The sequence below is a fragment of the Zingiber officinale genome, unplaced genomic scaffold (genome assembly GCF_018446385.1).
Source record: "Zingiber officinale cultivar Zhangliang unplaced genomic scaffold, Zo_v1.1 ctg136, whole genome shotgun sequence".
Classification (NCBI taxonomy): domain Eukaryota; kingdom Viridiplantae; phylum Streptophyta; class Magnoliopsida; order Zingiberales; family Zingiberaceae; genus Zingiber; species Zingiber officinale.
The window spans coordinates 150311-280213 of NW_024589832.1; the positions used below are offsets into that span (position 1 = coordinate 150311).

At 38.1% G+C, this 129903-nt stretch overlaps 11 protein-coding genes across 13 annotated transcripts; 8 read left to right on the forward strand and 3 right to left on the reverse strand.

Annotated features, from left to right (window-relative positions):
• Window positions 1–4357: 4357 nt before the first annotated feature.
• Window positions 4358–5037, forward strand: LOC122036301 (zinc finger protein GIS3-like). The gene has a single exon (XM_042595583.1). It carries the CDS (start codon window positions 4396–4398, stop codon window positions 5035–5037), a length of 642 nt encoding a protein of 213 aa, XP_042451517.1. The 5' UTR covers window positions 4358–4395.
• Window positions 5038–16907: 11870 nt separating this feature from the next.
• Window positions 16908–17804, reverse strand: LOC122036302. The gene has a single exon (XM_042595584.1). The coding sequence runs from the start codon at window positions 17802–17804 to the stop codon at window positions 16908–16910; it is 897 nt and encodes a 298-aa protein (XP_042451518.1).
• A 2002-nt stretch (window positions 17805–19806) lies between these two features.
• LOC122036313 (ribose-phosphate pyrophosphokinase 1) lies at window positions 19807–25808 on the reverse strand. The gene is made up of 10 exons (XM_042595599.1): window positions 25584–25808; window positions 25106–25285; window positions 23908–24156; window positions 22893–23036; window positions 22570–22737; window positions 21736–21805; window positions 21091–21172; window positions 20347–20506; window positions 20171–20252; window positions 19807–20042 (listed from the first exon to the last, which is right to left on the reverse strand). Exons 1-9 carry the CDS (start codon window positions 25680–25682, stop codon window positions 20214–20216), a joined length of 1191 nt encoding a protein of 396 aa, XP_042451533.1. The 5' UTR covers window positions 25683–25808; the 3' UTR covers window positions 19807–20042; window positions 20171–20213.
• A 388-nt stretch (window positions 25809–26196) lies between these two features.
• On the reverse strand, window positions 26197–42251 carry LOC122036314 (MADS-box transcription factor 50-like). Of its 3 annotated transcripts, XM_042595600.1 has the most exons (9): window positions 42083–42251; window positions 41806–42004; window positions 39229–39431; window positions 27689–27767; window positions 27340–27401; window positions 27131–27240; window positions 27007–27048; window positions 26881–26922; window positions 26197–26478 (listed from the first exon to the last, which is right to left on the reverse strand). In XM_042595600.1, exons 2-9 carry the CDS (start codon window positions 41985–41987, stop codon window positions 26356–26358), a joined length of 843 nt encoding a protein of 280 aa, XP_042451534.1. In that variant the 5' UTR covers window positions 41988–42004; window positions 42083–42251; the 3' UTR covers window positions 26197–26355. The 3 variants fall into 3 exon arrangements, with proteins under 3 accessions (XP_042451534.1, XP_042451535.1, XP_042451536.1); XM_042595601.1 differs by lacking the exon at window positions 39229–39431 and having other exon boundaries at window positions 27131–27230; window positions 42083–42246; XM_042595602.1 differs by lacking the exons at window positions 26197–26478; window positions 26881–26922; window positions 27007–27048 and having other exon boundaries at window positions 27136–27230; window positions 42083–42250.
• A 3429-nt stretch (window positions 42252–45680) lies between these two features.
• LOC122036303 lies at window positions 45681–50693 on the forward strand. The gene is made up of 4 exons (XM_042595585.1): window positions 45681–46346; window positions 46414–47139; window positions 50247–50331; window positions 50398–50693. Exons 1-4 carry the CDS (start codon window positions 45681–45683, stop codon window positions 50691–50693), a joined length of 1773 nt encoding a protein of 590 aa, XP_042451519.1.
• Window positions 50694–56236: 5543 nt separating this feature from the next.
• On the forward strand, window positions 56237–58459 carry LOC122036304 (zinc finger protein ZAT10-like). Its single transcript, XM_042595586.1, has 2 exons — window positions 56237–56869; window positions 58169–58459. The coding sequence occupies exons 1-2, from the start codon at window positions 56237–56239 to the stop codon at window positions 58457–58459; spliced, it is 924 nt and encodes a 307-aa protein (XP_042451520.1).
• Window positions 58460–64217: 5758 nt separating this feature from the next.
• On the forward strand, window positions 64218–65027 carry LOC122036305 (zinc finger protein 36-like). Its single transcript, XM_042595587.1, has one exon. It carries the CDS (start codon window positions 64218–64220, stop codon window positions 65025–65027), a length of 810 nt encoding a protein of 269 aa, XP_042451521.1.
• A 16175-nt stretch (window positions 65028–81202) lies between these two features.
• Window positions 81203–83439, forward strand: LOC122036319 (KAT8 regulatory NSL complex subunit 3-like). The gene is made up of 6 exons (XM_042595612.1): window positions 81203–81429; window positions 81737–81795; window positions 82038–82173; window positions 82261–82333; window positions 82918–82983; window positions 83093–83439. Exons 1-6 carry the CDS (start codon window positions 81278–81280, stop codon window positions 83318–83320), a joined length of 714 nt encoding a protein of 237 aa, XP_042451546.1. The 5' UTR covers window positions 81203–81277; the 3' UTR covers window positions 83321–83439.
• Window positions 83440–84986: 1547 nt separating this feature from the next.
• LOC122036294 (zinc finger MYM-type protein 1-like) lies at window positions 84987–89335 on the forward strand. Its single transcript, XM_042595576.1, has 4 exons — window positions 84987–85225; window positions 85351–85576; window positions 86184–86257; window positions 86348–89335. Exon 4 carries the CDS (start codon window positions 86611–86613, stop codon window positions 89242–89244), a length of 2634 nt encoding a protein of 877 aa, XP_042451510.1. The 5' UTR covers window positions 84987–85225; window positions 85351–85576; window positions 86184–86257; window positions 86348–86610; the 3' UTR covers window positions 89245–89335.
• Window positions 89336–91258: 1923 nt separating this feature from the next.
• On the forward strand, window positions 91259–91948 carry LOC122036306 (zinc finger protein 36-like). The gene has a single exon (XM_042595589.1). The coding sequence runs from the start codon at window positions 91259–91261 to the stop codon at window positions 91946–91948; it is 690 nt and encodes a 229-aa protein (XP_042451523.1).
• Window positions 91949–115596: 23648 nt separating this feature from the next.
• On the forward strand, window positions 115597–116211 carry LOC122036307 (zinc finger protein 36-like). The gene has a single exon (XM_042595590.1). The coding sequence runs from the start codon at window positions 115597–115599 to the stop codon at window positions 116209–116211; it is 615 nt and encodes a 204-aa protein (XP_042451524.1).
• The last annotated feature ends 13692 nt before the right edge of the window (window positions 116212–129903 follow it).

Genomic DNA, 129903 nt, shown 5'->3' on the forward strand with positions numbered 1-129903 from the left:
CCGAGCAATCTTCCGCTCCGGCTTTCGTACCTCGGAACCATCGCGCGCACTTCCTTCTCGTCCGCTGGTGTACTCTTCCGCAGCGCCTCGTCCCTCGGACGCACCGCGTGCCGTCCTTCTCGCTAGCTGCGTCTTCCGCTCGAGTACCTGTGCTCCTAAGCTCCTGCACACTTAGACACAAGGTTAGAAAACAACAGAACCTAACTTAACTTGTTGATCACACCAAAACCAACCTTGGGGTTCCAACAATCTCCCCTTTTTTGGTGTGATCAACCCAAGTTAAGCTAGGGTTAACTAGATAAAACATAAACTAACTAAATTTACAATTTAGTGCACAAAGATAGAAAAAAAAAATAGTTTTAGGCTACCTCCCCCTAGACTTATACTTATCCTTCTCCCCCTTTGATCACAAAAAAAATGGGGTTCCAAAAAAAAATCTAAGGGTTAAAGACTTAGAAAATTTTGAAAAGCTACCTTAACAAAAATTTCTAAGTCAAAAAGATTCTAAGTTAGAAAAAGAATTTTGAGTAAAATTCTAAGTAAAATTTTAAGTAAAAGAATTTTGAGATTTATTTTATTTATTTAATTTTTTTTTTAAAGATTTTAACTTAGGAAAAAATAATTTTTGAAAATTTTTCTAAACACTCTAAGTAAAAGTTATTTTTGAAAATAGAATTAAAAAAAAAACTAATTATTTTTAAAAAAATTTAAGTCAAAATTTTGAACCATGTTTGAATAACTTTTTAAAGCATTAAATAATTCTAGTATTAATACTTTATTAATTAAACATTTATTTCAATATTTGACTTCCAGGCAGTGGCGAGGCACTATGCCTTCTTGGTTATTGGAGCAACAACCACTTTCTAGTCAAAGCCCATAAAGAAATTTTTGTTTAATTTTCTCACTTATAGCGCTAACTTTGATTTTAAAATTTACACTAAGCAAGATTTAGGAACCCAATAAAACCTACTGGATTAACTAAAAATTTCTTAGGGACATATTTTCTAGAGATATTTTTAATTTGTCCCTGGTGATATCTATAATACCAATTCAAATTATTGAACCTTCTAAAATTGGATTTAGATGAGCAAGCAGAGTTTTTCAAGTTTTCTACTTGAATTTTTAAATTTTGAATTTTTAATTTTAATTTTTCATTTTCTAAATTTGATTTATCTAGCATTTCTAACGGACAAGATGTAGCTAATATTGCTTTTAAATCTTTATTTTCATTTTCTAATTTGCAGCAATCTTTTGTTAAAATTTTAATGAATTTAAACATTTTATTAGGAGGAAGAGATCGTACCTCACTTACCTTGTCGATCTCGTTGTCGGTTTCTCCCCCTGAACTGCTACTCTCTTCGGACGTGGCTCCCCCTTCATTGATGCTTTCGATGCTCATTTCGGAAGAGCTTGATTCGCAGTCGTTGTCTTGATGACTCGCTATTAACGCGAGCCCGGAGAACTCCTCGACTTCTAATTTCGACGGCGTATCGTCCCACGTCGCTTTTAGGGCCTTGCGCTTTTGGATAGGCTTCTTACCCTTGTCCTTCCCGTTGTTCTTCAGTTTAGGGCAATTGTCCTTGACGTGCCCTTCTTCATCGCAATGGTAGCAGCGGATGGTTCTTTTCTTTCTTCCCTGCGGATGGTTAGATTTCCTAGATTTACAAATATTTTTAAATCGTCTCACCATCATTACCATTTCCTCGTCGTCGAGAGAAGATTCTGACTCAGGTTCGTCTCTCGAAGCTTTAAGGGCGACATTATTCTTGGGCTCCTTCGGACCTGCACATCTTGACTCATGCACTTCAAAAGTTGAAAAGAATTCGTCTAATGAAATTTTTTCTAGATCTTTTGAAATGTAAAAGGCATCTACTAGTGATGCCCATTTTGAGTTTCTAGGAAAGGAATTTAGGGCATACCTTAGCGAATCTCGGTTACTTACCTCTTCTCCGAGATTCGTAAGTCTGGTGATGAGTTCCTAAATCCTCGAGTGTAGATGTGCAATTGTTTCACCTTCTTCAAATCGGAGGTTTGTAAACTGGTTACGAAGTAATCCAAGTTTGGCTTCGGATGTTCCTTCGTGTAACTCAAGGAATTTCTCCCAAAGCTCCTTTGCCGAGTTGTAGGTACCGACTCGATTGACTTCTTGTGTTGGAAGTACACTTAGCAGATGAAATTCTGCTTTCTTGTTTGCCACGTGGTCAGCCTGCTCCTTCTTTGACCATTGATTTCTTGCTTTGCCCTCTGGTGCTTCATAGCCAAATTCCATTGTTAGTAATAAATCATAATCTGTTTCAAGAAATACCTCCATTCGCTTTTTCCAGCTAGCGAAGTCCCCTTGAATTTTGGTGCGTGGATGTTGGATCCGCCATCTTGTTGTTCGTCGGTTAGTCCTCCTGAGCGCCTCGGCTCTGATACCACATGTTGGACCGATGCGGCTAGAAGGGGGTTGAATAGCCCTGAAAAATCAAACACAACCCTTTCTCGCGATTAAGCTAACACATAAAAATAGATTAAGCGAAAATAAAGCATAAAAGCGAGGCACCGAATTTGACTTGGTTACAACCGGGAGGTTGTTAATCCAAGGATGAAGATAGCACTAAGAGCTCCTTGAGTGGAGAAGCCTCGTATAACATAAAAAGACAGAAGCTAATCTAATAAGGAAGCACACAAGTGTTGTTTACAATTTATGAACGATGAAGAGCTTCGGACCAAGGTTATATTTATAGCCTTGGTGGGCGCTGGAATTGGCGGCACAGGGGATAAAGTTTTATCCCCCAACGTTCAGATCGCGTAAATCGCGATCTTGGTCAAAATCAGGGTCCGGGCGCCCGGAAGCATTCCGGGCGCCCCGGACAGCTCCGGGCGCCCCGGACAGCTCCGGGCGCCCCGGAGCAAAAAGTCAACTACGGTTGACTTTTTGTCGGGGACCACTTCTCCGTTAAGTCCCCGTTTCGGTCCGGGTCTTCTGCTCCGGATCCGCTAGATTGGGTGATCTCTGACATCCGGAATATGGCTCACCCGAACCCATCTTCCGGTCTTCTCAAGCGTGCTTCCCTCCGGCTTCTCGTCCCTCGGAATTGCCGCGTGTCCCTTCTCGTCCACCAGCGTACTCATCCGCAGACTTCGTCCCTTGATCGCACCCCGTGCCGACCTTCGCGCTAGCTGCGTCTCTTGCTCCCCGAGCAATCTTCCGCTTCGGCTTTCGTACCTCGGAACCATCGCGCGCACTTCCTTCTCGTCCGCCGGTGTACTCTTCCGCAGCGCCTCGTCCCTCGGACGCACCGCGTGCCGTCCTTCTCGCTAGCTGCGTCTTCCGCTCGAGTACCTGTGCTCCTAAGCTCCTGCACACTTAGACACAAGGTTAGAAAACAACAGAACCTAACTTAACTTGTTGATCACACCAAAACCAACCTTGGGGTTCCAACAGTATTAAATCCCTCTTACTTACCTTGGTGTCGGATGTTCCTTCATGAAGCTCGATCAGTTTCTCCCACAGTTCTTTGACGCTCGAGAATGGGCTGACGAAAAAACATTGTGTCGAAAGTGAAAGTGAAAGTGAAAGTGAAAAACATGTTGAAATCTAACTTTAAAAAAAATCCTTAAAATCCACCAAAACATGTTGAAATTAATCGATATATGAAAGTGAAAATTATGCATGCATGTTGGTTAGTGTGTCGAAGAGGTCGATCTAGTAAAGTTTATAACGGGTAATCATTGAAAGCTTGTCTTATAAATCTAACATAATAAAATTTGTCAAGGTCGATCCAAACGAAATATATTCCTTATAATAAATATAATCATCTTCTGTTCCACGACAAGACATCTATATTATCACTGAATTAACTGAATTATCATTTTTTTTTTCTTATAACAAATATAATTCCCCACCTTCGAATATATTATTAGTGAAATTATAAGTTAAATTATTATTAAAAATATTCTTAACGAAAAGCATTTAATATTCTAATGGAAAAATTATATATTGCCACATTAAACTCCTCAATTACGGTAATAAATAAATGGACACACATAGTACGGGATGTAATCTTCTCTAATTATTCAGATGTATTTCCCTTAATAAATACAGATAATTGATTCATTTAACATTTATACACGTACAAGAATTTTACAAGAACGGGAGTAATCAAAATTGCCATAATTAAAAAATTAATGAAAAGGAAAGAGACAAAGAAATCAATATGCTTATATTAATAGCTAAGTTGCTCTTATCGTTTTTCCAATCCCTTTTATGGAAGTATCCTCCATTTAAGCTAAGAAATCAATCATGATTTCATACCTTCATCCTCGTCTATTGCCTTGTCCCTCCCTCTTTATATAAATCGTCGTCCCAAATCTGTATCTCCACCGAACGCCAAGGTTCAGGAGGAGAAGATGAACGCCAACAGATTCATCCTAGGTTTGAGCATGACCGTGGCCAAGGACGCTGGCGATGGGGTGTACCCGAAGTCGTCAGTCCTCGAGCTTGACCTTTTAGGCAAGCTCGGAGCGATCAAGGCCGAGCCCGCTTCGCCAGAACCCGCGCCGAGAGTGTTCTCGTGCAACTACTGCTCTAGGACGTTCTCCAGCCCTCCGGCTCTCCTTGGCCATCAGAATGCTCACAGGCGCGAGCCGAGAGTGTTCTCGTGCAACTACTGCTCTAGGACGTTCTCCAGCCCTCAGGCTCTCGGTGGGCATCAGAATGCTCACAGGCGCGAGCGAAATCTGGCCATGCGAGGTGTCGCCACGGAATTTCTGCAATACGATGGCCGGAGGCTCGACGTACCAGTGCGCTCCGTGACCCACATGTCGTACCTCAGTGCTCCGGCCGCGTCCGCCGCTGCAGGTGGGCTGTTGTACAGGCGCCACAACGGATATTTGCAGTTCGACGCTGCAGCGTGGAGAGAAGTGCCGACACTTCCGGCGCCGGCTGTTAAGCTCGAAGTGGAGTCGATCGGGAGGCAATGGATAGGAGGGGAAGGCGGAGGATCATATTCGAACGCGAAGCAGGAGACTCGTCCAACTTTATTGACTTGACACTTAGACTTTAGACTCGTCGTTACGTTGGTTGGCTCCACAATTATGCATGTCTGCTTTTCTAATGCTTCTTGGATTTTAGATTCGTATGCTTTTCTATTGGTTCTTGTTTCAATTTCTCACTATTTTAATGAAATAAATCTGATTTATATATGATTTAAGAACGGCAGAAAAATTTATACTTATCATTTTCTATTGATCCCATGACTAAAACTGCAAATCAAATTTATATATATATATATATATATACAGGTTTGATATTATGCGCGACGTGCACAGTTTGCGTCGCGCACAATATCAACGTTTTTTTTGTTTTTTTTAATTTTTTTTTAATTTGTAAATTAAAAAATAATTAAAAAATTTTTTTACGATTTTATTTATAGGGTTCAGGCTTTGGGTATAGTGTTAAAGTTAATTTTTTTTTTAGATTTTACCTATAGAGTTTAGGCTTTCCAATTAGGTTATAGTGTTTGATTTAAAAAAAAATTTAAAATAAAATTAATTTAAGTATTTATTGAGTATTATAATGTATTTAGGGGATATATTTATATATTAAATTTTAAATAAGGAAATGTTGAATTTTTTAAATTCAAAAAATTTAAAAAAAATAAAAACAAAAAACAAAAAACGCTGATATTGTGCGCGACGCATATCATACCGTTTATTTACAATTATAACGAAATAATGTATAAAATCAAGAGATCTCAATTAATGATTAAATAAATAAGATTCAGGATAATTTTAATCAGGGTAAGATAAACTGCCGTAGAGAATTTATAAAAATAACTGAATTCAAATATGGTAAAGTAACTCCGGGCTTACACAGTTATGACCTTTTAATGATATTTCTATCTATTATTTTAAAAATTTATAATTTTCTACTTTCGATAGAAAATTCTCCTCATTTGGATATATTATTAGTGAAATTACATAAGTAGAAATTATTATTAAGAATAACCTTAACCTCAAAGAAAAGCGCTGTCTATGCTTTTCTAGTGGTTCTTGTTCTAGTTTCTCGCTATTTTATATATATATATATATATATATATATATATATAAACAGCAGAAAAATTTATACTTATCATTTTCTATTGATCCCATGACTAAAACTGCAAATCAAATTTCAGTTCTGTCATCATAAACCGTAATTCAAATTATATATATATATATATATATATATATATATATATATATATATATATATATAACGAAATAATGTATAAAATCAACCGATCTCAATTAATGATTAAATAAATAAGATTCATAATTACACAAATCGTTAAGGATAGTTTTAGATCAGGGCCAAGATAAATTATCGTAAAGATCATGGTCCAGGGGAGGAATCTCTACTTGCTACACGCTGCAATCATCGCTACCCATGAACGAATCAGCAGAGTCATGATAGAGCAAACTGCACACACCCTGCCTGATGTACCACTAACCCATGAGTGATTATGTGTACAGATCATGTAACTGGCGATGTGCTCAACAATAATAGAGTCGACAATCGCTCAGCATGCTATCATGCAAGATGGTGCATAACACTAAATATGTAGATACTGATAGTATACACCTCCATATAAAATGTACCAAAAAGGAAATAAATCCATACAATGATCTAGGTAACAATAAACTAGGTACACAAGTCAGACATGTCAAATAACTAGACTACTACAGAGTAGGGCAATGTATGTCACTATTTTTATGAACATGAGTAAACATGCCAACAAACAAGAGAATATAAGTATGAATGCATAACAGATAGAAATATAGACATACTACAATAACCAAGAAGTGACATACCAAAGTAGAAGTAAACACAATCATTACTACTAGCTATAAACTACTCTGCATATTAAAAATGACCATATCAAGGAGATAAGTTAGAGGTACCCGCCTCAAAAAGAAGGTTGTGCTAACCAATCCCTCATCGAGACATTCGTCTCGAATCAGAGTCCTACAATACATGATATACAGATTTAGCTAATTACATAAATTTATTAGCTAAATCAAATCCCCAACTAAATCTAATCCATTGATCAACTAGGGTTAGCTCCATTAACCCTAATCATTCCATCATTCGGATTAAACCCAACTATCCTTTAATCAACTATGAAATAATCATAAAAAATCAACACTAAAACTTACCCAATTCCATTGCCTGCCACTGCTGGAACCCACTGGTGATGCTTCCTGTTGGATCCAAGAAAGAAGTTTAGCATAACTCCATAGATAAGGGAATGACCGGAGCAGAAGATCTGGTGGCTGCAACGGCCGGAGCAAAGCTATGCCACTACCTTCCAAGATAATCACCTAGATCAGCGTCATATAAAGATAGAAAACCCAAATCCAACACCATACCTTCAATATTCACAGTAGGGAAATGTAGTACTCCCGGCAACAAATGGAAATGGAAGATCGAGTATAGGGTAGAGGGTCGCAGTGACCATTTCTTCCCTTGAATAGTCGGTGGCAATGAATCGAAGCTAGAGCTCGGGTGTGGTTGTTGTGCTACCAAATCGCAACAGAGGAGGGCGATCTATGCGCATGGCGATGAGGAAAGATTGACTCTAGGGCTCGACCCAAATCGAAAGAGGGAGATGATGGTTGGTCGACCATCGCACAGCTGCACACTAGGGCTACTCCATCGACGACAACGGGTGGCGTGACGAGACAACACCGCTAGGGCACGACTCAAAGAGGAAGAAAACTCACAAGAGGGAGAGCGTCGACAGCATCGGCAATCGGATGATGAGTGGTGCGGCATCGAGCGGCAGCGACATCGGGCAGAGGTGGTAGAGGGAAAGGGGATCGTCGCAACTTGGGTTGGGTGAAGGGAAAAACGATCGGGTTCGAGGAAGAGGAGGAGGCGGTCGGCGCTCCACGCCGTGTGAGGGAGAGGCAGCGTCGGGCGAGAGGGGAGGGAGATGAAGGAATCGAGAATGGGCGGTGGCGGTGCGAGGTTGACGAAGAGGAAGAGGGGAAGAGGAAGAGAGAAGCGGCATCAGGAGGAAGGGTGTGCGACGGTGAGAGGAGAGTGTAACGACCCGACCCCTTCGGCCCATTTGTTGGCCCATTTGGCGACCTCTTATGTCGTCGACCGACGACCCTCGGTCGTGCCGTTACTCACTAGGACTTTCCACCCCTGGCCAGTGGATTTTTGCCTTCCCCAAGATTCAAACTCTAGACCTCCAGGCTTAAGTACTAGAGTTTATGAATCCTGGTAGCCAAGTGAGCGACCACTCATTTGGCTACCAGGATTCATAAACTCTAGTACTTAAGCCTGGAGGTCTAGAGTTCGAATCCTGGGGAAGACAAAAATCCACTGGCCAGGGGTGGAAAGTCCTCGTCGGTCGACGACATAAGAGGTCGCCAAATGGGGCGAAGGGGCCGTGTCGTGCCACTCACTTGGCTACCTGAATTCATAAACTCTAGTACTTAAGCCTGGAGGTCTAGAGTTCGAATCCCGGGGAAGGCAAAAATCCACTGGCCAGGGGTGGAAAGTCCTAGTGAGTAACGGCATGACCGAGGGTCGTCGGTCGACGACATAAGAGGTCACCAAATAGGCCGACAAATGGGCCGAAGGGGCCGGGTCGTTACAGAGAGTAAATAATTAGGTTTTATAAATATATAACTTAGGTTTATTTAATTAAAACCTAAGTTAGTTCCTCAATCAACTCCCACTTGAGTGGTATTCCAAACATGCTTTCCCCAAGCCTATTAATTCATCCCCTTAACCTCGTCATACGAGCTTCGAAAATTTTCCAAAAAATCTCTAAAAATTTCTAAAAATTCTATTAAGGTTATTCCTCAAATAACCTTATTATTTTATTTTTATTTAGGTGTCATATTTTACATTCTCCCCTATTAATAAAAATTTAGTTCCCAAATTTTTGTTATTTACCATCAGCAAGTACACTCTAAGTGTATTGAGTATGACCATTTGAGGTAGTTTCTTTTTATACTAACTAAATAAAAGAATAAAACCTCTGTTATTATGGAAGTGTGTGCTCTTAATCCTAATATAATAACAAGCACATATATTTAGTATTTATTTCTTTGACTTATCAATGGGTGAGATTTAGCTCGATAAATCAATAGGCCCGATAAGTTGGGAAATGATATTACTTATAGTGTGTATTGTTGACTATAGAAGGAAACTGTGTCCTAGTAATCTAGGTTGAGAATGTCCCCAAGAGGAGCTCATAAGAATTGTTATGTTAAACCCTGCAGGAGGACTTAGTCCAACATGACGATGAGGTTGAGTGGTACTACTCTTGGACTAAGATATTAATTAAGTGAGTTGTCAGTAACTCATTTAATTAGTGGACGTTCGACATCTTAAACACAGGGAGACTAACACACTCATAATAAGAAGGAGCCCAAAAAGTAATTTGGGATTGGTGCGGTAGTTCAATAATATTTTTTTAGTGGAATGAATTATTATTGATGAAATTAAGTTGTGTGTTCGGGGCGAACACGGGAAGCTTAATTTCATTGGGAGACCAAAACTAATTTCTCCTCTCGGTCCCTATCGTAGCCGCTTGTATATAGAGATTTATACCCAATCATACCCAGCTTCTTACCCACCTTAAGGTGGCCGGCCAAGCCTAGCTTGGAGCCCAAGTTAGGGCCGGCCAAACCAAGGTGTGAGGTGGTCGGCCCTAGCTTGAGTCCAAGCTTGGTGTGGTCGGCTATAATTAATTAAAAGGATTTTATTTTTTAAATTTTTTTTCTTATGTGGATTTCATGGTTTTAAAAGAGAGTTTAAAATTTAAATCTTTCCTTTTATAGTTTTCTACCAAGGATTAAGAAAAGATTTGATATCTTTCCTTATTTATAGATTGGTAGGAAGATTTTAATTTTGATAAAACTTTCCTTTTTTGTAACCATGTTCATGGTTTTAAAAGAGAGTTTTAAAATTTAAATCTTTCCTTTTATAGCTTTCTACAAATGATTAAGAAAAAATTTGATATATTTCCTTATTTGTTGATTGATAGGAAGATTTTAATTTTGATAAAACTTTCTTTTTTTAACCATGTTCATGATTTTAAAAGAGAGTTTTAAAATTACATATTTCCTTTTATAAGTTTCTACAAAAGATTAAGAAAAGATTTGATATCTTTCCTTATTTGTAGATTGAAAGGAGATTTTAATTTTAGAGAAAACTTTCCTTTTTTGAAATAATCCACATGTTAAAAAGAAAGATTTTAATTTATAAAATTTCCTTTTATAACCCACCATAAAAGAAAAAATTATTAGAGAATTTTTTTTTTATAAATTTTCGGAAACAAATTAGGAAGTTTTAATTCTTGTGTGAATTAAACTTTCCCTGATTGGAGCTAATAGGTGGCCGACCATGTTAATAATGAAAAGGAAATTGATTTTTAATTAAATAAATTTTCTTTTTCATGGCAAGGGAATTAAGGAAGTTTTTATTTAAATTTCTTTATTTGCCAAGACCAAGGATTATAACAGAGGAGGTAGAGGTGCCTTCATGGGCGATACCTCTATTCTATTTCTTCCTCTTTTCTCCTTCTTGGTGATGGTCGGCCCTATAGCTTTTCCCTCTTACTTTTCTTTCTTCTTCATTGGCCAAACCTCATCATCTCATGGAGCTTGAAGGTGGCTGGATTCTAGCTTGGAGAAGAAGGAGAGAAAGGAAGCATCCCTTGGAGCTTGGTGGTGGTGGTCGAACCTCATCTATTCTTGGAGTACTTGTGGTGGCCGAACCTTGCAAGGAGAAGAAGACTTTGGGTAGTTCTCATCTCAGTAGATCATTGCCCACACAACGTCCGGGATAAGAAGAGAAACACGGTAGAAGATCAAGAGGTTGTTGCATACAGAGGAAGGTGTATCTAGTAATTATTTTCCGCATCATACTAGTTAGTTTTTCTTTATGATATTCATTAATGTAATACAATCTACCAATCCTTGTCCTCAATTGTAATGTATTCGTAAGAAGTCACCAGTTATCTCCTGCAGAAAACATCGGTCAAGGGCTCACATCTAAATCTTAAGCAATCAAAGAGTTATGATCCCTACGAAGTCCGTTAGCGGGGCAACCTTGTCACGATGCCCCTCGGTTATACGACATAGAAACACATCACTAATTAATTTACATTAAGATATAGAATTCAGCATATCAATCCGTCCTACTTCTTTGTAGGTTCTTGATTCACCCCTCAAGGTGATTCCCTAAATGTTCGTTAGCGGGGCAGTCCTGTCACGACGCCCCTCGGTCATACAATTTAGTGAATTCCTCTACAAGATTCCACAAGAAATACAAACAACCAATCAAGAATGGTAATTAGGCACAAAACACAATAATCCATACAAGATTGATTGATACAAAATATAACAATATCCTTAAATCAAGAAGATGGCAAATCCATGAATCTTACATCAATTTACATCACAAATACTCCCTCCTTCATAGAACAAGGGATCTACTCTATAGAAAATGAGGAAAGAGTCGAAGACAAGAAGATTATAGACATTCTGATCCAAATCAATAAAATATAAAGGAATGCTTATCTCAATATGACGAGTGATCTTCGGAACTAATCCTCCGCTCTTGGAGTCGAATCTTGGACGGAAATCGCCTTTCGAATGCTAGAAACATGCCCAAGAACTGATCTCCCCAAAGGGAGAGCCTCCCCCTTTCAAAGAGGAAGAAGCCCTGGGCATTTGGGTACCACACGACCCTACCAGTCCCCTTCTCGGCTAAGGTCACACAGCCGTGTGATCCTCACACGGCCATGCTAAGCTTCATCCCTGGCTGGCATGCACGGCCGTGCAGATCCACACAGCCTGCCCAGCCTTTGTCTCTGGAAGTGTCACACGGCCGTGTGGCACACACGGCCATGTCATTCTTTGGCTCTGGTAAGGCTGCACGGCGGTGTAAGTGTTGGACCGATGCGGCCGGGTAGAAGGGGGGGTTGAATAGCCCTGAAAAATCAAACACAACCCTTTCCCATACGATTAAGCTAACACGTAAAAAATAGATTAAACAGAAAATAAAGCATAAAAACGAGGCACCGAATTTGACTTGGTTACAACCGGGGAGGTTGTTAATCCAAGGATGAAGATCGCACTAAGAGCTCCTTCAGGCGGAGAAGCCTCGTTTATAGCAGTGTAAGCACAAAAAGACAGAAGCTAATCTAAACAGTGGAAGCACACAAGTGTTGTTTACAATTTCTGAACTGATGAAGAGCTTCTGGACCAAGGCTATATTTATAGCCTTGGTCGGGGCGCCTGGAAAGGTTCCGGGCGCCCTGGGGGGGATAAAATTTATCCCCCAACGTTCAGATCGAGATAATTCTCGATCTGGTCAAAATTACTGTTCCGGGCGCCCGGAAGGGTTCCGGGCGCCCCGGAGGGGTCCGGGCGCCCCGGTCAGTTCCGGGCGCCGCGGACCCCGAAAGTCAACATAGTTGACTTTTTTATCCGGGACCGCTTCTCTGGTTCAGTCCCGCTTCGGTCCGGTTCTTCCGCTCCGGATCCGCTCGTTTGGGTGATCTCTGCCTTCCGGAAAAGGGCTCACCCGAACCCAACTTCCGGTCTTCTCGAGCGTGCTTCCCTCCGGCTTCTCGTCCCTCGGAATTGCCGCGTGTTTCCTTCTCGTCCGCCAGCGTACTCATCCGCAGTCTTCGTCCCTCGGTCGTCGACCTTCTCGCTAGCTGCGTCTCTTGCTCCCCGAGCAATCTTCCGCTCCGGCTTTCGTCCCTCGGAACCACCGCGTGCTTCCTTCTCGTCCGCCGGTGTAATCTTCCGCAGCGCCTCGTCCCTCGGACGCACCGCGTGCCGTCCTTCTCGCTAGCTGCGTCTTCCGCTCGAGTACCTGTGCTCCTAAGCTCCTGCACACTTAGACACAAGGTAAGAAAACAACAGAACCTAACTTAACTTGTTGATCACACCAAACCAACCTTGGGGTTCCAACAGTAAGAATACATGGCCAGGGCAATCTCTATCTCTGGAAAGGCTACATGGCCCTGTAACTATACACGGTCGTGTTCTTACTGGCTTCAAAAGTGACACGGTCGTGTGGCTCTCACACGGCCATGTCCTTCTCCTTTGCTGCTAAAGCTACACGACCCTCTCACCCTCACACGGCCAAGGTCACTCCCCTTGGTATGGTTGTGTGGCAGTCACACCTAGTGCCTTCTTTCCTTCGTCTAGTTATAGAATCAGCCACGAACATCAATTCTTCTCCAAATTCGACTCCTAAAAATAGAAAACATGTATAGGCTCTCCATTTTCCTCCTCCTCCTCTGTCATGCAGAGCCTATTTCCTGTTATACGAGGTTGAAACAGAGAAGACGCACAGCAAGCAAAGGAATAGGCTCAAAGGAATAGGCTCTCCATTTTCCTCCTCCTTCTCTGTCGTGCAACTCCTGCTCGGAGGAGTGCCTGTGATAGCAATCGGGTGTCACTCAGTTCTGTTGGGGTTGCAAGGTTACAAACATAGTCCCATATTGGAAACACATGGGAAAGATCATGAGTTTATAAGAGAAAAGATATCTCCATTGACATGAGGCCTTTTGGGGAGAGCCCAAGAGCAAAACCATGAGGGTTTAGGCCCAAAGTGGACAATATCATACAATTGTGAAGATATCTAAATTCTTTTCGATCCTACAATTGGTATCAGAGCCCGGACTGCCAGAAGATTTAACCGCTGACTGTGCACAAGAGCTATGGTCTGATTGAGCCATGTGGGTACAATATTGACCTCGAACAAAGAAAGTGGGGGCTCCTATGTTCAGATCAAGAGGACCAAACACCAGGCAGGAAGTCCTAGTAGGTCGGGTGGACCGAGGGATAGGAAGACCTGGTGGGTCAAGGATCGGACGTGGGAAGCCTATGGTCCTTTGTTTGAGGGGGGATTGTTGGGGTTACAAGGTTGCAAACATAGTCCCATATTGGAAACACATGGGAAAGATCATGGGTTTATAAGAGAAAAAATATCTCCATTGGTATGAGGCCTTTTGGGGAGAGCCCAATAGCAAAACCATGAGGGCTTAGGCCCAAAGTGGACAATATCATGTAATTGTGGATATATCTAAATTCTTTTCGATCCTACAAGTTCGCCATGACCACCAGTGCTTGGTGGAGTTCGCAGTCAACCGTTGTATCCTGGAAAACAAATGACCCGAGTAAACCTCAAAGCACTGCCGGAGATGGGGTGAATTTGTTTCAAAGAAACTGTGACTCGTAGGCCTCGGTTAGCTCGCCCAGTCTGTCTCTTCATCCGACCGACAGACTTCTCCGTCTTCCCGACCTGTCTGCTCGACCAGACCTGTCTTCCCACCCGGTCTGACTGCTTCCCCAGACCTGTCTGCTTCGCCCGGTCTATCTTCCCAACCGGTTTGCCGCTCAGTCTGACTGCTTCGACAGGCCTGCCTCTCACCAGACCTGTCTGCTTCGCCCAGTCTATCTTCCCGACCGGTTTGCCACCCGGTCTGATTGCTTCGACAGGCCTGCCTCTCACCAGACCTGTCTACTTCACCCGGTCTGTCTTCCCGACCGATCTGCCGCCCGACCTGACTGCTTCGACAGGCATACCTCTCGCCAGACCTGTCTGCATCGCACGGTCTGTCTGCTCTACCAAACATGTCTTCCCGACCGGTCTGCAGCCCGGCCTGACTGCTTCGACAGGCCTGCCTCTCGCTAGACCTGTCTTCCCGGCCTGTCATCTCAGCTCGGACGCTCTGCTCACTCAGTCACTCTGAGGTCGACGCTTGGATAAAAACCAGTCCCTACTGACAGTCTGAGATTATCCGCTCAGGTCATCTTTACTGTAAGTTAAATTTAATTCAAAATAATTTAAATTTAATTAATATCCTGTATATATCTGGCAACAAATTATTTGTATCCAACCTAATATTTGTCTTCTACTAATCATATCAGGCGGTGTTTTACTAAAATGAAAATAATAATAATAATAATAATAATAATAATAATAATAATAATGCAGATTTAAACCTGGTACCGAAATCAAAGTTGCATCCTTTGCACGCAAGGAATCAAAATTTTCTGGAATGAAATATTGAAAATCAAAGTCGAACAACAAATTAACTTCAAGAACAAATTGTTATTATTCATAACAAACAAACAAACAAACAAACATTCGTCCCAACCAAACAAATCGCCAATCCAACCCCAAACACGTCCAATCCTGTGCTCCCAAACACTGCAATCGATTGCGAAACAGAGATCGACGGCCCTGGCAGATTCACCTCGGCAGCAAGCGACACTGTGCCATCTCTCCTCCCTGTTTCAACCTCGTATAGCCGGCCGCCGCCCTTGATTGATTATATTTTTCAGCAGTACTCCAAATCACAACGTACTTTAATTTTGACGAAATTAACATGATTGATCGAAATCAAACGAGAAGACGAAAGAAATAGTAGCTCACAAACAACGGCGTCTCTGTGAAGCATTTGTTAGGCGATCATATATATATAGTATAACCATAATTTTTAAAAATATTTAAACCAACTTAATTACAAAGAACGCAGATATCATTTCTTTGTCAATGATTCATCTAGTAAACCAATTCACATGACTTGTGAGTCATTCTCTCGTTTTACACTACTAAATTAATTTGCAAATGAGTTTGCAAAGTCAAAAGTCAAATTTAAAATATGAAAGCTTCCTTATTGACCATCTTAACTTAATCTCTAATTTCTATTTATAAAATATTATCCTAAGCTTATCTACAACTCTAACTCGTGGGATATTCTATATACTTTTAACTATGCAAGTTGGTTTCTGAGTCAAAGTAAGAGGTCAAAAGTCCAACTCAAATACTAAGAGGAAACACTATGATTGAGTCGTGATTCGGTTAAAATAAAAATCAATGTTAGAACATGACTTGTTTAACCAAAGAAAAAAAATACACAAAGGATTAGGAAAAATGCTCTATCAAACTTTTAATATAACAAAATTATTTTGAGCTGACCAGTGGTGGCACCACTGTTTGAGTATAAGCAGAAAAGTTTGTGCATGTTTGACCTTATGTGTGTATCTCAATCCAACCAGAAGAATCATCATATCTTGCACTGAGGAAAAAATCATTAGTGAAGTGACACCCAATGGCCTGCATATTAATAATACTGAAGTGGCTCGAGTACCCCATCATCAACAACCACTCATCACTATAATCTGTCCCCCACCCCACCCCACCCCACCCCACCCAAAAGACAACAACACTCCTCTCATATCTGAATCACAATCACATAAAAAACATGTCACCAGAAGGCTCCTTTCATTGATTTACAAAACACGCTACCAACATCTACCAGATAAGTTTACAATTTTTACAAGTACAAATTGACTTCAACCATACAAAATAGTATGACAAGTTCTGAATCAACTCGTTTAAAATTCAATATGCAGTGTAATATACTACTTACTAGATTCGCATGATTTATATTTAGATATATTCCTAATTTAATTCCATGGGCCCAACGTATTGGGCCTGATGTAGGAAGCCCATCATGGCATTTAATATGAACTTCCCACTTCCAACACCAAGAGTTCCTACTACCGGACGATCTCATTAATAGAAAAATGAAGAAGGCATGGCAGAGTTGCATCATCATTTACATTTTAAAAAAATAACAAAAAAAAAAGATCCATTAGAACAATTGCAGCATTTGACTGATTGAAAGCGTTGCAAAAAAATCTCCTGTTAATTTAGGGGACTTCACTATTGTAGGTCAATTAATGCCTCTACCCAGCAATTTCTTCTTTTTTTTTTTTTTAATTTCATATTTTTTTTATACAACGCTACGTAATTTTGAGAGAGACAATTTATAACGATGGCGATGAATGATGAGGTAAAGGAAAGTTGAGGGGTGAAACCGTCATTTGAACCTACCAATGTCAGAGAGCTTCCTCGACCGGTTGGGCGCGAGAGTGGAGATCCCGGCAGCCGGAGTCCGGCGGTGGGTGGAACTTACGGGGCTGCGAAGCTCACCGGACATCCCCAAATCCGTCGGATGGCTTCGTCTCGCCTCTTGCCCGAAACTCACAAGTGGGCTGAGGCATACGGAGAGCCCCGAGACCGCGCTGACGCTACGAGGCGGACGAGGGTTCGCCGAGAACCTTCGCATCGGTGAGGGGGTCGCTCTCCTCCACGAGGAGTCAGTTGAGGATTCTAAATCGAAGTTATCCTCGTCGTCCATCGCCGGCGACATTCCCCTGTCCGAACAGCGGCCAGACCTCCGCGGCCGCCGCGACGGCCGCGTCGACTCCTCCTCGCCAGAGAGCTGTGGCTTCTTCTTAGGGTTATTGTTTCGCCGGCCACGAATCAGCGTTGAGAGCCAAAAACTCGAGGACGGTCCCTCGCAAGGCCCCAAATCGGGCTCCACCTTCTCCGATCTGCGGCGCCTAAAGAGGGATTTCAAAGTCCAGAATCTTTGCTTCCGGATGTTACCGCCATCGAGATCTCCCAACGATCCGCCACCGTTTGCCGCCCTAAAGGCGGGGCCGGCCTGCGGGGTGCTGAAGAAGCGACGGAAGTCGCGGGAGTGGGCGGGGGAGGCCTCGATTCCGACGGATCGGCGGTGAAAAATGTGAGGAGAAGGGGCTCGACGAGGAGGAGGCGGATCCGATCCGGAAGCAGCAAGGTCGAACCTCCGGTAGGCAGAGTTGGTGGCGGAGAGCTCATTTTGGGCTGAAATGAGGGTGAGAAGACGCTCCCGGAGACAGGAGGCGCAGACGCCGTCACCGTACTCATAGGGATGGATCCTGCACTTCATCGCGCAGCCTTCGATGACGCCTCCTCGAAGTCGCTTTTCACTGTATTCGGCCGCCGCCACTCCTCGTCACTACGGCCATCCACCGCTGGCGCTGGGAGAGAAAGAGGGAGAGAGACCATGCCCCGCTGACCTGCCTGTTTTCAAGAGCCAATAAATGAGAGTTTTTATATTTGTAAACGATGTTACGGTGAGCTCCCGGATGCATCTTAAGCAGTGCACACTTTGGCGAGGATCGCACGAAATCAGTTTAGGAGAAAGAGTCACGCCGCCGGAGCATGATTACCTAACAGACCGAAAAGTGTTTCCGGACTACCTGCTTCGGTACCCAGTTTTCTTACCTTCTATGGATCATTTGCAGATCGGGCATCAACTGTTAAACGATGACCATCTGATACGAATCGCACGGTCCATAATAAATCAATGCAAACAGATAGAGAAAGGGGCCAATTAATTTTCTTGGTGGGAGCGCCGGTCGCTGCCGTTGCCGTGTCCCTCCTCGGCCAGGTAGAAGATTGGAGTAATTAACAATTTGCCTTCATATTTCAATTAATTGGGTTAGTGCCCCCAATTTTTTAATAAGGGACAAAATGCAAGGTGCTGAATAAAAGTAGAATATCTTTTAAAACAAAATTCAACTAATAGTTAACCTATTTTGCAAATCACGTTCAAGCGATTTTTTTAACTTTTCTAATTCTATACTAAACCTCTCCTCTCTCTCCTCTGTCAAACTTTATTAATAAAACATTCCCACGCCGATTGAGATTTGAAGCATACTGCAACAGGTATTTATTTTTTTTCCCCCAAATTTACCTTTGGATTTTCTCTCTATAGTGTTTATACCATAACCTAAATTTCAGGTGTTGCCGCCAGAAATTTTTTTTCTATGCAATTTTCTAATGATAATTTGGGAATCAAAATAGAACTACAAAATGATTTGATAAAATGGTATACGAAGACGTGAAGTGGTTGATTAGTAGTAACTTCGCGATCGTGATTAGTTCATATACAATAACAGCTTTAATTTTCTAAATTTAATTGCTTGTCCTAACTATCATTTTCCTTTGAAATTAATGCGATATTCTTTAAACAATTGGCTGTTGCAAGTTGGTCACAGCATTAATTAGCGTCTCATAATGGACCAAATTTAATTTTCTGACACCTCCTTAACTAAACTATTCAGGCACATTCCACCGGCTCGGTGCAGTCTCCCTTCTACAACATTTATCCAAAGCAAAGAAAGTCAAACTGGAAACATTTACAAAATGACAGGAATAATCTTGTTTAAGAACTAAATGACGCCTTGCATCCCTATCGCTTGTCCTTTTGATTGATTCAAACCATAAATTTATGCTCAGTCCTATCTAAAGCTTAGACCAACCATCTAAAGCTTGATTTCACACCCAATTTTTTAAAATATTAATTAGGTGGTTAAGTAAAACCATATTCCCCAAAATAACTAAACTAATGACAAAAAAAGTCAATTTATATCGTGATATGGTTGTTTGATTAGATTGAAAATAACCTGCGGAATTCAGACAATAATACAAGTATGGGCATGAAGTGGATGTGGGTCTTCGGAGTGAAAGCATATCAAGGATGCCTTAGCGTGAGCTTATTAGGGTGGGCATAAATTGGCCAAGGTACTTAGCTTAGCCTGTCAAGCAGGAGAGACTGAAAGACACCTTTTGTCTTTCTTGCTTTCTAAACTAACGCCAAGAGTCGGACTTCGATCGGTTTCGTTTGCTTGCTGTGGATCAACTTGCGATCAAACTGTACTGATCGTAGAAGTGACTACAAGCCAAGATCCTTATGGCCAACGGTGACTTTTACCCATATCACCTCACTTCATAGAAGATCCCGTTCACTTGCATTCTTCGAACTGCAACGTTTAGAAGAACAAAAAAAAACTGTCCAAGTCTACTGTTCATCTAAAGCTGGTCCACTGGCTTTGATGTGACACTGCAATAATTTCCAGTGCTTCAGCTTCGTTTACAAGCTCATGTTTTAAGCAATACTATTAAATTTCTAATCTCCAAGAAAACTTCATGATATCTCCCTCATTATTACACTAGTAAATTGGTGAGTACAGATAAGAGAATCAAATCATAAAAAATACAGTTTGTACTTCTGCTTACCCAGTCAAAACCCATAGAAAGCGCATGTTCCTTGGTCTGTATCTTTTTTTTTTTTTGAGTGATTTTCCAGCTATTCTGTTGAACGTTTCTTCAGTCACCAAACCTGCCCAAAGCTAGATTTTAGGTGGCTAAGTCCAGCCAATATTGAACTAACAGTAGACCAATTTGTTAAGTTGGGCAAAGATAGTTAAAATCTTCATCAGATATTGAAAAGAGAGTTACCAAACTTACAAGTAATGCATGATAGTCAGCAACACTGAATTGAAAAGAACCATCAGTCGATGTCCAAACTCGAATAGGGTGCATAACCAACCTAGAAGAAGCTTGTGAATGTTAGGAGAAGGCAAAATAGGTATTGACAATTTTCATCTAGTCTTGGAGAATGGAACTTTGGAAATTTCACTTACTGAGCAATCATCATGAACACGCCATATGGTCTCGCCTAACAGGTTTGCGACAGAAAGAACAGTCAACTGGGGAAAATTTTGTTGTTCCAACACAGGAATAGTGTTGGTGACAATAACTTCCTGGAACAAGCCACTAGACAATCTCTCAGTTGCAGGAGGGCTGCAACATATGGAAACACTTACCAAACGGCCATACAGATGTAAAAAAGTAACACACCCTGAAAAGACAACTATGACCATTTCTTATCTTGATTACTATGACCAGATTTTATCCTACTTTAATTCGATATACTACATGGATTTTATGATATATAACAAAAACAAGAAAAAAAACTAAGAAATACAAGTGAAGTCCAAAGAAAAAAACATGCATCATAAAGTTCAAACGTGTATCCAACAATGTTGTATAATAATTCTAATATATTTGAACAAACTTATATAATACAAATCATAAGTGTGAGATACATATTGAGACCTGACAAATCTGACAAAAATAATAAAGTTTCATGTTTTGTAGGGCAACTGCCAAATTTGTTAAAAGGAATTTAATAACTATTATTATTTTATGTACGAATTAATCTGAGAAAATTCTATAGTATCTCACTGACTTTGACAATTACATCAATGAAGAACAATCGTCGATATTGTGAAAAGAAGTCTCCTACCAATTCAGTGTAAACATTAAAATTTAACCAGTTCTGTAAATTAAGTATAATTATATTACAGTTAGAAAAAGAAACATACCTAAAGACAGCATGTGTGCTGCAAGCATAAACCTCCCTTGCCCCTTCTTGATGTAATAGTGCTGCACCCTTCGCAATCGTACCTACGCTTAGTAAAATGCTAATCTAAGTCCCAACCAACAAAATCAAATCCGTAATGTTCACATGGTTTCTTGATTGTCAATACAAACTCTGGATAGCATTGACCACATGTATTTTACTGGAGCAAAACCTGTTCTGTAATGGGTCAATGCCATTCTTTTTAATATTTTGTTCCAGGAACATCTCAAAATTGTACTGATTCAATAATGTACAGGACCAGTAACCAAGCACGGCTTTAAACCTTGAAGCCAACTACCAACAATTATTTAGATGAAACCAAACAGAGATACCTATCAAGTTCAAGTTAAAATAAGCACAAATTGATGCAATCGGATTGAATCTGTTCTACACAGAAGTGGAACCAAGATGCACTTGATGATCAAAAAGTGTAACGAGATGTTTCATCAGTGTCAACTAGCATGGAATGTTATTTGAAACCATTGAAAGACAGATATGTGCCATCAGTAACATCAGATACATTCAGTCCAATATTCAAGTTGCAACCATTGTATTCATTTTCAATGCGCATGAGATCAAGTCCTAATAGAACCATAATCTCACTTACCAGCAGTATCTATCATGTCATCCACCATCACAGCAACTTTTCCTTTAACATCACCGATCAGATTCATCACCTTCACGACGGCAACAGTCAGTCAACCACATTCATGATACATATATAAAGTTGTAATTGAACTCTTCAGCTAAGTAATACAACAAAAAGTTCTGAGACTTGGTGATATATTAAATTATAGAAGTATAAACCACAAACAGTAATGCAGTTTAAAAATTTACTAACTTTTATGTGCCTGTTTGTGAAGATATGACAACTTAAAAATCTACAGGTAAAGAGAAAAATATTTATAAGAAAATTTCAGCAACAGATAAGAAAATACAGGATGAATACCATTGAGAATAATAATAATAGAATGTGTAATATGTAATACAAATGTAGGATAGTCAAGAAATTTCTACCATGTCAGTCAGAACCAACCATGGATGTAACAAGCATAAGTTTGCCGGCTACTAGAATGAATGCACATTGGACTTCTTTGAACACATATCTATGTTATTTCAATTATGTCATGGGCTATTGTTGTTCACATGAGAACAAAACTCAAAATCCTAATGTACAGTTTTCATTCCAATTGAACACCAAAACTCTAAAGCAAAGTCTTATGGATTTATAAATAAACTCATCTACAATCTTATTACGGTTTCATTTTTTTTCCCCAAACAAGTGTTGTCAGTCACAGAATAACAATCAGCTTTCTGATCTCCCACATTCAAATTGAATAGATTATAATGTCAACATAAAAAGACAGGAAAAACCAATTTATATGAAACAAAAAATGTAATAACTAGATAAGAATCAATCCATAAAAATATCTAAAATCACCTCAGCTACATTATGCCCATGACGCCGTTTATCAACAATGGCAAGAGGTGCATCAGATAACTTTTTTGCAAATGCACGCGCTCTAGCCACTCCTCCAACGTCGGGTGATACCACTACCAAATCATTTGAACAAATTGTCTTGCTAGCCAGGTAGTCAAGTATCACAGGCTACAAACAGTAAGAGATAACACACTCAATCAAATTACACAAGAAAACCAATGCATCAAATCAAAATTGTCTCACATTTTACCTCCAGAAGAAGCCAAAATCAACATTTGAACTAAAAGCTCTTGTAAAAACAGACATGAAAAAAAAAAAGTTACCTGGCCATACACTTGATCAACTGGGATATCAAAGTATCCCATGGACTGCCCCGAGTGCAAATCACATGCAATTACGCGGTTTGCACCTGCTTCTGTGATCAAGTTAGCTACAAGCTTTGCAGCAATAGATTCACGACCTTGTGTCTGAGAAAGAAAGCAAACAAATCATACTAAAGTTTATTGGCATGAATCAACTCAATATATTCAGGTAAACATTCTCAAAGTGTCACCAATGAAGATAACTTGATAAATATACTGCAAACCACAAATGAAGCATAATGAAATTATACAATTCAGAAGAAATGCAGAAGGCATAAGCAAGGACCACCAGACTAATAAAATGGAATTATATATATATATATATGAGAGAGAGAGAGAGATGTTACCCCTAAACCCTGCACACCCGTTTGTGGCGACGCATTGGCGACTGAGTGGGATTCCGGACGTCCTGAATCCTCGAAATTTAATCAGGGCGCCCGGAATCCCACTAGTCGCCCACCGTCACGCACAAACAGGGTGTGCAGGCTAACATCTTCATAGGTGTGTGTGTGTGTGTGTAGAGAGAGAGAGAGAGTCTTGATACCCTACTTACCTTATGGTGCTCCCTTGTGAGCACCATGTGTATTTATTTATTTTTTTGGTTTTTCTTTTTTAATTTCTTTAGCTTTAAGACTATAATCCAAACCCTAAACTCTAAAGGCTAAACCTTAAATTCTAAACCCTAAGCTCTAAAAAAAATTATGGTGTTCACAAAGTAAGCACCATGTGTATTTATTTATTTTGGTTTCTCTTTTTTAATTTCTTTAGCTATAATACTATAACCCAAACCCTAAAGACTAAACTCTAAATTCTAAACACTAAGCTCTAAAAAAAAATATACTTGGTGCTCACAAGGTAAGCACCGTAAGGTAAGTAGGGTAACATTCTTGTGTGTGTATATATCACACAAGTTTGTATCTACCTAAGAATCACTAAAGTAATAGAATCATTTTGTGCAAAAAAAAGTTACTTTTACCTTTCTATCTGCTCTTGCGTAGCCAAAATAAGGGATGACTGCAGTGATGTTTTTTGCGGAAGCTCTACGACAAGCATCAATCATCACCAAAAGCTCCATAAGATTTTCATTTGCCGGTGGGCAGGTTGGTTGAACAAGAAAGACATCACATCCTCTAACACTCTCTTGTAGTTGAACATAAATTTCCCCATCTGCAAAACGCTTTATGTTGATCTTTCCAAGTTGCAGGCCTAAATAGCTAGCAATTTCCTACCAAGAGAAGGATGGAAATATGGTCATTACTTAACACTAGGAAAAAGGGATAGAAAAATATTGAAGAAAATAAGCACCACGTCTTTAAAATATCAGATTAAACGGTATTCCAATTGCATTAAAAATGATTTTCCAGGAGAACTGATCAATCTCATACTAGAGCCTCTAATTACCAAAGAAGAAGATAGATTAATTTTTTGACTATTGAGCAAAGAATAAGGCAAGCAACAATTTGTAGAGAATGTTCAGTTAGTCATAGCTGATAAAGCTGGAACTACTAAATAGTCTTTCACAATTTAATAAATAGGCAAATAACTAAATGGCTCTTGCTAGGATAAAGGTTGAACACAAAATGATAGTAACGTCATTTAACAATATAAGAGTAAGAGATAGTGAAGATTTATCTCTGTTCTACACTTTTAATTGCAGTCAATTAATCCTTAAGCAAATAAGTGATATGGGAAATGCAGATACATTCAACCGATAGTTAAGGACTGAATTCCTCAAATGTTCATAGAGATTAAATGGTATCTAGATTTGACTGACTAGTTTCAAACTTTGAATCATGAGTATTATAACATTGAAACCATCAAATGAAACTTAACTTTGAATTTTGGTGGAATTGCTTTAGCAATATTAGTCAGTCAGCCACTTTCCTGATGAGAAAATTTTCATATCTTGCAAAAGTTATGTTGACAGAACTAAACTCATTAATTAAGCAGTTTCCTAAAATAACTCACGCTATCTCCGAGAATTTACTAAAAAGGGAACCAGAAATGAAAAAACAAAGAATTAATTTCCCAATCAAATTAGTGTATCAAACATCAGCATTTAAGCTGTAAGATAATAACTTGTTTTTGATTTCTAATTATCAAATCAACGTTCAAGTATGACAAAAATTTCAAGGAAACCAATTAAAGAAAACCAAACTACTAGTGAAATTTACCTGAGAAAGAGACGGATTGGCAGTGCCTGAGAAGATACGCAGTCTTGTGTCGTACTTGGGGCCAGCATCTCTCGTTCCTGGTAGTGTCAAAGGCCCAGGTAATATCTTCTCACTGAAGAGTGAGATGCCCGGCAGTACGCCATTGTTAGACGATTGCAACGGTCCAACCAGTCTGCAACTCTGCATCCGTTCAATGGATGCATTTAGATCAGGCAGAACGCCTCAAGCAACACATCCACACGAAAGCTCTAACTAAAACAATAATAGAAAGAATTTTTGACTGTTTTCTGCCATTTGAGTATTTGACGCTCTACTTCCACATAAGAAAGTACACCCAGAGAAGAAGAGGTATAAAAAACATCAGGAAGAGCAGATCCCGACATCAAGACCATACAAAAATCAGAGGATAGCAGCGTGAACTACAGCGGCGTAGCAAGTATAAAAAGGAACCTTCAAATCTAACATTGAAAAAGCTTACCACAGCCGGGAGACAGGGAGAAGCGCGGGAAATCACGAAGCTCTTGTGACGGAGAGAAACCAATTGGGCGGCGGTATGGAGGAACGCCGACGAAGTCATCGGGAGCTCGTGGGGAACTGATTAGGATATCTCTAGAATCCGCACCGACGAAAACCCTCGAGCAGCACGCCCTCGGAGCGAGTTGAGTACGCGAGTTAGCGGAGTATACCGGTCCGGAGGAGAAAGTGGGTCCGTGGAATAGTATTTGTGGAGTTTCATTTTTTTGCCCCATTTTTCTATTTAAATGCACATTTATTTAGGAAAGTCAACCAGAGTGACTTGTTGCGATCGGAATTTAAGTGTATTATTTATTAAATTTATTCAAACTTATTTATTAAAAATGCTATTGAACTTAGCATTTTTTTATAAGTTCAATTAATAATGTAATGTTATACAATCCATACAACTTATATTTTTTTATTTTAACATATTATGAATAATTTAAAAAAAAATTAAAAATAAATTTATTCATAATTTCTAAATTTTATTCATGAAGAACGTTTGGCTCTAATTTAGACTTTAGCACGCGGAAACAATTAATTAATGATAAATTGTGTAATTCAAACAACTGATGTAAATAATTCGTGGCTTTATTGAAGTGTCAGAAACATTAATAAGTTCTCCACATTAATTGTTACCTCAGCCCATGACAGTAAAGCTCCTCAAATTTATTGCTAGTAAGTTAAAATTCCATGTGTTGTAAGTTTGATCAACATTGACATGGATTATGTTTTCATTTAACCTCCCTAGTTCCTGGCATTCCAATTACGAGCTCTGTTTCTACCTCCACGTTATTTGTTGGATCAGCATCTCTGCCAGCTCTTAGCTGCAGTTGAGCCTCTGCATGGCGATGGCTCTTGAGAAAGAACCATCAAAATCAAGTTAGAAATAGATGGGTCATCCCGTTATTGTAACTCCTATCAATGATTGATTAATTAATGTATAAATAAATCACTAGCAGCTTGAATGGAAATCAGGCCTATAGCTATAACAAGGACAATTCTACTGAGTAGATCCTTTTCGTGGCTGATCATATATATAATTAAAGGCCACCAATTTTGCAAGCAACCACTGATCAATTCACTAAGATGCCACCGCACAATTATCAAATTATATATCTTTGAATTAATTGATGACATTTTGACAGCACATGACACTAAGTGTTCAGCCACGAAAGGAACTGGCACTAATAAGTTGTCCCCTAAAAGAATTTCTCATGCACAAATTCAACAAGGTAAGTTATTGTGTGATCTCATACCTCTTGATGCAAGCTTACATTCTCCTCTAAAAGCACCCTCACCTGCATTGCATCGGCAGATTTAAGGAAAACACAACTCGATGATGATGTTAATGTTAAAACCTCCCTCGTAAACTAAGAACTTACCTTATCATTTAGCTGCACAATTTGTTCCTCAAACATCGATTTCTGTACAAGATATTGTATTTTAGTCGACATAATTATTTTATTTTCTTCAAATAACATCTAAAGAAAAACGGGCTCTACGCACCTTTCTTCCTCTAATCTTCTGTAAGCTTCTTACAATCTGAGCCTCTAATGAAAGCAGCTCGTCATGAGAACATCCATCTAATCCTTCGCCCAAGAGTTTTCTGGAGCCAACTTAAGTTTAAGGAGTGCAGAAATTTTCATTTAAAACACTTTTGATGGTTCTAGTAATAAAATTTAAGCAAGGTGCAAGTAAATAAGAGAGATCAGTACCGGTTGTGAGATTCAAGAGTCTCAATTTTGTTTGCAGTATCAATGGCTTCGGTTCTCCTATGCTGCAATATAGAAGTTTCCATATAGCATAAATTAAGTGACCATTAAACTAAGTGCTAGTTCAAATGCACAATTTTCAACACTAAATCTCTTCATGCTTAATTTTGCAGCTCCTGTAGATCTGCTCATATTAATTTCTTACGGATTCAACTTTTTTTTGTTGCTCAATATGTTCTTTAGCTAAGCAATAAGAATATGAAATGGTTCCTTATGAGTCTAAGGTTGGAGCAATCTGAGCTTACGAAAAGACAGATTGTAGAAGAGGTGTGAGTCTTAGATGATGGATTACCTGCACGTCTTTCTCAATTCCTTTAGCTCTGTTGCCATTTCCAGTTTGCTGCTTATACCGTTCAATCGTCCTCTCCGCGCTAAAAAATTCAATTGAAAAAGGCATGAATAAATTGTAGAATTCTAAATCTGGAGAAAGATAATATTATTTTCCACATGAAATAATTATTATACGGCATGATAAAATCTTAATCCTAATTAAGGGCTGATGTGTCAGTTGACGTAGCTGATGATTATTTTAAACTCAACTTAGCACAACACAACTATAACTTTGACTTCAAATCAGTACATCGGCAAAGAGAAAGCACATAGGCAACGGGAGCTGATAATGAGAGAAAGATGCAGTAGAACTTAACGAGAATAAAAAGAAACCTCAGGAACTATAATTTACCGAGTGGATTTTTTTCTCAAAACTACGAATATGGGAAATATGATAAGGAAAGAGGAAAATATTCAATATTCCAGAGGAAAGAAGGATATAACAGCTTACTTCTTTAAGAACGTATAGTAAAATGAGAATATGACATTTCCTACTATTCAAATCTGTCACTGAAGATGAATAACACTGCTCTAGACGTAGGCTGCTTCTATCCATGTTTATTCTTTGTTTCACAACTCCATTTGTGTGGAGTAAGGAATTATCATGAGAAGATAATTCCACTATTTTGATTTATATCCTTGATTGGTTTTGAAAGCATAAATAGTATGAACACTTCCATTTTTTTCACAATACCTTTGCGTTATTTCTTGAAGCCAACATTTTATTCCCTGATTTTTACTTATAAAAATATTTCTGCGTGTTCTAATTACAGAGGCATCAAATTGATAAGTAATATCTTAAGGGTTTGATTACTTGGAAAGAGAAAATAAAATAAAGGAGGAAAGTGATCACAAAATTATATAGGAAACTCAAGCATTGCATGTATGCGCATTTCTTTGCCACTTTTGTTGGAGTGTATACTGAAAGCCTAAGCTTTGTAAACATTCATTATGAATAAAGAATCACATTTGGTCTAATTGTCTACATTTGTTTGTAGTTGTTCATTTAATTTATATTGTAGATAACATAGTATGTGGTGTCACATACAGAAGATGATGTTATCAGTACCTTATAAATTATAAACAGTAACTCACGACCAGAATGGAAAGGAACAAACCATTAGAAGGTCGTAGTGTAATTAGGTATTAGTTTATCTTGACTATATAATTCCACTAGTATACTCAGAGTGTATTGAGTAGGACCATTTGAGGTCGTTTCTTTTATACTGACTTTATAAAGGAACAAAGACCTCGGTTATTATGGAAGTGTGTGCTCTTAATCCTAATATAATAACAAGCACATATATTTGATATTTATTTCTTTAATTTATCAATGGGTGAGATTTAGTTCGATGAATCAATAAGCTAGATAAATTGAAATGATATCACTTATAGTGTGTTGTTGATTATAGAAGGAAGCGTGTCCTAGAGATACTGGGTTGATAATGTCCCCAAGAGGAGCTCATAAGGATTGTCGTGTTAAACCCTGCAGGTGGACTTAGTCAGACATGGCGATAAGGTTGAGTGGTACTACTCTTGGACTTAGACGTTAATTAAATGAGTTGTCGATAACTCACTTAATTAGTGGACATTCGATATCTTAAACAGGGAGACTAACACTCATAATAAGAAGGGCCCAAAATGTAATTTGGGATTGGTGCGGTAGTTGATGATAGTTCTCTAGTGGAATGAATTATCATTGATAAAATTAAGTTGTGTGTTAAGGCGAACAGAGATTAATTTTATCGGGAGACAAAACCAATTCCTCCTCTCGGTCCTATCGTAGCCTCTTATTTATAGAGTTCATACCCACCTATACCCACCTTCTATACCCACCATTAGGGGGCGAGCTAGCTTGGGATCGAGCTAGGGCCGGGTATGAGATTGGGTGGCGGCCCTAGCTTGAACCCAGCTAGTGAGGCCAAAATAAATTAAAAAAGAAATTTAATTTTAATTATTATGTGGAAGATATATTTTAAAGAGAATTAAAATTAAAATATCTCTCTTGTAAAAGATATACAAAAGATTAAAGAAAGAGATTAGATCTCTTTCCTTATTTGAAGATTGGAGAGATGTTTTATTTTTTCTTTAAAAATTATTCACATGTTGATAAAATTAAAATTATAGAAATTTCCTTTTATCAACCATGAAGAGATTTTAAAGAGAAATTTTATTTTTTAAAATTTCCGGAAACAAATTAGGAAGTTTTAATTGTTGATTAAAACTTGTCCTCTTTTGTTTTCCAATGATGTGGCCGGCCACTTGAAATTAATTGGGGAAATTATTTCTCTCAATTAAATCATGTCAAGGAAATTAAGGAAAATTTATTGTAATTAAATTTCCTAATTTGCCTAGGCCAAGGAATATAAAAGAAGGGGTGAGGGTGCCTTCACAAGACACAACATCTATTATTCCTCTCCCTCTTTTGTTCCTTGGTGTGGCCGGCCAATCTCTCCATCTCTTCCTCTTGTGGTGGTCGAACCCTACCCTTCTATTGGAGCTCTTGTGGTGGCCGGATACTACTCGGAGAAGAAGAAGAAGAAGGAGAGAAAGCTAGCATCTCTTGGAGCTTGGTTAGTATTTTGTTTTTCTTCCTTGGTGAAGCTTCCTCTTTGTTGGCCGAACCTAGCTAGGAGGAGAAGAAGGTGATTGGTGGTTTCTCGTCTCGGAAGATCGTTGCCCACACAACGTCCGAGGTTAGAAGAGGAATACGGTAGAAGATCAAGAGGTTTTTCTACAAGGTATAACTAGTAATTTCTATTTCTGCATCATGCTAGTTATTTATGGAAATAATACCAAATACAAGAGGCTTACGTTCTAGAAGTTCGAATATGTTTTTCGAAGTTGTGTTCTTTTGTTTCTTTCTTTTCCTTGTGATTTGATTGTTCCTTTTGGTTAACCTAAAGTTGTTTTAGGAAATTAAATATTAGCTTTCTATTAAAGTCTAGTCGGTGGTGGTTGCTCCCGTATCCGAGAAGGTCATGTGCCTCGCCACGTCAATCTTGGGAACCTTTTATGGAAATTAGTATTTAATGGAATTAATAACAAGGTGACTTGGGTCGAGCGTGTTAAGTTCCGCAAAAACTAAAAAAACAAATAGATTAAGTTTTGGATCGAGCGTGTTAAGTTCGAGCGATCCAATTTAATTTAAAAGAACACGTGGTAGCTAGGAAAGGTTCGGACCTTTGTACAAAATTTTACAGTGGAACCTATAGGTTTTCAGAGTGAACCAACAATTGGTATCGAGCTAGGGTTTTGCCTCGTGTATTTGGTATTTAGTTTAATTATGCACATGTAATACATAATTTAAGCGGGATAATAGTAGGATGTCTTAACTTTGTGGATGGAGGATCCAATTATTATGACTTTTAGTTAATTATGTGTGTGATTGGACCCTTGGACGTATCAAGGCAATTTATATGTGTGTGCGTGATTGTATTAAAATACAGGAGCTGTATTTAGATTTATTAGGATTTTATTTTGATCTAGATACATATACGTTCCTTTTATGGAATATAGGATCAAAATGTAAAATTCTATTTATGTCATGGATCGAATCTTAAAGCGTGGAACCTTCAGGACCGGAGGCAGTGGAACTAGGAGCAAGATGGATCGACAGTTAGACCCGATGGCGGTGGCCAAATATGGCGGCACTTGGGATGACACACGGAAGACAATTAAAGATAAAAGCCGTAATAGTTGAAAATTAGATTTTCTATTTATTGCTTTTATATTGTCTTATGTGTGTTAGTTTACAAGTTTAGTAGGCTAGCGTAGTTAAAATTCCTCGTTTATAAATAACTAAGTGGGAGAGGATTTTTAAGTAAATCCCATGGTCTCCATTCTTGGTTTGTAAGTGATGCAAACAAGCTTGCGTTGGCTCTGAGTGTCTTCCTCCATAGCGGATGAGCTTGTTTGCGGATCACTGAAACGGACTTCCGTTTTGGATGACTATAGGAAGTTAATTAAGGCGTGTGATCTCCCCAGCGGAAGGGGCGTAATCTTATTAATGGACTTAGTGTCAGTAATGGTGTACACTTGAACACGTCTAATAGTATCCTCCCAACGAAGTCACTGCTATTATTTGTGACCGAATAATAACTATTAATTTTATTTGTCGAAAAGTTAGGTTGACAAGATAATAAAATTAATGGGTTAAACCCTCCTTTTCAATGATGAAATTGTATCGTCCACACTAACGTGGCATATAAAATTCACGGTGTTATGAGGTGTTGGTTAATTTAAAATAGTATTGTTTGAGGAATCGATATTATTCTAAATTTAGAGTTCGACCAAAGTTATTTGTGATTCTTAGGATGTCTTTCAAACCATCCATCGTACTTAATGAAATAGACTTCCTGGAACTACATAGATTGGAAAAGAAACTGCACGTATTCTTCTTGAAAAAGTACTGTAAGTCTTGATTGTTCTGTACAATAGTTCTATAGTTCATCCCTATGGGCAGAGGTAAGCGCATACAAATGCATCAAACCCTAACTTCACAAATCACCGTCTACATCTTTCTCCTCCATCTGAGACTTACTGGAGCATCAGAGTGATTGCGCCGAGGAACTCTTTAGTCGTCATTCTAACCTACTCTCTTTGGTGCTTTCTTCCTAGGCTTCATCGGAGCGCTCTGCAAATCCTCGTGGCTAGATGATTGACGGCTTAGTCAATCTCGATGCTCATTCATCAATGAGTTGTTCATCAGCAATCTCAAATAGGATCAATTATCAATGATAGAAACGAAGGGACAAGATGGTAAGAGAATATATTATACATTAAAAATTATATTAAACAAATTTATCTAATAAAAAAAAGTAAAATTATATAAGAAAAATATATTTTTTATTGTAGGAAGTACAGATATATCAGTCGTTTTACTTTGATTGCCTACCTCCTAAATGGAATATGAAGAAATAGGAAATGATTAACCCGTCTGCGTGAGGACGTTGGGCGGACTGTCCTCGTAAGAACCAAAACAAAGGGGTTCTAGGAAACCCGACGACTATCTGAAGGAGATTACCGTCATACGGGCAATGCTACTAAGGTGGCATTGCTGCAGTGGGAGACGTCTACTTGTCTTTTAGTAGAAATAGAAATTTGGTTTTAAGAAATTGTCTTTATGTACCAGTTTTAGAAAGAATTTAATTTCAGTTTCTAAACTGTTTTTAGATGGATATTCGGTTTCTTTTAGTAACGATGTAGTTATTAAAAGAAATAAAGTGATTATCTGTTACGGTGCATTAGTTGGCAATTTGTATATTTTAAATCCAATTTCTTCCACAAAGCAAAACACGGAAATTTATAACTCATCTTCTAATTCTAATAAGAGAAAAGAACCTTTACCAACAGCGTATCTTTGGCATCTAAGACTTGGTCGTATTAATTTAAGTAGGATTAGAGGCTTATAGCCGATGGACTTTGAGTTCATTAGAGTTGGAAAATTTTCCAACTTGTGAATCTTGCTAGAAGGTAAAATGACCGAGGCCATTCAAGGCCAAGGGTATAGAGCCAAAGAAGTGTTAGAGTTGGTTCACTCGATTTGTGTGGTCTATGTCTGTCCAGGAGAGGAGGTTTGAATATTTTGTCTCTTTCATGGGCGATTATTCAAGATATGGATACATTTACCTAATGCGCGAATGCTTTGACAAGTTCGAAGAATATGAGGTGATGTGGAGAAGCGATTAGGTAAAAGTATCGAGACAATACGATCCGATCGTGGTGGCGAATACCTCTTAGGAGAGTTTAGGAATTACTTATCGGAGGTCGGATTCAATCGAATTGTCGCACCTGAACAAGAATGGTGTAGCAGAGCGAAGGAATAGGACTCTTATGGAGATGGTTAGATCGATGATGAGTTATTGAATTCGACAAATTTTGGGGATATGCTCCGGAAATAGCAGTGTACGTTCTGAACTTAGTCAGTTTCTTCTACTCCCGTAGAATTGTGGAATGGGCGAAAACCCGGTCTAAGCATATTCGGTTGGGGTAGTCCAGCACATTGAAACCAGATCTTGATAAGTTAGAATCTCGTATGAAGTTGGCGTGTTTGTAGGATATCCCAAAGGAACGAAGGTGGTTTATTTTATAGTCTAAAGACAGAAGGTCGTTGTTAGCACCAATGCCCGTTTTTAGAAGACTATATAATGGATCATAAGCCCGAGTAGTAAAGTCGTTTTAGAAGAACTTAGAGGGGACACCTAACGACAAGATGAAGTACCACAAGAGGCTGCAACACGTGTCATACACAACCACACACGGTGCCTCGTCGTAGTGGGAGGTTGTGAGGCGACTGAGAGATTCGTGTTTTGGGAGAGTCTTGGACTTGATCCGGGTAAACATGAACCCGATCCCATCAAGCACTCCAAGATATAGATCGGCGTCTTGGCAAAGGCGATGAATTCAAATAGAGTCTATGTACTCTAATAAGGTCTGGGAGCTTGTAGAACCACACGATGGTGTAAAAGTTGGATCGAGTGGATCTCAAAGGAAAAAGGACGAGACGGAAGGTAGAAACCTTGCTAGGCTTGTTGCAAAAGGGTACACTCAAAAGAGGGAATCGATTATGAGGAGACCTTTTCACCGTTAACGCTTAAGTCTATCCGGATACTTTATCCATTCTTTGCTCGTATGGATTATGAGATTTGGCGAATGGATGTCAAGACTTTCCTTAATGGAAGTCTTGAAGAGAACATCCATATGAAGCAACCGGAAGGGTTCGTTGAAAAAGGAAAAGTATGTAAGCTCAATCGGTCCATTTATGGATGAAAAGTCTTGGAACATCCGATTTAATGAAGTAATCGATTCATATGGATTTATTCAAAGTCCGGATGAATCTTGTGTATATAAATGGAAGCGTGGTGGTATTTCTTGTACTATCGTAGATGATATTTTGTTAATTGGCAATGTCAAGGTATTATCGGGCGTAAGGGTATGGTTGTCAAACAATTTGATATGAAGGACTTGAGATTGTGCACATTCTTGGGATCAAAGTTATAAGGGATCGTAAGAAAAGAATGTTGTATGTCCCAAGCTTCGTATATAGATACGATCCTTGCTCGTTTTAGCGTGCAGGATTCGAAAGGTTTCTTACCTTTTAGGCGTGGAGTAGCTCTATCTAAAGAGATGTCTCGAAAGACATCGAAGAGATAGAGGACGTGAAAGCGATTCCTTATGCTTGGTGTAGGAAGCTAATGTATCGATCTTATGTACGAGACACGATATCCGTTTCTGGTGGGCGTGGTCGATGAATATCGAGTAACCTGACGAGGACGTTGGATGGCGTATATTAAAGTACACGAGAAGGACTAGAGATTATATGCTAGTTTACAGCGACGATCCGCTCACGTGGGTTACACGGGTTGATTTCAATCGATAGGGATATGATGAAGTCTACATCGGTATGTGTTTACTTTAGGAGGTGGAGCCGTTTACATGGAGGTGTTAGCGAATGCGTTTGGACTCAACCATGGAAGTGAGTATGTAGCGACCTCGAGGCTAAAGAAGCGATATGGCTCAGGGAACTTTTAATGGACTTAGATGTGATTCTGGTTTGCCCAAAATCATCACATTTATTGTGATAATAGCGATGCGGTAGCACTCGAAGGAACCACGAGCTCGTAAGGCAAGTAAACATATAGGCGGTACCACGATACGAGATATTGTGAGCGAGGAGAAGTTGTCATCGCCAAGATTAGATAACCTGGCGGATCCTTTCACTAAGGCCCTTAAAAGCTTTCGATCGGCGTGTGGAGGAATGGGAATCGGATGTATGGTAGGAGATATGGCAGATAGTCGTTAGTATAAGTGGGAGATTGTTGGAGTGTATCTTGAAAGCCTAAGCTTTGTAAACATTCATTATGAATAAAGAATCACATTTGGTCCAATTGTCTACATTTGTTTGTAGTTGTTCATTTAATTTATATTGTAGATAACATAGTATGTGGTGTCACATCTGAAGATGATGTTATCGATGCCTTATAAATTATAAGCGATAACTTCACGAATGGAAAGACAAACCATTGAAGGTCGTAGTGTAATTAGGTATTAGTTTATCTTGACTATATAATTACACTAATACACTCAGAGTGTATTGAGTGGGACCATTTGTCGTTTCTTTTATACTGACTTTATAAAGAAGCAAAGACCTCGGTTATTATGGAAGTGTGTGCTCTTAATCCTAATATAATAACAAGCGTATATTTGATATTTATTTCTTTAATTTATCGATGGGTGAGATTTAGTTCGATGAATCAATAAGCGATAAATTGAGAAATGATATCACTTATAGTGTGTGTTGTTGATTATAGAAGGAAGCGTATCCTAGATACTGGGTTGATAATGCCCCCAAGAGGAGCTCATAAGGATTGTCGTGTTAAACCTGGTGGACCTTCGTAGGCGTGACGATAAGGTTAAGTGGTCTACTCTTGGACTTAGACATTAATTAAATGAGTTGTCGATCACTTAATTAGTGGACGTTCGATATCTTAAACACGGAGACTAACACACTCATAATAAGAAGGAGCCCAAAATGTAATTTGGGATTGTGCGGTAGTTCAATGATAGTTCTTCAGTGGAATGAATTATCATCGATAAAATTAAGTTGTGTTCGGGGCGAGGATGCTTAATTTTATCGGGAGACCAAACCAATTCCTCCTCTCGGTCCCTATCGTAGCCTCTTATTTATGAGTTCTATACCCACCTATACCCACCTTCTATACCCACTAATAGGGGGCCGGCCAAGCTCAAGCTAGGGCAGGCCGGCCCTAGCTTGAACCCAAGCTAGTAGGGCCGGCCAAAATAAATTAAAAAAGAAATTTAATTTTAATTATTATGTGGAAGATATATTTTAAAGAGAATTAAAATTAAAATATCTCTCTTGTAAAAGATATACAAAAGATTAAAGAAAGAGATTAGATCTCTTTCCTTATTTGAAGATTGGAGAGATGTTTTATTTTTTCTTTAAAAATTATTCACATGTTGATAAAATTAAAATTATAGAAATTTCCTTTTATCAACCATGAAGAGATTTTAAAGAGAAATTTTATTTTTTAAAATTTCCGGAAACAAATTAGGAAGTTTTAATTGTTGATTAAAACTTGTCCTCTTTGTTTTCCAATGGCTGGCCACTTGAAATTAATTGGGAAATTATTTCTCTCATTAAATCATGTCAAGGAAATTAAGAAAAATTTATTGTAATTAAATTTCTAATTTGCCTAGGCCGAGGAATATAAAAGAAGGGGTGAGGTGCCTTCAAGACACAACATCTATTATTCCTCTCCTCTTTTGTTCCTTGGTGTGGCGGCCCTCTCCATCTCTTCCTCTTGTGGTGGCGAACCCTACCCTTCTATTGGAGCTCTTGTGGTGGCGGATACTACTCGGAGAAGAAGAAGAAGAGAGAAAGCTAGCGTCTCTTGGAGCTTGGTTAGTATTTTGTTTTCTTCCTTGGTGAAGCTTCCTCTTTGTTGGCGAACCTAGCTAGGAGGAGAAGAAGGTGATTGGTGGTTTCTTGTCTCGGAAGATCGTTGCCCACACAACGTCCGAGGTTAGAAGAGGAATACGATCAAGAGGTTTTTCTAAGGTATAACTAGTAATTTCTATTTCTGCATCATGCTAGTTATTTATGGAAATAATACCAAATACAAGAGGCTTACGTTCTAGAAGTTCGAATATGTTTTTCGAAGTTGTGTTCTTTTGTTTCTTTCTTTTCCTTGTGATTTGATTGTTCCTTTTGGTTAACCTAAAGTTGTTTTAGGAAATTAAATATTAGCTTTCTATTAAAGGTTTTGTCTAGTCGGTGGTGGTTGCTCCCATATCCAAGAAGGCCATGTGCCTCGCCACGTCAGTACTGGAACCTTTTATGGAAATTAGTATTTAATGGAATTAATAACTTAAGGTGACTTGGGTCGAACGTGTTAAGTTCCGCAGGAGATCCAAGTCAAAACCTAAAAGAACAAATAGATTAAGTTTTGGATCAAACGTGTTAAGTTCCGCAGGCGATCCAAAATTTAATTTAAAAGAACACATGGTAGCTAGGAAAAGGTTCAGACCTTTGTACAAAAATTTTGTACAGTGGAACCTATAGGTTTTCCGAGTAGCAACCAACAACTTTACCTTCTTTCTTTAGATCTTCTATCTCTTTGTTCATTTTGAGAAAAAATAACTGATAAAAGAGTAAGAAATGGGACAAGCAATCTTAAAAATTGATCCGGTCCAAAAGCTGAGAATATGGTTGGCTGGAAACGTGACTCTAATGTTGACCAAACAAAGACTCATCGTTGTCCTGCATATTAAAAGGAGCATTAGTGATCAAGCTACGGAAGGAGTCCTCAACGTTGGCCCTCTGACGTACAAGTCAGTGATCGAGTCGTAGTAAGTGGAATAAATAGCAGTAGGGGAGTGTAAAATTATATAGTGTTGCGTACCTACGTTTATTGATAGAGATCCCTTTTATAATGTTATTGTTGTGTCTATGCACGAATTTTGAAGCACTTCTAGAAAAGGTAACACCTTTCCCAAAATATACCTGCAAGCTTTGCAATTGACAAGCTAGAAGCTTCGAAAGTGCAATTTGTATGCAGAATATTCTCTGTCCTCCGTGGCACAAAATGTCAAAAAAGAATATTAGGTCGTTTGACTATGAGGCCCATAATATGCTATTCTAGCCAACCGACCGAATCACTAATATAGTCAGACCGACTATTACTCATGAGAGGTACCCAGTCAGTTTTTATGAATGCAGTCAACGACTTAGCCTTCACTCAGGCTCTTCACTTGAATAGAGAACTCGGGTGGACCAAGCACCGATTATATCCGATTGGTTGGAACACTCAATCGAGCTAATTAATACTTGACCTGGAGCTTCATCTATGTTAGGAGATCAAGACTTGAGGCCCGACCGGCCAAAAAGTCCGGTTAGGCGAGCTCATGGCTGCAAGCTTCATCCATGTACAAGAAGATTGGAACTCAAGGCCCGACTTGCCAGGGGGTTAAGTCAGGCGAGCTCTTGGTCCGAATGATGATAACCTTGGCTCAAAATGTTAACCATCTTTTGATTCTGATTGCTCAGTTAGCCGGCCTCCTAGACTTTTACTTGTCTCGGGAGGACCCACCTTAGCCACCGTATCAAAAATGAATTTGGTTTTACTTTAAGAGGTATATACTTTATACACTATGATATTGTTTGTTAAGCAAGACATAATAGAAAATTTTAAAGAAAGTAGAAAAATTGTAAATAATTCTCTTATTACCAAAATTCAAGTCCTCAAGCCATGATGGTTCTTTAAAGCATTATTTCAACCAGTATGCAATATCATACTCTTGAGTAGCAAAAACATTCAAGCAGTCTTTAATTTTTAGTGTTTTGGTTATTAATTAGTTGTTTTTTTTCCATCAAGAACTGAACCATGCTTAAGTTATTATTCTTCGTGTTTTGAACAAAGTAGATGTTTGAATAAATTAAATTGATAACTCGCATCTTAGGTTGATGAGAATCTTGACCTTTTCTCCATTGATATTTTGAGTGAACCTCCTCCAAAAGAATATTGCCACTAAATGATTCATCAAGCTTGATGAACATTCCTCCTCCCATTTTATGGTTGTGTACCACATGTTCTTCTCTTCTTTCATTTTTTTGTTCCTGAGTCATGAATAAGTTGAGCTGATCTTCATGCTTATCCTTCCATGAAATTAATCTTCTTCTTCTGCATTGTATATTTAATAGTACATTTAGAAAAATAGTGATCATACATATGAAAACATTGACATCTTATATAAATCTCCTTTTTCTATATATTGAACCATGGTAACCTCAATTTCTATCTTCTTGAACCATTTGAATAATAACCTCCTCCATGACTAGGCATTCATACACGACTACCTACACTTGTTCCAATACCCAAGCTTTCATCATATCTCTCAATGAGAGTTTGCTTCCTCTTGTTGAATCTCTTCTCATGTGTTTCTAAAGATTCCATGGGTTGATACACTCTCATGAACCAACATATTTTGATTCTTCAAGGTTAAAACCATTATATATATATCCTGTTTTGATGAACTAATTTATACATAGCTTTAAGCAAATCAATTTACTAAATTTGTATATAGACTTGTTTACAAGTTTTAACAATACGTACTAATGCAATAGTACTTGTATCAATTGCAATACACTTCTTCAAATGAATAAAAATACAATTTTAACATTTCACAAGCAATACATGTTTGTATTTTATTTAGACTGAAAATGTAAACAAGCTAATCTATTATATAATTAATGACATTCATTTTGTTTATTAAGTGATTCACGAACAGTTTGATACACGTGAATCAGTGTTACACTTAACCACTTAGCTCATATATATATATATATTGCTCTATTGATCAAAGTCAAAGTAATCAGGTTTTTCTTCTTTTTTTCACTTCATTACACACACCGGGGTTTGTTTGGCATGTATACGGCTATCAACGTCATTGAATTATTTTCATGCTAACTTAGTTTAATTTCTCTAATTCATACAATAAGCTTGATATTATGCTCCAGCTTATAAGAGGGAACTATTAATATTAATAGAATTATTATATTTAGTATTATAATTAGCATAGCATGCTTAGTTCCACATTAGTATTTTACATTTAGTCTAGAGTGTTTTATATACCTGGCTACTATAATGATTATCTCATTAATATACAATGTGATGATACTTCTTGCCCTAATTTCTGCCTGATTCATGGAATTTTTTTGAACAATAACTGCATAATAGCAATTTCAAAGATTGATGAAAATCTTCACCAATGCACTCAACAACAAATAGTTTGAAGCTTGGCCATTCCTAAATCATGGCTCATCAACTATTTCCTAGCTTATATTCGTAACGCCATTGTATGAAAAGAAAGTCTTTATTAGTATTAAGTTGACAAAAAAGAACTTTAATACACTTTTAAACTGCCAAAAGGAAAGTATTATGACATTTAGGAATTCTATATTAGATTCGATAGATTCAAATAGTTAACTCATTGCTAATTAAGAACAAGTGCAAATTTGATAAATGATTGCACGGAAATATTGCTTAAACTGTTCCGTTGCTTGTGGAATTAAGCACAGTCAGAAACTCCCTTTAGAAGAGTGTATCAAGGCAAAATTATGAAATATGAAGTTTTTTTTTTTTAACATAAACCAGTTTTTATAGTCATGTAGCTTCATCAAGGAAGATCTCAAGGATAGATGTCTGAGAAAATAAGCTTAAACAACCAAATTAAGACAGTAAAACCTTCGAGCATGGAATGGATAGTGTACGTGGCAACTGAATGTTTGCAACAAGTTCCTAATAGTAGGATTCTAGAAACAATATATGAAACGTCTACTTCTATCGAGAATAAGAAGAAAATATCATTGATGTATGTTGAAGCATGGATGAAATGTGGATAATAAAGCTCGTGCTCAAATGGATAGTTTCTGCTTAAAGACGACAGGAAAGGAACGTAATCAAAATTATATACCGAAGCAGATTCCCGTGTATAATTTATTGTTGGAAAGAAGAATTATTGGAGAAGAATATAGAAAGAAAGGGAAGAGAGAAGTTAGGACGAAACTGCCTTAGTTAGGGGGTTACTTCTTTCGTCAAGCTTGATTCCTCTTCTGGAAGTTAATTAATTCGCGAACAAAGCTACTACTTCCATTGTCTACAAAGTCGGGCACAAACAAAGCCGGACATGGATTGAAACCCACATCAAAACCTATGGCACATGCAATCGCCAATCAATGCAAACTTTCGGTCCCTTCGAAGGACGCGAACACCAAGACGATCGACAACTTGATCCAGCTAAATGAAAGACACTTTTTTTTTTGTCGCAGGATCCGCGAGGAAATGTTGCGAAGTTCCGATAATTAAACCTTATTCGTACGGACTCAGAGACCAATCGAAGAACCAGTATCATGTGAACAAGAAGATATATAGAGAAAAATAGCAAGAGGATGAATATTTGCGGGGCGCATGAAACTGTAAAGTTCAGATCTTTCGCAATTGGAAATCGATACGGAATCTAACTTTGCAAGGGGAAAAATAGGAATCGGAAGGGAACCTTGAGCTGGAGAACTCGAAGAGTTTGCCGCTGAGGGAGAAGACGATGACGGCGACCTCGGCGTCGCAAAGAACGGAGAGCTCGCGGGCCTTCTTGAGGAGGCCGTTGCGGCGCTTGGAGAAAGTCACCTGCCGCCTCGCCGAGTTCTCTATCCGCCGAATCTCCGTCTTCCCCCTCACCATCTGATCTCCTCCTCACTCTTTTGCCGCAACCAAATTAGAATCCAGAAAAGAAAAGGTGGATGAGAATGAGGATGCGCAAGAGCAGTCGATCTCACCTGTCGCCGCAGAAATGGTAAGAAAGGGACAAGGCAGGATGAAGAGACGAAAGCAAGACTTCTTCTTCTTCCTTTTCTCGCTTAGGACAAGATCCATTCCCATTAAGGAAAACAACGCCATCGACGGAGAGCAAAAGTGTTGCCACCAATAGAGATTACGATGTGCGTGACCTCTTAAGGCTACCCCAACAAGTCTTCGCGTTTGAGGCCCCCTCTGTTCTACCCGCACGCCGTGTGGGCAGCCCGAGTGGGCCGAGTTAGTCTGTCCGCCGATGTTTTGTCTAGAACGAGACACCCGACACGGGAAGGACTACTAACGCACGATGATGGTGCTGCTTTACACAGGTGGCAAGGAACGAGTGGTGAGGGGCTGTAGACGGTAGACCCGAGATGGATCGGCGCCGCCCAAGAGCCAGCTGTCCACTGCGTAACGGGCCATGAACGAATTCTCGATGTGGGACCCACTTCGTACGAGGTCGCCTTGGCATCAGTCCTCCCGCTTATCACAGTAAGACACGCGTATGATGGATACATCGGGAAGTGGGGGCGGCTTAGGGGCACGTGGCTCTTGCTGGCTCGACGAAAATTTCGGACGGCATCCCATAGGCCGCAACCAGTGGTGGGCCCCATAAGTGAGCCAGCGTGGGCCCTTCGTTATACGGAGCGCTTACGGGGGTAGGTATTATCTGGTGATGATACGGAATGTTATTTCGTTAACCGCAATGCAGCGGCATCGTAGCGCGGGACTGTTTTATTCACTTTTGTTAGGGTAAAATATTTTATCTGTATGAGTAATATCATTTTTACTTTAAAAAATAATAAGAAGTATTTTAATTAAATTGAACCTGATCATCAAAATAAATTGTCATTTCTTTTTAAACAAAAAAATTAGAAATTTAAGTTTCTTTCAATTAAGATGATTTTTCTCAACTTTTCATAAATTTAAATTTTTAACTCACGGTGAAAAGGGTATAATCATTCACAAAGATTTGATATTCGAATATTTTCCAATCTATCTCTTTGCATTTTAATTACGCACAAATAGAAGATTTTAACATCACAAATTAAGAAATGCCAGAAAATTATCTATAAATTAATAAATATAATAATAATCCCACCCACACACATGATCATATCCATATTTAGATAATCACTAAAATATTTTTCTTTATTAGGTGTGCTTTAGTTGAAAGACGAATCTTAAAGATGTCTGGTTATGCAGAATATTGTAGTTATTTCGAGCCAACTTATTAACCGCACGTGTCTCTCACAACTCTACCATACTTATTATTATTTTTATTGATTTTTTACTTTTTTTGATATTTAAGATATTTTAGATAATTTTGATAATTTATATTTTGTTGAGCAAAGAGGGGAACATCACCTCTCAACTACTAATATAGAAGAAGAGGAAGTGAATAAAAATCACCGGAGTAACGAGACAAAAATACACACGAAAAATAAACACGAGAAAGATGAAAAAGGAGAAAAGTTATTGTGATTCAGCGACGTGCTTATTTCAAAAAAGATGCTTTATTGGAATTATCTCTACACAAGATAATCCACATTGTGATTCTCATTATTTTCAATAAGTTTACAATTATTCCTATAAATAGTGTTCAAATCCTGAAAAATAATAATAGAATTCTGTTATAAAAAGTGTAACAACATAATTCTATTATGAAAAAATATAATAAAATTTTGTTACAAAAAATTGTAACAAATTTTTCTTCCATTACGTCCTTACATTATTTTTACTTAGATATGAGTCACCCGTCAACAATCTCCATTTTGACGAAGACTCGCCCCTTCGAAGAATACGATTATTTGATCAAAACTCCACCTGGAACTTTGGGTTTAGGCTTTCCTTCCTCTAGCATATAGAGATAAGGATCAAGTTTAAGCAGTGCTTAAACTTTTCTGCGATCACTAGCATAAGGAACCTTTGGCATCTCTTGGATCTCCTCATCCATCTTTGGGCATTGTGTACCAGATAACTTGAAGTGATACGCCAGGGATGTACTCATCGACTTTGTATTCTTCATTTTGAACCTATCCAACGCCTTCTCCATATAGGTCATAGCTACGTTGAGACAATCATAATCTCCTTGCAGCTTATCCCTGTGAATCTCCATCTCAAGAGCCCATGTTGTCCAATATGTGGAGGTCGAGTGGGCAAAAATCATTGAGCTCTGACAGTGGACCTCGCTCTTCTGCTCTTATCACCGCTTGGCAACTCATAATATGAAGTATTGTTACCATCTCAACCGAAAGCCGTACTGACCCACTCCCCAAGCATTCTGTCGTCTATCGCCCTCTCCTGAACATCGCCATTACAGCTGATCGAGAAGACAATATGATGAAGGTCGTGCGACTATCAAGCAACACCGACTACAACTCCAACAAAGAGATAATTAATCAGAAGTATACTTGGTTATCTATCGAACAGTCACGCTCATCAACCCTTTGTGTAGTATGTCTTAGTCATGAACACTTAGTGACAACTTAGCTAAATTATAGTACAATCAACGTGTTATTGACAGATGTATGATAAGAGATGCATTGACAAATTAAATACCTCATAAAATAATCGTGTATAAAAGATACCTTTGTGTGAGAATTTTGAAGCAAGTACAATTGTGATAAATTTTAAAACTAATCAAGTAACTTAATCGACATGCCCATACAAAACTTTTTATAGCTGAGCAAACATGAACCTAAAAACAAAATTAGTGTGATACGAAAGTCCGTACCAAAATTAATAAGAATCATAAAATGACTTATCTCAAAAATAAATGTTACGAAACCCGTGTATCTTTAATTTTCTTTCTAATAGAGGAGCATGACCCTAAATTTTGTAATGGTTTAAATTTTGTAAAATTTAACTTATACATATCTACAGCATTATATTACTAAGTTATATAATTATCTTTTAGCTTGTTGTCAATATATTTTATAATAATTAATTTATATCTGACCAATTAAAGTATTTATATTAGGTGATCAAGGATTTTTTATTTTTTTCCCTAAATTATTTTGAGATCCACTAAAATATATTATTTTTATTTCAAACTTAAAATATATATGAGATACGATGGCAAAAAGTAATCCCCTTATCGAAACAGACAATTAACTAGCGTTAATATATGTTTTAAAATTTTAAAATAAAATTAGAATCGTCTTTTTTTATTTTTTTTATTTAATTTAAAGGTAAATAATGACCATGTCAAATTAATTAGTGCCGCCTTTTAAGCAAAATCTTATATATATATAAATATATACACGATGGAGAAAAGTAATTCCCTAATTGAAACAGTTAATTAGCAAGAGTTAATAATTGTTTTAAAATTTTAAAATAAAAATAGAATCGTCTTTTTTTTTTTGTTTAATTTAAAGATAAAAATGACCATGTCAAATTAGTGCAAAAGCTAAGCCAGATCTCCTCGCATTATATTAAGTTTTGGTTTTAAAAAAAACTTGTGTTCACGAGCATACATATATACATCGTTCGGCAGGCGAGTCATCGTTAGGTTCTATACTAGTTTTAGCAAATACGATTAAATTGGATGATCTGCAGGTTGAAGAACTAGTAATAACTATGGAAATCAATCTTGTGATCGACGTGAAAAAGGAACGCGTGATATTGGCGGAGTCAAATAGCGATTTTATAGACGTATTGTTTAGCTTTCTGACGTTGCCGCTGGGCACCATCGTCCGTATCCTCGAGAAGCAATCCTCCCTCGGCTTCATGGATCGCCTTTACGAGAGCGTCCAGAAACTCGATATCGATTACTTCAGCACAGAAGCCTGCAAAACGATGTTGCTGGCTCCGAGAAGCGTGTCTGATTTAAGATGCGAGGATCTAAAGCTTCGCCCTGACGATTCATATCCACGGAGCATTTATATTTGCAAGACCCCTGATTGCTTCTACAAAAGAAGAAAACCTTGTAGCAGAGAACCACGTACTGTGTGTTCGCAGTGTGGCCGCACCATGACACGTTATCATTCGTCGATTGATGATAGAATTGCAGGTGAATTCCATGTGGACAAGGAATTAAAGGATCATATTAATTTTGCTAAAGAGAAAAAGGAAGAAAATGGCGGCGTTTTTGTAGTAAAAGGGGGGAGGTTTCTGGTTACAGATGATCTATATGTGATGCAGAGCTCCACGAAGAATACTTTGGCAGAGATGAAAAAACACGGAATTGAAAATTTTGACAGCTGCCCCTTGGAGCAAAGGAAAGTGACGCTCCAAAGATCTACGGTACGTATATATATATATTTTAATAGATCTATTTATATAATTCTTGTAATTGAATTTGTTTGTGTAGGTTCTGGATATACTCAAAAACTCATTGGCAGAATCCAAAACTGTATTGACAAATGTTTTCCTGAAAGAGAGGAAATTAGAGCAAAATGGCAATGGTGTAGTTATCTCTAGAAATATATCCCCACTATTTCATTTAGGGAGGAAATCTATATCTAAAGAAATAACTGTCAAGTTACAACGGAACAAAACTAATGGCGATGTTGTTTATGTTGAAGCGGGAGCGGATCTTGTAGATTATCTATTTAGTTTTCTTACACTTACTTTGGGGGCTGTGGTGAATCTATTAGATGGGGTCTCTGGCATCGGAAGCATTGACAATCTATATCAAAGTGTTCGAGAATTACATTACTTGTATAAATGCATCAAATCAGAGCAGTGCTTATGGGAACTTACACTTCCAATTGTGGCCTCCCACTATCGTTGTGATAATCAACTTTTAGAAATAAGAGAAGAAGACTATTGGCTTGATTTAAGAGCATTATTCCCTCGAGGAGCTGCTGAAATGTCAAAGATGATACTTGTTGATCCAAAGTCTCCCGTTGGTGGTTCCAAAGGCGGTGGGAGATTCATGAAAAGATCGAATAAGTTTTTAGTAGCGGAAGATATGGGTGTATATCCATTTAGTTCTTTAACAGTGTTGGATATTATGAAAAAATACAACACTGAATACGACACTTTGCACTTGGACGATATCGAAGAAGAGACGATTACACTAGGAGGACGAGAGGTATGATCTTACTTTTCTTCTGTAATAATTAAATTGTTTTTTTATTAATATTTTTCTACTAACGACCACTTTTTCGTTTATGAATATTACTTTTTAAAAAATACAATAAATCAGTAATTATTATTTTTAAATAAATATATATACACACGATAATAATCGTTCTCGTATTTTTTGCATTTCCTTTCCTCATAATTCTTTATTTATATTCTAATTTTTTTTTTGTTTCTTTTTATGTGTAGGGTTTGATAGTTTTGAAAGGAAGTTTAAAACTACCGTATTAGTCATCAAATTAAATTGTTAGTATACTTTTGTGGTTCGACTTTGAATATAACAGGGCATCCTATGATATGAACCCTTGCATGTATTTAAATAAATATTTTTTTCTGTCATTGATTGAAGTAATTCTTTTTTTTTTCTCTTCCATGAATGGGATGATTTATGGTGGCTATAATAATGCACATGTAGTCTTAAAATTGTTGCAATATAGTTTATCTTTATGTTTAATGAGATTACTTTAAGGAGGTCAATTGGTCAAATAGATCGATGTTTTAAATTTTCAACGGACAAGAGTCACTTGTATTTTCAGACGACTCCATGAGTTGCTTGCATATATGGATTAGGGATGGTATTTCTTATCCAACATGGTCTAAATCAAATATGAAAAAAATGATATTAAGATAAGATCTTATTAAACAAACATTTGGAGTTTGGAGTCTACGAACAGATTCTAAACAATATTTTTTTGAAAACTTAGAAATCGCATTTGAAGCTATTAATTATTAAGATAGATTAGTGCAATTTCTCTAAAAAAACTTTCGAAAAATTATACCAACAAACAAAATATCATGTCTTTATATGTAAACAAGCAAAGCACATTTAAATGGTCATAACTGAAGTTACTTCTTGTTAAAGTTCTTCAAATGCCCAATTGCAACAACCAACCCGATACAACTAATAAATCACTACATTCTAGTTAAAATTCCTTTTTTTTCTCTGGTAATTATAGCTAAAAATTCTACATTTGTGAATGTCATGTCAGGTTAAGTATATGGATATCTGTTCTGAGAAAAATGAACTTCTGTAGCATCGACAATATACTATAGAACATACGTTTACTTGCTATAAATCCGTAACTGTGTTCAGCAATGATCTCTTATGAAAAGCAAATGTGGTTTTCCACTTTCTAGAAAACTTTAAAGCACATGATATTTGTCTGAGAACGGAGACAGTTGACTCTCCGGTAATACGCTGCTATTCTTGTTGACCAGGAGGGTGGCACGGCTTCCGCTCTATGAAGAAGAAGACTCACAACAAAATAAATTAGAATGATGGCCGGGGAAGTCCCTAATGTAGCCAGTCTGACGCTTAAGTAAACTTTTTATAGAGAAGAAAGTAATTGCTAGAAATTAGAGTTTTGAAAGTATGTGTTCCTGTACCTTTACTCATGAGAGTTGAATACCTTTTATAGGATAGGACCTCTCCATCATGTACTCCCCATGCCCCCTTATTTCTAGCTATCGTTGCCGCCATCCCCGAAATAAATGTCCATTACGACCCATTTATGTCAAAGTTAATAGCTGCGTTTTACGGCTTTCTTGTAGTAACAGTTGCGCTATTCATTATCCCCCATGAATAATATAACACTTTGTTGCTCTAAGTATCCGGGATTCGGGCACCGGACATAGCCTGGAGTCGGGAGTAGCTGAGAGTCGGAAGTAATCGAAAGTCAGGTATCGGGCGTAGTTGGGAGTCGGGAGTAGCTGAGAGTCAGAAGTAATCGGGAGTAGCTGAGAGTCGGAAATAATGGAGAGTCGGGCGTTGGACATAGTCGGGAGTCGGGAGTAGTTGAGAGTCATCCCGTGTTGACCCCGCATGCCATCCTAGCTTGATTATTGACCCTCTTGGCCACATGGTATCTAGGAAATACCCTTGCATCACTAATCCCCCTTTTAGGTCTAGGCGAAGGAGGTGCAAGTCCGACTGACTGGATTGCAGCATCATGTAACCAAGTTTCAGTTTGGTCCGTTGTACATGTGGACAAGAAAATATTTAACTTATCTTTAATGAGATCCTCGCTTTAATTATTAACATGCCTCTTAAAGTCGGGCATGCCTTGTCAGCCATCACTTCCAATCCTAAAGAATACCTTTATCTCCAAGGTTATATCAAATTAATGTGATGTGACCTTTGACGAAGAAGAACCGCCTATCTTTAGCATAATGATTATTTCATTCTCATAATAGGAGCTCGATCCAACGACCAATATTATTCCCCTACTCCTATTATGATCATGATCTAAAGGTTCCGATTAAATTGTAATGGGTATAAATATGGTGGAGAAGCCCTTATCATTTTATGCAATCCTGCCCTTATTTCCGCCGACTTTCTTCTTTGCTTCCGCCTCAAGTTTCTTGCATTTTCATACCAGAGAAAGTTTTTAGCTTTTTCCGTTGTTCGAACATTCTCCAGTCTACTTTTAGTTCTTCATCGTTTTGGTGTCGATCTTTGTGATGGCGACATGGTCTTCCTCCTCGTCCATTCCTTGGTACTGATCTATAGAGTCTAGTTTTAGTAATGCCTTCTTAGATCGCTTAAGAACCACCTACGAGATTTCAGATAATCACGTCTTGATATTTCCTAATGGTAATGATCGTCTTGACCGTTGACCACCAGGATGTGCCACCTTCTTCCGCAGTCACTTGATAAGAGGACTACGTTACCTCGTTCATCCTTTTTTCTCTGAAGTATTGTAATACTACAGTCCCTTGTCCTAGTTAGGGCCTAACTCCTTTCACATCTTGCCTGACATAGTTATTTTGTTCTATTTATATTGCTTACCTCTAAGTGCTCATTTGTTCCACTGTTTCTTTTATCCAAGGAAGATGGAAGATGGGGTATTTTTCTTCTCCTCCTGAGTGGGTCATGGTCTGCTCAAGAACCTTCCTACTTCTCATAAGGGGTGGAAATCTCAATTTTTCTTCATCCGGCCTCTTATTCTCATGTTTTAGTTGAGCCGTTGGCAACAAGATTTACCTATTTCTCCTGTAAGAGACAATCACCTGATATGAGGCTACTTCTGTGTTTCTGAGTAACTTTAAAATATGAAGCTCAACAACACTTCTTTGCTCAAGAAGGGGCAGCTTCACATGTTTAGGCTAAACCGTCTTCCAACTCCTCTTCAACTATCTGTTGGTACCATCCTGATCCTTTCCTTGATTCTTATTTTCTAACTAACTAAAAATACTTCTTTTATTACAGCTGCCACAATGCTTAAAGCTGCCTTTGAGAATGCCCTCATAATGACTGATATTGAATTGGAGGTACAAGGTGTTGAAATTATTGATATAACCAAGGAGGAGATCGCTACAAATGGCACACCTACCTCAGCACCTGTCGTCACATTCCCCCCTTCGTTAGCTCTGATGGAGGTTGTTCTAGTGCCCCTTGACGGGGATACCTCTTTGCCTCTGGCCCCTCTACCAGAGGTGATTCCTCCTACAAATCTTGATCCGATGTTATCCGACGAGTCGAGGACTCCTCTTTGCATAAGTTGAAAGAGACATTGTTCCCCTCAGATTACTCACCAACCCTTTCCCCCAGCTCAGGCCACACCATTCTCGCATTCCCAGACCGCTTGAGTTGAGGCTCGGTCATCCAATCCTATGGAATTATCAATACAACCTAGGCCCACCTTTGCTAAAGCCTTCACCCTTATGTCATTTCGGTAAGGAGATCCAGGCACCATTACCTCTTACCCTCATGTCGGGCCCAGTGTCTCTCCCATACACGAGAATAGTGGCCTTAGTGGAGTAAGGGTCTCCTCAGTATCTCAAGGCCTTGAGGACTTTCAATACACCATGACTTTTGTAGGGGCCATGGCCAGGCGGTGGGTAGATGGTGAGGCTACTATTGAAAGCCTCTCTTACAGAAACATGGTCGATGACCTAATGAACACCGAGGCTGATCACATGTCCCGACTAGCAGTTTTAAGCCAAAGGCTGCCCAAATGGTGGGAAGGCTGTTGGTACCCTGTGATAGTTTTGATGTGATCAACCAATTCATGTTAGGTCATGTTGGTGTTTAACGTTGTGTCTAAGTGTGCAGGAGCATAGGAGCACAGGAAGTCGAGCGGAAGACGCGGCTAGCGAGAAGGACGACACGAGAGAGAGTCGACGGGCTTGATGCGTTTGAGGGACGAGGTGCTGCAGAAGAGTAAATCGACGGACGAGGAGGACACGCACGGCTGTCTGAGGGATGAGAAGCCGGAGCAGAAGTCTGTTCGAGGAGAAGGCCAGAAATTAGGTTCGGGTGAGCCCTATTTCAGTTGGCCGACATCACCCAGGCAATCGGTGCAGGAGGAGGGCAAAAGAATGCTGAAGATGTTGCTGGAGGCGCCTTCAAAGGGAATTGAAGGCGCCTCTGAGGCACCTCCGAGGCGCCCCCACACCTTCACTGTGTCGGATCGAGAAGTGCTAGCGCAGGGGGGTGAGGGGTGAATAGCGCTCGTGACTTCCATTTTTCGTATTCGAAAGACGGAACGAGTAAAACAGCGGAATAAGAAAACACACACACAAAAGACGTCAAGTATTTACTTGGTTCGGAGTCTAGGGTAACTCCTACTCCAAGGCCCATGCTTGTTGAGTATTTACTTTGGGCAACAACTATAATAGCGCAAAGTTTACAAAAATGTAATACAAATAAAATAGTAATTAATCTTTATACCAATAACAGAAAATAGTAATTCGAAGCTCCTGGTTGTCGGGGCGTTGCTACAGCACATCTGGGTTGTCTCTTGAGCATCAAACAGTAGAAGGATTTCTTGGGAATTGAATACCTAAGCTGCTGGTTGAGTACCCCTTATAAAGGTCACTGAGGGCCCCCTCAATCCCCTTGAAGGCGCCTCCAACCGCCGAGTCAGTCGCGCGGATCATATCAGAAATGGTCACAGTCTATCCTCTTGAAGGCGCCTTCATTGCCCTTGAGGGCGCCTTTAAGACCATCTGAGGTGCCTCCAGCCTTGTTGCGCACGCTTCTTTTACCTTGCATCCGAGGCACCTCCAAGTTCAATAAGGGCGCCTCGGGTACTGTTTATCCGAGGCTTAATGTGCTCTTTTGTCCCTGCAAAATATGTTAGTCCCAAAAATACCTTGCAAAACAAAGTTAGCACATAATCATAATATGAATATGAAAGTCTGACAGTACAGACTGTCCGGTTCTGACTTTGAATTTCTGACTGGAAACCCTAGGTCGAACCGATGCCTACTGTTCCCTCTTCCGGGGAACGCGTCCTCACCTACTCTACTCAAGAGAGCATACCTGTTGCCAGTCCGGTCCTCCAGACCGACTGGACTTTTTACCTAGGGTTACCACCCCTTAGGATTTTTCGCTACCTAGGGTTACCTCCCCCTAGGACCTAAGGTTATCTACCCTTAGGATTTTCCACCACCTAGGGTTACCACCCCCTAGGACCTAAGGTTACCGCCCCTTAGGGTTTTCCACCACCTAGGGTTACCACCCCCTAGGACCTAGGGTTACCACCCCCTAGGATTTTCCACCCGCTTAACCACAGTTAGGACTTTTGCCTAAGTACACTTAGGTCTTTCCTGCAAAACTCATTCAAACATATCAGATAACAAAATAACTTAACTTTAAACTCTTTGACATAATCAAAATACAGGTTCGATCGTCGAATGCTTCCCGCACTAACAATCTCCCCCTTTTTGATTATGACAATACGGTTCAAAGTTAAGTACAAAAATATAACAGTAAATGCAAAAACCTAAACATGATCATAAATGAAATAATATCAAAACAACACCTTATGTTCCCCCTTTCATTCATTATCCTTAAGTTCTTAATTCTTAACTTTTTAATTCTTAACTTTGACTTTTCTCTCCCCCTTTGACATAAATAAAAAAGAACACTAAGAAGAGAAAAAAAATATTTATTCTATTTAACTCCCCCTTTAAGCTCCCCCTGAAGGGTAGCACTTAGCTGAATGAAGTTTTAAAAACACTTAGCCAATTTAGAAATGCTTAACTTTTTCAACAAAACTTAGATAAGCATAAGCTTTGAAACTTTCATATTTGTTTTTTTTTTTCTTTCGAAAAATAAACTTAGCTAAATTTTTAGCTTCAAAATGATTGCATTGAGAAAATACCTTACTAAATAGATAAGTTTAGAAAATACTTTCATTAAATTTAAATTTTTAGTTTTTTTTTAAATTACTTAGCTAAAAACTTAGCTGAAAGGGAGTTTTAAAAAAAAATTATTGTAAAAACTTAGCATTTGAAAATAATTGCTTTGAGAAACACTTAGCTAAAAAATGTTTCGAAAAATACTAAGCTAAATTTTTTTGAAAAATACTTAGCTAAATTTGAAAAGCTTTTGAAAAATATTTAGCTAAATTTGAAATGCTTTTGAAAATACTTAGCTCAATTTCAACAAAAAAAAATGCTAAACTTAAGATTTTAAAAATAATTTCTATTTGAAAAACTAGGCTCTTAAAAAGACTTTGACAAATACTTAAAAGTATTGAGAAATACTTAACTTTTAAAAAAAAATTTATTGATAGAAGTTTAGTTTAAGTACTTAACTTTAAAAGGATTTCCATAAAAACTTAACTTAAGTACTTATCTTTGAAAACATTTAGCTTCTAGAAAGGTTTTTAGATAAAAAGCATAGTTACAAACTTTTTCAAAATTTGTACTTGCTTTTTCACATAAGGTTAAAAAAACTAAATTTTTAAACATTTAAACTTTGAAATAAGAAAAAATGCCCCTTTTTTTTTTAAAAAAAAAACATGCTTCAAATTTCGTTGAACTCCCCCTAAATTAATACCAAAAGTGTTTCAGGGTCCTAGAGTTCAATCATAAAAAAAATAATAGCTATTTTATATTTTCCTAATTTTCCATCTCACCAATTATAGATTATCAAGCATGTTCAGCTTATGAGTGAGTGTGAGATGAAGTTAACTTAATTTTATCAACATTTAAGGATATTGAAATATAAATTTTTATTTTTAGTGAATTTAAATTTTAAAATATGAGTAAAAAAAATTGTGAAGATTTTGAAAATATATTAATTAATTTTGAAAAATAATTTGAAAATATGATTTAAGAATTAATTAAGATTTAAAAAATTAAGTATCATTAAGATTTAGAATTAAATATAATTTGAAAATTAATTATCATATGATTTGAAAATTGATTAAGATTTTGAAATTTAATTATGATTTTGTAAATAATTATTTTGAATTTTGAAATTATTATGATTTTTTAAAATAATTATGAAATTAATTAAGATTTTTAAAATGATTATGAAATTAATTAAGATTTTTAAAATGATTATTAAATTAATTATGATTTTTAAAATGATTATGAATTTAATTATGATTTTTAAAATGATTATGAAATTAATTATGATTTTAAAATAATTTGAAACTTAATAATAATTAACCTTTTTAAATTAATTATGAAATTGAGATTTTAAATATGATCTGAGAATTAGTTAGGATTTAAAATTAAGATTTTAAAATTAATTTAACTTAATTGAATTAATTTGTGTTTTGTTAACTACTTTAAATTTTAAACCTAGATCCATCTCACCCTTTTCTAAATTCTCAATTAGGAATTTAATAATTTTATGAGCTTTAATCCAAATCCTTAATTTAGATTATTTCTAATGATTAATTTACATTTGAGTTAGACCTCCAATTAGTCAATTAAATACACATTTCAAGGATTGACTCCCAGGCTGTGGCGAGACACTATACCTTCTTGGGTATGAGATCATCGACCACTTCTAAATAGAGCCTTTCAAAGAAATTATATATTTAATTTTTCTTTTGAAATTCCTAGGACTAATCAGTCAAGTGTAAATTACGTCTGGCTCCTTAATCTAGCCTAATCTAAACATGCATATTACATAGAAAAGAAAATAAACAATCATAAAGTAATTTTATCTATTTATTAAGATGATTTTTCTATTGGCTCCCTTTTAATCATAGTCTCGATATGGTGTATCAAGGTAATGGACTTGATCCTTGGGGATCCAATATTGATCAAGTCCAATTTGATTGATCAAGTTGGACTTAAGTACCATGCTTAGATTACTTTTCTATTTGGTCGTTTAACAAGCAATAAATAAAACTGATGCTTTTTATTAATTCTAAATTCTAATCTGAATTGATTGTATACTGCTTCAAAATTCACATCTGACTAGATCTTTTATTTAATGATTTAAATTTTGTAAAATTTAACTGATAATATGTACCGCAAGTATATTACTAAGTTATATAATTATCTTTTACGTTATTGTCAATATTTTTTATAATAATTAATTGATATCTGAGCAATTAAAATATTTATATTAGGTGATCATGGATTTTTTTTTTAATTTTTTTCCTAAATTATTTTGAGAACCACTAAAATATATTTTTTTATTTCAAAGTTAATATAGTAGCTTAAAATATATATAAGATACGGCAAAAAGTAATCCCCTTTTATGTGTTTATATATATCATGTTATTATTTGTATAATATTCAAAACATGTTTTATATATGTGAGTGTTAAATCTGAATCTTTTATTTTTTTAAAAAAAAATAATTCTATTTTAAATCATCATAGATTATGCATGCATGCGACAAGTGTCTTTCCCAATTATTTTAATTAGATCATTGTTAGTAATATAAAGATTACCGTTATCATACTAGTAATTTGGATAAGATTAAATAATGCAAACTATAAGTAGTGCACCTTTCTAATTTCGCCTCATAAACTGTAATCAAAATTTGATACATTTATAAAATTATTTCCTAAAATAAATTTTAATATACGTGACGAAGAAAAGAAGATAGATACACGGACTAATTTGAATCGAGCACTGTTAAGGAAAAAAATAATGAATTATTTGATTTGATTGATTCGTTAACAAAAACAACATCCAGTTGATTAATTCGTTTGCTATAAATAAAACACAACGAAAAATCCCACTCCGTTTCTGATTCTCGTCTTGTCCCTATAACACAACAAAAATCTCCTTAATCCACACACACCGACTCTTCTAATCTCTTCTCCGCCCGTTCACGACGACGAGATGACTCCGGCAGAGGACGAAAGGTCCCCTCTTTCTACGCCGGAGGTGGAGCAACTGAGCCAGCCGCTTCCGCCGCCGGAGGTGGAGAAACGGAGCCTGTCACTTCCGTCGCCATACCCGTCTCCACCAAAACAGCGGCAAGAGTTGTCTCCAATTTCACTGCCGTCGCTGTCGCAGCAGGACAAGCCACTTCCGCCGCAGCCGCCTATCCGACAGCCGTCTCCGTCTGTATCTCTGGCTCCGACGACACAACACAACCAGGCGCGTTATGCATGTTCCGAGTGCGGTAAGGTGTTCTCTTCCTACCAGGCCTTGGGGGGCCACAAAGCCAGCCATCAGAAGTTCCCTGCCGAATACAGAGCCGCCGCGTCAGCGGCAGTCGTCACCGGAGCAGCGGACCAAAACAAGCCTCACGCTTGCTCTTTTTGCTCCAAGTCGTTCGCGACGGGGCCAGCGCTAGGCGGGCACATGAGGGCTCACTACGAGAGAAATAGACGGCAAGCCGCAGCCGAGAACAGGCCGATGGCTGGGCCATCGTCTTCGCTGACTGAGTGCTCGACGGCGATGGGCTTGTTAATTGACCTCAACCAGGAGGCGATGCCGGAAGCGGAATTGGCTAACGAAGAGGAAACGGTGAGCTCTCATCCGGCGGCGGCGGCCACCTCTCCCCCTCCTCGCTTCATTACTTTCTTTTAAGACATTAATTAATCTGGTTAGTTTAGTTAAACATTTTTAAAAAAAAAACAAAGGAAGGAAAAAAAAATGCAAGTTAAAGAAAAGGTCTCTGTTATTTAATTGTTGTAAACTGCTATATTAAATTTTCTTCGATATTTGTGGTCAATTTGGAGATATCTGCCTGTTGAAAAATTATACAATTATTTTGAAAAGTAATGAAATATATCTTTGATGGAAATCTTTTTAAGGTGTTAAAATTTTGTTATCGGCATTAACTTAGTTATTAATCTAACTGATGTCATCTTATTTGATCAATTTTAAATAACAATGCTGTTAATTAAATATCGAATGGAGAATGATTTAAAATTAAAATAAGAGAAAATTTTCTTTTTTATTAATTAGCTAATTAAAACTAATTTTATTAGAAGTCTGTAATTTAATATTTAAAAAAAATCTTTGGCGAATTTAATAAAATATATGATACTATGATAAGATGTGTCCCTTTAAAAGTGGGTCAATATAGTATAGATCGATTGATATAGTAGTCAAAATTAATAAGAGGTCAAAGGTACCCATAATATTATCGGTTGCCCAAGCGGATTACATGGCAAGGCGGACTTAAAAGGTTGACCGGACCGTCCAAGCGATCGTCCTCAGCACTTGCTGTCAAGGTTAAGACCCTAACACTAAGCTATCCGATCCACCGTCCTAGTCAATCGGACCTCCGAACTGATCGGACGTAATACACCCCTTCGACAATAGCACAGTTGAGTGAAGAATAGGTCGATAGCTCCATTCAGTATGTCTGAGCTGGTGACATCTCGACCGAACGACTCGCAGTCGACCTACAGCGGGATCTACCTACACATCTTATTGTACTCTTTTGAATGTTTGTGTCATCGATAACAAAGAATGTTTAGCAAACAAATAATACTTTAGAAACTTCTAGCTAGTCATATTAGATATTTACGTACTTGCTTAAGTAAATGTGTCAGAAGATACTTTGACTTATCTTTTCCTAAGATGCTTTGGAAAATATACATATACTTTGAGATACGTGCACAAACGCTATAGTGCCACTATAAAAGGGGATCTCCAATCACAAGCGGGGGTATGTGATATTTCATAGTCGAACACGCTCATTGCTACAGTTTACTTACTATTCTTCTCCTCGTACACGAATCACTGACTTGAGCATCGGTGGGCCAACGCTGAGAATCCTTCCCTAGCCCGACACTAACGCTCCTGATCTTGCAGGATAGCGCGAAGTCTTCCTCCAGTCAACACCAGAGCCATCGCGGAGTCTTTTTCCCGTCAACACCAAAGCCACCGCGGAGTCTTCTTCTAGTCAACACTAGAGCCACAGCAGAGTCTTCTTCCAATCAACAACAGAGTAGTGTGCCCAGCCAACCATCTTCTCAGCTTTCAGACAGGATCATATTTAGCGTCGTATATCGGAACTACACCTGCATCCGAGACGTGAAGATGAAAGATGTTGGACAACTCACCACAGAAACATTAACTCAAAGAGTTACAGATACTAATTAATGTCCAAACTGCAAAGATGGTGCAACAGCAACATGAGATGGCAGCCGACTGCCGAGCGTCCAACGACCTACCTATATTGGTGACAGGTCAACGAGCTAACCAAAGAGCTCGAGCAAAAGACCCTATTGACCGCAAACCAAACCACCAACAAGTACCGAATGCGTTGATCCCATACCACAGGCTGTTATTTCGCACACCCTCGGGAGAGCATGGCCGAGCTGAAAGGACACAAGGATCATCTCCGAGAATGCACTCGTCCGGAACACGCAAAAGGGCAAAGCAACCCGACTCAATGACTCTCCCGAGCGGAGCAATAGACAATTCTCCCAAGAGATCCTTGACGATCAATTGCCACCTCACTTCAAACCTTTAACGATCCAAAAGTACATAGAGTCTGTTGGTGCAACCTTAGGTCAAGGTTGACCTGGTTGACCCGACTCGAGTTGACTTGACTCGAGTTGTATTTTGATGTTTGACTTGGGAAGATTGTTGATGCAACCTTAGGTCAAGATTGACCTAGTTGAGTTGCATGTTGATGTTTGACACTCGTGAGAGAGTTCTATTCTTGATATGGGACAAGAATAGATGATTGGGAAAGTATTGATGCAACCGTAGGTAAGGTTGACCTGGTTGACCTGATTCGGGAAAAAGTCCAAGTATGGAGACTTGGCACCGGAAAAGTCCAAGCAGGGAGCTTGGCACTGGAAAAGTCCAAGCAGGGAGCTTGGCATGCGGAAAGTCCAAGTATGGAGACTTGGCACGGGAAAAGTCCAAGTATGGAGACTTGGCACTGGAAAAGTCCAAGCAGGGAGCTTGGCACGCGAAAAGTCCAAGTATGGAGACTTGGCACGGGAAAAGTCCAAGTATGGAGACTTGGCACTGGAAAAGTCCAAGTATGGAGACTTGGCACGGAGAAGTCCTGGTGAGTGAAGCCAGGCAATGGGAAAGTCCTGGTGAGTGAAGTCAGGCAGTTGGAAAGTCCTGGTGAGTGAAGCCAGGCATGGGACAGTCCTAACTGGGAGGTGAGGCGGTGTTGAAAGTCCAAGTGGGTCAAAAGTAGTGAAAATCGATTGATGTAGAGGTCAAAGTCAATAGGGGTCAAAGGCTCCTGCAAACGCTATGGGCTGCTTGATCAGATTACATAATCGATCGAAGATGACTGTTGGATTGGGACTCTAGCTTGGTTTGGAAAACTAGACTGTCGGCACCATCCTGGGCCTCCAGCTCGATTGGAGTTGGCATAGCAACCGTGGACCGACAAGCTCTTTTCATCGGTAAATAACAATTTCCCTGATCCGCGGTCAGAATCGGTCGGACCTCAAGGTCGATCGAGCTCAATTTTCCTCCACTCTGATCTAGGAATGTGTCGAGTGGGCACCGAATTAGGTGTTGTACCCCATGGGACCGATCAGGATCCTCCGATCGGTCCACGACCGATCAGAGACTATAGCGAGACGCATAGATTTCTTTTTGTACTCTTTTGCAGGTTATAAGGAGATCAAGGCTTGTCCAGCCTTTCTTCTTCTTCTGTGCTCTGAGGTTCTTGAGTTTTGTTGAGCTCCTTCCGAAGCTTCGCGTGAGCTTCCAGTCGTCGATCAGCTGCTGCTGTTGTCCGAGAAGTTGTTGCTTCACAGGCAGTCGACGAGAAGGCGAGTTAGTGTTTGTACATTGTTCTTGTCCTTCTACTTGTATTCCTTGTATTCTATCTTGCTGTTGCGAGTTATTGTGGCGAGGTTTCTCCACCCACAAGGAGTATCTATTAGCCGGGTTTCCGGGGACTCATCCACCGACGGATTGGTAGGCTTCGTCCACCTTACGGACACGCCGAGGAGTAGGAGTATCATCTCCGAACCTCGTTACATCGCTGCGTCTAAGGTTTGATATTCTTCTTTTCGTTTCTAGTTTATTTTTCCGCTGCGCTAACGAATTGTAGGAAGAAACGCGATCGATTTGGGGCGGCTATTCACACCCCCCTCTCTAGCCGAGTACAAAGGATCCCAACAGAGTCAACTGACCCCGAGGACCATCTACTGAAATTCGATAACATAGCCAAGCTCCACCAATACACCGATGGAGTCAAGTGCCGAGTGTTCCTCACCATACTCTCTAGATCGACGTAGAGGTGGTTCAAGCGCTTGCCTATCAGATCGATCTGCAGCTTAAAAGATTTCCGAGCGGCTTCTCTACAATACTTTGTTAGCGGTCGTCACCACTAAAAGACGAACGTGAACTTGTTCGCAATCAAATAAGGGCCTATCTAAAATACCGAAAATGGACAAATCACCATAAGGGAATTTTTCGAAATTTTCTGGAATCTTTAAGAATTTTTCCAAAATTTTTCGGAAATCGTATGATTTCGGTTACGGGGATAAAAATTGGGCCCCGGGAAAAGCCTGTTTAAGGTACCCCATTTAAGCAAGGAAAAGTTGTTTTTCTTTTCCTTTTTTTATTTCTTTTTCTTCTCCCCAGCTGAACGTCATCCCCCCCCCTCCTTCGCGCCATCTCCTCCCTTGCTCAAACTGCTCCGCGACGGTTTCTTCCCCCCGGTACAAAAGCAATGGCCAAGGGAAGCCAAAGCCTCTTCTTCTTCTTCTCCCCGAACCTGATCGTCTCCCAACCCTTGCCGTTTGTCCCCCTCTCTTTTCCTTCCCTCCCGAGTCGCACACCCGACGCATGCAGATACCTCGCGCCACCCTTGCTTCGCCACTTCGCCGAGCGACGACGCCGATCGCCACCACAGCCGACGCCACTGATCGCCGGGTGTCGCTCCTCCTCAGTCCTAGCGCCGACCAATTTCTCTTCTGCCCTAGCATAGGTGACCAAGCCTTATTCCTCAATTCTTCTTGTTGTTGACGCCGTTGGAGCCCTAGCCTTCCGACTTCTCTCTCGGGCACGAAGTCATTTCCCTTCTCCTCTTGCTTCGACGTGAGGACTCCCGGCCAGCCAACCTCTCCTATTTTTGTTAACAGTCACGGAGCTTCTTCCCTCACACTCCTTACGGCTGAATCCGAGGTAGTCCTCAACCCTAACCACTGATTTGGGTGAGTAAGTGTGGGATGGTTGGTTTTGGGTATTTGGTTTGATAGGGAAATTGCTGATTAGGGTTTTTGGTTTCCAGCAGCAAATTCTTTGTAATTTTGGCCACTAGATTTTGGCGATGAGTTTCTACGGCTGTAAATTGAGGTAAGGAGTAGGGTAATGAAATGAATATTATATATGTGGATGAATTAGGATCATGTGTAGGTTTTAATGTAATCGAACAGTGGAATAGAACCCTAAGTTTCAGATTAGGGATAGTTAACTGGGATTAACTATTTAATTAGGGTTCCTAGAGAAAATAATTTGGTTTAGCTATTTTCTTATAATTAAACTTAGCTAAACTGTATGATTAATTATAGGATTTTGACGTGAGACGAGTATCTCGATGGTGGATTTAGACCGGATTGGACCTTTCTATTGGAGGCGGGTACTTTGACTTATCTTTTTAGATATGTCATTTGATATGCATAGTAGTTTTTAACAAGTAGTAATAATTATATTTCTTATCTGTATCGATTTGTCACTACCGGATACCTGTTACATGATTATTTTTTGCTTACTTTTTATGCATTCCATGTTAGTACCCACTTGATTTTTATATGTTTATAGAGGTAGTGACATAACCATGCCTTATTATGTTCATGACCTAGGTTTTTATACCTTATTTGATCTGTGTACCTAGACTATTGATTGAATTTATTTATCGTATGATACATATTATGTAGAGATGGATAGGATCAGGATATTTCCATGCTTAGTGTCATGCACCATCTCGCATGATTGCATGCTGTGCGATAGTCGGCTCCATTATTGTTGAGCACATCATCAGTTACATAGATCTACACATACCACCACTTATGGGTTAGTGGTATGCCAGGCAGGGTGTGTGGCAGTTCTGCTGTTATGCTCCGCTGGTCCGATGACTCAGCCACATAGAAAATCTTGGTAAATGTCTTCCCCCAAGGGCTTATAAATAATGATTATTTTCGCTCGCTTATCAGGAAACCTCCAAAAGACTTTGATCATTTGCTCAGACAAACCACGAATTGCATCAATGTTGAAGAGACTAGTTAGCTCGAAAAAAGAAGTGATTCCGAGCCAGTGACTATCCGGAGCGCCGAGCGTCCCACACCCATCAACCGCCAAAAGGGCCTCGAGTAGGCACAATGCATCAACATCAGGAGCCCCGAGCCCATGTGGTCCAATCTGTGGAGATCAAGCGAGCAAAACTCGCTGGGCCCTGACAGTGGACCCCGCTCTTCTGCTCTTATCATCGCTCGGCAACTCATAATATGGAGTATTGTTACCCCATCTCAACCCAAAGCCGTGCGGACCCACTCTCCCAAGCATTCCGCCGTCTATCACCCTCTCCTGAACGCCGCCATTACCATCAACCAGAAAGATAATATGATGAAAACCTTGCGACTATCGAGCAACACCGAATATAGCTCCAACAAAGAGATAATTAATCAGAAGTATACTTGGATATTTGCCAAACGACCACGCTCGTCAGCCCTTAGAGTAGTACGTCTTAGTCACGGACGCTTACTGACAACTTGGCTAATTAATTACAGTACAATCAACATGCTATTGACAGATGTATGATAAGAGACGCACCGACAAATTAAATACTACAAAAAATAACCGTGTAGGGAAGCTACCTTTGTGTGAAAATTTTGAAGCAAGTATAATTATGATAAACTTTAAAACTAATCAAGTAACTTAATGACATGACCATGTTAAACTTTTTATACCAAAGTAAACATGAACCTAAAAAAAAAAATTGGGTGTGATATAAAGTCCGTACCAAATTAATAAGAATATCAGTGTTTCATAAAATATGACTTATCTCATAAATAAATGTTAGAAAACACGTGTATCTTATTTAATTTTCTTTCTGATAGAGGAGCATGATCCTAAATTTTGTAAAATTTAACTGATACATATCTGCAGCATCAGTATATTACTAAGTTATATAATTATCTTTTACTTGTTGTGAATAATTATATTTTATAATAATTAATTGATATCCGATCAATTAAAATATTTATATATTTTGAGCAGATATTCTTTGTTAATTATTTCTATAGTATTTTTTGAGCCGATACTCTTTGTTATTTATTTCTATACTATTTTGAGCAGACACTCTTTATTAAATATTTCTATATTAATTAGATGATTTTCCTAGATACAATTAAATTGTTTTCAGGTTCAAGAACGACTGACGATGGAAATCGTTATGATTGTAGAAAAATCGGAAGATTTAGAATAATATTGTTTTGCTCTTTTCTTCATAAAAATAAGATATATTTACAAATACGAGAAAAGATCGGGTTGATTTCCCAATCATATTAGTAAATAATTAATTAAATATTCTAAACCTAATTAGTTGTGTAATGAAATTTGTTGTTATCTGGTAATATTTACAAACCCAATATAGGAAATTAAATCATGATTGATATACATTATAAAATAATTCCTCTAATAAAATTAAACTCTAATCAAAATTTTCTACATTTATAAAAATTATTTCCTAATATAATGAATACACGGGGTAATTCGAGTCGAGCGCTATTAAGGAAAAAATAATGAATTATTTGATTTGCATTGATTCGTTAACAAAAACAACATCCAGTTAATTCGTTTCTGATTCTCGTCTTGTCCCTATAAATATAACACAACTAATCTCTTCTCCTCTTCCACAACAAGAAACAGAGCAATGGCGACAGGCGGTTACAATTCTCTGCCGTCCTTCTCCAAGGTGCCTAAGGGCAGGCGAACAGAGCGTCGCCGCCAATCGACTCTGTCGTTTTCATGGCACACCGAAAAAGAGAAGGAGTGTGCCCTCACGCTCGTGGACTTATCAAAGATGACTCCGGCAGAGGAAGAAAGGTCCCCGCTTTCTCAGCCGGAGGTGGAGAAACGGAGCCAGTCACTTCCGTCGCCATACCCGTCTCCACCAAAACAGCGGCAAGAGTTGTCTCCAATTTCACTGTCGTCGCTGTCGCAGCAGGACAAGCCACTTCCGCCGCAGCCGCCTATCCGACAGCCGTCTCCGTCTGTATCTCCGGCTCCGACACAGCGCAACCAGGCGAGGTATGTATGTTCCCAGTGCGGTAAGGTGTTCTCTTCCTACCAGGCCTTGGGGGGCCACAAAGCCAGCCATATTCGGAAGTTCCCTGCCGAATACAGAGCCGCCGCATCAGCGGCCGTCGTCACCGGAGCAGCGGACCAAAACAAGCCTCACGCTTGCTCTTTGTGCTCCAAGTCGTTCGCGACGGGGCCAGCGCTAGGCGGGCACATGAGGGCTCACTACGAGAGGAAGAGACGGCAAGCCGCAGCCGAGAACAGGCCGATGGCTGGGCCATCGTCCTCGCTGACTGAGTGCTCGACGGCGATGGGCTTGTTAATTGACCTCAACCAGGAGGCGATGCCGGAAGCGGAATTGGCTAAGGAAGAGGAAACAGTGATCTCTCATCCGGCGGCGGCGGCCACCTCACCCCCTCCTCGCTTCTTTACTTTCTTTTAATTTCTTTTAATTTAAGACATTAATTAATCTGGTTAGTTTGATTAATTAATGTCTCATTTAAGGAAATCTAGACCTGATCAACAAATAACTGTCAAGTTACAAGGGAACAAAACTAATGGCGATCGATATTGTTTATGTTGAAGCGGGAGCGGATCTTGTAGATTATCTATTTAGCATCTCGGAAGCATTGACAATCTATATGACTATATCAAAGTGTTGGAGAATTACACTACTTGTATAAATGCATACACTAATTTGCACTTGAACTATATGACGAAGAGACGATTACACATGATATTACTTTTCTTCTTTAATAATTGAATTATTTTTTTGTTAATATTTTTCTACTAACCACCACTTCTTCGTTTATAAATATTATTATTTTTTAAAATACAATAATTCAGTAAATATTCTTTTTTAAAAAATTAAATATATATATATATATATATACCGATTAGTTTAAGGAGTTCAAATTAGTCAAATAGACCGATGGTTCAAATTTTCAACGGACAAGAGTCACTTATATTTCCAGACGACTCCATGAGTTGCATATGCATATATGTATCTCTAATGCCACAGCTGCTAGCATACGGTTTAAGTAATGTTAAATAATCGTGAACATTATAAAATCACAAACACCGGATGCGATCAAGAGTTTACAGTGGAAAATTTTAATTAATTTGGAGCAAATTAAAACCCCCGCTGCCACTGCTACAATAATCTCACGGCCAAATTACACCGGTTAAAATAATGATTATTTTGTAGACCGATTGAAGAAGATGAGAAATTGACAAACAAAGAGAAATTTTCTCTAGGTTTTTTAGAAGAAAGAAATTTTATTCGATAATAAAAGAAAACCCTTAAACAACTAAACAAACATACGGAGCCTTTGAAAACATTCTAAACGATATTTTTCATATCCAGAAACTTATAAATCGCACATGAAGCTATTATTAAGATAAATTAGTGCAATTTCACTAAAAAAAACTTCAGAAAAATTATACCAACAAACAAAATATCATTGTTGGTCCTTTGACGATCGACAAAAGGAGATGAATTATATTGCACAATATAAAATAAAATAAAATAAAAATACTTTTCTCAAACAATCGGGATTTAACACAATTACACACTTTAAACAATAAAGAAAGAAATGAAATAAGTACGAGACAAAAGAGTTTTTATTTGGATGGCAATCAGAGGATTGTTACTCGAAGAAAAGTCGGCTCAATAGACAAATCTCCTTCTTCTCGAACAAAACGTCGAAGGTGGAAAAGTCTCGTACAAGGAAATTAAACTCGTAAACTAAAACAGAAATAAAATTGGAGTATAGAGTGTGTTGTTTTGAGTGTTGAGATCATTATAACCTTGCTCTGGGCATCTGAAAGGGTTTCGGGTGCCTTGGCAGGGATAAGACTTTATCCACGGTGCAACGGATCGCAACAACTCGATCTGGATAAATTTCTATGGTCCGGGCGCCTGGAATAGCTCCGGGCGCCCTGCTCGCAACCTTGGCTAGGCGCCCCGGTTGGACTAAACTAGTCCGAGCGCCCGGAGTAGCTCTGGGCTCTCGGATGTCAGTCAACTTTATGTTGACTTTCTGTCCGGGTCTTTCGCTCCGGCTCCGCTCACTTGGATGATTTCGGCCATCCGGAATAGGGCTCACCCGAATCCATTGTTCGGCCTTCACGAGCAATCTTCCACTCCGACTTCTCGTCCCTCGGAAACGTCGATGCCTCCTTGTTGTTCACCAACGTACTCTTCTGCAGCGCCTCGTCCCTCAGACGCACCGAGTCCGTCAACTCTCTCCTGTGCCGTTATTCTTGCTAGTTGCATTTTTCGCTCGACTTTCTATTCTCCTATGTTCCTTCACACTTACACAAGGCATCAAAAGACAACAGAACCTAACTTTGACTTGGTTGATTACATCAAAACTATCACGGGATATTTACAATTTCTCCCTTTTTGATGTGAGCAATCCAAGTTAAGTTAGGGTAAACCAAAATCAAATAACAATAAGGTAATTAGTATAAACTTTACAATTAAAAAAATGGTCAAAAAATCAAGATGTACCCTCCCCTAAACTTGACCTCTAGTTCTCTCCCTTTGATCACATTAAAAATAGAGTATTACTTGAAATAAATTCAAAATAGAGTCTAAAGGATAACAATACATTGATTATCATCCAAAAAATTTCATAAACTTTAAACTTAAAAAATCTGAATTTTTACAATTTATAAACCATTTTAAAAAAAGTTATTTGAAAAAATATTTTTATCCGTGGGATAATTCTAAAAATTTATATAACGGTTAAATATACATATCTAAATAAATTTTAAAATATTATTTTTTTAAAAAATAATATAAAAATATTTTTTTTATATTAATAAATTTAAAAATATTATTTTTTAAAAATAATATAAAAATATTATTATTTTTAAATAATATAAAAACATACGACCACTTCTTCGTTTATAAATATTATTATTTTAAAAAAAATACAATAATTCAGTAATTATTATATTTAAATATATATATATACACACACGATAATAATCATTCTCTTATTTTTTTTCATTTCATTTCCTCATATTTCTTTATTTATATTCTTTTTTTTTCTAATGTGTAGTGATCTTGTTCGGGTGTGCTGTTGCAGGTGTTGACGGAGGGGTGACCAAGATACCTTTCTCATATGCGCTTCTGAAAACGGACTCCCACGTGATGTTGACGACCGACGATGACTGAGCCGGCAGTACCTGAGCTCTACACACACTCAAACAAGCACACAGGCGTTAGAGGCCAAAAATCAGGAAAAAAGTCCCTGCAGCAGGCCCTCCGACACTCAAGTCAGGTACTTTTTCTCCTGAAGAACAGTGTACGAAAGAGAAAGAAAGTAGAAGACAAGTGCGAATGTGCGAAAGAGCGTACCTGCGCAAGGGAGAGGACCTCCCTTTTTATATGTCAGTGCATACCTCTGGAGGCTGATCGATGTTAGAGAATGTCAGGTGTCAGGTCCTGTCGAGTGATGGAGGACACGTGGCATCCTCTGGTAGGCTGAAGGAAGCCTCCATTCGTAGATGACCGCAAATAATCGAAATATTCTCTGACATACAATAGTTATTCTCTAACACTATTCTTTGACCTTCTTGTCATGTAGCGCTTTCTGTCCTGACCGGGTATGAATAGGGCAGCTCGGGATAAATCAATTGGGTATACCACCTGGCTTTAACCTTGAGGACCGGGAGCTGTGGAGAGATCGTTCAAGAGCTGATCGTGAGTTAGCTGACCAGGAGTTTAGCTTACTGAGAGCAGGTACAACCAGGCTGTGACAGCCCGACCAGTCAGATCCAGGTCAGGTATCACCCCGACTGCCTACCAAAGTATCTCAGATATAGAGTTTCAGTCTGTGAGAATCTGACCGGGAATCATGTTGCTGACGTCGTTACACGGTCCTACCTCCTCTTTCCCTATCTGTTGACTACCCCTCTTCTTGATTTTCGACTGCCACGTCCCCGTGATTTTCTGACTGCCACATCCCCCTGACTTTTGATTGCCACGCTCCCTTGACTTTTAATTGTCACATCCCCTTCGCTTCTGACTGCCACATCCCCTTGACTTCTAACTGCCCAACTTATCAGATCCCACTATTACGCACCGTATCACAAGCCTCCCTCCAAGTCTAGTCAAAGGAGGCTCAGGTCTGACTGACTAGACTCAGGCTCTGATTTACTTGTTCCATCATAACGTCCTCAAATGCTGCTCCTTTCACCATAGTGTCCTATGTACTTCATTAAAAAATACAATTTTGGTCGGGCCTCAGTCTTTGTTTCTTTTTCCTTTTTCCTGGTACTTCTTTGTTTGCTGATAACCCGCTCGAGAATAAGAGTGTAAAAGGCTGACCTGTGAATTATTGAGTGCGGTAGTGTGCTTGTTTATAGCTCGTCCTGAGATGTGAGGACGAGAGTTTGAAATTCTGCCCGAGAGAGCATTGGTCGTGAAAGCAGGCTCACTTGTAACTCACACTGGGGCGAGAGTCTGGAGGCTGAGAGCATGCTCACTTATAACTTGCGCTAGAGCGAGAGTCTGAAGCGTGAGAGCATGCTCACTAATAACTCGCACTGGGGCGAGAGTCTGGAAATGTGAAAGCATGCTCACTTATAACTCGCACTGAGACGAGAGTTTGGAAGCGTGAGAGCATGCTCACTTATAATTCGCGCTGGGGCGAGAGTCTGGAATCATGACCAAGAGGTCGTTGGTCTTGAAAGCTGGCTCACTTATAACTCACGCTGGGACGAGAGTCTGGAAACGTGAGAGCATGCTCACTTATAACTCGCACTAAGGCGAGAGTTTGGAAGTGTGAGAGCATGCTCACTTATAAATCACGTTGAGGTGAAAGTCAAGAATCCTGATCGAGAGGTCGTTGGTCTTGAGAGCAGACTCACTTATAACTCGCGCTGGGATGAGAGTCTGAAGCGTGAGGGCATGCTTACTTATAACTCACGCTAGGGCGAGAGTCCGGAATCCCGACCAAGAGGTCGTGTAGGGGATCGGTGGTCGGCTTGAAAAGGGGTTGGATAGACAGCGCTTCCAAATACTCGCTTCTTCCTATACTTGTTAGTGTGCGTAGCGGAATATACAAAACAAACAAGCTAAAGGAAATACAAAGACTAAGAAAGAAAAACAAACCAAACAGCTAACACGATCGTTTACGTGGTTCAGAGATAACTTGCTCCTACTCCACGGTGTGTCCGTAAGGTGGACGATCCCTCAATCCGTCGGTGAATTAGTCCCCGGCAAACTCCGGCTAGCTCAACCTCCTTGTGGGTGGAGAAACCTCACCACAACTCTCACCAAGGACTCCTTTGATGCTATGGCACAAGTAAATTACTAATAAGGGTTAACCACCTCTATTTCGTCAACTATAACCAAGCTCCCAAGCTTTGGTTATATAGGGCCGCGGGTTGAAAACTCCGCCTACCAGTCGACTGCCAAAACATGCAGTCGACTGGCCTTTATGGAAATTCGACCGTTACATCCCAACGGCTCGATACTGTTGGAACCCCAAGGTTGTTTTGGTGTGATCAACAAGTTAAGTTTGGTCCTGTGTGTATTTAACCTTGTGTCTAAGTATGCAGGAGCTTAGGAGCACAGGTACTCGAGCGGAAGACGCAGCTAGTGAGAAGGACGGCACGCTGTGCGTCCGAGGGTCGAGGCGCTGCGGAAGAGTACACCGACGGACGAGAAGGAAGCGCGCGGTGGTTCCGAGGGACGAAAGGCGGAGCGGAAGATTGCTCGGGGAGCAAGAGACGCAGCTAGCGAGAAGGTCGACGACCGAGGGACGAAGACTGCGGATGAGTACGCTGGCGGACGAGAAGGAAACATGCGGCAATTCCGAGGGACGAGAAGCCGGAGGGAAGCACGCTTGAGAAGACCGGAAGTTGGGTTCGGGTGAGCCCTATTCCGGATGGCAGAGATCACCCAAGCGAGCGGATCCGGAGGAGAAGACCCGGACCGAGGCGGGACTGAAACGGAGCAGAGGTCCCGGACGCAAAAGTCAACCAGAGTTGACTTTTTGCTCCGGGGCGCCCGGAGCAGCCCGAGGCGCCCGGAACATGAAGTTTGACCAGAACGCATCTTTCGCGTTCTGGACGTTGGGGGATAAAGTTTTATCCCCCCCAGGGCGCCCGGAACCCTTCCAGGCACCCCGACCAAGGCTATAAATATAGCCTTGGTCCAAAAGCTTCAAATCAACTCAGTAATTAGCATTCCAAACACTTGTGCGCTCATTGTTTTAGTTTAGCTTCTGTTTTTGTGCTTTCACCGGTGTAAGAGGCTTCTCCGCCCGAAGGAGTTATTAGTGCGATCACTTTCCTTGGATTAACAACCTCCCCGGTTGTAACCAAGTCAAACACGGTGCCTCGTTTCTTTCTTGTATTTCTTCTTAGCTAATTTTATACAAGTGTTAGTTTAAGAGTTCGAGAAGGGTTGCTTTTGTTTTTACAGGGCTATTCAACCCCCCTTCTAGCCGGCCCAACGGTCCTACAAGTGGTATCAGAGTCGAGGCGCTTCAGGAGGACTAACCGCCGAACGAAGCAACGCAATGGCCGGACCAAGCATCCACCCGCCGAAATATGAAGGGGACTTCGCTACCTGGAAAAAACTGATGCAGGTATTTCTTACAACAGATATTGAATTATTTTTAATAATGAAATTTGGCTTTGAAGCTCCAGAGGACAAGGAAATAGATAAATGGACAAAAAAGGAGCAGGCCGACTTCGTGGTGAACGGCAAAGCAGAGTACCATCTGCTAAGCGTTCTTCCGCCTCAAGAAGTCAACAGGATCGGTAAATACAACTCCACAAAGGAACTTTGGGAGAAGTTCCTTGAGCTGCACGAAGGGACGTCCGAAGCCAAGCTCGCTAGACGAGATCTGCTTCACAATCAGCTCACCAGCCTGCGACTTGGGGAAGACGAGACAGTCGCACATCTGCACTCCAGAATAAAAGAAATCATCACCGGACTCACGAATCTCGGAGAAATGGTAAGTAACCGAGATTCGCTCAGGTACGCATTAAATTCATTTCCGAGAAATTCAAAATGGGCATCACTAGTAGATGCTTTTTACATTTCTAAGGACTTAGAAAAAATTTCATTAGAAGAATTTTTTTCAACATTTGAAGTCCATGAGTCAAGATGTGCAGGAATGAAGGAGCCCAAGAATAATGTCGCCCTCAAAGCTTCGAGAGACGAACCTGAGTCAGAATCCTCTCTCGACGATGAGGAAATGGTAATGATGGTAAGAAGATTCAAGAAACTTTGTAAATCTAGATCTACTAACCATCTGCAGGGGAAAAAGAAAAGGACAATCCGCTGCTACCACTGCGATGAAGAAGGGCATGTCAAGGACAACTGCCCCAAGCTGAAGAACAAAGACAAGGATAAGGGTAAGAAGCCTATCCAGAAACGAAAGGCCCTGAAGGCGACGTGGGACGATACGTCGTCCGAATCGGAAGTCGAAGCATTCTCCGGACTCGCACTAATGGCGAGTCATCAAGACGACGACTACAATTCAAGCTCTTCCGAAATGAGCATCGAGAGCATCGATGAAGGGGGAGACACGTCGGAAGAAAGCAGCAGCTCAGGGGGAGAAACGGACAACGAGATCAACAAGGTAAGTCAGGTACGATCTCTTCCTCTCGATAAAATGTTTAAGTTCGTTAAACTTTTAACAAAAGACTGCTGCAAATTAGAAAGTGAAAATAAAAATTTAAAAGTAATTCTAGCTAAGTCTTGTCCTTTAGAAGAATTAGATAAATTAAAATTGAAAAATGAAAAATTGGAATTAGAAAATCAAAATTTGAAAATTCAAATAGATAACTTAAACTATGCATGTTCATCGAAAACTAATTTTAGAAGATTTAATAATTTAAATTGGTACTTTAAATATCACCCGGGACAAATTAGGAACATTTCAAGAAAAAATGTCCCTAAAAACTTTTTAGTTAATCCAGTAGGTTGGAACCTATATTGGGTTCCTAAATCATGCTTAAATTGATTTTAAAATTAAAATTAGCGCTTTAAGTGAGAAAATTAAACAAAGAATTTCTTTATGAGGCTTTATCTAAGGAAGTGGTTGTTGCTCCAATAACCAAGAAGGCCTAGTGCCTCGCCACGACCTGGAAGCCAAAATATTGAAATAAATGTTTAATTAACTTATTAATGAAGCATTAATACAAGAATTAATTAGTGCTTGAAAAAGGTTATTCAAAACATTTTATTTCAGATTAGAAATTGACTTACTTAGAAATTTTTTTTACTAAGTCATTTAAAAAAAAATACTTAAAAATGTAAGTTAGGATTTTTTTTCAAAATTTTTTTTGAAACTAGAAATCTCAGCTTAAATTACTTAGAAAAATTTTCTAAATTTCTTAAAAACTTAGAAATTTTTTTAGAAATACTTTTTCTAAGTCTTTAACCCTTAGATTATTTTTCTTGGAACCCCGTTTTTTTTTTATGATCAAAGGGGGAGAAGGGAAAGTATAAGTCTAGGGGGAGGTAGATAGATTTAATTTGATTTTATCTTTTCTATCTTTTTGCACTTAAATTGAAAATTAAGTTAATTTACTTAATGTTATTTTATGTCTATTTTACCCTAGCTTAACTTGGGTTGATCACACCAAAAAGGGGGAGATTGTTGGAACCCCAAGGTTATTTTGGTGTGATCAACAAGTTAAGTTAGGTCCTGTGTGTATTTAACCTTGTGTCTAAGTATGTAGGAGCTTAGGAGCACAGGTACTCGAGTGGAAGACGCATCTAGTGAGAAGGACGGCACGCTGTGCGTCCGAGGGTCGAGGCGCTGCGGAAGAGTACACCGGCGGACGAGAAGGAAGCGCGCGGTGGTTCCGAGGGACGAAAGCCGGAGCGGAAGATTGCTCGGGGAGCAAGAGACGCAGCTAGCGAGAAGGTCGACGACCGAGGGACGAAGACTGCGGATGAGTACGGGAGAAGACCGAAAGTTGGGTTCGGGTGAGCCCTATTCCGGATGACAGAGATCACCCAAGCGAGCGGATCCGGAGGAGAAGACCCAGACCGAGGCGGGACTGAAACGGAACAGAGGTCCCGGACGCAAAAGTCAACCAGAGTTGACTTTTTGCTCCGGGGCGCCCGGAACGTGAAGTTTGACCAGAATGCATCTTTCGCGTTCTGGACGTTGGGGGATAAAGTTTTATCCCTCCCAGGGCGCCCGGAACCCTTCCAGGCGCCCCGACCAAGGCTATAAATATAGCCTTGGTCCAAAAGCTTCAAATCAACTCAGTAATTAGCATTCCAAACACTTGTGCGCTCATTGTTCTAGTTTAGCTTCTATTTTTGTGCTTTCACCGGTGTAAGAGGCTTCTCCGCCCGAAGGAGTTATTAGTGCGATCACTTTCCTTGGATTAACAACCTCCCCGGTTGTAACCAAGTCAAACACGGTGCCTCGTTTCTTTCTTGTATTTCTGCTTAGCTAATTTTATACAAGTGTTAGTTTAAGAGTTCGAGAAGGGTTGCTTTTGTTTTTACAGGGCTATTCAACCCCCCTTCTAGCCGGCCCAACGGTCCTACAGATACCAGTCGACTGCTAAAACTTGTAGTCGACTGGTGCAGTCGACTGCTAAAATATGCAGTCGTCTGATCCACACTGACCGAACGAACAGAACCATTCTGTTCGCACCCAGTCGACTGCGCGGTCGACTGCACTAGTCGACTGCTAAAACATGCAGTCGACTGCTACAGTAGCGCTACAGTAACACTACAGTAAACCCTAAAACTAGGATTTTACTCCGAGTACAATCTCTCGTGCACTCGTACCCTCACCCTTATGACTCACTTGATGCTTCTTTGCAGCCTTGACCTCTTGCCTTCAAGCCTACTTTCTTTGGCTCTCGTCCCTCGGATGCATTCAAGCCCGCGGCTCGTCCCAATGCCATCCTTCGCGTATGCCTCGAAGTCGCTTTCCTTGGCCCTTGTTCTCGCTGCCTTGTCCACGGTCCCTCGGATGCTTCATCCTTCACCGGACCCGAAGCATCAACTTGAGTCACATGTGTATCCTGCAAACCTGCACAGCTCAAATACACATATCAAATACAAGGGTGAACCTAACTTAAACTCTTTGCCCAAACACCAAAACACATGGTCGCACGGACCATTGGGATTGCTCAAACAATCTCCCCCTTTTTTATGTTTGGCAATACATTTAAGTTAGGGAAAATAATAGCAAATAAATATGCTAAAACAAATGGACTTACGTTGCCAAAACTACATACTTGGACTTATATCGCCGAATGGACTTACGATGCCAAGGCTACACACTTGGACTTACACTGCCGAATAGACTTACGTTGCTAAGGCTACACACTTGGACTTACACTGCCAAATGGACTTACGTTGCCAAGGCTACACACTTGGACTTACATTGCCAAATAAAAAACAATGCAACATGCATTTGAACCTATCACAAGGCTCCCCCTACACTTAAGCTCCCCATTGAGTTAGAAATTTTACCACAGGGCTATTTAAGAACCTATCACAAGGCTCTCCCTACACCTATGCTCCCGAGCTAGGAATTTTACCATTGCAAACGTATTTTCAGGTTTTCCCAAATAAACCTTACTTCTCCCCTTTTGCCTAACATCCAAAAAGTTCTCCAATAATATCCCAATTGTTGAAAACTTGTCATCCAATTGACCCTAAACTCATATATTTATCCCCCATGGATCTCATACATCTATATGAGTTGACCCGGTCAAAATCCAGTGCTGAAAACACTTTCAGACTGGTATCAGTCGACTGGTCGCTACTAGCTGAGCGAACAGAATGCTTCTGTTCGCTGTCAGTCGACTGTAACTTTTAGCAGTCGACTGCTAAAACTAGCAGTCGACTGACACCCTTTTTCAGTCTTTTTCAGCATTTCTGACTTAATTTCATAAATGCACCAATAATTTCACATACCTCCAAAAATCCTCAAATTTTGTGGAGAGGTATGTTTTACCCATGTCTACTTGGGAAAAATACATTCAAAATATATCTATAAAAAATCCCAAGATTGACACAAAATCCAAAACTAGCTTAAATGGTTCAATATAACCTTGACCAAAAGTCCTAGTTTTGGCTTCCTCTTGATGTATTTGCCCATACTAATCCATAATGCATCCCTAGCATTGGTTTATATGGCATTTATGCATCAAAAACCAATTATCATGTTATATGACTCCAATGTCATATTTCTAAGCATGAAACATAAATCAATTGTGTCAAATCCCTAGGTTTGAGACTCAAGTTTGTCTCCAAACCACTTGGCACATTTCATGGCTTCTTTAGGCTCCCAAGTAAAATCCACCTGAGATCCATTGGCTATGGGTCCCAATTTGACTCTTAGAGCTCCCTCTAGAGCTCTTAACCTTAGTCACCTCCCTATGTGACTCATCCACAATAACTAGGCCACATCGGTGCAACTCCGGTGACACTTGGCCTACAAACCTAACCTTTTTAACCTTGGACACCTTATCCTTGGTTAATTTCTCCTTACCCTTAAATGACTTTCCCTTTCCATTTATTGGCTTCTCCTTGCTATAGTCATATGCAACCCTAGCATAAGACTTTCCCTTAGCCTTGGAGAACTCTCCCTTACCATGATCATTTGCCACCCTAGCATATGATCTCTCCTTGGCCTTGGAGGGACTAGATCGGTATCCCAAGCCCGATCTATCATTGTTGGGTCTTTGGCTACCCAACATCATACTTAATTCCTTAGATCCAACATTGAATCTCTTAAGGAATTGTTCTAACTTATCAAGCTTTCCCCTTAAGGCTTGATTCTCCTTGTCTAGGTTCCTAACCCTAGAGTTAATTTGTCCAAATTGGACATTCCTAGACCTACCCTTTCTAGGCATATGTTTCTCCTTCTTGGGATTAATGCCTTGGGTCTCCTTAGGTCCACCATTTCTAAATTTATCATGAATTGTTCTCCTAGGGTTATGATCTACAATTACCCTACTCCTATCATGATATTTAAATCCAAAATTATGCATGGGCATATAATGATTAACATTATTTTTTCTAGCATGCATGGAGAAATTTAAATTTGACTTCAAATTTAAACTAGGGTTTACCTTAACCTTTATCTTTGGAGCTTCCCCTTGACATGAGCCTCCATTCTTCCTCCACTTCTTCTCCCACTTCTTCAAATGCGCCAACTTCTTGATCTCTTTCTTCTTTGGGCATTTGGTGTGGAAATGACCCATTTTTCCACATGTAAAGCATCTAATGTGCTTCTCCTCCTTCTTCTTCCTACAACTCAAATTAGACTCAAAATGAATTGAATTGAGTTTAGGAGATATCTCTTTCTTACCCAATGGACATCTACTCTTGTAGTGCCCTTTTTCATTGCAACCGAAGCAAATTATGTTGTTCTTTGACTTCACTTCGGTGGAGGTGCTTGCTATGTTGACTTCCAAGACTTCTTCTTCTTCACTTGTCTTGGAATCTTCTTTATTTCTTGAGGATGTAGATGATACCTCATCTTCCAACTCCTCCTCGGATATTGAGCGTGACTCAACTTCCGTTTTCTCCACCTCCTCTTCTTGAGCTATTAAGCCCAACTCCTTGGGCTCCACATCCGATTGGTCCTTCTTCTCCTCTTGGACCACTTCATTACTTTCTTCGGATTTTTCTTCTTCTTCTTGTGTAGGCAAATATTCCTCCCATGGAAATTTCTTCACTTTGCTCCATAATTCATGAGCATTCTTGTATTCACCTACATCACTCAATACGTTATAAGACAAAATATCTACCAAAATTAATATTACCTTATCGTTTCCCTTTGACTGTGTTGTTTACTCTTCCATCCAATGTCGTGGTCGGAGTTTCTTCCCTTTCTTGTCCTTCAGGACTTCAAACGGCTCTTTGACCACCATCATGGTGTCCCAATCCGTGTTGAAGAAGACCTCCATCTTTATCATCCAATATGTGATGTCCCATAAGCCTCCGCCTTCAAACTTTGGTGGTTCTATCAAGCCGGTCATCTTGTGCTTCCTTGGCGATTAGTTCAACGGAGAGCGGCCTCGCTCTGATACCACTTGTAGGGGATCGGTGGCCGGCTTGAAGGGGGGTTGGATAGACGGCGCTCCCAAATACTCGCTTCTTCCTTACTTGTTAGTGTGCGCAGCGGAATATACAAAACAAACAAGCTAAAGGAAATACAAAGACTAAGAAAGAAAAACAAACCAAACCGCTAACACGATCGTTTACGTGGTTCAGAGATAACTTGCTCCTACTCCACGGCGTGTCCGTAAGGTGGACGATCCCTCAATCCGTCGGTGGATTAGTCCCCGGCAAACTCTGGCTAGCTCAACCTCCTTGTGGGTGGAGAAACCTCACCACAACTCTCACCAAGGACTCCTTTGATGCGAGGGCACAAGTAGACTACTAATAAGGGTTAACCACATTTATTTCGTCAACTATAACTAAGCTCCCAAGCTTTGGTTATATAGGGCCGCGGGTTGAAAACTCGGCCTACCAGTCGACTGCCAAAACATGTAGTCGACTGTCCTCTGTGAAAATTCGACCGTTACATCCCAACGACTCGATACCAGTCGACTGCTAAAACTTGCAGTCGACTGCTAAAACATGCAGTCGACTGCTACAGTAGCGCTACAGTAACGCTACAGTAAAATCCTATAACTAGGATTTTACTCCGAGTACAATCTCTCGTGCACTCGTACCCTCACCCTTATGACTCACTTGATGCTTCTTTGCAGCCTTGACCTCTTGCCTTCAATCCTACTTTCTTTGGCTCTCGTCCCTCAGATGCATTCAAGTCCGCGGCTCGTCCCAATGCCATCCTTCGCGTATGCCTCGAAGTCGCTTCCCTCGGCCCTTGTCCTCGCTGCCTTGTCCACAGTCTCTCGGATGCTTCATCCTTCATCGGACCCGAAGCATCAACCTGAGTCACATGTGTATCCTGCAAACCTGCACAGCTCAAATACACATATCAAATACAAGGGTGAACCTAACTTAAACTCTTTGCCCAAACACCAAAACACATGGTCGCACAGACCATTGGGATTGTTCCAACAGGTCGTTGGTTGTGAAAGCAGGCTCACTTATAACTCGCGTTGGGATGAGAGTCTGGAAACGTGAGAACATGCTCACTTATAACTCGTGCTGGGGCGAGCTAGAGTCTGGAAGCGTGAGAACATGCTCACTTATAACTCGCACTGAAATGAGAGTCTGGAAGAGCTAAGCCCCTAGAGTTAGGATAAGGTGACTGACTAAATGTATATGTACTGACTAAGTTTCTAATGTTTTTGAGCTGGCTAAGGAGAGTACGATCAAAGGAGCACATTAAAATCAAAATAACATGTCGATTAAGATGGAACAATCTTAATTTTGACGGACCTTCTTCTTCATCTATGTGTTGCTGTATTTTTACATAATAGAAAAAAAATATTATATACAATAATAACATATTAAATAATATGTTTTTCAAAATGCCACAGTTGAAAAATATATAAAATATTTACGATCTCATTTAACAACGTCTAATTAATTTTTGTTGCTCAGGCATATTCTGATTTATAACTCTCATGTCTGGATTATATATTCGGAGATTCTTAAATTTTTTTGAGAACATACTCAATACATCCGGTGTGAATTCCTGATCAACAGCATTAAAAGCATTTTAAAAAAGTGAAGGATCCTCAACGTTAAGCAATAGCTAACATTACCGTGAATAAGTAATAAAGAAAGGGATTATTCTTTCTGGAACACAGACGCCATTTTTTTTTTGAATTGTAAGAAATTGATAGAGTGAGGAATCAGTGCATACTTTTGACACTATGAAGTAGTTAACTCCTTCCCGTCAGTGGATGCATCTGCCCTTTGATAAAAAAGAAAAAAAAAAATATTGCAAATACTACCGAGATTTCCAATAAAAGAATAAGTGAGGAGCAATAAATAAAAATCAATAAAAAATTATGTAAAGAGGAAGTTCAACCAGATATATTTATATTTAAGTAAAGAAAGCAAGATGAAATTTGGCGCAATCACATCTCAAATTCAAGATATACAAGTCACAAATGAAATCAAGCCTAAGAAACAATCTTGTATTGAAATATTACAAGATATTACAGCATAATATGAACCACCAAACTCGCCCAGGTTAATGAATAATATATTTGCAGGAGCTAGATCTATTTTAAAACAAGGGAAGCCCTTGATCGAACAAAGAATGAAACACATGTTTGAGGGCAGAAGAAGAAGGATAGAAACACCATGTGTGTTTGATCATATAAAACGGGTAAGCAAACACCATGCTCGAGAAGAGTTGTACTTTAAAATAGGAGGCAAAGAATATATATCCTACTTAGCAGTCTTAGTCATGAACACTTGGTGACATATTAAATTTCATTAGAAACTTTTCTATTTGAATTTCATGTCAATCGTCTGATTCTGATTAAATTTTCAACTTGTTAGGAGTTTTCTCTTTCGGACTTCTCCCAGAAGAAACATCAAAGAGAAGCAGAAAATATTTAAAGTCATTTGTGTGTTGTACCATATTGGTTTGCAAAATAACGAGTAGGATTGTACGATCTGGTCGGATGATACGATTATATGATTCAGAAGTACCAAAATGATCTAAGAATGTTCAGAATCATTTTTTATAGTGATGTCGGAGCAGGATCGGTGAAATCAATCGCAATCGTAGAATTGATACGATCCTACGTTACCATGAATCTATATATTAGGAGGTTAAAATTTTTGATTTGGATTGAATCACAAGACCCATATTATACAAAATTGAAGCTCCTTGATATATCTATTTTTGTAACTAGTAAAAAATATCATATAAAATATTTTCACAAATTCATACTTTATATTTGAGATTATTTTCATCTTTTACGAAGTTAATGCTTTAAGACTATTTAAAACATTTGCTCAGTTAATCCTCACAGTTATGATCATCAAAAATATATATATATTTTTTTTTGTTCCTTTCCTTAAAATTATGAATTATAGACACATATTTCTTGATATTCAATTGATTCAATCGGTCTTTAAAAGATTATTTTCAATAATCGTGTTTAAATCAATGGAATTAATAGTTTTTACTAATCTTTCAACTAGGTCATCTTATAATTGTTAAGTTGCAATGGTTGTAAATAAAGTTTCATATTCAAAATATATATATGAAAATGATCATGAACTTATAAGAAAAAGATATCTCCATTAGTATAAAGTTTTTTTGAATATAAATCAAAAATAAAATCACGAGAACTTAGATCTAAAGAAAATCTGAATTATGGAAAGAACTAAATTTTCAGATTTAATTTTTTTTTACTTAAAGTATACTATTGAAAAAATATCTTATTTTTTTTCCTAACACTAATCATCTTGTAGTCTTGTTTTTAGAGACCCTAAAAATCTGATCTTACCTTCGATCCCATTCCAAAGTTTGTGTGTGTGTGTGTGTGTGTGTGTGTTGGAGTAATGCAGGTATAATCCGGCCTTCGAGTTTTGCACGCGTATGGTATACCCGTATATTTTTTGTATGCGAATAATGAAAAGTAATTTAATCGATTAGTAGTGACACAGTGACCGATCCGCGCTCAAAATGAAGAAACGCTTTTTGTGGAATTTGTTTTGTTTTTTTCTTTATTTTAAAACTACCTTCATTTAGACCTCGAAGGGTTTGGCCGAGGAACTCCGCCTCGATGGCTACCGCCGCACCTCCACCGTCGAAGCGCCGTCGGCAGGACCAGCACGATAAGGCAATCAGCGAGAGCTCCGCAACGAAGGGGAACACGCCTCTGGTGGTCTTCGCACATGGCGCCGGAGCCCCGTCCACTTCCGAGTGGATGCTCAGGTGACACGCCGATTCCTCTTCCTATTTGCACCAATCGAGTCTGCTTCTTGGTTGACGAAAATCTGAAGGGTTACTGATGCTGCAGTTTTTATCGGTGAATATATCTATTTTCTTCTCTTTGTTTCTGTCCGAATCGTCATATGAAATTCTTAATCAAAGGGGGAAAAAAAAATTCCGCTTTCCTTCGGTTATAACAGACTTAAGCATTATTTTGAGTCGTTTTCAAGTGATCTTGTTGAGATCGAGTGATGCTTACACCTTTAGGAGTTCCTTTACTGACTTAAGATCCTACTGGTTCTCCTTTCAGATGGAAGAAAAAGATTGAGGAAGAATTGAATGCCATTGTTGTCACTTTTGACTATCCCTGTGAGTTTTCCCCCCCTGGAATGATTCATTAAATGTTTCTTTATGGAATTGACTGTGTTGGAATCAGGCAATCAGCTCTAAAGATATAAACTCCTTTGCTCATTGGACAAATAATACTTACTCTGGTTATCAGCAAATTGTTTGTAAAAGAAATCTCTATGTTTTTCTTTAAACTTGATGAGGAAGATATGCTCCTCAATATGGAAAAAGGTGGTCCTGCACATGGCTTACTTGGTTTGCAGATATATCTGGTGGAAAACGCAAGGCTCCTCCCAAAGCAGAAAAGTTAGTCGATCATCACTTGGATGTCGTAAAAGATGCAGTTAGCAAACATCCTGGGAATCCTCTTGTTTTGGTAGGAAAGTCCATGGGATCAAGGTAACGAACCTTCATCGGGACAATTAGCTAATTCTGTTTTTTTTTTTTTTAATGTTAATCTTTACTTTACACTTGTCTTTCTGTTAGAGTGAGCTGCATGGTGACTACAAAAGAAGATATCCCTGTCGCAGCAATTGTTTGCTTGGGCTATCCTCTAAAGGTGCCTATATTTTCCTTATAGCATCGATTAAATAAGTTCTGAAAGCTATGTGAGTCTATTCTTGATGAAAAAGCAACAAGAATTATTGTGTGACCGAGAAGATCTTGATCGATTGATTTTCTCCCTCTCTTGGTTCCTTTGAAGGTTTCAATTGGCTACTGTTTGAGTTTGGCTTCTTAGTTCTTAGGTCTCAAGTTGAATGTCTTGTATTGCAAAAACAACAAAGTAATTGAATCAGCATTTGAAAAGTAAGATCCATGATGAATATGTTCCTCTACTTGGTAGTCTTTTGATCTCTCAAAATTGTTTAGAGTTATAAGCTCAATTTTGATTGCACTAAACCCGTCATCCACTCTTTACTTTGATGATGTAATAATTGATGAAGTCTTCACTACTTAATCCTGCATTCATTTCAACCAGAAATGATCTTTTTTAACTCAAAAGGTTGCATACATCCATCAGTTTGATTGTGCTTCTTGATTGTGCTTCTCTTACACATCCCAACTAACTCTCCAGTTGAATGGAACATGTAGTCGAACAAGTTGGGCATTATGATGTATTCAGCTTATTATCATGTGTTTTAGGGAATCAATGGAGCAATCCGTGATGAGACTTTGTTGCAGCTAGAAACTCCAACTATGTTCGTGCAGGTCTGATTCATGGACAGTGTGTTGTTTTTTATTCAGAAGATACTAGCTCGGGCCTTATTCGTTTCTTCTGCTATGTTATCTACTGACCCAAAAATGGACATCAATCTAGGGAAGCAAGGATGGTTTATGCCCACTGGATAAGCTGGAAAACACTCGAAAGAAAATGAAGTGTCCCAGTGTGCTGCATGTAATTGATGGAGGTGATCATTCGTTCAAAATTGGAAAGAAGCAACAACAGTCAACTGGGGTGGGTCAAGACGAAGCTGAACAAGGAGCTCTGAAAGCAATGGCTGAATTTGTCAGCAAGTCTATCCCCGAAGAAGAGGGACGTGTATGAGACACTTTAAATCTAATTTAGTTATCATCTGGCCGTTTTCATTTTGGTGCAACATTTATGTAACTTATGAATGGTGGATATTTTGAAGTACTCTATGCATGACATATGCTACTGATAAACGTCTCAAATGCTTGGCTTGGTGGTGCGTCGTTCCTTAGGCAATGCAGATTTTTCTTATCAATAATGGTTGCTGACCCTGTCTTTTCTTCTCCAACAGATATGCAGATCCTCGAAGCTTATCAATGGTCACTCTCTCCATTTTCTGCATCGCGATCACTCTGACAGCATTCGTCAATCCCCCAGCGAAGAACAGAACACTACCGGATAAGCACAGCCAAATCCAAGCTTGCCCCTGCCCACAAGGAAACAGGATAAGTAAAAGTAGGTTTGTGACAGCTGATAAACAACTGATCACCATTAAATGGATTGAACCAAACACGCCATGATAGTTGAGAACTCCGGCGACCAAGAACAAGCTTCACACTAGCAGAGGAAGCTGAATGCACTTATTCAGGATCTGAACATGGCCATTTGCCGTCTGATCAATTGACTTATGTTGTGGACGGAACTAATGAGCCAGAAGATTGGCCCCACGATCAATGCCGCAACAACATGTTCTTGGAGCCTCTGGCCGTGTGCTTTCTCCATCTATGTCGTTTCACGCCAACGTTGATTTAAAACAGTTCCTCATCGGAAATATCACATAACTGGTGATGATGTGTGCGTTGAGGACTTGGATTTGGAGGAGTAAGATGTCGGCGAAGACCGACGTGGTGCTGGCGATGTTGACCAAGCGAATGGAGAGCTCACACAACAGGAAGCAGCGGTTGTAACTGGCAAGGCGGGCCACGAGTTCGTCGATGTTAACTGCGAAGAGGAGGACGAGGGCGAGCAAGATGACGGAGAGGCCGAACTTAACGGTAACGGTGACGGTGTAATTTGGTTAAAGTCAACGAGAAATATATATGCGGTGCATTCCTTGCGGTTTGGTGCGGTGCAGGTGAGTTGGCATTCCGCGTCATCGTGAGAATAAGTTAGCGTCAAAGCCTTAAAAAAAATCGCGGCATCCTCTCTTCTCCTTCCATCCTCTACGCCAACCCTAGCAGAAGTGCTGCGATTTTTCTCCTCGCGTTCCCTCTTGTCACAATCAACCTGCTGCACCTCCCTCTATCGTGTATGAACGTCGCGACCTCCATCTCTGGTCGCCTCTCTCGTCGTAGTTCCTTGTCGCGGCTCAGCTCCTCTCCGCCAACTCCCTCTCAACCAACGAACTCTTTCTCCGATAAAAGCTCCTATACTTTCTGTCGAGTGGTGATATTTTTTAGGGTTCTTGCGGGTAAAAGCTCCCTCTTTCGGTTGTGATTTGATTTTTTGTATTAGGGCATTCATCGGCAGGGCCGGCCCTGAGGCATGTCACCGAGGGCGACGGCCCAGGGCCCCCCATTTTTAGGGGCCCTAAATTCGATATATATATATATATATATATATAAAATAAAAATTATAAAATTATATTTTATTAGCTTGTTTTAATAAAGGTTAAAAGACTAAATTATATATATAGTTAAAATCTTTTTAATAAACGTTGAATTTATGTTATTAAAATTTAAGAAAATACTTTTTAAAAAAATTGAAAGGAAAGAAGGAATGGCCGAATGGTAGCATGTTTCTTTTCCAAGACAAAGTTTCCTTTCCAAGGCAGCAATGTTGAACGTTTTTTTACTGACCCATCACCCATTGAAGCAGCACCTTTTCATCCATGCTTTGAACCTTTGAAGCAGCACACCTAACACCTTCGAAGTTCGATCCTTGCTTTGAACGTTTGAAGCAGCAACTTTGATCCTTGCTTGAACCTTTGAAGCAACAATAAAGGTGCTGTGAAAAAAAACGAAGGAAGCTCCAGTTCGGGTACTGTCTCTCGTTTTCTCCTCTCTTTTTTTTCTTTTATCCTTTTCGCACTATTGTTTTGCAAAATCTTTCTTTTTGTTTTCTTGATCGATCATAGTCATATGATTTTATCCTCGTAACTGCAGGTCCACACGCTGCAGTTTGTAGCCTGTAGGAGTCGGAGATCTTCTTGATCAAGAAAGTTGTCGATTTTGATTTTTGAAGTTGGAGTCACCGAGCACAATTTCATCTGGGAAAAATCAGTTTGGATTTGCGCTTGAAAAGTAAAAATCATCAGCTTTTGAATCTGATCAGTGATCGTGTCAACAGTATTTGCAATCAAATTCCAGTCTCATCGACTCATCGTAGCAGGTAAAAATTACTTTGCAATCTGGTGCAAGTAGTTTATGATTGCATATGGTTTTAGTTCTAGTATCTTGATTCTGAATGCCATATCTTATCCTCAGATTCATACAAGAAAAGTAACGCCTAGAGTGTGATTTTTCTTAGAATTTGCATACTTGTCACAGTCAGAACCTATTTCAAGAATACACTCTTTTTTCCTTTTGCAAGTTCTTGCATCATGATTTCTAATATCTAACTTTTTCCGACAAACATTAATCCGAGTAAAATTAGTTTGGGGCAAAAAAAATTCTTTGTTCAACTGTCAGTCGAAAAGTGGAAGTGATGGCTCATTAAATCCATCCTCCTTATTAGCTAATGGTTTTGTTTTGGGAGAAATGGGTATTTTAGGCATGAGTCTATTTCTGAGTTTGTCTTGGTTGAGAGTTGAGACCTTTTTAAAAACAACACTAATCCCTTGTAATCCCTTTGTCTTGGTGCTATATCATGCAGTGTACTTGATCTTATAATAAAATGGCTGAGTGTTTTTTTGGTTGTTGCGACTTCTAACATCTGTTTCACTCTTGTAATTTCAATTATTTTAAACACTATCATAATCAGTAAAAGGTGCTTGCAGTGAACCTGATCTGATCAGTGATCATGTCAACAGGATTTAGAGGCCATTTTTGAGAATTTTCAATCACAGTGGAGGTGATTTACTGATTTTCTTTCTCCCTTTCATAGCTTTTGACTTTGATTTCTAGATGGTCGAGTCAGTGACTCATGTTTGAGTTCCTCTAGGGAAAAAGTGTTTGGATTTATGCTCGAAGAGTAAAACTGTTGCCGTGTTACGAGTTCCATCTCTTAGTGATCTTTGCCTTAGATCTGTTGTTCAACTGGAAATTATTGCAAAAGTGGCATCTATCGATTGATTCAAGCACAAACCAGGTTTTATTGCTCTTTTACTATTATTTTCACTACTTGTCTTTATTTCTTTGCTACTTGCTAGCTTTGTTTCTAGTTTTGTATGTTTTATTTTTACACTTAAACTTTGTATTACAAGCATGTTTTCAAAGAAATATCTATCTGGGAGTCAGAAAAGAAACAAAAGAAAAAGAGTAGAAGAGATTATTAAAACTCAGAAAGGTGCTCTTCATAAATTTTTTAAAAATAGCTCTTCAATTGAAGATTCAGTTGATGAATTACAAGAAGAAAATCAAGAACTAAATGATTATGCAATAGATGAGCAACAATTAAGTAATCAAGAAGAACTAAATGATTATGCAACAAATGAGCAACAACTGAGTAATCAAGAAGAACTTAATAATCATACAATCAATGAGCAGAACGAATTGATAGAAAATGATGACAATAACCATGCAATGAATGAGCAAGAAGAATTGAAAGAAAATGATGATAATGATTTGAATGTAGAAGTTGGTAATATAATTGAGGATGAAAATGAGTTAGAGAAAACTGGTCATGTTTTTGATATATATGATCCAAGATCTTGGGATAACATTGATAATAAAACAAGAGATCTGTTGGTAGAGAAAGGTCCTATAAGAGAAAGTAATCTTAAGTTTACTCTAGATGAGTTTTCGAGACATTTTTCATATTCTTATTACACAAGAAAATTACCAAATGGAGAGAATCAAGATAGAAAATGGCTTGTATACTCGAAAGATGCAAACAAAGTATATTGTTTTTGTTGCAAATTGTTTAAATCAGTGAAAAATAAAAGTTTGTTGGCAAATGAAGGTTTGAATGATTGGAAACATTTAAGTGATAGACTTAGACAACATGAGAATGGTATTGACCATATTACTAACATGAGAACTTGGATTAATTTGGAAATTAGATTGAAAAAGAATGAAACAATTGACAAAGAGATCCAAGTGCAAATTAAGAAAGAGAAAGAACATTGGAAACTTGTTTTAGCTAGGATTATTTCTGTTGTGAAATGTCTTGTTAAACGTAATTTGGCTTTTCGTGGGGATAATGAAAAAATTTACCAAAGTAGTAATGGTAACTTTTTGGGGCTACTTGAATTAATTGCAGAATTTGATTTGGTAATGCAAGAGCATTTTAGACGCATTCAAAATAATGAGATTCATTATCATTACCTTAGTCATAAGATTCAAAATGAGTTGATTTTTATATTAGGTTCTAAAGTCAGAAGTACTATAATTGAAAAAATAAAAGAGGCAAAATATTTTTCAGTGATACTTGATTGTACTTCAGATGCAAGTCACCATGAGCAAATGACTTTGATAATTCGATGTGTGGATGTCTTAGCTTGCCCTATAAAGGTAAATGAGTATTTTATAGAGTTTTTAAAAGTGGATGATACATCTGGATTAGGACTTTTTAATGAATTGCAATCTGTTTTAGAAACCCTCGGACTTGATATTGATAATGTGAGGGGACAAGGTTATGATAATGGTTCTAATATGAAAGGTAAAAATCAAGGTGTACAAAAGAGATTTCTTGAAATAAATCCAAGAGCATTTTATATGCCATGTGCTTGTCATTCTCTTAATTTAACAATTTGTGATATGGCAAATTCTTGTGTTAAGGCTGTGTCATTTTTTGGAGTTGTGCAGCGCATGTATACTTTATTTGCTAGTTCTACAAAAAGGTGGAAGATTTTACAAGATCATGTTCATCAATTAACTTTAAAGTCATTGTCAACAACAAGATGGGAAAGTCATGTTAATAGTATCACAGCCATAATAACTCAACCAAATGAGATAAGAGAAGCTTTATATGAATTATCGAAAGTTAGTGAAGATGCTAAGACTAGGAGTGAGGCTGAATCTTTAGTAACACATGAACTTGAAAGTTTTGAATTTTTGTTGGGCATGACTATATGGCATAACATTTTGAAAAAAATTGAATTGATTAGTAAAAAGTTGCAATCTAAAGATATGCAAATTGATATTGCAATAAAGATTTTGAGAGGATTGATTTCTTATTTTGAAAGATATAGGGAGGAAGGTTTCCAATCTGCTATGACATTAGTGAAAGAGATTGCATCTAAAATGGAAATTGATCCTATTTTTCCTAAAAAACGTACAATTCATAGAAAGAAACAATTCGATGAAAATTATCATGAAGAGATTTCACAATCTGCTGAAGAATCTTTTAGGATTAATTATTTTATTGTTGTTGTTGATATTGCTATTTCCTCTTTAAAAAGTAGATTTGAACAATTAGAAATCTTTGAAAACATTTTTGGTTTTCCATTCAATCCTAAAAAATTTCTTTCAATGAATGATAATAGATTGTATGAGTGTTGTAATAATCTTCAAGTTGCTCTAAAATATAATGACAAGTCTGATATTGATGCTGATGATTTATTTTCTGAATTGCAAGTACTACAAATGTGTTTACCAACAGAAACAAAGTCAGCTTTTGAAGTTCTTGAGTTTGTAAAAGTCTTGTATTGTTTTCCTAATATTTCCATTGCTTATAGAGTTTTGTTAACTATACCCATTACTGTAGCATCAGCAGAAAGAAGTTTTTCTAAACTAAAATTGATAAAATCTCACTTGCGTTCAACTATGTCTCAAGACAGATTAAATGGCTTGGCAATTTTATGCATTGAAAATGAGGTGTTAGAAAAACTTGATTTGGAAGACCTTATTGATGATTTTGCTTCCCAAAATGCTAGAAGATCTAGATTTTTTCAATGATTATTTGATACTTGTTTTGTTTTTGTATTTGCAGGGATTGCACTTTTGGAGAAACTTGGGAAATATATTTTGTATGGTGTTATATTTTTTTGGAGAATCTTGAAAAAAATATTTTGTATGGTGTTGTATTTTTTTGGAGAATCTTGAAAAATATATTTTGTATGGAGTTCGTCATATTTTAAATAAAATGTATTGTTTTTTTAAGTTTTATCATTAAATTCTATTCAAATTGTGTGTTAGCAAAAAAAAAAAAAAAAAAAAAAAATTATAGGGCCTCTTTTTCTCTTTTCGCCAAGGGCCCCTAAATGTCAGGGCCGGCCCTGTTCATCGGTAGATATTACTTGTGAAGTCAGGTGTAAAAGATAAGAAACAAAATTAAGAAACAGTTAGTACGGAGAGGACTAATATCGATGACAAGGTCAAATAGAGGGAATAACTTGTTGACCATCATCATCTGGTAGTGGAAGGCTTGCTAGTGTGAAATCATTGTTATGTTTCTTAATTATGTATCATTTTCATTTACTTTCTTGAACTAGTTAGTGATCAAAGAAATAATACTGATATTACTGTGGAAAGGTTCTCAACCTAGTCATTTCATTTATGATGTCATAGTGGTTTAACATTTCACATAAGTTGATTATTAGGTTCTATGTCTAGTTAATTTACTACATTGCAATTGTCTGATAGAGTCCCCTGTTACTTCTCCTAGCCTAATGGATGAGTTCCAACGTGATCTATCTGTTGCCATCGTTTTGCCACTCCAGTATATGGTTGTCATTTGTTAACTCTTAATTCTCTTAAATCCATCTAGTTATGAGTTTGATTGTGATCACAACTTAAAATAATATCTTCATAAGAGAAGATTTATTTTTCTTGATTTATAATGATGGTACTGTACTTATGTAAATTAAATTAAACTAGTTTTCTAATAGTTAGTCGATTTTGTACTGACTTATTTAATTTTAATTTTTTAGATGGTACGGACGATTACCACATTGACTCGGTACGAAGTGCGACGAAACTAGCTTAAGGAGGAGATTCAGGAGATAGAATATAACTCTACTTATGAAGTCGACGGACATACTAGACGACTTGATACACTATTTTGGAAATTTGAGCAAGAAGAGTTTTCAGTCCTGGACTGTTATAGGATCTGGGCTTTGATGCGTTCATTGTCAGAGTATCCTACGATGATAGCAGACTATGTATGAGGATGTCATGAAGGACGCGTCACATATTCAGAATTGTGTAAGGAACTATTTTACCATATGGGCGAAGATGATCCTGAAGAATCTGAATTTTGATCTTCATCATATCATTGACCCTTCTACTGAGTGACTCTCACCTTATCACTGGATAAATATATATATCTTAAAAAATATTTTTATTTTATGTTATTATTTGTATAATATTCAGAACATGATATTATATCTGTGAGAGTATTAAATCTGAATCTTTTATTTTTTTTTAAAAAAATAGTTCTATTTTAAATCATCATTATGCATGCATGTGACAAGTGTCTCTATAAATCATTATTATACCATATTAAAGTAAATCAACTTAATATTTTTTAATTTAATTTATTAAAATTACTATATATTTTATATTAACTTCGTCCCAATTATTTTAATAATTAGATCATTATTAGTAATAATAAAGATTACCGTCACCATACTAGTAATCTGGATAAGATTAAAATAATGCAAACTATAACTAGTGCACCTTTCTAATTTCGCCTCATAAACTGTAATCAAAATTTTGTACATTTATAAAATTATTTCCTAAAATAAATTTGAATATAAGTGACGAAAAAAAGAAAATAGACACACGGACTAATTTGAGTCGAGCACTGTTAAGGAAAAAAAATAATGAATTATTTGATTTGATTGATTCGTTAACAAAAGCAACATCCAGTTGATTAATTCGTTTGCTATAAATATAACACAACGAAAATCTCCTTAATCCACACACACCGACTCTTCTAATCTCTTCTCCGCCCGTTCACGACGACGAGATGACTCCGGCAGAGGACGAAAGGTCCCCGCTTTCTACGCCGGAGGTGGATCAACTGAGCCAGTCGCTTCCGCCGCCGGAGGTGGAGAAACGGAGCCTGTCACTTCCATCGCCATACCTGTCTCCACCAAAACAGCGGCGAGAGTTGTCTCCAATTTCACTGCCGTCGCTGTCGCAGCAGGACAAGCCACTTCCGCCGCAGCCGCCTATCCAACAGCCGTCTCCGTCTGTATCTCCGGCACCGACACAGCGCAACCAGGCGCGTTATGTATGTTCCGAGTGCGGTAAGGTGTTCTCTTCCTACCAGGCCTTGGGGGGCCACAAAGCCAAAGCCAGCCATCGGAAGTTCCCTGCCGAAAACAGAGCCGCCGCGTCAGCGGCCGTCGTCACCGGAGCAGCGGACCAATACAATCCTCATGCTTGCTCTTTCTGCTCCAAGTCGTTCGCGACGGGGCCAGCGCTAGGCGGGCACATGAGGGCTCACTACGAGAGGAATAGACGGCAAGCCGCAGCCGAGAACAGGCCGATGGCTGGGCCATCGTCTTCGCTGACTGAGTGCTCGACGGCGATGGGCTTGATAATTGACCTCAACCAGGAAGCGGAATTGGCTAAGGAAGAGGAAACGGTGAGCTCTCATCCGGCGGCGGCGGCGGCCACCTCTCCCCCTCCTCGCTTCTTTACTTTCTTTTAAGACATTAATTAATCTGATTAGTTTGATTAAACATTTTGAAAAAACAAAGAAAGGAAAAAAATGCAAATTAAAGAAAAGGTCTCTGTTATTTGATTGTTGTAAACTGCTACATTAAATTTTCTTCGATATTTGTGGTCAATTTGGAATATCTGTCTGTTGCAGAATTATTTAATTATTTTAGAAAGTAATGAAATATATTTTTGATGGATATATTTTTAAGGTGTTTAAATTTTGTTATCACCATTAACTTAGTTATTAATCTAACTGATGTCATCTTATTTAATTAATTTTAAATAACAATGCTATTAATTAAAGATCAAATAAATGGAAAATGATTTAAAATTACAATAAGAGGAAACTTTCTTTTCTATTAATTAACTAATTAAAACTAATTTTATTAGAAGTCTGTAATTTAATATTTAAAAAAAAAGATCTTTGGTGAATTTAATAAAATGTATGATACGATGATGATAAAGATGTATCCCTCTAAAAGTGGGTTAACACAGTATAGATCGGCTGATATAATGGTCAAAGTCAATAAGAGGTCAAAGGTACCCGTAATATTATCAGTTGCCCGAGCGGATTACATGGCAGGGCGGACTTAAAAGGCTGACCGAATCATCCGAGCGATCGTCCTCAACCCTTGCAGCCCAGGTTAAGAGCCTAATACTAAGCTATCCGATCCACCATCTTGGCCAATCGGACCTCCGATTTGATCGGATGGAATACACCCCTTCGACAATAGCACGGTCGAGTGAAGAATAGGTCGATAGCTCCATTCAATATGGCTGAGCTGGTGACGTCCCGACCGAACAACTCGCAGTCGACCTACAGTAGGACCCACCTACACATCTTATCATACTCTTTTGAAAATTTGTGTCATCGATAACAGAGAATGTACAGCAAACAAATAGTACTTTAGAAACTTCTAGCCAGTCATATCAGATATTTGCGTACTTGCTTAAGTAAATGTGTCAAAAGACATTTTTTGACTTGTCTTTTCCTATGACACTTTGGAAAATGTACTTATACTTTGAGATGTGTGCACAGACGCTATAGTGCCACTATAAAAGGGGATCTCTATTCACAGGCGGAGGTATGTGATATTTCATAGTTGAATATGCTCATTGCTACAGTCTACTTACTATTCTTCACCTCGTACACAGATCACTGACTTGGGCATCGGTGGGCCAACGTCGGGAATCCTTCCCTAGCCCAACACTAACGCTCTTGATCTTATAGGACAACGCAAAGTCTTCCTCCAGTCAACACCAGAGCCATCGCGGAGTCTTCTTCCCGTTAACACCAGAGCCACCACGGAGTCTTCTTCTAGTCAACACTAGAGTCACATCGGAGTCTTCTTCCAGCCAACTACAGGGTCGCGTGCCCTGCCAACCATCTTCTTAGCTTTTGGACAAGATTATATTTGGTGTCGTATATGAATAAGTCTGATTGATCATCGAGACTCGACCGGGTGATGAATAGTGTTGAAGCATAGGGTTAAACTTGAGGTCACCCATAGCCGACCGAATACTAAATAGAGGTAGTATTAAGCCTAGATGAAATTCAATATAAAAGTAATTTTGTATAGTTACGAAAAATAGGGCGAAGCTGTTAAATGGATAAGCAAGGTGGTAATAAAATGTTTCTAAGCAAACAAAGGCAACATTGAAAACTATACAAATCGTTGAATGTTCACTAAAACATACACGACAACAAAGGGAAAGCCATGATTAATACTCAGGATGGACAATGAAAACACAGAATGTGAGCAAGTTAGGAAACAGATCAGGGGGTATAGTGGCCAGTAGTTCATGACGGTCCAAGAAACTGGCAAGAGGATCAGAAACAAATATTCCTCTCCTTTTCAGTTGTCTTATACCTCCGTCAACCCCATGAGTGAAAGCCTTAGTGATGCAGGCAGCAATAGGAGTATTAAACTCAGAGGATTCTAGGATAGCCCTCATCCTCTTCTCAAATCGCTCTACTTCCGCTGCTCGATAAACCACTAAAGTATCTTGGGAAGCCTTTGACTCAAGTTCCTTGGTAGCCAGCTCTTCTTTAATTGAGGTCAAGGAGGAGTAAGTTTCTTAATTTCCTTGTAAGCTTCTGGCCATGCTGTCGTTAAAAAACCCAGGAAGAATATGTGGTGCTTGCCCAGAAAGGACAATTATGATAGACAGAATAAGTCGAATCATACACTGAACCGTCATATCTTCGAACGTTCCCTCTCCGTTTGAAAGATCGATTATTAGTAAGACCACTCTAAAATATCACGTGAATAATAAAATCTAGATGAATAAACAAAATATGTAAATAAGGGAGAGATTTTGATTAATTGTAGACCCGACTGACCGTGTATGCAGAAAGAAGCCCCGAAGCCCAGTTGAGTTCATATTTGTTCAACATACACATATTACTTCTCCAATTGACCAGTCTTCAGGTGAACACAAGAAACACTTAATAAGATAAATATCATAATCAAACATAGATGTGAAATTTTATATTATCATTGGAAGTACAGTCCTAACTCTTGAACTTTTGAAAATCCTTCATAAACAAATATAGCAAGTAAACAAACTTCTACTGACAACATGAACATTTTCTGGGAGAAAGGGAATGAACAAGCTAACTCATTATCACATTTTGTGGGAGGAAAACAAATTACCTATAGGAAAATCTGTCATCCAACGGAATTTAAACTCTTATTTGGAACCACCCAATTGTTCTTCCTATCCTAGCTATGGCCGTGTAGTAGAATGACACCCTAGACAGAAGGGAGAAGCCTATCCAGTCCTCTAGCGCTTGCTTAACTCACACCCCCCCTGAAACATGTGACTGAGAGGTCATCTCTAGCCTAATCTGATACAACTCAGCTTGTAGAAGATCCACCTTAGCCTTTTGCTAGTCTAAATCTTGTTGTTGTCGTGATATCAGCAAACCATCTACATGAACTTTCTTGGTCAAGACGGTTATCTCTGAAGCGTGTTGGGCTTTTAAATCATCCAACTCCTCAGTTTTTTGCTTCAACTTTGAATAGGTTTTGTTCCTCAAAGCCACTTCTAACTGGACCTGTGATTGAGCTGCCAATAAACGTACCTCTAGTTCTCTTTGGCGTGAACAATGTAGATCCAGAGCTCGCGTGGCCTTAGCTAAGGATTTTTCCTTCTCGTGTAGCAATTGATCCCATGAGGGAATATTTGAAGCCATGACTTACAATAAAATCTTTAGAGAGGAAGTAGAACAAGAAAAAGCAGAACTTGATGTTGTAGAAGATAGGATCACACCCCTATTTAACTTGCTGGGGGTGTCACGGAATCATGGTAGCAGGAGTCACGAGATCACTATTGCAGAGAATCGCAGAAGGACAAAAACAGGCTTAGGTCTAGTCAGTCGGCTATACCTCCTTTGACTAGACTTGAAGAGGAGGCTAGTGATGCGGGTTATGTTAGATTGGTCAAGCAAGTGAAGGAAGAATGTAAGTCTAGAAAGATAGGCCGTTGGGTCAGCTAGGAGGGGGTTGTTGGATAGCCTATAAAAGTAAGAACATCCCTTCTCATACGATTAAGCTAACACTTGTATATATAAAGCTAAGCAGTAAATGGAAAGCAGAAAAGAACGAGGCATCGAATTTTGACTTGGTTACAACCGGGGAGGTTGTTAATCCAAGGAAATTGTCGCACTAATACTCCTTCAGGCGGAGAAGCCTCTTATAACGTTGAAGCGCAGAAACAGAAGCTTAATTACAACTAAAGCTTACAAGTGTTTGAAATGGAATGGTCGTGATTATTGAAAAGCTTTTGGACCAAGGCTATATTTATAGCCTTGGTCGGGGCGCCCCGTGTTAGAGTGTATACTAAAAGCCTAGCTTTTGGTATAAACATTTATCTAGAAATAAGAATCACATTGGTCAAATATCTACATTTATGATAAATGTAGTTGTTCAATTAATTTATATTGTAGATAACATGGTGTGTGGTGTCACACACAGAGGATCATGTTATCAGTACCTTATAAATTATAAACAGTAGCTCACGACCATAAATGGAAAGGAACAAACCATTGGAAGGTCGTAGTGTAATTAGGTATTAGTTTATCTTAACTATATAATTACACTAGTACACTTAGAGTGTATTGAGTAGGACCATTAGAGGTCGTTTCTTTTATACTGACTTTATAAAGAAACAAAGACATCAGTTATTATGGAAGTGTGTGCTCTTAATCCTAATATAATAACGAGCACATATATTTGATATTTATTTCTTTAATTTATCAATGAGTGAGATTTAGTTCGATGAATCAATAAGCCCGATAAGTTGGGAAATGATATCACTTATAGTGTGTATTGTTGATTATAGAAGGAAACTGTGTCCTAGTGATCTAGGTTGAGAATGTCCCCAAGAGGAGCTCATAAGGATTGTCATGTTAAACCCTGCAGGTGGACTTAGTCCGACATGACGATGAAGTTGAGTGGTACTACTCTTGGAGCTAGATATTAATTAAGTGAGTTGTCAGTAACTTACTTAATTAGTGGACATTTGTTATCTTAAACACAGGGAGACTAACACACTCATAATAAGAAGGAGCCCAAAATGTAATTTGGGATTGGTGCGGTAGTTCAATAATAGTTCTTTAGTGGAATGAATTATTATTGATGAAATTAAGTTGTGTGTTCGGGGCGAACACGGGATGCTTAATTTCATCGGGAGACCAAAACCAATTCCTCCTCTTGGTCCCTATCGTAGCCTCTAGTATATTGAGATTTATACCCACCGCATACCCACCTTCTTACCCATCCAATGGGGCCGACCAAGCTAGCTTGGAACCCAAGCTAGGGCCGGCCAAGTCCAAGTGGATGAGCCATGTAGGTGGCCGGCCAAAGCATGGGTCCCAAGCTTAGGTGGCCGGCCACTAGAATATTAAAAAGGATTTTTATTAAAATTATTTCTTATGTGGATATCATGTTTTTAAAAGAGTTTAAAAATTAAAAATTTCCTTTTATAGCTTTCTACAAAAGATTAAGAGAAGAGATTAATCTCTTTCCTTATTTGTAGTTTAAAAGGATGATTTTAATTTTTTGGTAAAAACTTTCCTTATTTGTAAATCATCTACATGTTTAAAAGAGAGTTTAAAATTTGAAATCTTTCCTTATTTGTTGATTAAAGGAGGATTTTAAATTTTAAGAAAACTTTCCTTTTAAACATATTCATGATTTAAAGAGAGTTTAAAATTAAATATTCTCTTTTATAAGTTTCTACAAAAGATTAAGAAAAGATTTGATATCTTTCCTTATTTGTAGATTGAAAGAGATTTTAATTTTAGAGATAACTTTCTTTTATCCACATGTTTAAAAGAAAGATTTTAATTTATTAAATTTCCTTTTATAAACCAATCATGAAGGGATAAAATTATTGGAGAAATTTTTATAAATTTTGAAACAAATTAGGAAGTTTTAATTCTTGTTTAATTAAAACTCTCCTTGATTTGAGGAAATAAGTGGTCGGCCATGTTTAAGTGAGAAGAAAAATTGTTTTTAATTAAATAAATTTTCTTTTTCAATGGCAAAAGAATTAAGGAAGTTTTTATTAAATTTTCCTTATTTACCAAGACCAAGGATTATAAAAGAGGGGGTAGAGGAGGCTTCAAGGCGAAGGACTCTATTCTATTTTTCTCTCTCTTTTCCTTGGTGGTGTGGCCGGCCCTTTCTTCTTCTCTTCTTCTTCTCTTTGTGGCCGAACCTCTTCATGCTCATGGAGTTTTAATTGGTGGCTGGATCTAGCTTGAGGAAGAAGGAGAGAAAGCTTACATCCCTTGGAGCTTGGTTGGTGGAAAAGATCTTCATCTTTTGGAAGCTTTGTGCTTGGCCGAAATTTGAAGAATGGAAAAGAAGGTGCTTTGGTGGTTTCTCATCTCGGAAGATCGTTGCTCACACAACGTCCGAGGTTAGAAGAGGAATACGGTAGAAGATCAAGAGGTCTTTCTAAAAGGTATAACTAGTAATTTTTCTTTCCGCATCATACTAGTTATTTTTGGAAATAATACCAAATACAAAAGGCATGCGATTCTAGTATTTTGAATATGTTTTTCGATGTTGTGTTCTTTTTTTTTCTTTTCCTTGTGATTTGATTGTTCTTTTCGGTTAACCTAAAGTTATTTTAGGAAATTAAATATTAGTTTTCCATAAAAGGTTTTGTCTAGTCGGTGGTGGTTGCTCCCATATCCAAGAAGGCCATGTGCCTCGCCACGTCAGTACTGGGAACCAATTATGGAAATTAATATTTAATGGAATTAATAACTTAAGGTGATTTGGGTCGAACGTGTTAAGTTCCGCAGGAGATCCAAGTCAAAACCTAAAAGAACAAATAGATTAAGTTTTGGATCAAACGTGTTAAGTTCCGCAGGCGATCCAAAATTTAATTTAAAAGAACACATGGTAGCTAGGAAAAGGTTCAGACCTTTGTACAAAATTTTTGTACAGTGGAACCTCTAGGCTTTCCGAGTAGCAACCAACACCCCGAAGGGGTTCCGGGCGCCCTGGGGGGGTAAACTTTATCCCCCAATGATCAGATCGAGTCAAAACTCGATCCTGGTCAAAAGACTGGTCCGGGCGCCCCGGAGCCCAAAGTCAAAAGACGTTGACTTTTTCGTCCGGGACCTCTTCTCTGGTTCAGTCCCGCATCGGTCCGGTTCTTCTCCTCCAGATCCGCTCACTTGGGTGATCTCTGCCATCAGGAAAAGGGCTCACCCGAACCCAACTTCCGGTCTTCTCGAGCGGTCTTCCCTCCGGCTTCTCGTCCCTTGGAATCGCCGCGTGTTTCCTTCTCGTCCACCGGCGTACTCATCCGCAGTCTTCGTCCCTCGGACGCACCGTGTGTCGTCCTTCTCGCTACTGCGTCTCTTGCTCCCCGAGCAATCTTCCGCTCCGGCTTTCGTCCCTCGGAACCACCACACGCTTCCTTCTCGTCCGCCGGTGTACTCTTCCACAGCACCTCGTCCCTCGGACTGTCGTCCTTCTCGCTAGCTTTGTCTTCCGCTCAACTACCTGTGTTCCTAAACTCCTGCACATTTAGACACAAGGTTAGAAACACATTAGGAAGTTTTAATTGTTGATTGAAACTTGTCCTATTTGCCTTCCAATGATGTGGCCGGCCATCACAAATTAATTGGGGAAATTTTATTTTATTTCTCTCAATTAAATCATGTCAAGGAAATTAAGGAAAATTTATTTCCTAATTTGCCTAGGCCAAGGAATATAAAAGAAGGGGTGAGGGTGCCTTCACAAGACACAACCTCTATTGTTTTCTCTCCCTCTTTCCTTGGTGTTGTGGCCGGCCATTACCCTCTCCCTCTCTTCCTCTTGTGGTGGCCGAACCTCTCCCTCTCCCTTGGAGTTCTTGTGGTGGCCGGATACTACTCGGAGAAGAAGAAGAAGAAGGAGAGAAAGCTAGTATCTCTTGGAGCTTGGTTAGTATTTTGTTTTTCCTCCTTGGTGAAGTTTCCCTTTGTGGCCGAACCTTGCTTGGAGGAGAAGAAGGTGGTTGGTGGTTTCTCATCTTGGAAGATCGTTGCCCACACGTCCGAGGTTAGAAGAGGAATACGGTAGAAGATCAAGAGGTTTTCTACAAGGTATAACTAGTAATTTCTATTTCCGCATCATGCTAGTTATTTATGGAAATAATACCAAATACAAGAGGCTTACGTTCTAGTATTTCGAATATGGTTTTCGAGTTGTGTTCTTTTGTTTCTTTCTTTTCCTTGTGATTTGATTGTTCTCTTTGGTTAACCTAAAGTTATTTTAGGAAATTAAATATTAGCTTTCTATTAAAGGTTTTGTCTAGTCGGTGGTGGTTGCTCCCATATCCAAGAAGGCCATGTGCCTCGCCACGTCAGTACTGGGAACCTTTTATGGAAATTGATATTTAATGGAATTAATAACTTAAGGAGACTTGGGTCGAACGTGTTAAGTTCCGCAGGAGATCCAAGTCAAAACCTAAAAGAACAAATAGATTAAGTTTTGGATCAAACGTGTTAAGTTCCGCAGGAGATCCAAAATTTAATTTAAAAGAACACATGGTAGCTAGGAAAAGGTTCAGACCTTTGTACAAAATTTTTGTACAGTGGAACCTATAGGCTTTCCGAGTAGCAACCAACACAAATATGGCAGCAGCTTGGGATGACAACACACGGAGGACAACTAGAGATAAAAGCCATAATAGTTGAAAATTAGATTTTCTATTTATTGCTTTTATATTGTGCTGTGTGTGCATGTTGGTTTACATATTTAGTAGGCTAGCATAGTTAAAATTCCTCATTTATAAATAACTAAGTGGGAGAGGGATTTTTAAGTAAATCCCATGGTCTCCATTACTGGTTTGTAAGTGATGCAAACAAGCTTGCGCGTTGGCTCTGAGTGCCTTCCTCCATAACGGATGAGCTTGTTTGTGGATCACTAGAACAGACTTCCATTTTTGGATGACTATAGGAAGTTAATTAAGAGCGTGTGATCTTCCCCAACGGAAGGGGCATAATCTTATTAATGGACTTAGTGTCAAGTAATGGTATACACTTAGACACATCTAATAGTATCCTCCCATCGAGTCACTGCTATTATTTGTGTGACCAAATGAAACCAACTATTAATTTGTCATAAAACTAGGTTGACAAGATAATAAAATTAAAGGGTTAAAACCCCTCTTACAAATGATTGATTTTGTATACGTCCACACTAACGTGGCATACAAAATTAACGGTGGCTGAGATAATTTTAGTTGTCATAAAGATACGTTGACAAGATAGTGAATGGGTAAAACCCGCCGTTTACAAATGTTGAATTTGTATCGTCCACACTAACGTGGCATGCAAAATTCACGGTGTTTGAGGTGTTGGTAAATTTAAATAATATTGTTTGAGGAATCAATGTTATTTTAAATTCAAAGAGTTTGACCAAATATTTGATCAAAGACGGATCAACTATTAATTTTATTCGTTATAAAGTAAAGTTGACGAGATAATAAAATTAATGAATAAAATCTCCTCTTCGATTTTGTATACAAAATTCATGGAGATTTTAAGGAGTTGATCTTGACCAAATGTTTTGTGATTCTTAGGATGTTTGTCAATCCCTAGTAGTCATACTATAGAAAAGACTTAGTAGTCCCAATTGTAATGATTGGAAATAGGACTTGGACATTAAGGTAGTCTTCTTAGAACTAAGAACAATTTAGGTGTATTTAATTCATTAGTTGAAACATGTCTAGTGGTGTTATCTACCAGAACCTGGAGTGTAGATACAAGATGTCATTAATCATGTCTGCAATTCATTGCAGGGTTCCAGGAAACCCGACAACTAAATGAAAGGTAAATCACCGTCCACATGGGCACTACTGTAATAGTGGTAACTGTTGCAGTGGGAGATGTTTATCCTTTGATAAGAATAAAATATGGATTTTAAGTAATTGTCTTTACGTACCAAGTTTAGAAAGAACCTGATTTCAGTTTCTAAACTATTATAGATATTATGTCTATTTTGATAACAAAGTTGTTATCAAGAAAAATAGGAAAGTTATCTATTCTGGTATGATGGTTGACAATTTATCCAATAAACTCCCACAATGCAACAAATGGAAATTAGTAACACATCTTCTAATTTTAAGAGAAAGCAACCTTCGGAAATGAACCAATTATATCTTTGGCATCTAAAGTCATAATTCTTCAGATTTAAAATGAGCAATATTAAACATGCAAAAAATTGTATCATATTGGTTTTTAGTTTGTCGAAATTCTTTAATCGACAAGCTATTTCTTTTAACTTTATATCTTTCGTTATATTTTGAATTTTTAATTCACAAAAAAGATTTTGACAAGATAAATTTTAATTTACAAAATTCTTTTGATAAAATAATTTGCAATTCGAAAAAACATTCGAAGAAGATTTCCGACAATATTTCTAATTTGTATAATTCACTCGACAAAATATTTTGTAATTTGCAAAAAAAATTTCACAACAAAAATTCTAATTTGAAAAAATTCTTCAGGCAACTTAATCAATTGTTCAGAAGGTGGAGACCATACCTGATTTACCTTGTCAGTAGTTGATTCTCCCCCTATCGAGTTGCTTTCTTCCGAAGTCTCTCCCCCTTCATCGATGCTCATCTGGGATGAGCTTGTAGCTTCGGGATGTACTTCGACTGTTGGAGTTGTCTCGATAATTTCTTCCGTCTCGGATTCTTCTGATGATGGCTCGATGTCTATTGAAGGGACGGCTTCAACCGGTTCTTCATAGAGTTTTAAGAACTTTTTCCAAAGTTCTTTTGCGCTTTTATATTCTCCGACTCTGTCGAAATATTTAGTTGGTATTGCGCTTAGAATGTGAAACTATGCCCGACCGTTTTCCATAAACTCGTCGCGTTGCTTCTCGTTCCAGAGGCGTATGTCGATCTTTTCTCCGTTTGCTTTCTTTAGTGCTTCATAACCAGATTTCATTATTAAAGAAATACCAATATCAGAGTTAAGAAATACCTTCATTTGTTGCTTCCAAGAAGCAAGCTCCCCCTTGAATGCTGGTAGGTAGTCGCTAGCTCCGGCAATCGTTTTGTTACTTCAGATGGCGGTTAGTCCTTCTGAGGCGTCTCGGCTCTGATACCACTTGTTGGACCGTTGGGCCGGCTAGGAGGGGGTTGTTGGATAACCTACAAAAGTAAGAACAACCCTTCTCGTACGATTAAGCTAACACTTGTATATATAAAGCTAAGCAGTAAATGAAAAGCAGAAAAGAACGAGGCACCATATTTTGACTTGGTTACAACCGGGGAGGTTGTTAATCCAAGGAAGTTGTCGCACTAATACTCCTTCAGGCGGAGAAGCCTCTTACAACGTTGAAGCGCAAAAACAGAAGCTTACAACTAAAGCGTACAAGTATTTGAAATGGAATGCTCGTGATTATTGAAAAGCTTCTGGACCAAGGCTATATTTATAGCCTTGGTCGGGGCGCCTCGAAGGGGTTCCGGGCGTCCTGGGGGAGATAAACTTTATCTCCCAACGATCAGATCTAGTCAAAACTCGATCCTGGTCAAAAGACTGGTCCGGGCGCCCCGGAGCCCAAAGTCAACAGACGTTGACTTTTTCGTCTGGGACTCTTCTCTGGTTCAGTCCCGCCTCGGTCCGGTTCTTCTCCTCCAGATCCGCTCACTTGGGTGATCTCTGCCATCCGGATAAGGGCTCACCCGAACCCAACTTCCGGTCTTCTTGAGCGGGCTTCCCTCCGGCTTCTCGTCCCTCGGAATCGCCGCGTGTTTCCTTCTTGTCCACCGGCGTACTCATCCGCAATCTTCGTCCCTCGGACGCACCGCGTGCCGTCCTTCTCGCTAGCTGCGTCTCTTGCTCCCCGAGAGATCTTCCGCTCTGACTTTCGTCCCTCGGAACCACCGCACGCTTCCTTCTCGTCCTCCGGTGTACTCTTCCACAACACCTCGTCCCTCGGACTGTCGTCCTTCTCGCTAGCTGCGTCTTCCGCTCGACTACCTGTGTTCCTAAGCTCCTGCACACTTAGACACAAGGTTAGAAACACACATGACCTAACTTAACTTGTTGATCACACCAAAACAACCTTAGGGTTCCAACAGATAGGACAAGTATAATCATCGGTCGAGCAAAGGCTGAGTGAGCGCCTCTATGTATGCTCGTTGAGCATAAAGGCATCTAGCCTTAACTATATCCTCATCATCTTACCAGCCGACTGTAGGCCGAACGAGCGCCCTCGCGCTCGGTATGCATGGTCGGGCAAGGCCCGTTCGAGCATAAAGGCATTTAGCCTTATATAAATCCTCATCATCTTATCGGTCGACTGTAGGTCGAGCGAGCGCCTTCGTGCTCGTGTATTCTCGGCCGGGCAAAGCCCGCCCGAGCAAAAATGCATTTAGCCTTATATAATATTACCACCATCTTACCAGCCAACTACAGGCTGAGCGAGCGCCCTCGGGCTTGTATATGCTCAGCCGGGCAAAGCTCGCCCGAGCGTAAAGATATTTGACCTTATATAGTATCCCATCATCTTACTGACTGACTGCAGGCTGAGCGAGCGCCCTCGTGCTCGTGTATGCTCGATCAGGCAAAGCCTGCCTGAGCATAAAGGCATTTAGGCTTATATAATATCCCCAAAGCCTGCCTGAGCATAAAGGCATTTAGGCTTATATAATATCCCCACCATCTTACCGACCGACTGCAGGCCAAGCGAGTGCCCTCGCGCTCGTATATGCTCGGCCAGGCAAAGCCCGTCCGAGTATAAAGGCATTTAGTCTTATATAATATCCCCACCATCTTACCGACCGATTGTCGGTCGAGTGAGCGCCCTCGCGCTCGTGTATGCTCGGTTGGGCAGAGATCACCCAAGCATAAAGAAAAGGATCCACTGAAGATATTCTTAACATCATATACGGTTGGCTTGAACAATCGACCATGTTAGAAGGGGAAATTGCAAGTCAGCTGCATGCGAGGATCAAGGACATCCTCAACGGGCTCCACGCGATAGGCCACCAAATAGAGAACCAAGACTTAATAAGGTATGCACTGAATGCGTTTCCACGTAATAGTTTGTGGGCATCTATTGTGGATGCCTACAAAATTTCAAAAAACTTATCTAAACTTAAATTAGACAAGTTGTTTTGTGAATTAGAACTACACAAACAAACTAACGTCGGGGTCGAGAAGGGTGTAGCTTTGTTTGCAGGTTCCTCCTAGGAGAAGATAAAGAACAAGTCTGAACTTGAAGACGACTCTGATCATAACTCTGAAGATGAAGAGCACCTCGTGAACTTGGTAAGGAAAATGATCATCAAGAGGAAAAGGAGCTTCAGCAAAAAGGACCTTCAGAGGATCAACTCTCCAACCGACTCGAGGAGTGTGACATGCTTTGGATGCAACAAAAAGGGTCACTACAAGAACGAGTGTCCGAAATTGAAAAACGAGAAAACCAAGGAGACCAAAAAGAAGGGCCTTAAAGCAACGTGGGACGACACTTCCTCGGATGAATCGGAAGCCGAAGAACAAAAGAACAAGAGTTACCTCACGCTGATGGCCCGCGAAGAAGAATCGGAGGAAGAATCGGAAGACGGGTCCGAACCCGAATCGAGCCACGAGTCCGTACTCGTTTCCGAAGGTCCTGAAGAGGTATACCAAAATTTAAATAAGAAATTTTTTAAAATTATTTCTTGCTTAAACAATAAATTAGTTAAAATAGAAAAAGAAAATGAGTTGCTGTTTGAAGAAAATCAAAATCTCAAGGAACAAATAAAAAATTCAAATCCAACTCAAGATCTAACACTTGAGGAGGAGAATTTATCACTAAAAAATGAAATTAATAATTTAAAAGAAATGTTAGAAAAATTCACAACAAGATCCAAAAATTTAGATTTAATATTAAATAATCAAAAATCAATTTATAATAAAACCGGACTTGGCTATAAGTCAAGCTCAAATAAAGCATTCAAGTCATTAATAACCCAACACAAACCAACAAAACAAACTTGGGTTCCGAAAGCGTGTTTAATCACGCAAGTAGGACTTAATCAATACTACATACCTAAAGAAAAAATATTTTATATAAACTCGAATAAATCAAGTCAAAGACCAAAATACAAACCTAAACAAAAAAATTTAAAATCTAAACATATTAAAACTCAATAAAATATAAACTATCACCAAGTAAAATATAATTACAAAAGAAATAGACATAAACCAAGAACAAAATTAAATTAAATGACCATTAATTCAGGGGGAAGCTCCAGAATAGCTGGCACCTCCAAAACTAACCTACCCGGCAGGGTAACCCTAACCAACCTATCCGACAGGGTAATTAGGATTAGTTAAAAAGGGTATAAGTTTAATTTAAAAAATGGTACTGGTGAAATATTGGATGAAAGTACGTTAGGGAAGCTTAGTCTATACATGTCTAGGAAGATATGGCTTCGACCTGGTGCATTTGGCTAAGTGGAACTGACCAAAGCTACCCTTTATGAATCCTAACTAGTTAGACCAAAGTTTGGTACTAAGTCCAGTGGATAGGACTATTTTGAAAACCTCGAAGGCATGGTTACTTTAATGATGTCCAAGTGACTCACCATAGCTCAGAAGTTTATCCAGAGAACGTCTATTTGTTGAACCCAAAACTAAACTTGAATCTAACACAAAGTTAAACCAAACTCTAAATTTGAATCTAATTCATCTCACAAAATTATAGGATTCCCTGATTGAAAACATAGATCGGGTGAGATGACTAAGGATATTAATTTAAATTAAAAATTAAATTAAAATTAAAATTAAAATTAATTTGAATTAAAAATTAAATTTAAATTAAATTAAAATTTTAAATTAAATTAAAATTAAAATTAAAATTAAATTAAAAATAAAATTTAAATTAAATTAAAAATTAAAAATAAAATTAATTTAAATTTAAATTTAATTAAATTAAAATTAAAATTAAAATTAATTTGAATTAAAAATTAAATTTAAATTAAATTAAAAATTTAAATTAAATTAAAATTTTAAATTAAATTAAAAATTTAAATTAAATTAAAATTAAAATTAAAATTAAATTAAAATTAAAATTAAATTTAAATTAAAATAAAAATTAAAATTAATTTAAATTAAAAATAAAATTTAAATTTAAATTAAATTAAAATTAAAATTAAAAATTTTTCCCTTAAAATTTATTTAAAAATTAAAACTTAAATTTGTTTTACTTAAAAATTATTTATTTAAAAATTAAAACTTAAATTTCTTTAACTTAAAAATTATTTTTAACTTAATTTTTTAAGTCCAATAGTTAGACTAACCCCAATTCCTACCTATTGTAGGAAACTAAGTGAATTTTGGATAGTGGTTGCTCCAAACATATGACTGGAGATCACACAAAATTCACTCAACTCACTTACAAAAGCCTAGGAACAGTTGCCTTTGGGAACAACGACAAACTCAAGGTAATTGGTATAGGCAATATCGAACTAAAAATTGACTTTATTATTACAAATATTTTACTTGTTGAAAATTTCAAGTATAATCTTTTAAGTATAAGTCAACTGTATGATATTAGGTATAAGGTTAGGTTTTTATCCACAGAATGCTTAATCAAACACCTAGACAACCATAATATAAGCCTAAAAGGGTTTAGAAAAGATAACATCTATGCGATTAACTTAACCACTTCTTCAATTAAGTGTTATTTAACACAAAAAGAAGAAACCTGGTTATGACATAGAAGAATGTCACATACAAATTTCAGAAATATAAGCAGACTAAATGGACTAGTTAGAGGACTACCAAAATTACCTAACCTTGATTCAACCATATGTAATACTTGTCAACAAGGTAAGCAAACAAAATCTACCCACAAACCAACTAATAAAGCTCAAACCAACTCAATCTTAGAACTGTTACATTTAGACTTATTTGACTCCCATGGAGTCAAATCAATAAATGGAAGTCTATACTGTCTACTTATCTAGTAATAATAGATGACTATTCTAGGTTCACTTAGATAAAAATTTTAAAAAATAAGGATGAAACTTTTGAAATTTTTACAACCTTTTGTAAACAAGTTGAAAATGAAAAGGACCTTAAAATTAAAAGAATTAGAAGTGATAATGGGGGGAGAATTTAAAAATCATAACTTCAACAAATTCTGTCTTGAAAATGGCTACCATCACGAATTTTCATGTCCTAAAACCCCCCAACAAAATGGGATTGTAGAAAGAAAAAATAGAACATTACTTGAAGCCTCTAGAACGATGTTAAATGAATACAACTTACCTAAATATTTTTGGGCGGATGTTGTTAGTACAATTTGCTATGTACAAAATAGAACAACACTAAACAAAACCCATAACAAAACATTTTTTGAAATTTATTACAATAAACAACCCAATATAAAATACTTTAGAGTATTTGGGTGCCCAGCTTTCATCTTGAATACAAGAGAACATCTAGGAAAATTCACCTCTAAAGTTGAAAATGGAATTTTCTTAGGATACTCCCTAAATAGTAGAGGCTACAGGGTTTACAATAAGGTTACCTTGAGAATTAAAGAAACTACTAATGTGAAATTTGAAGAATCCAAACAAAACCTAGTACAAACACAACATCAATCAATTGAATTTGTTCAAGAAAATAATAACTCTGAAGGAACTAACCAAATCCTAAGTCATGAAGAAGAAGAACAACCTTAGGAGAGTCAACCCCCTAGAACAACAAGAGTCAATCCAAATCACCCAACTGATCAAATAATTGGTAACCCAGACCTTAGGGTTTAAACTAGATCTTCCTTTAGAAATCTGAGTCAAATATCTTTAATCTCAAAAATTGAACCCAAAACCATAGCCGAATCACTCCTTGACCCAGATTGGGTCATAGCTATGCAAGAAGAATTAGCTCAATTTGAGCGTAATGAAGTTTGGGACTTGGTACCACCACCCAAGAATAAGAAAATAATAGAAATAAAATGGGTATTTAGAAATAAACTAAGTGAAACGGGAGAAATTACTAGAAATAAGGTCAGGCTAGTAGCTAAGGGGTTTAATCAAGTGGAAGGACTTGACTATGATGAAACATATGCCCCAGTAGCTAGACTAGAATCCATTAGGATGCTACTAAGTTATGCAGCACAGAAAGGGTTTAGACTATACCAAATGGATGTTAAGTCAGCATTCCTAAATGGACTAATAAAAGAAGAAGTCTACGTAGGACAACCACCTGGATTTGAGAGTCTAGAACACCCTGATTATGTCTATAAATTGAAGAAAGCCTTATATGGACTTAAGAAAGCACCTAGGGTTTGGTATGAAAGGCTAACGTCTTACCTAATCTCTAAAGGGTTTAACCAAGGTCAAATTGATCCAACCTTATTGTCAAATTAATAAAAGAAGATATTTTTATAACACAAATTTACGTAGATGATATAATCTTTGGTTCAACAAATTCAGAATTTTTAGATGAATTTATAAGTCTAATGGAACACAAATTTGAAATGAGTCTGGTAGGAAAATTAACCTATTTTTTAGGATTACAAATCAAACAGACAAATGAAGGTAACTACATCTATCAACAAAAATATACTAAGGAATTACTTAAAAAATTTGGAATGGAAAACACCAAAGAGATAAAAACACCTATGGCAATAAACACAATCCTAGATGATGATCCTAATGGGAAACCAGTTGATCTAAAATACTATAGGAGTGTCATAGGTAGTCTATTATACTTAACTGCAAGTCGACCAGATATCTTATTTGCAGTTAGTATGTGTGCCATATACCAAACCTGTGCTAAAGAATCTCATGTGACTCAAGTCAAACGAATCTTTAGATACCTTAAAGGAACAACAAATGTAGGTATTTGGTACCCTAGGACTAATAATTTTGAGTTAATAGGGTACTCTGACTCAGATTATGCTGGATGCAAATTAGCCCGCAAAAGCACAAGTGGCGGATGTCAATTACTGGGTCCATCACTTGTCAGCTGGTTTAGTAGAAAGCAACACTGTGTCGCCCTATCTAAAACTGAGTCAGAATATATAGCTATAGGAGAGTGCGTTGCACAATTATTATGGATGATGCACACCCTAAAAGACTTTAACTTGAACCTTACAAATGTAAAAGTCCTAATTGATAACATTAGCTCAATTAACCTAACAAAAAAATCCAGTGCATCATTCTAGAACCAAACACATTGAAATTAGGTATCATTTTATCAGGGATCATGTTACTAAAGTTGACATTGAACTCAATTAAATTGAGTCCAAGTCCAATTTAGCTAACATATTTACAAAACCACTCCCTGAAAATGAATTTAGCAATCTGCGTAGAAAACTAGGGATGTGTTTAATAGAATAGGATTTTCAAAATTAAAAACTGTTTTAAAATTGACTATTTCAAACTCTAGGTTAAAATTGTTTTATTTTTTTCAAAAACGTTCCCACTTTTAGAATTTCAAAACAATTTTAGCCTTAGACTAGAAAAATTCCCTTAGAACTCATGCTCCCCTAGGACTAGCACTTGAGCATCTCACCAACACCCTAGGTTTACTTTGCTTGTGATTGACAAACATAGAAAGGGGTGAGATGTATATGTCAATTGCCTAGACTTAAGATGCTTATATCAATGCATCGACATAGGTATGGGCGTTAAATACAAAATATACATTGATCAAGCTAAGTTACTCAGTTAAGTCAACCACTAACTGATTACAATAAACTTAATTTGACTAACCAAGTGAAAGTTTCTATCTTTTGATAGTCAGTAAGTATCTAATTGGTTAGACATCTATTTTAGATGTCAGATTTAGGGGGAGGATTAAATCATCACTTAACACCAAAATTATTTTCTCCATCTTATACATAATATTTTTTAAGTTTTTTTTTTCAGTTTTGAGATTAAATTTCAGCTTTCAAATTTAAAGTTTTTTACAAACTTAATCAGTTTTGAAAAGTAAATATTTTTTAAAACTTAGCCATGAAATCCTCAATCTTAAAAACTTTTGTGTTAAATTTTCTAAACTAACTTTTATAAAACTATATTCTTCAATTAGATTTTATAAACTAAGAGTTTTTGAATCTATTGCAAACTTAGTTTAGTAAATATCTTTTAAAACTCAGCTTTGAAATCTCAGGTTTGAAAAGTGTTTCAAAATTAAACTTATGTTTGTAAATTTTCTTGATAAATCTAGTTTTGAAAACTTAGTCTTAAAATTTTAATTTTGAAAACTTATGTTTGAAAATACTTTGAAAATTTAAAACTTGATTCTTATACACGTATAAGCTTTTCAAATTTCTGATTAGAAAATTCTCTTTGAGTTTGCAAAGTCATTTTTTTTTAAATTAATTTTGCAAAAATGATCTTTAAAAATTAACTACTCTCTCAAAACTTAGCTATTTTCCAAAAGCTAAAGCTAATGTTTTAAACAAGTCTTCCAAAGTTTAAACTCCCCCAAGTTAACTTGTCATCATTTCTTAAATTTCTGTTACTTTCTTTACACTCTGTATTGATGCTTATGTCCTTATTTGATGAATGCCAAAGGGGGAGGGATAGGTGGTTAAGTTAGAGCAACTAAATGCAAATTTGAAAAACTAACTTAAAACCTTAAAAACCTCGAAAATCATGCTTGATTTTTGCATATATTTTTCACTAACTTAACCAGATTGTCATTTCATCAAAAAGGAGGAGATTGTTGGTGCGGTTAGCACTAGCGGTCTAACTCAGATTTTGATGAATGACAAATCAGGTTAAGTTAGGTTCGTCGTTATCTAACACTCTGATCGAGTGTACAGGATAAGTCCAGACAGGTCGACGGACTGACCGGATGTCTGGCACGAAGTCCAAGCGAGTTGACGGGCTGACCGGACGCTTGGCGAGAAGTCCAGCTAGGTCGATCGGCTGACCGGATAGCTGGCGAGAAGTCCAAGCGGGTCGACGGGCTGACCGGACGCTTGGCGAGAAGTCCAGCTAGGTCGACGGGCTGAGCGGATAGCTGGCGAGAAGTCCAGACGGGTCTGACAGGTGAGTAAAGGTAAGTCACTGGAAGAGAGTGACTGCGAGGACGCGTTCCCGGGAAGGGAACATTAGGCGTCGATCCGGCTTAGATCCATTTCGGATATCTAAGTCGAGATCGTGACTAGATTCCGGTCTCGGAAAGATGGAATCTAAGTCATAATCTTCTTTTGATTAAAGTATAAACTGTGCTAACATCTTATTTTGCAGGATATACATATTGTTTGCCTCGGACTAACTCTTTCTTGTAGATAAAGGAGTTTCTGGAGAAAAAGTGGTTCGGGCGCTCGGAAGGGATCCGGGCGCCCAGGAGGCAATTTATATCCCTGGCGTGCGTCGACACGTGGAGCTCGTTGGTTGGGCGGGCTACGTCACACCAGGGCGCCCGGAAGGGATCCAGGTGCCCCGAGCATCCTATAAAAGGAGGGTCAGGGGGGAGCTTCAAATACAACTGAAAAAAAAGAGATCTTCTACTGCTTGCTCTGCTGCTCTGCGCTCCTGCGACGCTAGCGAAGCTCCGACAACACACGTTTTCTTTTCGATTCATTCATTTGTCGATATTGTTGTCATTTTCATTAGCTTTTTTTGTACTTAGTTTGTAATAAATTTTGAATTGCTAGTGATTGCCCACCGAAAGCGGTCAACGACCGCGGGCCTTGGAGTAGAAGTTGACACAGGCTCCGAACCAAGTAAAATTGGTTTGTGTTAGCATTGTTTCTCTATTTCCGCTGCGTTTATACTCGAACGAATTTTTTATTCGATATTCACCCCCCCTATCGAAACTTCACAATCCAACAGTGTTATCGGGAAGGGAACATTAAGCGTCGATCCAACTTAGATCTATTTCAGAAATCTAAGTTGAGATCGTGACTAGATTTCGGTCTCGAGAGGACAGAATCTAATTATTTCTTTTATTACTATTATTACTTAACTATGCTAACACTTTGTTTTATAGGGTAGTTTTGCATTTTACCTCGGGCTAATGTTTTCGTGCAGGTCGTTGGAAAACAGAGGTCCGAGCGCCCAGAAGGGATCCGAGCGCCCAGGATGCAAACTTTATCCCCTCACCGCGTCGCCACGTGGAGCTTCATGTTTGGACGAGCTACGTCACACCCCAAGCGCCCGAAAGGGATTTGGGCTCTCGGAGCCTCGTATATAAGGAGGATGCACCCTGGAGCAAAGAACAACGTAACGAACGACAAGATCTTCCAACGCATGCTCTGCCATGCTGCGCTCCTGCGACGCTGCGAAAGCTCCTCCGACAACGCGCCTTTTTATCATTCCTCATTGTTGTCGGTATTTTTTTAAAAGTAATTGTAATTTCACTTGTAGTGGATTGCCCAACGAAAGTACTTAACGAGTGCGGGCCTTGAAGTAGGAGTCGACCAAGGCTCCGAACCAAGTAAAAAATTACTTGTGTTAGCCTTGCTTTAATTTTATTTTTTCCGATGCGTACTCGATCTTCTTTTCAACTTTTTTAAAATCGATATTCACCCCCCCTTTATCGACTTTCACGATCCAACAGTGCTAAGATTAACTTGTCTATATATGAGTATTATCTTGTTGGAAAGATAACTAATTTGTCAATCTCCTATTAGGGAGATGCATTATTAGCTGGGGCTTATATACTTAATAAAGTGCATTCAAAGTCAGTTTCATCTACCTCACATGAACGTTGGACAGGCAGAAACTCATATTTGAGTAATTTGATACCTTAGGGGTCAGCTGCCTAGGTTCATGATAAGATTCACGAATATGGAAAATTAGGATCCAGAGATAAGAAGTGTATCTTTATAAGGTATTCTGAGACTCCTGAGGGTTATGTCTTTATTGGTAAGCGACAAGATGGAACCATATCTGAAATAGAATCAAGAGATGCTACTTTTCTTGAAACTGAGTTTCCAACACGAGAAAAAGTTGATAAGACAATTTGTCTATATGAGATAGAGGAGGAGTATAATGTTCCTTTATCAACAAATCAGGAGATGCCTAAATCTAATAAACCTAGTGGGAGTAATTTGCCACTGAATGAATCAGTTTCTCAACAGTCTAACCTACGAAGAAGTAGTAGTCAAATTATTCCTCAAAGAAGATTTGACATTGAGAATGACACATTGATGATTCTCCCAGTTGACGATGAGGAATCTTGAATAGTTGAGGAAGCTTTGGGAAGCTCAGTAAGAGAAAAATGAAAAATTACAATGGATGAGGAGATGGAGACAATGAGAAAGAATCAAGTTTGGAATTTAGTCGATGTTCCTTTGGCCGGAAGGGATGTTGGGAATAAGTGGATTCTCAAAATAAAGAGGGCAACAGATGGATCGATTAATCGATACAAAGTTCGATTAGTTGCAAAAGGATATACCAAATTGGAGGATATTGATTTTAAAAAGACTTTCTCCCCAGTTGTGAAGTTTGTGTCAATACGTGTCATCCTAGCTATAGTAGCACAATTTGACATGAAATTACATTAAATGGATGTAAGAACAACTTTCCTTAATAGTAATCTTTGTGAAGAAATCTATATGACACAGCTAGAAGATTACATTGTTGATGGCCAAGAAAATAGAATATGTAGACCTAAGAAGTCTATATATAGGCTAAAGTAAACATCAAAACAATGGAATATAAGATTTAATGAAGTCATTTTGTCTTATGGTTTCAAAATGATCAATAAGGATCATTGTGTTTACCTAAGAAAAGAAAAAAGGAAAGTTTATTATTTTATTATTATATATTGATGATATGCTAATAACTAGAAGCCACATAAAGTGTGTGATAGAAGTCAAATTCTGATTTTCATCATAATTTGATATAATAAATATGGGAGAAGCAGAGTACATCTTAGGAGTGAAGATCATTAGAGATCGATTAAAAAGACTTTTGGGTTTGTCTCAAGAAATTTATATCACTAAGATGCTACTACACTTCAATATGTCATATTGCAACATTGAACAAACATCTATAGCGAAATGTACTGTTTTAAGCAAAAATATGTATGCAAGACTCCTGAGGAAATAGTCGAAATGAAGAAAAAAACCATATGTCAGTGCTATTAATAGTTTAATGTACTAGTCCTGATCTAAGTTATGCTATTAACTTAGCTAGTCGTTTCCAGTCAAATCCAGGATCAAGATATTGGAAAATGGTGAAGAGGATATTCAGATATTTCAAAAAATAACAGATTATTTGTTTCCAAGATCAGATATGAACCTGAATGGATATAGATTGCACAGAGGACCTTGATTACTGAAAATTCACATCTAACTATACCTTCTTACTGAATGGGTTAAATTTTATAAAATTTAACTGATAATATCTAAAGCAAATATATTACTAAGTTATATAATTATCATTTACCTTATTGTCAATATATTTAATAATAATTAATTAAAATATTTATATAAGGTGATCATGGATTTTTTTTATGTGTTTATATATATATATATATATATATATATATATATATATATATATATATATAATCATGTTATTATTTGTATAATATTCAGAACATGTTATTATATCAGTGATAGTATTAAATCTGTATCTTTTATTTTTTTTTAAAAAAAATAGTTCTAATTTAAATCATCATAGATTATGCGTGCATGTGACAAGTGTCTCTATAAATCATTATTATAACATATTAAAGTAAATCAACATAATATTTTTTAATTTGATTTATTAAAATTACTATATATTTAATATTAACTTTGTCCCAATTATTTTAATTAGATCATTATTAGTAATATGAAGATTACCGTCACCATACTAGTAATTTGGATAAGATTAAAAAAATGCAAACTATACGCCTCATAAACTGTAATCAAAATTTGGTACATTTATAAAATTCCTAAAATAAATTTGAATATACGTGACGAAGAAAAGAAGATAGATATACACGGAGTAATTCGAGTCGAGCGCTGTTAAGGAAAAAAATAATGAATTATTTGATTTGATTTGTTAACAAAAACAACGTCCAGTTGCTTAATTCGTTTGTAGTTCCTATTACTACAACCAATCCCACTCCGTTTCTGATTCTCCTCTTCTCCCTATAAATATAACACAACCAAAATCAACCGTCTCTTCTCCTCTTCCACAACAAGAAACAGAGCAATGGCGACCCGCGATTACCATTCTCTGCCGTCCGTCTCCAAGGTGCCTAAGGGCAGGCGAACACAGCGTCGCCACCCATCGACTCTGTCGCTGTCGCAGCAGGACAAGCCACTTCCGCCGCAGCCGCCTATCCGACAGCCGTCTCCGTCTGTATCTCCGGCTCCGACACAGCGCAACCAGGCGAGGTATGTATGTTCCCAGTGCGGTAAGGTGTTCTCTTCCTACCAGGCCTTGGGGGGCCACAAAGCCAGCCATCAGAAGTTCCCTGCCGAATACAGAGCCGCCGCGTCAGCGGCAGTCGTCACCGGAGCAGCGGACCAAAACAAGCCTCACGCTTGCTCTTTGTGCTCCAAGTCGTTCGCGACGGGGCCAGCGCTAGGCGGGCACATGAGGGCTCACTACGAGAGGATTAGACGGCAAGCCACAGCTGAGAACAGGCCGATGGCTGGGCCATCGTCTTCGCTGACTGAGTGCTCGACGGCGATGGGCTTGTTAATTGACCTCAACCAGGAGGCGATGCCGGAAGCGGAATTGGCTAAGGAAGAGGAAACAGTGAGCTCTCATCCGGCGGCGACGGCCACCTCTCCCCCTCCTCGCTTCTTTACTTTCTTTTAAGACATTAATTAATCTGATTAGTTTGATTAAACATTTTCAAAAAAAAAAAAAAAAAAAAAAAAGAAAGGAAAAGAATGCAAATTAAGAAAAGGTGTCTGTTATTTGATTTTTATAAACTGCTAGATTAAATTTTCTTTGATATTTGTGGTCAATTTGGAATATCTGTCTGTTGAAGAATTATGCAATTATTTTGGAAAGTAATGAAATATATTTTTGATGGATATATTTTTAAGGTGTTCAAATTTTGTTATCACCATTAACTTAGTTATTAATCTAACTGATGTCATCTTATTTGATTAATTTTAAATAACAATGCTATTAATTAAAGATCAAATATTTGGAGAATGATTTAAAATTACAATAAGAGGAAACTTTCTTTTCTATTAATTAACTAATTAAAACTAATTTTATTAGATGTCTGTAATTTAATATTTAAAAAAAATATCTTTTGTGAATTTAATAAAATATATGATATGATGATGATAAAGATGTGTCCCTCTAAAAGTGGGTTAACACAGTATAGATCGGCTGATATAATGGTCAAAGTCAATAAGAGGTCAAAGGTATCCGTAATATTATCAGTTGCCCGAGCGGATTACATGGCAGGGCGGACTTAAAAGGCTATTCGGATCATCCGAACGATCATCCTCCACACTTGCAACAAAGGTTAAGAGTCTAACACTAAGTTATCCAATTCACCGTCCTAGCCAATCGGACCCCCGATCTAATCGGACGCAATAAACCCCTTCGATAATAGCACGGTTGAGTGAAGAATAGGACGATAGCTCTATTCAGTATGGCTGAGCTGGTGACGTCCCGATTGAACGACTCGCAGTCGACCTACAGCTGGACCCACCTACACATCTTATCGTACTCTTTTGGAAATTTGTGTCATCGATAACAAAGAATGTACAACAAACAAATAGTACTTTAGAAGTTTTTAGCCAGTCATATCAGATATTTACGTACTTGCTTAAGTAAATGTGTCAGAAGACACTTTTTGACTTGTCTTTTCTTAAGACGCTTTAGAAAATGTACTAATACTTTGAGATATGTGCACAGACGATATAGTGCCACTATAAAAGGGGATCTCCATTCACAGACGGAGATATGTGATATTTTATAGTTGAACATGCTCATTGCTACAGTCTACTTACTATTCTTCTCCTCGTATACGGATCACTGACTTGAGCATCAGTGGGTCAACTGTAAAATACGGTGCCTACATAAAATCTTAAGGGATTTTTAGAAATTTTGGAAATTTTCTGAGGATTTTTCGGAGTTCGTATGACGAGTTTAAGGGGATCAATTATTAGGCCACGGGACAGCCTGTTTAAACTACCACAGTTGAACGAGGAAAAGTTTAATTTTTCTTTTTCTTTTTTTCATTCGTTTCTTATTCTTACCCGAACCCCATCCTCACCACCCGATCCCCTCTTCCTCTCCTTCTCCCCTCTCCCGAGCTCGCCACCGCCGCCTCCCCCGAGCCTCTTCATCTTCCCCAATCGACACGCCGCCAACCCAACATCGCGTGACGCCTCACCTCCATTGCAAACAAAAGCCATCGGCCAAGGGAAGCCTCGCCTCTTCCTCTTGCCTCTGCCCGTCACCCCCTCGCCGTGTGGAGATCCCAGTTGCTGACGCCCCTTTACGACGCATCCTTCCTTTCGAATCCTCATGGACCATCGCCTTTTTTCTTACTCGAGCAGCCGACGCCGAGGGAGTTGTTCACAGCCGGCCCTATCCGTGTCCTAGCTCGCTGAGGCGCCACCTCTGCGTGGATTGGTCTTCGGTCAGGAGGAGAAGGATCCAAGACTAGCTTGAATCTGCCACTGCCACTGTGAGTACTAAGCCGGTCATCGCCGATGCGGCTAGCCTCAACCAATCCCTCTTCTCTTGATTTTCTCCGAGTCGTGCCCTAATCACTGCTTGCTGCCACCACTTGCTGACGCCACCTGCGCACCAGTCGTCGACCATGGGAGAGCAGGGAGTGTAGCTTGCTGGCAGACACCTCTCCTTTCCTCGAACACACCGACCTCTGTTTGATTTCTGCCTTCACGGGGAAAGAGGAAGTTAGACAGCAGTGGGCGGTTGGTCTGAAGTTGCTGGATTCCGGCCATCACAGCACTGAATGCCTTGTTGTTTTCTTGATATTCATCTTTGATCCGATCAGTGTAAGTGTTTTCAGCAAGTGAGTTTCTGTTTTGTAGATCTGGTATTTAAATTGAATTACGTATGAATTGGATTATATGGTTGGATGATAGATTTATATTAGGTGAGTTTAGAATTGATTAAGTATAGATTTAAATCTAAATGGAATAACAAGGGTTAAGGAAACTAACCCTAGTTGATCGTTGAGATATATTTAATTAGGGTTAAAACGTTGAATCTAATCTAAGCTTCGTGTTAGATCCTATTTATGATGTTAACAAGAGGGATTAGCTAATCGAGTTACATAGTTTCTAATCGGATTGAGATTTTGTTTAGCTATAATGAAACTTAACTAAAACTGTACGATTTATTACAGGACTTTTATTCGGGATGAGCACTTTGACATAGCGATTGTTTAGCTCGATCTACATTTGAGACGGGTACCATTGACTTATCTTTTTGATATTGTCATTCTGATATACTTAGTAGGTTATAACTTACAGTAATAGTTATGTTTATTTTTGTTTGGTATGCCACTAAATGATACTTGTTGCATGCTTTTATCTGTTCTGCATTTATATTTTATACCCTCTTGATTATTGCCATGTGTATTTATGTTCATGGAGGTAGTGACATACCATGCCTTATTGTGCACCGGACTAGTTATTTGTCATTCCATTTACCTTTTTGTACATACTTTATGGATGAGGATATGGTTAGGATTTACATGTTTAGTGTCATGCACCATCTTGCATGATTGCATGTTGAGCGATTGACAGCTCCATTATTGTTGAGCTCATCGCCAGTTACATAGATCTGCACACACAACCATTATTATTGGGCTTTTTGATTTACTTGTTATATTTTATATACTTGTGATGTATAAGTGTACAAGTGGATGTTTATTGAGTTTTGGTCTACTGCCTTTGTTTTTCGCTGTGTTGGATTTTTTGTTGTGGGTTTAAGTTTCCGTCGTATCAGTGGAGTAGGTTTTATTTAAATAAACTGTGGTTGTATCAACCAGAGGTTGAGTTAATATAAACTGCGTCGATTGTTAGTTATTTTTATTGTTATTGTTCCGGTCGTGTTGGCCGAGGTTTGTGTGGCCTTGAGGGCTTGTAGTAATGTTTCATATTGTCACCGGTACAGGGGGCGTGACACCAACGCCGGGAACCCTTCCCTAGCCCGGCACTAACGTTCCTGATCTTGCATGACAGCGCGAAGTCTTCCTCCAGTCAACACCAAAGCCATCATGGAGTCTTCTTCTCGTCAACACCAGAGCCACCGCGGAGTCTTCTTCCAGTCAACACTAGAGCCACAACGGAGTCTTCTTCCAGTCAACTACAGAGTCGCGTACCCAACCAACCATCTCCTCAGCTTTCGGACATGATCATATTTGGCGTCATATATGAGAACTACACTTACATCCGAGACATGAAAATGGAAGATGTTGAACGACTCACCACAGTAACATTAACTCAAAAAGAGTTAGAGATACTAATTAATGTCTAAGCTGCAAAGATGGTGCAGCAGCAACATGAGATGACAGCCACTGTCGAGCGTCCAACGACCTAGCTGTATTGGTGATAGGTCAGCGAGCTGACCAAAGAGCCCGAGCAGAAGACCCTGTCGACCGCAAACCAAACCACCAACAAGTACTGAATGCGTTGATCCCATACCACAGGGCATTATTTCGCACGCCCTCGGGAGAGCATGGCCGAGCTGAAAGGACACAAGGATCATCTTTCGAGAATACGCTTGTCCGGGACACGCAAAAGGGCAAAGCAACCCGACTCAATGACTCTCCTGAGCGGAGCAACAGACAATTCTCCCAAAAGATCCTTGACGATCAATTGTCACCTCACTTCAAACATGTAACGATCCGAAAGTACACAGGGTCAACTGACCCCCAGGACCATCTACTGAAATTCAATAACATAGCCAAGCTCCACCAATACACCGATGGAGTCAAGTGTCGAGTGTTCCTCACCACACTCTCTGGATCGACGCAGAGGTGGTTCAAGCGCTTGCCTATCAGATCGATCTGCAACTTCAAAGATTTCCGAGCGACTTTTCTACAGTACTTTGCTAGCAATCGCCGCTACCAAAAGACGAACGTGAACTTGTTTGCAATCAAACAAGGGCCTAAGGAAGCGTTACAAACATATTTTAAGAGATTCAATCAAGTGGCCATGGACATTCCATCAGCCACCTATAAAATCTTGGTAAGTGTCTTCTCCCAAAGACTTATAGATAATGATTGTTTTCGCTCGCTTATCAAGAAACCTCAAAGAGACTTTGACCATCTGTTCAAACAAGCCACGAAGTACATCAATGTTGAAGATACCAGTCAGCTCGGAAAAAAGAAGTGATTCCGAGCTAGTGACTATCCCAGAGCGCCGAGCATCCCACACCCATCAACCGCCAAAAGGGCCTCGAGCAGGCACAACGCAGCAACATCAGGAGCCCCGAGCCCATGTGATCCAATCTGTGGAGGTCGAGCGAGCAAAAATCACTGAGCCCTGACAATGGACCCCACTCTTTTGCTCTTATCACCGCTAGGCAATTCATAATATGAAGTGTTGTTGTCATCTCAATCCAAAGTCGTGTGGACCCACTCCCCCAAGCATTCCGTTGTCTATCGCCTTCTCTTGAATGCCGCCACTACCGCCGATCGGGAAGACCACATGATGAAGACCGTGCGACTATCAAGCAACACCGAATACAACTCCAACAAAGAGATCATTAATCAGAAGTATACTTGGATATCTGTAGAATGGCCACGACCGTCAACCCTTAGTGTAGTACGTCTTAGTCACGAACGCTTAGTGACAACTTGGCTTAAATTTAACTGATACATATCTACAGCATCAGTATATTACTAAGTTATATAATTATCTTTTACCTTGTTCTCAATGTATTTTATAATAATTAATTGATATCTGATCAATTAAAATATTTATATTAGGTGATCAAGAATTTTTTATTTTTTTCCTAAATTATTTTGAGATCCACTAAAATATATTATTTTTATTTCAAAGTTAGTTTAGTAGCTTAAAATATATATAAAATACGATGGCAAAACGTAATCCCCTTATCGAAACAGACAATTAGCTAGCGTTAATATATGTTTTAAAATTTTAAAATAAAATTAGAATCGTCTCTTTTTATTTTTTTATTTAATTTAAAGGTAAACAATGACCATGTCAAATTAATTAGTGACGCCTTTTAAGTAAAATCAGATCTCCTCATCAATCTCATTAATACATAGTATATCGATCGTCATGTTCTATACTATTTTGAGCAGATACTCTTTGTTAATTATTTCTATACTATTTTGAGCAGATACTTTTGTTAATTATTTCTATACTATTTTTTGATCAGATACTCTTTGTTAATTATTTCTATACTATTTTGAGCAGATACTTTTTGTTAATTATTTCTATATTAATTAGATAATTTTCCTAGATACAATTAAATTGTTTTCAGGTTCAAGAACTGACAATGGAAATCGTTATGATTGTAGAAAAATAGGAAGATTTAATTTAGAATAATATTGATTTGCTTTTTCTTTATAAAAATAAGATATATTTACAAATACGAGATAATATTGGGTTGATTTCCCAATCATAGTAAATAATTAATTAAATATTCTAAACCTAATTAGTTGTCTAATGAAATTTGTTGTTATCTCGTAATATTTACAAATCCAATATAGGAAATTAAATCATGATTGATATACATTATAAATTAATTCCTCTAATAAATATTAATATATTACTAAGTTATATAATTATCTTTTAATATCTTTTACCTTAATTTTATCAGATATTGTTTGTTAATTATATATATATTGCACATGTAGTCTTAAAATTGTTGTAATATAGTTTATCTTTTATCTTTAATGAGATTAGTTTAAGGAGTTCAAATTGGTCAAATAGATCGATATATGGTTCAAATATATTTCCAAACGTACGACTCCATAAGTTTCATATGCATATATGTATCTCTAATGCCACAGCTGCTAGCATACGGTTTAAGTAATATGAAATAATCGTGAACATTATAAAATCACAAACACCGGATGCGATCAAGAGTTTACAGTGGAAAATTCTAATTTGGAGCAAATTAAAACCACCGCTGCCACTGCTACAATATTCTCACGGCCAAATTACACCGGTTAAAATAATGATTATCTTGTGGACCGATTGAAGAAGATGAGAAATTATATTGACAAAGAAAGAGGTTTCTTTTAGAAGAAAGAAATTTTATTCGATAATAAAAGAAAACCCTTAAACACCTAAACAAACATACGGAGCCTTTGAAAACATTCTAAACCATATTTTTCATATCCAGAAACTTATAAATCGCACATGAAGCTATTATTAAGATAAATTAGTCCAATTTCACTAAAAAAGCTTTAGAAAAATTATACCAACAAACAAAATATCATTGTTGGTCCTTTGGCGGCCAACAAAAGGAGGTGAATTATATTGCACAATATAAAATAAAAAAATTACTTTTCTCAAACAATCTGGGTTTAACACAATTACACACTTTAAACAATAAAAAATAAAATGAAACAAGTACGAGACAAAAGAGTTTTTATTTGGATGATAATCAGAGAATTGCTACTCCAAAAAAAGTCGGCTCAATAGACAAATCTCCTTCTTGAACAAAACGTCGGAGGTGGTGAAAACTTGTACAAGGAAATTAAACTCGTAAACTAAAACAGAAATAGAATTAGAGTATAGAGTGTGTTGTTTTCAGTGTTGAGATCATTATAGCCTTGCTCTGGGTACCTGAAAGGGTTTAAGGTGTCTTGGTGTGAATAAAACTTTATTCACGGTGCAACGGATCGCAACAACTCAATCTGGATAAATCTCTATGGTCCGGGCGCCTGGAATAGCTCCTGGCGCCCGGATCGCCTTCGCACAGGGGCGCCTCGCCAAGGCGCCCCGGCTGGACTAAACTAGTCCGAGCGCCCGGAGTAGCTCTGGGCGCTCGGATGCCAATCAACTTTATGTTGACTTTCTGTCCGGGTCTTTCGCTCCGGCTCCGCTCACTTGGGTGATTTTGGCCATCCAGAATAGGGCTCATCCAAATCCATTTTTCAGCCTTCATGAGCAATCTTCGGCTCCGACTTCTTATTCCTCTAAAACGCCGATGCCTCCTTGTTGTTCACCAACGTACTCTTCCGCAGCGCCTTGTCCCTCCGACGTACCGAGCCCATCAACTCTCTCCTGTGCTGTCATTCTCGCTAGTTGCATTTTTCGCTCGACTTTCTATGCTCCTATGTTCCTTCACACTTAAACAGACAACATAACCTAACTTTGACTTGGTTGATTACATCAAAACTATCACGGGATATTTATAATTTCTCCCTTTTTGATGTGAGCAATCCAAGTTAAGTTAGGGTAAACCAAAATCAAATAGCAGTAAGGTAATTAGTATAAACTTTGCAATTAAAAAATGTCCAAAAAATCAAGATGTACCCTCCTCCTAGACTTTGCCTCTAGTTCTCTCCCTTTGATCACATTAAAAATAGGGGTATTACTAGAAATAAATTCAAAATAAAGTCTAAAGGATAACAATACAGTGATTATCATCCAAAAAAAATCATAAACTTTAAATTTAAAAAATCTGGATTTTTACAATTTATAAATCATTTTAAACAAAGTTATTTGAAAATATATTTTAATATGTGGGATAATTCTAAAAATTTGTATAACAGTAAACATACATATCTAAAACAGTATAAAATTTTGATGAAAAATTAAAATTAATTTAAGAAGAAATAAATTTATTTTTATATAAGAAGATATTTTCGTTAAAATTTGCGTTAAAAATAGTTCTAGTTCAACAAATTTTGAAAAAAAATTTGAAAGTGCAATAGAGTAATTGTTTTGTCAGAAAAAATAAATTTTCAAAAATGACATGTTCAAAAAAATTTAATATTAAAAATTAATATTTTTGATAGAAGATTCAATAATAGTAAAAATAATTTAAAAATGTTTTCTTGGAAGAGTTTTAAAAATTACTTTACGAAAAAAAATTAAATTTTAAAAATATAATTTTTATTAGAAAATTCATAAGAAATAAGACCGCCCCACCTGCCGCATAACTACATTATGGAATTATTATAACTCCAATCCAAGTTTGACTCTGTTGGAGTTACATTCACAAACATTAGTCTTCCCATTGCCACCAAGAGAATCACTCAAAATCATTGAGCTTATGATTTTAGTATAATATATATTGTCTATCTGAATATGAAACACGATCACACAAGCGAAAGATGACAGACTTGTTGATAGTTTGGGATTTTTTTTAATTGGTTTCATGAAGAACTAGACTTGTTAACCCTTTTCGAACTAGCAAGGTCCACAAAACTAAACTTTAAAGTAAGCGGAAAAAAATCAAGGACAGCAAAATTAATAACAATAAGAATCAAGATAAGTTAAATTCAACATGACAATGTGATAACAAGATTATGCTTTTAGTTGCTTTGACAAAGATATTTTATAACTTCATTTCTAACACTAATCTTTAAAAATTATAAGATGCAGATAGAAAATATAAATAAAATTATGGAATACATATTTATAAAGATTAATACAACTTTTAGAAAACTATAATATGATGACTCAAGTATGCTCTAAGCATATATAGTGTAGAAAAATTGAATTGTTGATTAGTGTTTGCGATATATTTGAAAATTTCAAACAAAATGTGAATCAATCTCATGACTTTAAGAATAATCCTTTCCTCCAGCAAAAGATTGAGTTTGAAGATTGATACTTTCAATGATAATTGACAATATCAAATGTGATCTTGAACTTTTATTATTCATAAGTTCCAGCAATGTCACATGTTGAGATAATGGTCTTTAGTTCATTGAAATTAGAGATTTACAACATTGTCATATTCTCAACTAATTAGAATGAAAAATCGTATATTTTCAAAAAAGTCAATCTGATAAATTAAAAAAACAGAAATTAGTAAAGTGGTCTTTTAAATGAAAACATAATACAACTTTAACTAATGATGACCATGCACCCTATCTATTCCTCATTTTTCACTCTTATATATCCATTTAGATCACCTATTAAAATTATTTTGATTAATGAAATATTTTGTAATACCGCATTTAAGTTGTCATAAAATCTAGATTTGGTGTTCATTTAATCCTAATTGAGATGTATATATATGTTAATTACATTAATAGTTTCCTTCACCACCACTGTCTTAAGATATAACATATTTCCCTTTCTAACTATTCCTAATATTTTATCTTTTAACGAACTATTGATAATAATACCTACTTCATTTCTTATTTTACTCCTTATGTATTATAATTTAAATCCTGAATTTTCTATCATCTTTGTCATTTCTCCTACCCATTTTGTCTCTTGTATATACAAAATATTAATTCTTTTATTAATCATCGTATCTACTACTTCCATTGTTTTACTAGTGAGTGTTCCTAGATTTCATGTTCCAAATTAGATAATTTTTATAATATTTGTTATTACTCAACTTATGATGTGAAAACTCTTACATATTTAATACTAACTCAAATTCTAATGGAGATTGTAACTATCTTGTCAAGACGTTGCAATCAAACCCTATAATGCTAGTGTTCCTTTCGGAGCACATAGCATTAGCACAATAATTTGATATATCCATTCATTGAACATTTGTCTGAAAGTTAATGGTGGCTGACAACCTAACGCGTAACCCTCATCTTTTTTCATTCAAACTTGGGACCGACATTGATGGGTTTAAACTTTTTTTAATTGTGGTTAATGCACAATGAATTTTTTTTTTAGGAAAACCACATACCATGAACAAAGTCACAATGAAATTTTGGCAATAGAGGACTTCACAAATGAACACAAACAGACAGGGATGAACAATAAAACAGATAGGATCTGATGAAAATTGAGGGATACCCCAGTAAGTAAAAAATAACTTTCTGGATCCTTTAATGGAAAGGTTACCCTATTCTCAGAACTGAGAAATGTGGAAATGATCTTTACCTGCAAAATGTCACCAACATTTATGCATCCAGCCACATCATGATTTAAAAAGTAAATCTATTTAAATTTATATAACACGGTCGGTTATCATGATTTGCTCTGAAATTAATAAAGTAAAACAATTGTGCAAACAATCAGCCCCAAATTGAATGCAATGACTTTAATGCAACTACCAATTAACTCATGTATAAACCATCATGACCGCTCGTGATTTACCTTCTCCGTGTTGATCCTGGGATAAGTTGCCGGAGGCGTTGGAGATGAGCGTATTCGTCTTTTGCCACCATATATAGATAATAGACCACCATATGACAGAAAACTAAATCTAAAATATTGACTTACCTGCCACTGGTTCAGTTTCAAAATAATGCTTAAACATCCCTGTCAGCCAGAATATATACATGCATGCATATATATAGACATTTTAGTAATATCATATGTATATATTAATTACATGCATGCTTACATGAGCAGCATCACAAGCAGCGAATATACTCTGTGTTTTCATCGAAACTTAATGATAGCAATTTAAGTTTCCCATGAATCAATCTAGCATTCAACAACTATATCATTATAAAAAAGGGAGCTACAAGCATCTTGCAATTAAAGAAATTCTGAAAACAAAAGAGTAATGGTGCTAACAATCTAAAAATTAATATTTTTCTATATATAAGCAGAACAAGAACAATAAAGTAACTACTATAAACCAATTTATAGGGGTTGAGTTGTTGACAGGATCAGCGGGGGAGGGGGGTGTTGACAGGATCAGCGGCGACGGTATCGGCATGGGGGTTATTGACGGGATCAGTGGCGGCGGGGTCTGCGGGGTGTTGTTGACGGGGTCGGCGGCGGCGGGGTTGTCCCCGTCGACGACGGCAGCAGCTGGGTCACCGACGGGCATGTCAGCTGCGTAGGCCTTTGCGACAGCTGCATAGGCCAATGCGGCATCTGCATAGGCCGCGGCGGCAGCTGGATTGAAGTGAACTGCGTAGGCCGCTTGGTCGGCTGCGTAGGCCGCTTGGTCGGCTGCCGCCTTGGCGGCGGCAACTAAGTCGTAAACGCGCTCGTCAGTTGCCTCGGCGGAAGCTTCGAAGGCGGCAAAGGCCACGGCAACGCGGAGGCTGGCCACGGCTAGGCGACGGCTGCGATCCATGATTCCATGGTTCGCGTTAGGTTTAGGGTTTGAAAATAGGAATGGAATAATACTAATTTAAAGGGTAAGAATAATTATTATTATTCCTGAATAATATGGAACGGATAAAATCCAATTAAAATGACTCTTCCCATATGCGTCTTAATTAAATTGAAATCATAAATTAAATTAAAAGTTAATTAAATTTAAAATCTTAATTAAATTTAAAAAAAAATCTAAAATCTTAATTAAAGTTTAAAAAATTAATCTAAAATCTTGATTAAATTAAAAAATTATTTTTTTAACAATTTTTTTTAAAAATTCTTTTAAAATTTATTTTAAAATCCTTTAAAAATTATTTTTAAAACCTTTTATTAATTCTTTTAAAAAATATTTTAAAAATTCTTATAAAAATTATTTTAAAACCCTTTTAAAAAATTTTCAAAATTATTTTAAAAACCTTTAATTAAAAATCCTTTTAGAAAATTATTTCTTAAGAAAATACTCAACTAAATACAAAACTCAATTAAATCCATACTTAATTAGATAAAAACAAATTAAATAAAATATGTAATTAAAACCGAAAGTAATAAAATATGTTTCAAGTTATTAGAAATAGTAAATAAGAAAATAATTACAAAATACTATCACTATTAAAAAAAATATTTTTAATGATAATATTAACGACGGTAGTAAATACCCTCATTATTAGTGGTTCAACAACGACGGACTTTAGTATCCATCATTGATGTATATGCATTAGCAATGGTATTTTGTCCCGTCATTGATGATTTATCATCAACGATCGTATTTTTTTTTTGATAGTTAATATCATACCTTTAATGACGAGATTTTCTACCATCGTTATTACAAAACCTTTAAGGATGAATTTTTTTCACCATTATTATTTTTCTAATTTTTCATTAACCTTCAATGACATTTTATCAATGTTACTTATTTTAAAATGTAATTATAAATACTCTATTAGGAGAGCTAATTCAGCTCAACTGATGTGATTTAAATCAAACGAAGTCAGGTTCAATTTGGTCCATGTTCAATTGAGGTTGGTTCAAATAGTGAGCTTGGTTCAGCAGCCCTTAATCGAAGGGTTCAAAATAAACTAGTCAAAATGAAGGGCGGGGATCAAAGGACTTACCTCTCATCTGCCACTCACGTACAAACGGGACGAATCTTCATGCAATTCTTCTCCCCGACGACATCCAGATTCCAGACCACCAAGATGGATGCAATTGTTATACTTTTGTTTTTTTTAATATTGTTCTGTACATATTCAAGATGGATGCAATAGAAAAATCTTTTTTTCTTCTTCAAATGTAATTTTTATTCTATAGCAATCACCAGCATTTTGTTCTGCGCATACTCTTCGCCATGTTAAGAATAATTCGGTTTTTCCTCTCTGTCACTCCATTTTGTTGTAGTGAGTATGGAGTCGTTATGGGACGATGAATGTCATTTTCTTCACAAAAACTTTGAATTCATTAGATGTGAATTCTCCATCTCTATCCGACCGAAAAACTTTGATTTGATAGCCACTATGTTTCTCTACCATTAATTTGAACCTTTTGAAGGTTCTAAACATCTCTGTTCTTGTCTTTAAAAAATACACTCAAGTTTTCCGAGAATAGTCATAAATGAAAAGCAAAAAGTAATTATTCTCACCAAGTGATGATGACTTGATTGGTCCATACACATCCGAGTGTATCAACTCCAATGGATATTGAGCCCTTGTTAAAGACTCCTTGGGAAAACTTTTTCTCGCTTGCTTGCCAAGAAGACATCCTTCACAAAGTTGATTAGGATGGTTTATGGAAGGCAATCCTTTCACCATTCTTCCTTTCCTCATCATTTTCAGCCCATCGAAGTTCAAATGCCCAAATCTCATGTGTCATAGCCAAGATGAATCTTTGAAACAAGATTTCAAACACATAGGAACATCACTTTGAATATTTAGCAAAAACATTCGGTTCTTTGTCATGGGCACTTTAGCAAGCAATCTTCCACTATCATCTTTCAACGCCAAGTATTTATCTTTTATGTGAATATCATAATTCTTTTCCAATAATTGGCCCAAACTCAAAATGTTACTCTTCATGGCCGGCACATAAAACACATTGGAAATTAATTGATGACTCCCATCTTTTGAACGAATTAATCAAAATCGTACCTTTTCCTTTCACTTGAACTTTCGAAGAGTCGCCAAAAGTTATATCTCCATCGATTCATTCATCAAGTTCCACGAACAAATTTCTCCTTTTGCAAATGTGGCTACTTGCGCCGGAATCAAGATATCATGTGCTCTCATTCTCATCTTTATCATTTTTGCAAGCTAGAAGCAAAGTAAGGCCC

What these genes read in the sequence shown, in the direction of transcription:
- LOC122036301 (XM_042595583.1), top strand. Translation starts at nt 4,396, where the DNA reads ATGAACGCCAACAGATTCATCCTAGGTTTGAGCATGACCGTGGCCAAG.
- LOC122036302 (XM_042595584.1), bottom strand. Translation starts at nt 17,804, where the DNA reads ATGAAGTGCAGGATCCATCCCTATGAGTACGGTGACGGCGTCTGCGCC.
- LOC122036313 (XM_042595599.1), bottom strand. Translation starts at nt 25,682, where the DNA reads ATGACTTCGTCGGCGTTCCTCCATACCGCCGCCCAATTGGTTTCTCTC. An exon ending in CTCCCTGTCTCCCGGCTGTG is followed by an intron (nt 25,286 to 25,583) that starts GTAAGCTTTTTC and finishes GAACGGATGCAG; the next exon opens with AGTTGCAGACTGGTTGGACC. An exon ending in TGACATGATAGATACTGCTG is followed by an intron (nt 21,173 to 21,735) that starts GTAAGTGAGATT and finishes TACTAAGCGTAG; the next exon opens with GTACGATTGCGAAGGGTGCA.
- LOC122036314 (XM_042595600.1), bottom strand. Translation starts at nt 41,987, where the DNA reads ATGGTGAGGGGGAAGACGGAGATTCGGCGGATAGAGAACTCGGCGAGG. An exon ending in AGAAGATTAGAGGAAGAAAG is followed by an intron (nt 27,049 to 27,130) that starts GTGCGTAGAGCC and finishes TATCTTGTACAG; the next exon opens with AAATCGATGTTTGAGGAACA. An exon ending in ATGTAAGCTTGCATCAAGAG is followed by an intron (nt 26,479 to 26,880) that starts GTATGAGATCAC and finishes TTCTTTCTCAAG; the next exon opens with AGCCATCGCCATGCAGAGGC.
- LOC122036303 (XM_042595585.1), top strand. Translation starts at nt 45,681, where the DNA reads ATGGAAATCAATCTTGTGATCGACGTGAAAAAGGAACGCGTGATATTG. An exon ending in TTACACTAGGAGGACGAGAG is followed by an intron (nt 47,140 to 50,246) that starts GTATGATCTTAC and finishes TAAAATATGAAG; the next exon opens with CTCAACAACACTTCTTTGCT. An exon ending in TCCTCTTCAACTATCTGTTG is followed by an intron (nt 50,332 to 50,397) that starts GTACCATCCTGA and finishes CTTTTATTACAG; the next exon opens with CTGCCACAATGCTTAAAGCT.
- LOC122036304 (XM_042595586.1), top strand. Translation starts at nt 56,237, where the DNA reads ATGACTCCGGCAGAGGACGAAAGGTCCCCTCTTTCTACGCCGGAGGTG. An exon ending in TGGCTAACGAAGAGGAAACG is followed by an intron (nt 56,870 to 58,168) that starts GTGAGCTCTCAT and finishes CTGATCTTGCAG; the next exon opens with GATAGCGCGAAGTCTTCCTC.
- LOC122036305 (XM_042595587.1), top strand. Translation starts at nt 64,218, where the DNA reads ATGGCGACAGGCGGTTACAATTCTCTGCCGTCCTTCTCCAAGGTGCCT.
- LOC122036319 (XM_042595612.1), top strand. Translation starts at nt 81,278, where the DNA reads ATGGCTACCGCCGCACCTCCACCGTCGAAGCGCCGTCGGCAGGACCAG. An exon ending in ACTTCCGAGTGGATGCTCAG is followed by an intron (nt 81,430 to 81,736) that starts GTGACACGCCGA and finishes TTCTCCTTTCAG; the next exon opens with ATGGAAGAAAAAGATTGAGG. An exon ending in CTCCAACTATGTTCGTGCAG is followed by an intron (nt 82,984 to 83,092) that starts GTCTGATTCATG and finishes ACATCAATCTAG; the next exon opens with GGAAGCAAGGATGGTTTATG.
- LOC122036294 (XM_042595576.1), top strand. Translation starts at nt 86,611, where the DNA reads ATGTTTTCAAAGAAATATCTATCTGGGAGTCAGAAAAGAAACAAAAGA.
- LOC122036306 (XM_042595589.1), top strand. Translation starts at nt 91,259, where the DNA reads ATGACTCCGGCAGAGGACGAAAGGTCCCCGCTTTCTACGCCGGAGGTG.
- LOC122036307 (XM_042595590.1), top strand. Translation starts at nt 115,597, where the DNA reads ATGGCGACCCGCGATTACCATTCTCTGCCGTCCGTCTCCAAGGTGCCT.